The sequence below is a fragment of the Rattus norvegicus genome, chromosome 20, assembly GCF_036323735.1.
Source record: "Rattus norvegicus strain BN/NHsdMcwi chromosome 20, GRCr8, whole genome shotgun sequence".
In the NCBI taxonomy this organism is placed as follows: Eukaryota; Metazoa; Chordata; class Mammalia; order Rodentia; family Muridae; genus Rattus; species Rattus norvegicus.
The window spans coordinates 20,047,783-20,191,961 of record NC_086038.1 but is presented as its reverse complement, the minus strand read 5'-3'; the positions used below and the strand labels follow the sequence as shown (position 1 = coordinate 20,191,961).

Here is a 144,179-nt window from a genome sequence, read left to right as displayed (position 1 = left end):
TTTTTTGCTGTCAACGATATTTCTAACTAGCAGACAAAATCTGGGCTGTGGCTGCAACTCACCGTCAAGTATCCGGCTAGAGTGGATGAGGCCCAACATTAGAATTAGATGTCCAGTCCTGGGGGATGACTTGGAAACAATCAAACATCTCACAGGTATGAAGGAAACCAACCATGGGGCATTAAAGTAAACACCTCTTCTCATGGTTGAGATGTGTTGTGTTCTCATGAACATAAGGTTTGAGTTCATCAGAATGGCAGAGAGGACCCAGAACTCTGGAACTGAACCTGTCACAGGGCTCTACCTTAGAGTCTGGGACACAAGGATAGCTGGTAATGAGACAGTTTGTTATCTTTGGTCAGAATTAGTTCTGCATATAAATTCCTAAGGAAGTGCCCATACGTGATGGTTGTACAGGAGGCCATCATCATTTTAATCCACTGACACCTTGCACGGCTTTCTACCACATGAGAAGACAGGTAGTTTCCTGTCTAGCTTCCAGCTAACCTGAAAATTCAATTAAAGAGCACCCTCCTCACACCGCAATCCACTGATGCTCAACTGTGCATGCTCTGCGAAAGGCCAAGTTAGATGAAACTAATATTTTGACAGTCGCATTTTGGGCTGAAATAGAAATTAAAATATGAATGTGGTTTTTTTTTTGGCTTGCTTGTTTTGGTGTGGCTTTTCTGATAGGAAGTTGTGAGAGGGATGGTTGTGTTTATGATCAGCCAGTATTTCCCCAGCCTCCCTTGCTGCATTCCTGAGTGTGCTCCATGAAATTATGGACCAACCTTGGCTTACAGTGGCTACTTCCTGTGTGGTTTCTCAGAAGATCTTTGGGGAGTTAAAGGTTAGGGCCACCGAGACTATTGTTGACCGGCTTTCCAGGGTTTCTCTGCACTCAATCTCAGAGTTAATGAGCATAACAAACAGAGGTACTGATAGCCCCAGTCTGCTTGGTCACAGAATAATGGTATCCTTGGAGGAGGGTACGTCTTGCAGGGGACGGTGGCAAGCTTGGAGAAGAACCCTTGGGTTCTGTTTAGTTGAAGATTTGTTGCACGGAGTTGCTTCTGGTAGTGAGCATCTCATGTCACAGCGTGTCCTCAAAGTCTGATTAGGCGAGCCTCTTCCCTCTGCCCTTCCCGTCAGCCTTTGGATGCGCTTACTTGATACCAATCTCTTCAGTTCTCGACACTGCAAACATGGCACACACCCATGCTGCTGAATCTCTGGGGGCAAATCGTCCTTAAAAGGCAAACACACAAACAAGCAAACGATAAGAGCAACAACAAAACCTACAGCTTGTTCACTCTCCTGACTCAAATTACAGCTAGAAAAAAAGCAAAGTGGACAAATAGAGACAAGAGTCACTGAGTGGCAAATACCATCAAGCAGCTACAGCGTCCTCTTCCAAGGCTCCCGTGTTGCTGTTAGCTTGGTTGTTTTTGTTACTCCTTCTTCTTGACATTGCCTTCTGCATTTCTTTTTTTTTTTTTTTTTTTTGGTTCTTTTTTTCGGAGCTGGGGACCGAACCCAGGGCCTTGCGCTTCCTAGGCAAGCGCTCTAACCACTGAGCTAAATCCCCAACCCCAACTGCATTTCTTACCTTCCTCTTGAAAACCATATTCCCTTATGTTCTAGGCCTTGAGGATTTACATACATATATATATATATATGTATATATATATATGTGTGTGTGTGTGTGTGTGTGTGTGCGCGCGTGTGTATTATATAAATCTAGGGGTGTCTAGAAATGCATATATTGTTTTCTTTTTTTTAACATAGTCTTGAAGGAAAGAAAAGGAGGCCTCCATTTGTTTCTGAGCTACAAAAGAACAGTTCCTTTCCCAAAGGCCTACTGCAGAACTAAGAGCCCTAGAGACAGGGATGGGATGTACTCTGTCCTTCAAGCTCAGAGCTGTGCCCTTGAGGTGTTCAGCACTTACTGGTAAGAGTTATTTCATGGATTTTAGCAGCTGTTCTTTTTAAAGGTTTAGACCTATTGCAGTGCTTCTCAACCTTCCTAACGCTGTGACCCTTTAATACAGTTCCTCATGATGTGGTGACCCCCAACCGTAAAATTAATTCCATTGGTATTTCGTTTTTGCTACTGTTGTGAATCGTAATGTAAATATCTGATATCTAGGATATATGCAACTCCCAAAGAGGTCTCAACCCACAGGTTGCCAACCATGACCTATTGGGGATGCAAGGAGAAAGAGAGAGGCTTACCTGTTATTTGCAAGTGCACACATATACATCCGTGTGAATTCACATGCACACGTGTAGAGTGTTGTGGCGTCTAGCGGTCCATATCAGTTCTCTTAGGCGTGGTGTCAATTACTTTTCTGTTACTGTGATAGAACACTGTGACTAGAAATGACTTCCAGAAGGAGACCTTCCTTTATTTTGGTCTCTGGTTCCAGAGGGATAAGAATTCACCACGGCACGGAAGTATGGCAGCAAGAAACAGGAGCAAGAAGCTGAGAGGTCACATCTTTTACCACCAGCGTGAAGCGAAGAGTCCACTACTTAGAAAGAAGATGAGGTCATGCAATCTCACATCCAACCTCAATGACAGATTTCTTCCAGCAATTTTCCTAAACCTCCCCGCATAGAACAGTGACCAAGTGTATGGAAGGCCTTGCTCATTCCAACCACCACCAGGCTATCTAGCTCTTTGTTTCCTTTACCTGGATCAGGTAGGGTGGTAGCCAGTTACATCCATTTGTCTCGGCAGCCTGGCTCTGAGCATGCGCTATTTCTCTGGGCATGGGCTGTCTCCCTGAGCATGCGCTGTCACTTCAAGCATGAACTCCAAGCGTTTTCATGTGGGTGGTGCAGATAGAATTCAGGTTATCATGCTTTGCCACGTAACAATCACCTTGTCAATTAAACCATCTTCCCAGCCCGTAAGAGAGCCTTTCTTAAACTGAAGTCGTTTTTGGAAGGTTTCAAGAAGGAAAGGGGCTCTTTGATCGAACGGCTCCTCTAAGGTCCTGGAGCCAACTTGGTCCGTGGTTTCAGAGACTGTTGTTAGAAAGTTCTTACTTTCAGCAGGGCAATCGGCTCCAAGCTTCTAGGCTAGGAGTCCTGTGTCTTATGTATTTAGTGTGCGGGATGCTAAGGGGCCTTTATTCCAGGTCCAATATTACGTACGCTGAATCATTGATTCTACAGTGTCTCTTTCATGGGTAAGGTATTCTGTTTGGGCCTCAGATATTTGCATGTTAGGGAATCTCGTTCCATTAGTGGTGCAGGTCATTTGTGGTTTCTGTAATTATACGTATCAACTCCCCTCAGGCAAATACCTCTCCCACCTTCTGACTTCTATGGAGTCACTTTTCCCATGATGGGTATTTAATGTGTAATATTTCTAGATTTTAAAAAATCTCTCACTACACACACACACACACACACACACACGTATGTTTGTATATATGTATGTATGTATGTATATATATATATATATATATATATATATGCATACACATGTCCTATATGTGGAAATCTGTGAGTGGTGCTGGTGGTGTGTGAGGGTAGGTCAAAAGAAAAACTGCTGAAGTTATTTCTTTCTCTCACATGGGTTCTAGGTCAAGCTCAGTGGCTATTTTGCCTGTTCACATGTTTTTCTTTCTGGGGCTTCTCATCCTTGGGTGTTCAGTGTTACGCAGGTTCTCTTGTCTGTAGAAGACGCTACTGGCGTGAGCAGGCATCTTTAGCAGAAAGTACCAGATGATCGTGTCCAGGATTGGGGTGGGATGGTGGCTATCTTAGAGGTTGTAACCAGGGCAGTGCAGACAAAGGGCTAAGGAAGTACTTTCTAGAACACTCTCACATTCTTAGTTATTGGAGAAACTCTTCTCTGTTAAACACCCTACTGATCCAGGGTCCTAGGCACTATCTATGACTCCATAACTCTATTTAGATATCCAAAGGCCCGCGTGAAATCAGATTTCCAAAATCTAAGTCACGGTCTCTCATCTGATGTCATTGTCACACCTCTGCTGTTCTGAAGGTGACATCGCTTCCATGTCTCATGACGTCTTTTCAGCTGCCACCTGTTCTCTCCGAACTAAAAATCAGCATCCCTCAGCAGGACAAGTCAAGGAGGACTTGCTACCTTACAGCTGGATCTACACAACTGGGAACGCGCTCACGCAGCAGAGACAAAAGAGGAAGACAAGAGCTATCTGTTTCTTGAAGGAGCCAGTGTTGAAAAGGCTAGGAGAGGATTCTCAAACTGAGCAGTATCTACTACATATGGTTAAAAGTAAAAAAGTTCCTGGGCCAGGGGCCATGGTTGCACTAGGGGAGTGGGGTAGAAGTTTTGATTGAGAACTTTGATTTCCCACAGATTGTTTGGGTCTTAAGTGAAAGTTGGAGAAGTGCCCTTCACATCAAAGACTGTTCTTTTTGGCTAATTGATTGAGTATGTTGCGCCCATCCTCCCCCGAGTCTTCCTCCCTTCCCCAACTCGAACATATGTCAGATTCTTTCATTGCCAGTGATTTGGAAGCTTGGGACAATAAACGTCCTTTCTGCTTTTTCTTTGCCTTTTTTTCCCCCTAAATACTAGGAAGGGTGGTCCTGGGGACTGTTAGTGTAGCAGGGCTCTGCAACAATTTAGTCTTCTCTGAGAAAATATACAAAGTCGAGCCAGTCCTTCTTTATCTAAATATTATCTCCATAATTTGAAAATAAGTGAGGGAAAGGAGGAGACCCCACCTCGCTCACTCCTCTCTGCTCACATCTGCAACAGCTGCCCAGGCCTCTCCAAGTGGATTTTGTTCTGTTCTGCAGGGCTGATTTGAAACTCAGGCAGAAAATGAAAGTGAGCAAATTTACCCCTGGCATTCAAAGAAATGCTTTTGGTCAAAGTGTTTCTGACCATGACTCATTTTCAAAAGGAGCATTGAATTCACTTTGTCATCTCTGTCTGGATCGGGCTCAATCGGCCCTTTTATGATTTTTAAAATATCCTATATAGCTAGGACGGCATTTATTAGACTCTGGCTATTCAATATTGCATTTCAATGTATAAAAGTCACTGTTCAATTGAATATTGAGTTTTTCTAAGGAAATAAACCTACAGAAAAGAAATTTGCAAGAATCTAAAATAAATGAGTTTGAGGGAGATCAAACTGCCCCTTTGGCTGTTTCAAAGATCAAACGAACTCGCCTTTATAGAGCAGTTTGAATAGCTTTCTCTCCTCCTCTGCAAAGCTCCGCTTGTCCCCGTCATTGATAGCTTAGGAACCGCACCATAACGGTACGAAAGGCCGCAGGGTAGGGAGATGGCTTCATTCTCCAGAACTTTTGCACCTGAAATAACAAACATTTTAATTAATTTAGTCTGAATCCCAGTAGAAGGAGCACTGAAAATATGTCCTGGGCTCTTTGAGGAAGGGATGGTGGTAGTCATGTTGGGCTCCAGAGGAGCTCCTGGGAGTTCTTCTGCAGGTTCCACCAGAGGGAGACTATAAATAAGAACGCCATCTTGTGATCTTGGGCCACGCTTCCTAGAATGCTGCATATGCTTAGGAAGGAAGTCACCTAACCTCACCCCATTGCTTCAGGTGTAAACGGAGAAAGCATGAGGTGGTTCATTGGCTTAGTCCCTTCCAACTTGGGCCGCCATGTTCCTTCAACTGAATGGGGAAATAGGGAAGTGACATTATACAATAGGGTTAGGGTTAGGCATCTTTGAGGAAAACAAGAACAAAATGGTGAAGTGAATGAAAAGCATCAAACCCGGCACATGGTTGGTGACACAGAGATAACAGGTCCTCCTCTTCCCTTGTCCTGTGATCTCCCAGGACTTGGGGTGCGTTGATACGTAGATAGGCCTTGTCAATCACTACGCTATATCCAATCACCTTCTTCCCCGATTTATCTCCAAGGGTATCAGGATGACACTGTCCCTTTCTGCCTGCTGAAACTGTTCTCTTTGCAGGGAAGATTGTCCTGGTTTCACAAGAGCTTCCTAGGAGACATCTACAGTATGAAAAAGCCAGGTTTTAGGGTTATAAGGAATTAGGGACTAGATTTAACTGCCGAGCCTTACACACTAGGATGGTTCTCTTCTGCCTTAAACACCAGCAACCATGGCCATCATCATGAACCACTAACTTCCTTAGAGTTGGAAAACCCAAATTGTTATCTTCTGGTCTGGGGGTGTGGTCTTCATTAACACCGGGAGAGCATTCTTGCCTGAATGCCCATCATTGCAACCTGTTTGCTTGGGATAGGGTTCTAGAAAGTTCTTTGTTGATATTAGCCACTTAGGAAGTAGTTTATTACCAAATTATGTCTGAGAAGACAAAGGCCCACATATTAGGGCAGCTGGTGGCTTAAGTGGAAGGGAAGATTTCCACTTGTTTAGACTTTACACGGGCTGTCTTTGGCAGGAGGAGTTTTCAGAATTCAGACTTGGAAAGGCTAGAAGAGTGAGCTCCAGGCAGGCATTCCAGGACTCCTACTTCAGAAGAACTCCTCAGACCTGACTAGCTGTGAGAGGTCATTCCTCTATCATTGTCAAGCTGGAGAACAAGGAGGTCATCTTTAAACTGATACTCTTGAACACTGTCCTAACCTGCATTGGCAAAACTCCTGGGTAAAGGAAGGAGGGGAATGCCCTTTGTAGGACTTAAGAGATGCTGGGAATTGTGGGAAGTGTAGCCACTTTTCTCTAGCCTGTGAAAAAGCTGGCATGGACTGGTAAGGACCACTTGTAGATTCCACCACATAAGCAGGGCAGTCAGGAGAACATGCTTGTGGGAGAAATAGATGGGAAAAGGGACTGAACTCTCAATGTTGCCTAGGGCTGGTTATTCAGGCAACTCTTGTTAGGTATCCATTATTATTCTTTTTGGATAGTTGATCTTGCGGCCTTCAAATCTACTTGTTTAACAACTCTCCTCTGTGTCCTGAATCTTGGCATTGATAGTGGTAGTGGTGGTGGAGGAGCATTTGAATTCCTCCCTCAGCAAAGGAAGAAAGGACAGGCCCTCCCTGCCCATTTTGGGACTGACTGGCAAATGTCAGGCTGCGGTGGGCAAGGGCCTCAGAATGATGAGTGACAAGAGAATATTTGGATGGCCCCTGGGTAGGTTCATCATCTTATACAAGAGGTGAGTGTTTCCCCGATGCAGAGAACCAATGGGAGCCTGAAGATGCTGGATTTTGGTGGATCCCGGGAGCCCCTGGGTATTTTGGAAGCTGGCAGTCGGCGATGTTTTCCCTCCACCATCTTTTTAACATTCAATCCAGCCAAACACCTTAAGCTTTAATAAACAGCTTCTCCTTTAATAGTGTTGACTCCAAGCTAATAAGGCAATGGGTGAATCAAGTGAAGGTAAATTTCTCATTAACAATTTATTTAACTTTGTTGAAGAGAGCAATTTCAACTTCTGCTAATTGAATTTGTAGCAAAATACAGGCATCCATTTTACTACCACCCTCAGGACCTTAATCAAACTCCAGGAAAGGTAAAGCAGCTCTCTCAAGCAGAGGAAGAGCTAAAAATCCAGGATGGGACAGAAGGTACCAGGACATTGTTAAATCCTGGAAACTTTAACAGGCTTGTCACGCTGAGGCAGAGACTGGCATTCTACAGTGGTTTGAATTTTATTTGATGATAGAAGAGTCCTTGCAACATAGAGCTGGGGCTGGACACCTGTCAGCCTTTGAAGACGCTGTCTGGAGTATTTGGTTACTATGTTTCACTTATGTAATAATAATATCTCCCCGTGAAACCCGGAAGAGGCAGCTGGGTAGACTGCTGAGAGGACCTGCCTCTTTCAGTCCATCCTTGTCCTGAGGCTCTGGAGGTGGCTGTATGAGGAGTTTGTTAGGAAGGGCTGAACAGAATTTCCTGAAGTGACAGTCCCTCCAGGCAGGGGGCATGCAGCGTGTTTGTGATGGAACCGGGATTGAACTTGAAGGGATTTAATAATTCTTCTATAAAAATTTCGTGTTTTCAGACTTTCCCCTGGAAGCCTTATTAAATGTGTATTATTCCTTCTTAAGTGATTTTTCAGGTCCTTTATTTTGGATTTATGAGCGTCAACACATTTTAGAAGGTATTAGTGAGCTGTTCTGTTGGGGCTTGATCTCTCATTTATTCTCTCGAATAACTCCTTTTCCATTACACTTTTATATAGGAAAAAAGAGTCTGAAAGCACTGACTGTGTGCTGAGGATTGTTACAAGGCCTAGAAATGCATCTGTGTTGTGAGGACATAAAAACAATTAACTTGGAAATATCTATATAATCATAAACTATGAGGAATGGATTAGTATTTGGATTAATCTTGCCTGTCCATTCGAGTTTTCATGCTGAGTTATAGGCCACAGAGGAGAAGCCTGAGAATAGCTCCTGTGTGTGTGTATGTGTGTGTGTGTGTGTGTGTGTGTGTGTGTGTGTGTGTGTGTATGTGTGTGGCTTTTGAGCAAATAGCCAATTCTGTGAGTGTGTGCACAGAAGGTTAGTAATGGAGGCTACAGAGTATCCTAAGCTATTTTCCCTTTGGTACTGTTCACTCTTTTCTTTGAATCAGGGTCTTTCATTGATCTGAACTTGGCCAAATAGGCTGGGCTGGCTGGTGAGTCAGTCACAGAGGTCCACATCTTCTCACTTCCCCATTGCTGGACTTATAGGCGTATGCTACCATATGGGTCTTTTTTGTTTTTTTTTTTGTTTGTTTGTTTTTTGGTTTTGTTTTGTTTTGTTTTTTAAGAAATATGGGTTCCAGAAGTTGAACTCAGGTCCTTGTGTGTGCAAAGCAAAGATTTTTATGAACTGAGGTTTCTCTCCAGCCCTTCTTTTGGGTTTTTGACAGCGGCTGGTGTGTAGGCCGCACTTAAGGTTGATATGAAGGCAGGTGCTGATGCTAGTACCTTGTCCTTGTCCTTATTCATGCTCATCGTCTTCTAAGATACCTGTCCCATAGGATTAGGAATTTCACAGTTGTCCCAGCTCTTCAGGGTCTCAGTGCTATGAAATTCCTTTGGTTGGTTCTTTGAGAAGCGCATCTGTAGTCTTAGTTATTTTTCCTCTTTACCGTGACAATATACTCTAGCATAAGAAACTTCAGGAAGAAACAACCCATTTGGTTGCCTATAGTTAGAGCAGATACTTAATCACAGTTAGAGGCAGCTAATCACACTGTATCCATAGTCAAGCCTTGAATGCTTATGCTCAGCTCACTGTCTCCTTTTTGAATACAGTCTAGGGCACAGCCTAGGGAATAGTGACACCCATAGCAGGCAGGTCTCCCTACCTCAAATAACCTAATCAAGATAGCTCCATACAGGCTTCCCCAGTTGGTTCTGGATCTCAGAAAGTTGACAACTGACTAACTACCTATAGAGGATTTTTGTCTGGGAACCGGATAGAACAAGTAAAGGAAACATTGGGAAGTAAATCCTTTGAATCATGATGGAAATGATAACCAAAAGGTTCAAAACAGAATCTTGGACCTACCTGTTAAGCTAGAATGGTGAGTAAAATGAACAACAACAACAAAAAAAGCCAAAATGTCAGAATACAGGTAGGCAGGAAAGTGTATGGACATGTATAGACATGTCCAGTGTGCAACCTATGGGCTGCACATAGGTTTCTACAGGTGAGTAGAGTTATGACTAGAGCCCAAGATAATACTCAAAATGTACTTAAAAGCTCGATATTTTGCTTTTTGCTGGTTTTTGTTTTTTATAATTTTCTTTTTGTGACTTGATTGAACATTTCTCCAGCATCAACTTTGTAGATGACAGCATCATACCACAAAGTCACTATACGTTGATTATACGTGAAAGCCGTGTCTCTAACTGGTGTGGGTACCCACATGTCAGCTGAAAACTTCTTGTTAGGGTTCATACCAGAGGTGGTCAGCTACAAGTGAGTCCCTTAGGACAACTTGTCTACTCTACCCATGGTTTGGGGAACCTTGAATAAAATATATGGGAGAGCCAAAATGCCATCTCCTCTCAGGCGGAAATAGAGTTAGCCCAAAGCAGAAAAGAACTGAGTAATTAAGATTCAGCTGAAGACCTTTTTATGAGCCCTTCATTAAACCCCACAATTCAGAGACTCTGGCGATTATTTTTTGGTTAGTAACTTGCAAGAATCCAGAAGAATTGTTGAATTCCTAGGAATTGAATGCCTAGGAATCAAGCTTCTGGGCATGCCTGTAAGAGATGGTTCCGTTGAGTCCTGTCCTCCAAGTGGGTGGCGCCATTTCCTTGGCTTGGGTCCCGGACTGCATAAAAGGGAGACAGGAGCTGTGCATCAGCTCTCAGCACTCTGCTTCTTGGTGGTGGATGTAACAGGAGCAGCTGCTTGAGGCAATGAGTCAAAATTAACTCTTTCTTCCCTGGGTTGGTTTTGTCACAGCAATAGGAAAAGCAAGACAGAGGGTAGGGAGAGAGTAAACAGTTCTTTCTCACCCGATAAGGTGAACTGGAAACCGGCACAGTAGGCAAGGTCATGTGACTAGGCAGAGCCCGACTTAAGGCTGGGTCTAAGTTTCTTCCTTACATTTGCATCCTCTTTCCCCTTATGACTTACTAATATTCTAATAATATGTAAATATAAGTAAGGGTCAGACCAGAACACTTCGGAACACAGAATCCCTGTGATTTCATTGCAGAAGGGAGCAGCACCTTCTGGCCAGCTCTTGCTTTCTGGCCCTTATAGCACACGGGTATCCCTCTCTATTCAGTACATTTGCTTCCCTGCACACAGTCAGATTTCTCCATCATCAAGGTAATTAGAATGGCAGGAACCAGGAATCACTTTAAGCAGCAATATTTCACTCATTTGCTTGCACAACTGCTGAAGTATCTTCCAGACATAAATCAGAAAGCTATATCATTCTATTTGCCTGTCTTCCTGGGAAATCTGTGGGAAATGAGGTTAATTCACCACTAAATTTCCTAATTAAGACTTGGTGCATGTGGTGGTTTGAATGAAAATGGCCTCCGTAAGCTAATTTGCATGCTTAGTCCTCAGTTGAAGAACTGTTTGGGAAGGATTAGGAGGTATGACATTATGGAAAGAGGTGTGGCCTTGTTAGAAGAGATGCGTTGCTGGGAGTGGGCTTCGAGATTCCAAAAGCCCACACCATACCTGGTGTCTCTCTATGTGCTTGCTTCCTGTGGATCACAAGATAAAACACTCATTTTTTTCTCTAGCACCATACCTGCCTGCCTCCTGCCATGATGATAATAACAATGGAACTTTCTTAGTTTTTTTTTTTTTTCTTTTTTTCGGAGCTGGGGACTGAACCCAGGGCCTCGCGCTTGCTAGGCAAGCGCTCTACCGCTGAGCTAAATCCCCAACCCCTATAACGTAACTTTCAAATTGTAAGCAAGTCTTCAATTAAATGCTTTCAATCTCATTTATAAAAAGAGAGTGTGTGTTCATAACAATAGGAAAGCAGCCAAGACAGTACATTTCAAGCTTTACACACACACACACACACACACACACACACACATACACACACAGAGAGAGAGAAAGAGAGAGAGAGAGAGAGAGAGAGAGAGAGAGAGAGAGAGAGAGAGAGATTCTATAGAAGACAACATAGAGAAAACATAGCTCATGTATGATTACTTGAGAGTAAGAACGGTTAAATCACACACACAGTGGGAGAAAGGGAGAGAGAGCACGTGGCTCTGCTCGTTTTTGCTTACTTAAAAAATAAAACTCAAAACCTCTTCCAAATGTAGTTTTAATCCACTTTCCAATGCTAGACATTATGCATCAAGATTTTGTGCAAAAGGAATTTGAAAAGGAGCGTTTGCATCAAATCACTTCAGTGGATTAAATCTGCAGTTCAGCACATTAAGCTAAAAGTATACAAGGCACTCCGAGAGCCCTGTCCCCTTCTGTACGCCTGGCCACTATCTGAGAGCGATATTAAGCAAGGTCGGAGTCCGGCTACTCTCTTTAAAGAAATTTAAAGAAATTAAGAAAGAATTTTCTCTACCCTCCACTTGTCTCAGAAATGGCTCAAACCGTTGAAGACCATGAAGAATGGTTTAGCTAAGCAGTTCTGCAGACTCTAATGTTCTTTCATAAAGAGCTGCCACTCTCTGAGGTAGATGAATCATGAAGAGACGTCCTTCCGGCAGCCCAGCCACATCGTTCCCTTCCACAAGTAAACTCACCCAGTTCAGCTTAGTGCTCCATTCCCACCATGTAGAACATCTGGATGGGAAGCGCAGCACCCCGAATTCAGATGTTCTCAAGAAGGAAGGGATGCTGGACAGTGTTGGAAGCATGGTGGTGTTAACATCACCAACAACTTGGACAACAGAAGTGGATGCTTGCAAGACCTAGTCAATGACGTTTTTCTTTCCTGATGCTTACACACTAGATTCTTGAGATCTTGGTAACTCCTTCCTACACCCCAGAGTCCAGGCACCCCTAGAATAACATGCCTTGTAGCAGCTGGGTTGAGTCTGATTTGTCGAGAAAGCCCATTCTGTGGCCCTAATTAAATGTGAGGGTTGTGGATTGACAGGCAGAGACTGACTCTTGAGGATTCACATGACTATAAGCCACAGGCTATCCCAACAGTCCAGAGGACATCTGAAAATATGTATTGTAATTTCCAGTTTTCCAAGTGCTGAAAAGTTCCTGGTTGTGTGGTGGTTGCCTGGGATACCGAGTTGTGTCCTCAGCTCTGGTCCTTTCCTGGCAGCTGAAGGTTGGCGTGGCAACCAATGAGAGAAGAGCATTCTGCTTTGAATTTTCCATAAAGCTTATGATTCACTTGGAAACCTGTCTTTTATGAAGGCTGTGAATTCGATGCAATGTGGTTGTTGAGGTGTCCGCATTCAAATTGGATTCCATTAACTTTATGGCATGATTAAGTGCCTGAACCATCAGACGTAGGGATTGAATTTAAATGCTTTCTGAAAGCGTTTTTGAAGACTGGTAACTTGGATGAGTGTAATTTGATTCTGGAGTTTGGGAGAGCAACCTGGCAAGATGTCACCTCCGATGTCTCCAGGACAGAGAATAGAGTTCTGCAGAGGGCAGGGTGGTCACTTGCATGTAGGGTGAAGCTGCTCTTCTGTGTATTTTTCCCTCTAGAGACCTTGATTATTATAGAAAGATTTAGTGAACTGCCATGACAGTCATTTTTCAGACATTAAGCCCCTTAAGTATTAATTGAGGCTCTTGTCTAAGATGCCAATTTAGGGTACCAGGGAGGTAGACCAGTTGGTAAAACTGTGAGCACAAGCCCTCAAGCGCAATTTCTAGAACTCTTGTTCTAAAGGGTCACATGTGGTGACATTCACTTGTAATCTTCACAGCAGACACAGGTGCCTGGAACGCACTGGACTTAGCTACTTGAAAAGTTTCAGGCCAATGAGAGACTCTGTCCGCATAATAGAAAGGTAGATGGTGCCCAAGGAACCAACTCAGGCCTCCATATTAATATGCATACATGTGTATACATACCCACACCCATGAAGAAACACTCAATGCACTAAAAAAAGTGGGTGTGGGATTCGAGCTTCACTGACTCCATTAGAAACAACCACCACGCTGCCGCTATGCAGGGAGAGAGTGCACGGTTGGTACCCAGACCTAGACCTCTCCATATTGCCGCTCAGCGATTGTTTGTTCCATCACCCCGTTCATTTACGCTCATCCGGATGGATATTTATGACATGGAAATTATCAGTGGTGTGAAAGTCACACATGCCACCACGTTAGAAGAGAAGAATGCAGGCTGGCAGAGTGAGTGGCATATTGCAATTCACCGAAAATGAGTCCCGAAGTCTTGCCAGAAATTTAAAGTACTCTTTAACACGGAGAGGTTAAATGGGGAAGGCATAGCTGAGGCAGCCTTCATTCCCATGTGGGCAGTGGGACAAACACTTTTATTTCTGTGTTTCTCTTTAAAGGTTTCTTTGTGTTTAAATGATTTGAATTGTAGCGTATTTAGAGGCGAGAATGGTTGAAATCAAATACCTTGTTGTTGTTGATAATTTAGATTTATTATTTCACAAATTATTTGTCCAGATCCTTAGCAATTTTCTGTTGAGTTATTGACATCTTCTGTGTTGATTTCAAAGTTGTTTTATATTAAAAATCATTAATTTTAATGCCAGAGGTATCTTCTAAAGTTTACAACTTGTATGTTTATGGTAAATTTTTATCTTTTCCCATGGAAAAGTTTAAAAATTTCCACATGAATATTAAAGTTTATTTCCAAGGGCTGGAGAGATGTCTCAAACGTTAAAGGTGTAATTCTTTTTTATTTTTGAGTAAGTGTTTAAGCCTCCATGACTTCATGTACACCGCATAGATGTCAGAGCCCACAGAGGCCAGAAAAGGGTGTCAGGTCCCTTGGTGTAACAATCGCAACAGTTGCAAACTGCTGATGTGGGTGCTGGGAACCATCAAATTCCAGACGTCTATTCTCTTACCTCCTGAGCCATGGTGGCTGGAGTGATGGCTCAGAAGTTAAGAGAGCTTCTTTGCTCTTGCAGAAGACCTGGTTTCAGTTCCCAGCATACATGACTCAGCAGTTAAGAGAACAGGAGGTGGAGTTTGATGGTTCCTAACGCCCATGTCAGGGAGTTCACAATGGCCTGCCTCTGGCTTCCCTGGGTACCTGTAGGAGGTACCCATGTACACACATGCACATCCACACATCCAAGAAGATATTATCAGTCTTAAGAACTTGTCCTTTTTCTTGTCCCTTGAGATAATGCTACCCTAGTTTTGTCACAGTTCAACTCCCCCTCCCCCATGAGAAAATAAACACTCTGATTTCCTTACAGCTATTTTGTAGCCTTTTATGCTCTGTAAAATTCCACACACGAAAACACAAATGTTAACATTCTCCCCGTATAATTAATTGTTTTAACATCACTCCTTATGGGATACGTTCTCTCTGATTCGTTGTTAACTATCATTAGGTGGATTAAGTTGTATGTTTGATAACAGGCTGAGACATCAGGTCAGTTCTTCCTGGAATAGCTCCAAGATGATAGACTTTTGTTCAACAAGAAATGCTATCATAAGATAAATCCACAATCCTTGGCAATTTCGGAGCCCGCCCGTGTGATTCCAGAACTTGGTTTCTAATTCTGTGTGATAGGCTTCTAAGAATTTGAGTTTTATAATGTGCTCAGCTCTGGAAAATGCTGCTGCCCCTGGTTGCTGGTGAGCTTTCTCGTGTCTTCTCTCCCCCTATTGCCTCATTACCTAGGACCAACACCAGCAGATATAGAAATACTGCCTGAGACGTTTCCAGCCATTGAATTTAAAACCCAGTCCTTCTACTAGACTTAAACACTGTGCCTTGGAGAGTGTCCTTTGGAAGAATGTTACTGTTTTCTCTAGACAGGCTGTTTGCTTGTTTGTTTGTTTGTTTGTTTGTTTGTTTGTTTCGCTGTCCTCTCAGAATATCATAAGGGATTTTTTTTCTACCCCGCTCTGTTCCTAACCATTATTAATTTATATAACATTTAAATGATTCAAGTGTCATCCTACATCTTACGATGTCTTTAGAGTCGCTTTCCTCACGGGTTTTCAGTTAAGTAATCTTATTATTTACACATAATAATGATTTCAGCTGCGGGTTAATTACAGTTCTAATCTCTACATGTTGTCTTATTGCAGTCATAAGAAAAGCAAAATAGTGGAGCTGGGAGTAGTCAACCAGCCAGCGAGTCTGTCTGCCATCTGCTGCTTCTTCCACAAAATATTCACGAAGTACCAGCTCCGAGCCTGGCACTGTGCTCACCCCAGAGAGAGTGCATCAAGCAAGATGGGAACAGTGTGACTCCTCCCGGAACAGGGGTTCTCAACCTGTGGGTCGTGACAGATTCCCCCCCTCAACACCATGGGACGTGGGTCGCTGATCTGATATTTACAGTACAATTCATAACTGTAGCAAAATCAGTTATGAAGTAGCAATGGAATCGTTTTATGGTTGGGGGGGGGTCCACCACACCATTAAAGAGTTGCTGAATTAGGAGGACTAAGAACCACTGCTCTAGAGCACAGGCTGGACTGCAGGCCGTCAGTAAACAAGAGCATATGGTTAACTCTTGCCATAGCTTTTATCTTTTATCTGCTAGAATACACCCGCTGTTCAAATTTTAAGCCACTTTGAGATATTCTTTAATGGTATGCTTTTTTGGTGACTATTGGTTTGTGTGTGTGTGTGTGTGTGTGTGTGTGTGTGTGTGTGTGTGTGGTGTGTGTGTGTGTGTGTGTGTGTGTGTGTGCATGTGTGTATGTGGGAGCACATGCATGTATGGATATGTGTATGTGTGCATGCATGTACATACATATGTATGTGAAAGCCAGATGTCAACCTCTGGTGCCCTCCCTGAGTTCTGTATACTGTTTTTTGTTGTTATTTTTGTTTGATGTTATTAAGACAGGGTCTCTCACATGCCTTGGGAATCTTTCTGTCTCAGGTTCCTTGGATTACATCTGTGTTCTATGTGTTTGGCTTTTAATTTTTTGGTCATCTATGTGGTTTTGGGGGAGCCCAGGGAGCACCATTAGCTTCCCAGAAGCAGATTGCTAGGCAGTCGCATTCATACTTGTCAGAGGAAGAAAAAGTTAGTGTGTCAGGCTCTCATCGCTGTCAGAAATATGGGAGACAACAACTTAAAGCACAAGATTGCCTGGGCCTCTGGTTTGAGAGGTCTCAGTTCATAACACCTTTCTCCCGTGTTCCTGGGCTGCGGGCAGAGTGTTGCAGTGCACGGTATAGGAAACTAGAGTGCCTCAGCTCCTGGTGGCCAGGAATGCCTACCCCAGCCTACGAGATGGCAACAGCCACCTTCAGAGCTGTTTGTATCTTCCTGACTGCCATCCTAGTTGATGGTCTTCCAGAAACACCCTCACAATGCAGCTGAGTCAGCAATGAAGATAATCCATCACAAATGACATATATGGAGAACAGGCAGATCAAAAGAACATCCCCTGCACTGTCAGGATCAAGCCCCCACCACCATCTTGTTTGTTTTTGCCTAATTCTACCTCAAAGCAGTGGAGTATTATGGTATGTGAGAGCTTCTGCCTTTTGTCTTTTTAGGTCATAAGAAATGTCCCAAATGTCCCAAGCCCGCTTCATGGTTCTGTCTCTCTCCCAGTGGCTTTGTAATGTCTCTAGTAACGCATCTGGCTATCCTTTTGTGGAAATTCTAAGGATTACCTGGACTTTTGAGGATGCCTTGAATAAAGTAGCTGAATCTGAATCCAGAGTGCTGGATAAAATTAGTGGGGGCCCTGTCATCGAAGCCTCAAGTGAAGGTACTTGGCCACCAGTCAGGATGAAGTCCTTCATACTGAGGAAGGTTGCGTACTCTCATTTCTGTTTTTCATAGATTCGTTGGAACAGTAGCTTCTTCCTCTAAGACAAGCCTACTTTTTTAAAACCACATCCACACGCAGAGATAATGATCATCAATAAAATCGTAATATCTGAAAACAGGGGCAGGCTGTAGCTATGTCCTCGTCTGTGGGCAGCACCTGCCTATCTCCCTTCTGCATCTAAGAACTAAGACGTTCCTGGCACCGATGCTGCAGAAGAAGGAGATTATCTGGAACAGTGCACATGATCACTGCCCACCTTTCGAACAGAATCACTGTTTTGTTCGAGGACTGGCTTGACCAAGTTTTAGGAAGCCGACTTCAGCCCCAGCTAATGAATCCTGCCTCACCAAACTCACTTGGTATCTTTCTTCCCCTTGTCTGTCTCTGCCCATGTGACACAGTTCTGGACAAAGGGGTACAGGAGGCTATGGGGAAAAGCTATTTTTGTTCTTAAAAAGTCTTATGAGGGGCTAGGGAGATGGCTCAGCACTTAATAATATACACTGTTTTTCCAGAGGACCAGGATCTGATCCCAGCACATGGACCAGGTCACAACCATCTATAACTCCAGTAATGGGTTCCAGTGTCCTCTTACGACTCTTTGGTACCCTCAGACCCTGAGACACACACTTGCATGCACACATACACAAATAAAATGTTTAAAAAAAAGAGAAAGACGCAGTTGGGGTAATGTTTTCATTTCCACCGTTGATATTAATTAAATTTGTTCCTTGGCATTTTCCTCCACGTATAAAATGCATTCTATGTTAATATTGTGGTTTTAACTTTGTACTATTGTCTCCTAAGATGTAATTAGGCAATTCTTGTGTACTGTTTTTATAATTACATATGATTATAATTATTTCAAAATAAGGAATTTAAATTAAAAAGAGAGAGAGGCCAATAAAGAGAAATCTCTGTTTAGTTGAGGATCCTGGGATGTTATTGTCGCCCCTGGGTAATAAGGGAACAGCCCTGAGGATTAAAACCAGGAAGCTGAACTGTGTGTGTCACAGCGGGAGGCAATCAGGGCCCAGAAGCTCTCTGTATTCAAGTTTCTTTCTTCTGGTTATGCAATATGGTATATATCGGTCAATGTTCAAGATACTTCGAGATTAGATTTCACCACTACAAGTGCTCTGCGTGACTTCCGTGCTCACAACAGGTAGACAACTGGTTATTGGGTGTGTGTGAGGGAGGGAAAAATCCATTTTTTCTATTTCCAACTCTGAGCCTCATGCCCTTTCTGTTAACTGACAGCCGGCAACTCGCAAAGCAGACCGAAGATTCAGAAGTGTGTGTCAGTCTTCAGAGCTGGATAAAATTAATATCTATGGCAGCCGACATATCAATGCTTACCTTAGTAAAGGCCTTGCACAGAGACCCAGCGTATCTTTAGTATGTAAATTTTAGTGAATTAACTAGTTCATCAACTAAAGAAATGTCCTTAACCAGGGGTAAAGAATGTGAGCAAATGGGTAATTTAGGATCTTAGTTATATTTTGGTTGTACTAGAGAAATTCTAACTCAACTGTAACATTTACAAACGTACTAGTCTTGCTCACAGGGGAGTAGGCGGAAGATGGTTGGGCAAATGGGTTGTGCCGCCCGACAGGCAGGGTGAGGGTGAGTGAGCTCACACCCCAGGAAGCTCAGAGATTTGATGATGGTGGGAGTAGAGCTGCTTTCCCTATCTTGGACCTCCATTCCCAACTTCCTCTCCAGTCAGTATATCGGCAGCACCTGTGTATCCAGAGAGGACACTGAGAACCACAGCGTTCTTCCCAGAATTCTCCTCCCCTTCCCGTGGAGTGTTCTGTTCAGAAGGGAAACACTGGGCCGTGGACTCTCTCCTTAGGCCTTTTCTGTTTTCTCCAGACCTGTGTGTAGGCAACGACTGGACAGCCTGGGCAGAGAGGCAGTACATGGCATGGCAGAAGGTGAGCTCCTGTCAGAAAATTCCCAGATATAGAAGCCAACATACTTGTGGGACTGCGCTAATTATGTCATAGATGACAAGCTTGGGAAAGAAGCTCAGGGTAATGTGAGTGAAGAGGCAGTTACCTCACACGCTACAAAAACACGCAGGCTTCTTCTATCTGATGAATTGGTCAAATGTCACATCACACGGTGACCAGTAGGAGATGTCACGTTCCCACAGAGATGAGCACAATGAGCCAAGAGAGTCAGGTTATGCAGGGACAACAATAATCCAAAGATGGATATCTCTAGGGACCAACCCCTCAACCCTCACTGTGTGCAGAGCAGTTTTGCTTTTCCAGACTTTGGTTTCTTTCAACATGGCAGGGTGACATTTCAGATTGCGTTGGGCAGGGAAGTCCAATGGTCTGGACAATAGAGAGGCTGAGAACCTCCTCCAGCTGCTCAGGGTACAAAGCTGGATGCCTTAGTAGTTCCAACCTGGTGCTCAATGCTTGGAGGACTATTGGAAAGTCAGGTCTTCAGTCCCTATTATACTGAAAGCCCAAGAGACTAGATACTGGTGTCACTGACAGACTGCATTATTGCTGCCACCACCACCACCACCACCACCATCATCATCATCATCATCATCATCATCATCATCATATGGAGGAGGAGGAAGAGGAGGGTATGGCATATTCAATAACAAAGAGCAAAGGCAGATTAGCAAGGTCTACACCATCTTTATTCTTGGACCTCTTTGTATCTAAGTTGTCCTTTGGAGGGTGCTACCAACTGTGGGGAGGCTCTTCCCTCCCAGATAATGCTTCCTGGAAATGTCCTTGTAGACTTGCCTAGAGCTGTGTCTTCAGGAGTCTCAGATTCTGTCTTTGATGGTCAGGGATCAAGATCAGCCATCCTGAGGACTTATCACCCTGCAAACTCATGGCCTTCTTGAAACCAAGTCCTGTGTCCCATATCCCTGGGTTTGTTATAGCCAGTTCTGCTTCCTTAGCAAATAGAAGCACTTATGAGTCTGGCAAAGGGCGACCTCTTCATTCAAGACCAGCTCATTGACAGACTGTATTATTGTGCTGTCTGTAGAAATTTTATTTCATTTTAATACTCATTATTTTTATTTATATTTATGTGTGCCTGTATGTCTTTAAGTGCACCAAGTGTGTACAGGAGCCTGCAGTGGCCAGAAGAGGGCATTGGATCTCCTAGAACTGGGATTACAGGTGGGTTATGAGCTGCCTGGTACGGGTGCTTGTGGAGGAATTTTATTCCAGCAACATGGCTGTTTCTGGTAAGGGAATATCCAAAGATAGATCCAGTGATAATGCAGACATGCCACACATCTTTAATACCTCTGGCTGGAACACAAGCCTACCATTAGTCTATGCCTTTGATCTCCAAAAAATGATGTCTAACTGAAGGGCAGACAAAGTGGTGAATCAGAGAAAGATTTGACAAAATGAGTCAGAGACAGTATATGCTCAATTCATACAAGAATAGATAAGAAAGGGGCTATTTAAAGAAGAGTGAGGGAAAAAGAATTCAATTTGATTCAATTCAATTCAGTTCAGTTCAGTTTGGAGCAGTTCAGCTCATGGAGGTCAGAGCAGACTTTCCAAGCAGAGCAATTCAGTCAGAAGCTGAGAGAAGCCAATTTGAATCAGTCAGCTTGGAGAGGAGTTTAAGACAGAACAGCTGATTTGAACCAGCCAGAGTTCAGAAAGAGATAGAAAGGTCAGTTTATTCAGTGGTGAGTCTCAGAGACTGAAACATTTTGGGCTTAGGTCAGCAGATGAATGCTGGAAGCTGAACCCTTCAAGTTCCTGTCTTGCAGACGATTAGATTGTACTGAGGTTAGAAGGTTCCAGTCTTAGGTCTAAGGGTAGTTAGAAAAGAGGAGGAAACACTCTAGGCTTAGTCCAAGCTGTGTCTTCTTACAGCTAGGTTTTGGCTCTCATCTCATCGCTTCATCTGAGGAAATAAAAGGAACAGTTTGCATTTACAGGTGCTGGGAAACAAACATGGGTCCTCTGCAAGAGCATCGAAAGCTCTTCACTGCTGAGCCATTTCTCTAGCACGGAAGTTTTAGTTCTAAAATAACTCAATATACTATTTATAAAGTGAGTATGTTTTCAGAAAGTTTTGAACTCTTCCACAGAACTGAGAAGGGTGTGGGGAGATCTTGGAATGTAATACACATACCCTTCTCCCCAAAGGGTAGGAACTCTCATCACTGTCTTCTCCATGACCCTTTACTCTTTGGTTTACAAGATGAGTATATTTAATTTCTCTTGTGCCACTATAAGGCACTTCATTAATGACAAAATGTGGCCAGGATAATTTTTCTTCCTAATTACCTTGTTTTATTCTGTTCAATATACGGTCTTTTAATTAATTATTAGATTTTTTTTTCGTAGAACTGTTTTGGATTTTCAGACAAATTGGGCAGGTGTCCCAGACTCATGTAGTCTCCCCTCCATCCTTCCCAGTTACTACTAATTAGTAACAATTGTCACTAACCTTGCAATAAATAGTAAGATGCATCTGGGTCAGTTAATTAACTGGAGATGAAGGATTTTCTTGCGCAAACCCATTATTTACTCATAGCTTCTCTACTTTTTCTGTGTTCCATCCCCCCATGAAGTGAACAAGCACGCGAGGCCATCCTACCTCCTTAAACTCCTTTTGGAGGTGATATTTTCTCATCCCTCCCTTAGTTCTGATGACCTCTGAGAGCATCGGGTGGTATCACTGAGTTAGAGTAGCTTTTCCCAGTGGAATTTTCGTAGTTTTATTCTAATGGTCTTTCCCCTTACTTGGGGAGGGAGATGACCGAGATTGAACACTATTTTCAGTTGTTACCAACATGAGTTGTGATGACCTGACCACCCATCTGACACACTGTTGATCAGGGACGTCCACTGTGAGGATATGGTTCCCACCTCTCTCTCTTCCACATTTTGTTCTTCGGTAGCAACTCACTTACCCACAAGGGACTAATTTGGCTCCTTCTTCAGAGTAATGGGAGTACCTGCACAATTTATGTGTAATTCTTCTACATGAGAAATTTCACTGATGATTCTGTAAGTAGAGGAGCCAAAGTAGAGTCAAATCACCATGCTGGATAGAAGGGCTAGAAAGAACACTTGATTGGGAGTGCTAGGGTTTGACATTGGATACCAGCACAGACATTTTATCAGGGGCACGGTCCTGCATATATTCCTGTCCCTCAAAGCTGCTTGAGCGACAAGGGATTCTACATGGCAATCGGCAGAAAGACTTCTCTGCTTGCATCCTTCTCGCACGGACCTTGACTCCGCCCCTCTTCTTTCCTCTATGATCACTGCCTCTCAGTCGCCACCATCAGAGCATCCTTGGCTGAGTAGACTCGCATTCCTTTACCATTTCTGCCTTGTGCATTTCTGTCCTGCATTTATGCCATTGCTATTGTATTGAATCACCCTGCTTGTCCACGTCTTCCTCATCTGCCATTGGGTGATGACTATTATTAGATGCATGCAGTCAAGGACTATTGTCTTATTCATCCTGATACCAAGAAACTGCCCCAAATGAATTAGATTAGATTCAAAAGAAGATAGAGATATTAGGTTGACCATTGAGGACACTTCCATGGAATGTTCTCTGAAGCTACAAATTAATATAAATGTGAAAGCCCTTTCATAACTCTGAGCAAGTGTGGAGCCACTCTTACCAATGGCTGCACTTCAGTGGAGAGGAAAGAGTTCTGAGAGCAAATTGTATTATTAGCATCTGATCTCTGTTTGGGCATTTGTAAATCCCAACAAGATGTGCTCATTCTGATTTAGACTGATTTTTCTTATGAAACTTAAATTAGTAGGTAATTTGCCTGCCATAAAGGAGATCTAACTTAGTGATTTAAGACATTAAGGAAAAACCCTTGACTTTTATGTCAAGTGGAAGGTAGCCTCCAGAGACTCTGGAAGATTCAGAAGAATCATGTGGGTTAAACATCTGGTCCTCTCAAGAATTTCCTAAATGCTGGTCATGTAAGAAGTATCACAACTTTAAAAGGGGGAGGGATATGTTTTTACTTTAATTAATCTTCACCATGAGATAGATAAAGACAAAGGTAGACTCTATCAACTTTATGATTATGTGAGTCCAGGTTCAAAAGCCTGTTTTACCATGCCAGATGTGCAATAATGGGAAAATGTCTCTGAAGTCCCCTACATTCACTCTTTGTCTTCTGCAAATTATAGACAACTGCATTTGAAGCTGTGGCCCACTGTTTTTTAAATATGGCTAGTCCATAATTGGGAAGATTAATTAAATCACTACCTAGGCTCTTTTCTATATCCATATTCTAGAATGAGGAGGCAAAGGTGCTGGAGGGAGACATTAAATGTCTGCCTGTCCATCTATCCATCCTTTTTTCCATCTATCTACCCATCCATTTATCTATCATCTATCTATCTATCTATCTATCTATCTATCTATCTATCTATCTATCCATCCATCCATTATCTATCCATCCATCCATTATCTATCTATACATCCATTATCTATCCATCCATTATCTATCTATCTAATTAATCTATATAACTATTGATTCATCTATCATCTATTCATCTATCCTCTATCTATCCATCTACCATCTACCTATCCATCCATTATCTATCTATCTGTCTGTCTGTCTGTCTGTCTGTCTGTCTGTTTGTCTGTCTATTCATCCATTATCTATCCATCCATCCATTATCTATCTATCCATCTATTATCTATCTATCCATCCATTATCTATCTATCTATCTATCTATCTATCTATCTATCTATCTATCTATCTATCTACCTATCTATCTCTTGTACTATTTTTGATTGGGTTTACGTGCCTGCAATCCTTGCTCAAGGACCCATTCTTTTAGGTCCACTTGCTGTTGAAACTTTGCTTAGTCATTTCTAGAAGCTTCCTTATTAACTGTCCTTGGTTTCTTCAGGGTCACTGCTGTCTCTGGTGAAAAGATAGCTAAGGGAATGCAGGCCATTCTCAGACAGCTTCTCCTGTTTTCTAAAGGAACAGGGGCTGGGAGAAGAAGGCAATCCCGTGTCTTTAGGGCGAGAAGCAAACCTGCCTTTATCTTAAGAATTCCTTACACCTCTGGACCTGGGTATTTAACAATGCTCTCAGCTTCATCTCTGTCCCAGAAGAACATGTTCTGGCTGGTTCCTTGGGTCCTGATTGAGAGAGCAAGACCGTCATCCATACCCATCCAAATGCCACCCAGAATGAGGTATGTGTACCTCAAAAATTCTTGAGGGACCGCTCTCCCTCCAGCACTTTTGTGTCCTCTTTCTAGAATATGGATATAGAAAGGAGCCTAGGTAGTGATTTAATTAATCTTCCTAATTATGGATAAGCCATTGGCACATAGCTATTTTCATCTTGAAATTGTATTTTCATAAGGGTATTTAAAGGCTCGAGATTTTTTATTTTTTTCTTCCCTGAGTACCTCATCATCCCTGTGCAGTATAATGGTTAATTTTAGGGACTCTGAGTTTGATTTGTATTTAAGATTTTTACAATCTATATATAGGCTGGCCTTTAATAATCATTTATACGTTGCTTCTTTTTATATAGGTCATGTGTTCTCCTGGGAGGGTAACAAGATTAGAAACAGCAAATACAGTGTGCAGAATAAATTAAAATGCTTCAAACTGCATTATATAATTTCAGAAAATTGGTTTCACACTGAAAGGTTTAAATAAGAAAACCAAATGAGTTAAATAAGAAAAAACAAAAAAACAAAGAACCAACCCGCCCCTCAGTGCATAGCAGGATGGCCGTTGTTTAGTAGGTTTGACCTTAGAGTGACGATTTCTGGCCTCTGCTCACAATGCCGCATCAACCGGACCCACCTGGCCACTAATGGGTAAAGGTACTATTACTTTACTACGTTTTTTTATTGTTATTTCAAAAGGTTAGTTTCATTTCCGAGAAAGAGGAATAGTATTCATTAGTCAAAACAATAGTACTTTCGTATAGAACTTCCAAAATCATACAAAGCAATGCTCTTCTTGCTTTTGGCCCTGTAAACTCAGAGGTGGGTGTGGAATGGGAGGGGCGGGACGACGCCTTGTCAATCACTCAGGATAACGGGAAGTGGGTTTTCCTTCCAGGGCTTCATGGAGGTGACATAGTGCTATAGAGACATTATTATTCTGGCCGGTTTTGTTGGTTTCTCGGAAGATTAACTTGTACTGCATTCTCAGGCTTTCTTCAGTTTCTCTATTCGCGCGTTAAAGGACTCTTCCTGTACTTGCAGTTTTTCGTTTATCTCGTTCTGTGGAGACAATCATAAAAAAAAAAAAAGTGGTTATGACAGAGCTATCTTTGGCTGCACACTGTCTTTGTGGTTTTGACATACTATAGTGCCTAAAGACAGACATTATCCCTCACACACACCTTCCTGTTTTGCAGACAGAGCTGGGTTGCAGCCTGTGGTGATTCGATAACACTTTATCGTATTTCTCTGCGCATTCCCAATGTATAGCGTGTCTACCGCGGACAGGAAGTGGTATTTGGACAGCCATTTTTCACACAGCCTCATGGTGGAAAATAGGATAACTGATCTGCATTGCCAGACACGTTTGCCAATGAGGGCTGAATCAGAGAAACTGCTGTGGGCTCAGTCGGCTCCGTGTTGTGGGCCCTTCCCCCCTTTGTCTTGGCCTGCCCTCTAATGCAGTCTAAATGGGATTCCTGGAAGCTTCAGTGCGCGAAAGAATAGCACAGAGGCTCTCACAATTAGGACAGCTCTCATAATTAAGAGTATTCATCATATATTACAATTCTTGCATGCATGCCACTGTGTAATATATAGCTGATATGGGGAAAAACAAAAAACAAAACAAAACAAAACAAAACAAAAACCCAACTTCTCATAAGCAATTGGTGACAGGTTTTAAGATCATGGCAGCCTCTGGATGTGATACTGTGCACACTAACATCAATACCAGGGTAATTCCAAAAGTGCACCTCATTGCATTTGCACGTTATCTTAACACCAGGGGCTCAGAAAATGCTTTCCTTTTATCAAGGATGAATGATACAGTTGCACACAGGGAAAGCTCCAGTTGGGAGGCTTGTTGCTGACTGAGTGACTCAAGGAGAACACTTTAAACTCCCGTGTGTTAATGAGTCAAAGTCTAGAACATTAAGTACGTCATGTAATTGGAAATCCTCATGGTTAACTGTGTTTTAAGTAGGGATAAGGGGGTTCCTGAGCAGATGTGATTGAAAGTATTTTTATGTGTTTATGTAATTTTTAAGAAAGTCAATGTAATAGGCAATTTTGAAATCTTTTCCCTGATTATCATTTTAATGAGATTTGGTTTTCATATCATGGGAAGAGTTGATATTTCTGATAGGTCACATTGGTGTCAACAATTGTGGATTTCTGATTTATATGAGGACAGAATGGGGCGGGACTTTTAAGGTGGTGATTGTTGTTTTGTTGTTGTTGTTCCTCCTCCTCCTCCTCCTCCTTCTTTGATTAACTTTTGACTTCCGGTTTCTTCATTTTTTTTTCTTTCTAAGTGGTTGAGTGGACGAGGCAGGAGAAGAGATTAAAATGGTCCCCTAGTTATCCTTTTACATAGATGCCCCGTGCAGTAATTTCACAGGACTAAAAAGAATGTGGCCTATGTACCGTCAGCTAGTCTGTGGTCTCGTTTGGCTGTGTCACTTTGGACAAGCCACTTAACCCTTCGGTCTTTATACGGGACATGAAGCAGTGACTAGTTACCACTGCAAGTTTAGCTTAGCATTTATAATCCCAACTCTGGATTTCACCACATACTTCACTAGTGGCATAGTTCGCTAAGGTATTATCATGAAATATTAAAAATTGTCAGCCTTATGAATTGGCATAAACATATGGGATATTGCACCATGTAGGTGTTGAAATGGTCTGAGGAAATAATTTCGACACGGTTCTAAAGGATTGGGGCGATGCGCTCTAGCCAAGTGGTGGGCTTCTCCTCTCACGGGGGCGCTTCTGTGTCCACCCATCATCTCGTGTTCTTCAGAGAAGCATGGCTGGGCTTCCGTTTACCAGCTCCCTCTGGCACCTCACTAAGGCTCTGGAAAGGACCTGAAAACTCTTCATGCATTTACCTCAGATAGTTTATCATGCTGTGTGTGGGCTTTGGAGAGAAGGTTCCTGAAGGTCGCATATGCCTAACAGGAGGGAGAAAACTTACAAATCTTCAGACCATGGTGATTCGTGCTTTAGTTTAGCTACAAGTTGCAGAGCCAGAATGAAATGGAATCCATGCCTACCCAATGGATCCGTTGGTTTGCTGTCTCCTTGTTCTTCAAAATGCAGCTGAATAGACATGTTACCTTCAACTTGGGGCTGGGTCTTATTCTATCTCCTTTAGGAAGTGTTCTGAACGCCCTGTCCTGTGTTCTGTAGCTTTCACTGACCACAGCCTCATATGACTTTTCTAACGCGTACAATCCAAAGTCATAACGTAACTTACGCAACGTACGTAGCTTTCGTAACGAAACGTAGGGTAACGTGACGTAAGGCAACATAAACCACAGGGTGGCAAGTTATGGTCACCTTTTCCCACATTATTTTATTCGTTGGCTGCGTCAGGGCCAACAGCCAATCTTTTTAATACAAGAGCCCAGCATTCTCGTTCTTAATTCTCTAAAATAGGATTCTTTAAATATATCAAAGTTGCTTCCACTTGGGTCTCATTTTTTATTATGCAGTTTGGGGCCAAACTAATTTCATTTCGAATGTATCTTTAAAATGAAAATATCTAGATTATATTGGCTTAGAATGTTTGGTCTATTCCGTGTAATTTTAATTGACATCTGAGGGCCAAGAGAACTTCCTTCGTAATAAATCTCTAAAACTGTGAAGCGAATTGTGGGGAAAAAATAAGTAGGTGAACATAAAAAATTGAGGGCTTACCCTCCATTTTAGGAGGTTCTCTACTAGGGAAGTGGACATTGGCTTGGAACCACAATAGAGGACTTGCCCTGAGACAATGCACCAAAACAGGAATTCTCTATTGACCTTTCTGCAGAAACTGCAGTAACAGCACAGCCTTTAAATAAAGAGGAAGAAAAAAAACAAAACAAGAGCCCACGGATTGATCACAAACGCTGAGAGCAGAAAATGCATTCACCAAGTGTGTACGGCAGATGTGTGTATCCCGTGTCCACTGACTGACACTGGGTTTCGGTAAGGGGCGTGGCAAGTTTTAGAACTAGGATCACGTAAAGGTGGAAAGTAGTTCAGCCCATTGGACACAGGGCAAAACTGCAGCGAGGCTCAGGGCCATCGCCCCACTTGGAACTTGTCCAAGAGGGAGGTAGGTGAGGGGAAAGCAGGGAGCCGCAGGTGCGTTAACAGAGTAGCCTGGGCCCTGTGTTAGATGTGCGGCTTCCTTGGATGGTGCTGGACTTGCAACTGGGATCAGGCTCATAGCACCTGCTAAGCCCACTGAGCCTGCGAGGCTGGCAATCTGTCTGAGTCCCACTTTTTGATGTTTGCTGTTGGAAGTGCCCTCTTCGCTTGCGTGGAGTTTAGCAGGATTGCAGAGAGAAATTACACGTGGCGCTTCGCTAACTTGAGACACTGTAGAAATCCATTATTATTTTGCCATCTTGTTGTCAAAACAAAAACCAAAAAACCCAGCAGTCATTTGGCCAGCCAGCGCCAAATTAGATCCGCCAAATTTGGCCAGTCATTAGATCCACCCAGTATGGAGATGCTCACAGTACCTATAGGGGTCTCCCTTCTGGGCCACGCCCTCCCTCTGTGCATAACTGCGCCGAAGTGAAGAAGTTGTTGAACTTCCGTGCTACTGGGAAGAGAAAAGGCACACAGACTAACCCTGTTTGTTCTGTCAAGAGGTACTGAGGCTGCAGACTCTAATGCTCTAAAAGAAAAGCCATCAGCCGAATAGTTAAAAACACACAGCTCCCTTCATGGCTTTGGTAAGGATGGTTTCAATTGTGGGTCCTGCAAACAATTCTCTTACTTGTCTGGTAGTTTCTCGGCGATAATTTCAGAGCTGTGGGATTGCAAAGGGGCCCCGGGCCATGATTATACGTAAACTATATTTAGAGGAAATGTTATCAAATCTAAAAAGGAGGTATGTTCTGAACTCGGCCTAATTCAGCTGCACTCTGCCCTTCTGCACAGTAACTGGTTATTACATTCGCAGGGCCGCTAACAATAGGCCTTTGTGTAAAAACGTGTTCTTCCACTATTTCTGGTAAACACTAAACACCCCTTATTAAGCTGGGGACCTTGGCTGGTTCTGTTGGCACCAGGTCATTAAATGCTCGTGTAAATATTGCAAGAACATTTGACGATTAAACGAATAACAAGGTATGTTTAGGACAACCTAAGGTTTTTGCTCTTCCCAAATTAGTTATTAATACAGTGTGCTTGGTATGTATGGTCCCATGTGCAGATGAAAAAAATAAATAAATCTTCCCCTGAGATGCATATGTGTTGTTGTGATTTATAGTCATTTCTCAAAATCGGCAATTCACTTTGTTTAAGCATCTGGCTTAGGAAACTGTGTGGATTCTTGTAAATAGTTATGTGAAGGTAGTAGTGAGTGTTTGTTTCTTGGACAGAATGACAAAGTATTCAACACTGGTACCCAGAGGCAGCTACCCAGAGGCAGTCTCTACTACCCATTGGCAGGGCACCCTTGGCGAAAATGCTTAGCGATTAGCGATAGACGAAGACATGATGTACCTGAGAAGAATTTCGAACCTGACACTGGGTGAGGTGACTGAGTTAAGCATGGTGGTTGATTGGCAGCAATCACTTTTCGGGAGTCCCGGTCACTTCACTCATGCACAAGGCCTGTTTACAGTGTGGTGTGGCTCAAAGTCTTCACCGGGCTCTTTTTATGGGGTTTCAGTGTTGAAAGGTTTTGCAGGCCGATGACACACAACCCACGAGGTGCTGCTGGTGGGTCTGTGTTTGTGATCGTGTTGAATCCAGAAGACCCAGTGGAGGATTGTGTAGCCTTGTGAGGTAGAGTGTGCAAACTATAAACCTCACTTGCCTGGCCAGAGCACAGCGGTGTTTACAGATGTTGAGGCTGACGCCGCCTAATTTGCCAAGCATAATGGGGACTTCCCTGTCCTTTCTCACTCAGTACCTGAATGCTTATCAAGACCTCATCCGTCACTCGTGCCAGGGCTAATTTTACGTCATCAATGGTGAAGCCACCTAAGGGATCCTCTTCTCCCATTTCACTCTCCAGCAGCGATTCCTGAGGCCCTTGCTCTTGATCCAGCCCCTAAGACAGTGGAAATAAACACGTTCAGGTACCGAAAGTGAGCAATACTCAGATGAGCACATGAGTGCTCTGGGATTTATGGGCAACCTCAAACTTCAACTCTGTGTGGCCCTACCAGGAGCAGTATCGAGGCGGAAGGAGGCTCTGATTTTATATTACCATATATCTTAGGGATTATAAGAAACTTGGGGGGTCTCAGTGGTGAAGACAGCATATGATATGGGGAGGAGGAGGTGAAAATGAAGAAGAAGGAGAAGAAGGAGGAGGAGGAGGAAGGAAGAAGGAAGAAAGAAGAAGGAGGAAAGAAGAAGAAGGAGGAGGAGGAGGAGAAGGAGAAGAAGAAGGAGGAGAAGGAGAAGGAGAAGGAGAAGGAGAAGAAGAAGAAGAAGAAGAAGAAGAAGAAGAAGAAGAAGAAGAAGAAGAAGAAGAAGAAGAAGAAGAAGAAGAAGCAGCAGCCACCTCTTGATCACTATCAACTGACCTGTGTGTGAATCAAATCTAAAAGGAATATTGGCCAGGAAAACGTCGGAGTCAGGGACAGTGGGGGCACATGCGCTCTTTCCATCTTGTGCCATGGTAGTGCTTTTAGCAGGACAAGGAGCGGCATTGCCAAGCCTACCTTCTGTTCAGTGTCCAGCGTTGGCAACGGCTCTATGAAGGCTGAATACATGCTCAGTGAGATACCTTCTTCCAGAGGGGCTGGGAAAGGGTGGTCTGCAGGCTTGACGGCCTCTATGGTTTGCTGGAGAAGAAGAACTTTTGGTGAGGGACTCTGTCTCAGCCAGCTCCCTTACCGACTGCCATATAAAATCTGGTATTGTATTTAAGTACCACCTGCTTCAAGCCATTGATATCATTTTCTCCTCATTGCCTTTCTGTCCCCCATTTCTCACCCACAATTAACATCGCCTTCTCATTGTTTCTGGACTCTATGGTTGAGGCTTCATTCATTTGCCTCATCATTTGCCTTCATTCATTTGCACCATGCCCCTGCCTCACACTCCTGTCTACTAGCCCTTTATAGGGAGAGAGCCAAGCATCAGACCCCACTGTCTATCTGTCTCCCCCATTTTAGGCAGAAGGATCGGTCCTTACTACACCCAGTAATGGTTGATTGACACAATTCAGTGGGATGTCAATGCTCTTGCGGGTACAAGGAAAGTGGCTGTCACCAGTATAGGGCAATAGGGCCTGACTTTGTCGAGGACCTGAGTTTGAGCCTCAGGACCACCCACATGAAAAAAAAAAACAAAAACAAAAAAAACCAAGCATGGTGGAATCTCGTTGTAATCCTAGAGCTGAGGGAGCAGAGGCAGGAGGCTCCCTGAGAAACACTGGCAAGCTGCAATGTCAGAAGAGAAAAGAAAAGAAAAAAGAAAAGACAGTACCACATGCAAAGTTAACCTTTGGCTTCTACATGTACATGGCTATACGTGTGTGTGTGTGTGTGTGTGTGTGTGTGTGTTTATGCAGACACTTGTGTGCATAAGGCACACATACACACACACGGAGAGAGAGAGAGAGAGAGAGAGAGAGAGAGAGAGAGAGAGAGAGAGAGAGAGAGAATATCCAGTGGTGGACACACCAGAATTTCTGAAGCTCAGTATGTATAAAAAGCCAGAACACAATCGTCAGAGGGACTCACTCACAGCGAACTCACTGTACAGTGACACTTCCCGTGGGCAGCTGACAATACTTTGCCAACAGGGTGCAGATGCGGTGGAGGGAGACTGTCAGAAACAGCACTGAAAGATACCGAGAATTATGGTCGCCAACTTTGGCAGGGTCCGTCCAGCTACCGAGGCACAGAGTGCAAGAGGAGATGAGGTTACTAAAGGCATCAAGCCTCCGAACCTTTTAATTAGTTCCTCTTGTTCTAAATCTGTGTTTAACAGGCACTGTTTTTTTTTTTTTAAAAACTATAATTTAATTTCCCATCTCAGTTGATCTGTAAAGACATAGCCACTTGAGTGTTCTGGTTTCCATGTCTTCTACATACCTCAGTATAAATCAATAACTTGTTCCAATTTACATAGCACACTCCCATGAGCTCGGTAGTGAAATCACTCGCTCACTGCTGTGCTGACCAGAGTTGGGCCTGAGCACACGAGTTTGAAGAACTATGAGGATGCCCTGTTACCGTCTTAGGACACTTTTTGGAGGGGAAAATCTTGAGAGAACTGTACAGTCATTTCGGTCATCTCTGTTTTACACCCCATCATTGAAATATTAATGTTTTTTCCTTTACAGGTTTTGTAGAGTGCTGAACGAGGATTTGTTTGGTGTGTATGGATTTTTATTGTTAATTTTTATGTGAGCATAGGAAGTTGCTGTTCAGTTATACACATATAGAGACAAAGATATTTGGAAATGGAGAGGTAAAGTGGTTGAGCTAAGATCAAATAATTATCTTAGCTCAATCCCTTTAGTAGTGACTGCAGTCGCATTAGAGCCCGGGGCAGTGGCCCTAAGCTTTGTCCGTTTTCAGTAAACTATAACTTATCATCAAGTGGCCATCCTGGGAAAATATTGATATTGCTAAGCATTCAATTTTTATTCTGTTGGATGATGTCATTCCTGCTGTTTATCTTGGGTAGAGTAAGGTTCTTCAGAATTTTCAGGAGACATCAGGACCGTAGGGTTTTCTTCCGGTCACACTCGCACGCAGGCTGATACTTTTCGCCAAGTGAGGGGTCAAGGACCCGTATCTCTTCGTTGTTATGTGCAGCCCCCCATCATGCTTGGCTTGCGAACTCCCCAGTCTTTTGCTGGTCTTCATCTTTCCCAGACAAGAAAAAGAGGCCAACCATGGCTCAGTGTCATCTGAAACTTTACAGGTAAAATGCAGACCTTGCCTGCGGGGATTGGGGACCTGGGAAGGCAATTGGGGTGTTAGGTTGGAGGCATGGACTTTAACTTATGGTGAGAAACACAGTGTATGCAGTGCGGGGTGTGTTTGGGGGGGTGACCGTGACAAACCAGACACTGAAGGGGGGGAAAAAAAAAGAATCAGAGCCCACTGGATTGGCTGCTGGCACTGAGCATGCGCTGATGGGTGAGAGCGGCTGGCACTGAGCATGCGCTGATGGGCGGATTGAAAATGCTAGGTGTTTCAAGCAGGTAGAATGCTGTCTTGTTTACTGTCCTCATGTTCCTGCTGTGCTCCAGGCACACAGGCTGGGCTCATCTACTGACAGTCTTTATAGAGAGCCTCTCCATTTGGTGAAGCAGAGTCCACGATCCGCCCTCTGCTGTCCTGATCCTCCTCAGATTCTGCATTTAACTGCAAACAGATGTTTGTCTTCAAGTCTTACATTTTCTCCCCCACACCTCTGTGGTCTGGATTCATTGATTGACTTCTTTTTAAAAGGCGCGTGCGTGCGTGCGTGCGTGTGCGCGTGTGCGCGTGTGTACGTACGTGTACGTGTGTACCGGGTTGCCTTGGATGGCAGAGGGCATCAGATCCCTATGATGCTGTAGTTACAGGTAGTTTTGAGGCCCCTAACACGGGTGTTTTGAACTCAGAACCTTAACCACTGTGCCATACCGCTCTCCCTCCTTTTATTTGTTTTGACTCTGTCTCTGTTTCTCTTTTTCTGTGTATATGTGTGCATTGTGTACGTATGTGAGAGAGTGTTTATGTGTTTACATGTACGTGCATGTGTGACTGTATGTGTGTCTCGTGTACATGTGTAGATGTGTATGTGTGATGTATAACTGCATGCGTGTCTATGTGTACGTATATATATATATGCAAATGGTGTATGTGTATACACGTGTACATCTGTCGGCATGTATACACAATGTGTATACCTGTATACGTGTATATATATACGAGTCTGTGTTTGTGAATGTCTTTCATTTGTGTGTGTATGAACCTATGTGTGTGAATGTTTGTGTTAATGTGCCTGAGTGTGCCTTTCGCACACGTGCGGAGACTTTGGATCTCTCTGGTTTCACACTTCCTTTCTTTGATAGATTGAGCCTTGCATTTATTCCCAGAAGCTGAAATTATGGCTGACAGTTGAGGTTTTCTTTCTCTTGATTTTTAAAATGTGTGTAGTTCATATAACTATTAAATTGATTCAATTCATGCACGGGAGTGGGGGGGGGTGAGAATTTCTTTTCTTTGCACGCTCTGCATGCTGTTAATGAACCAAACCACAGCTGTTTCTCTCTTTCACGAAGAATTAAATTTAGCTGTGCGAGGCAGTAGACGAAGGTGCAGCTTTAAATACAGAGTTTGGAATAAACAAAAGGCTCCCGAGTATCACAGTGAGGTTTTCCTTATGGAAAGTGCTCGCCTTCCTCAAAAAACAAGTCCAAGGGAAATTAGACTCAATAATTGTGGTGAGCACACGGAGTCAGCAACATGCTTAAACGAAGCCGTCTGATGCAATACTGTCTTTAAAAAAATACAATTAGGCCTTTGTATTTTTTTCTTTTAACAAAACCTCATGTTTTATAACATTACTGGCTCTGTAATAAAATCTATTTAAAACAGAGAGACCTGGTCAGCTTTATTGAGTTAGATTTTCTGGGAGAACATTATAATTTCCTCAAGTCTATGAATAGTTGAAGCAAATTAAATAAAGCCAATTTTATAGCCATTTTTATACATTCCTGTAGGATGGCAATTTTTATTTCATATTTTTCCCCCTCAAAAGTCTAATACGTTGCCTTTTAAATCTGGAAAAATAAGACCAGAAAAAAAGGGGAAAGTATCTTATTTTAAAAAACAAAACAAGAAAATGAATCCAAACCAATTTGGTCTGAATTGATCCATCTCAGAAGCCTTTTTCCACAGAAGACTAGCGCCATGACATTCAGACTGAGACCCAACGGGAAAAGCTTGGGCTGACTTGCCCCCGCATGATGCTGAGCTTAAAAGGTAGGACTCTCTGATATATACACGGATCCATTTGGCCAAATGACTGGTTTTTGCTTGACTTTCAAATACCTCCTAAATATTACGTTGGATATAAAGTAATCAATGTGTTTCTCTTGCTGTTTCTGGATGCTTGCACACAAACACCATGTGAACTCCATATTCTGATTTTTATATATATATTATTCTGAGCATGCCATTTGAGCCAAGGTGAGTGCATTAAAAGCTCTAATAAAGAGGAGAAGAGATTTCTAAACAGAATAACGGACTGCCAAGTGAACATGCAACACAGCGTCCACAGATGTGGTCACTTGCAAATTAGTTTTGCATAGCTTACTTTCTGCATTTCCCCCAGATGTTTTCTGTTACGTGGGAATTACCTGAAGCTGGCTCTACTGTTCTTTGTGTGTGCGTTGCATTTGTGTTACTTAAGATGGTTTGTAATCCGTGCTTAACTTGACTTGTGCTACGGTATTTAAGGAATATCAAATGAATGGCATTTTGGCATAATTTAATACTCATCAGTACAAAACTCCACCATCAAATATTGTGTCTTTTTTTTTAATGTAAGCCCTTTACTTACGAGCCAAATGAAATCACTAGAAATCTTTTGAAATGTTGTGTTTTCAATATGAATTGGCTATCTACCATGGGAATAAATGCTAGGAATTTCGACCTCTTCTGGAGGGTCAGTTTGGCTTGGAAAATATGCTTATAGGGAATCAGACGCCCTTTCCAGATCTTAGTGCGCCTGAGCAGTGCTGTGACCATGTCACATGGTACATGTTGTGATGCTCCCTTCCTTCTCCTAGACTTTGTGAACTCACATTACCAACAGTATTGACTCCCATCCACAGGTTCTCGTCAAAGAATGGGCCAGCCACAAAAGGTTTGTGGGCTGTGTTTGTACCATTAACCCATCCTTAAGGTTATAGATTTGCAGATCTGTTATTAGATCATCTGCGATATTAAAGAATCTAAGGAGACGTCGACTCTTTATTATTTTGAGTAGTAGAGAAAAGCAAGAGCAAAAGAAAAAAAATCTACTCTGTTCTGTTGTGAGCCAAAGACTGAAAAAAAAAAAGTGGGCTTGCTTTGAAAAGACATTTGTTTGGAATTGTTGGAGGATGACTTCATATGTAAATCAGAACTTACTAAAATATGTCAAAAGTTTCAGAAAGCGAACTTGATTGCCAACTTTCCCCACTATTAGTGGAAGGGAAAAGACACACACGGAAAAATTCTTGTAAAGTTTTAACTGTCTACCCCCTCCCTACCCCCTTCTTCCCACCCCTCATCACCCGCTCCCCCCCCACCCCGCCGCTCTCCCACCCCCACTCCCCCCCAAAGGAGAGGCATGCCTCGTTTACAAGTCTAATGAAGAAGTGCTTGTGTGCTTATGGAAAACTTTTAACAGCCCGGCAACAACAACAACAACAACAACAACAATAATAATAACAACAACAAGGAAAGTTGCCCTGTTGCCCACAATACACTGCATCTAAAGTAGCAGCATCTTAATGGCACCTGCGAGGTCACAAGCGAGGCCGTAAACAGGAAGAGAGGAAGTTCAAAAGCAGAGACGACCTGAGAAACTCCTCAATCCATTTCTGGAATAGTTTTCCCTTTGTGATCCACCCATTACAAACTTATTACTATATCCATTACTGAAGATACCATTTCCTCCTCCTCCTCCTCCTCCTCCTCCTCCTCCCCCTCCTCCTCCTCCTCCTCCTCTTCCTCCTCCTCCTCCTCTTCCTCCTCCTCCTCCTCCTCCTCCTTTCCCTCCCCCTTTAGGTTTTTGACTTGGAAAAATGCAAAAGCAGCAGATTAATTTTTCTCTCCTATGCTTAATATGCAGTATTTACATTTTGAAAAGGTTCAAAACGTTGCCAGGCTCCTCCAGGCTATGAATTGACATCTAATAACAAGTGCTATTTTTACCCACAGCACCCTGGTAGTTTGAACGTTTGTAACTTACCAGAGCATCGAGACCAGCGGATCCACACACATGCTAATCACCTAAACGGGGACCAGGTTAAGCAGCACAACAAGTTGGGGCAGGAAATGAAGACGCCCTCTGCAGCTGAAGCTGCAGGGAAGAATTTAAATTGGCAAGCCCCAGAAAACCAATTTGCAATCTGGCTTGGGGTACACCAGTTAACACCTTGGGCCCATTTTTTTTTTAAACGAATGTATCTTGACTTGATCGTGTTAATCTTAGGTTTGAAATCTGTTCTTTTAAGTTGGATAATTAAGCAAACTGATTCTAGAGTCTTCTAGAGAGCCTTGGGATTTGCCAGGGTTCTTCTGTTGGGGGTGGGCATGGTGACGCTATTTGATAGATCCTGGGTGAGCCCCTCATGAGGACCACAGATCCCCCGGACTCTCGCTGATGAATCCCACCTCTCCCCTAGGTGTCCGTGCAATTTAGAAGCAAAAGACATTTTGGTCTGGAGCTGGTAGGAGCATTTCCTGAGGGGTAGAACTGTTCTTCATATGCCCATATGAGGACACAATAATCTGGAAGATGGAGAGCTGAATTATAGTCTGTGGGCTTGGCTCCGCTCCTAATTGTGAGATGGGAAGAAAATCCCCAGGCCTCAGTTTATTTATCTATAAAACAAGGGTGATGGTAATTGCTACCTGGCTGCTACATCGGAATTGTTTCGAGCACAAATTAGATAATGCAGATAAAAATGCTGGGCGTTCTTCAAAGGGAGAGGTATTATTAAACCTTATTATTATTTATAATTACTGTTATTATTCAAAGGATGGGGTCACTGGGAGACAGACTACGGCAGCTACGTTTGTCGACATGGGTCTGTGGTATCTGTGTTTGCTAATGTTGAGTGGGCCGACTGATACACTTGGTAGAACATGCTGTCACAGTGCCATCTATTCAGTGACAGTCCCTCAAATGTCAAACACACCCGGTGCCATCTCACCGGATGAGTTCCCTGGACTCAGGAACATTCTCTCTGGTATCACTGCATAGTTTGCAACTGTGTCACCTTATCAGACCCTAAGTAACTTTACTCTCTCCCTTGCCTGATTTATCAAGTCTTTTTGTTTTTCTGTGTCAAGCGTGGCCTGTGATGGCCTGGCTCCCACTCTTTCCCTTTAACATATTTTTTTTTTTTTAAATCAAAAGGCCGGCTTGCGAGGTCTGTCTGGTGAATATGGAGTGTCAGTGATTTTGAAAGTACTAAATTTGGATTCGTACTTTTGATTCTTAACAGAGGCTATCTGGTAACTTCCTCAGGGCAAGAGTCAAAAACATGTTTATAAATAGCTGGGAAACACCAAATGATTTTTCAGAATATTTTCTCAGACCACCTGCAGGGTGCTTGCCTACCCAAGCATGTTATATTCTGCAGTAGTGACTCGGGGACAATATGAAGTATTTAAACGAAGCCATTGTCATGTATGCATTCTGGTTGGCTTTCATTTGGGATGTTGTGTTATTTCTGAGTGTTTTAGTATTAAAAACTGAAGTGTGTGGGCTGGAGAGATGGCTCAGAGGTTAAGGGCTTTGACTGCTCTTCCAAAAGTCCTGAGTTCAATTCCCAGCGACCACATGGTGGCTCACAACCATCTGTAATGGGATCCGATGCCCTCTACTGGTGTGTCTGAAGACAGCCACAGTGTACTCACATAGGTAAAATAAGTAAACCTTTAAAAAAATTGAAATATGTTCAATTATCTCTTTTTTAAGGGTTTGAACTTAAACAGCACCGCCAGTCAGTGAGATGGCAAGACGAGGTAGGATATAATAGTAGGGGAAGCCTGTTTTGAATCATCAGACATAAACTTAAAATATGGATTTTACCCTTTCTCCTTTTGAATTTCTTGTCGGCCCTGCGGAGGGCTTGCCTACAGCTGAAGCTACCTTGTGGTTTTCAAAGTGGAGAATATTCTCTCGTTTCCTGAACAGCCCTACCTACCTTGGTTTGCAGAAATTACTGGAGACAGCATATCATGGTGGCTAGATGCAGAACTGCAGTGGGAAAATACTAAGTCTTTTTGGTTCTATTCTTGGTGGGGGAGAGCAGCGGGGTGACCAGGGATACTCAGTGTTCTTTTGACAGCCTAAAGTCCCTGTGTGAGATGAGGCTGAACCCGCTTATTTGGCTGAAACACCCATCTTAACTACAAAGAGTTCTGGTTGAGCTCCGAGCCAGTCCTACAGTCATCAGGAAAATTGGGAAAGGGGGGGGGGGGCTTCTTAAAACCGTCGTGAAATGAGTTTCATTTAGAAATCTAGTGTTTGGGAGGCTAAAAGTTAAGGATGTTTATAAAGTGCTAAGAGACTTTTAGGGAAATCAAAGCAGTGATTGTCCCTGACTTTGAAGACCCAACGTATCTATTTTAAGTAATCTGACATTAAAAATGTGCTGACAAATATAGATTTGAAAAACAACACAGGAAGTTGTAAATCAGCCTGTAACCCTTAGCACTGAGGAACCAAGAGACCACGGAAATGTAGCCATTGGCTTTAGTCAACCTTAGCCGTCCTTTTTAACTAAAGAAAGTTTGCCAAAGACACGATGTTTACATTTCAGATTTCTCTCTCTCTCTCTCTTTTTTTTTCTTATTCATAGTTTGTGTGCTTCTCTTCTATCCAGTAGGCTCATAAATTATTACTAGGAAACATGTTGTCATAGCTATAAATATTTCTTTCTGGTTGGCTCTCCTTGGTCCCCCTGCTCCCCGTTTTAATCTCTGCTAGTTAATTCTTTAATTGTATTAGGTGCAGTCTTCAGGCTGGCAGGGAAAGGGCTTCAAGACGACGCTGTGGGTCACTTTCTGGAGTTTGTTACTGTAAAGCTTGTTACTTCTGAGGAGCCTGGGTCCTTCCTCTTTCCTAGCCAGCTCTTTATTCTATATAGAGGGTGTGTCTGCGTGGCAAGCATCTGGGGAAATCATGAACTTCCTTGCAGAGAACAGGCTAGAAGAAACTCTAAGGTTCGGAGTTTTCCATCAAAAGAGAGATCTTAGAAATTAAGTCGAAACCAGACTTTGTGGGCAGTGTTGTTTATACACACAAAGTTCTCAAGGAGACCTTTGCCTATATTTAGTCGATTCTGCTGGTTTAGTCTTAAACGCAGCTGTGAAGTATTTCGGTGATATCTGGATTCTAGAATGGAATGTTCTAGAAATCTGGGCTCTCTTCACCCCACTGCACCCCAGCTTAATGTATATTGAAATCTGAGACTTGCTCCTCCTGCTTCTTTCTGTTGAGACCCAGAGCCTTTCTGTGTGAAGTCCTTCTGAGCTGTTTTAGGTCCTCTGTGTTTCGGTTAGAGAAGGCACGTTCCGAGTTGCTGAATTTCAAATGGCCTTTGCTCTGTGTACACAGGACAGAAGTTGCCGGGACCCAGTGTTTTCCTGTAGTGATGTAGCGTAACTCAACTGTGTGTTCCGTGTGTACTAGAGTTTTACTGGGCAGGCCCAGGCTCGCCCACTCACACTTACATTGTCTTCTCAAGCATCCTCCTTTTCCCAGCTTGTCTACCTTACTGATATCAGTAGTTTCACATCTACTGGACCCGGAGTGGTTTATTCCCTCTGCCTGGGCCTAACACTCAAGCAGCCAGGAAGCTCTTTGGGACAGTTCCAGGGTGATTTTATGAGGTGTCTGCCTTACTTTGGCCCTTTTTCTTTCTCGACTCTGCTCATTTGCATCTTTGAAGACCAAGTTCTTGCCTTCCCAGACCTTGGGCTCCAGCTGAGAGAACGGCCAACGTTTTCTAAGTTGTTTTACAATGTGCAGAGTGACTAGAAACACAGTGGGTGCTCCGTAAATATTTATTAGAGAGGAGAATGGTTAAAGAAGGATGGAGGGGCCTTGAGATGGCTCAGCAGATAACGGGCATTTGCCATGAAAAGCTGGCAGCCTGAGTTCAAGTCCCAGACAACATTGAAGGCAGGGACAGAGAGAACTAAATCCAGAAATGTTCTCTGGTCTCCGTGTTCGTTCAATGGTAGGAGGACCCCCCCATCCCCACCCCTGCTGCCGGGTCCACACCCACGCAGGCACAAACGCAGGCAGGTATGCATGCACACACATATGCACATACATGTCTCCCATCACAACCACCAACAAGAGATTAAAGAAAGAAAAGGATGAAAGGAATAAGAAGAAAAGGACGGAAAGAAAGAAGATGAAGGGATGTGGCGGTTGCCCCTCCATGTTTCCCGGCTGCTCCCCCTGTGGAAGGCCTCTCCTCTGCATCCTACCCTTATTATTCCATCCGGCCTCCTGGACCCATTGTTTACTACGCTCAGCTTTTCTTTGTCTCGAGTACTGGTTGTCACAGGGTCCTTGAGTTGTGTGTGAGCTGTGTTGTCTTGGTCTGTGGAGGTAAACCGAAGACATGCCTTGCTTCTGTCAGACCTCTAGGGTTGGGGTGTGCCGTGAGGGCGTGCGTTCCTTTATAACCCTTCAGAGCGGTCTAACTTAGGTTAGATGGTGCTCTGTTCTGTTCCATCGGCTCCAGTTCGGTTTGGTAAAGGAGTGATGGGAAATGGTGCCATCGGGAAGCTGCCTGAGTCCTAGCACTGCGGATAATACTCAGCCGAGCAGCGCTACACAGACAGTCAGGGTCTCGCTGACTTGTCCACTCTTGGGAGCTGCTTGTAACCAACAGCTGTGTTTCCATATGAGTTGACCAGCGATGGTGTTACTTGTCGCCTGTGTATTTGTGAGGTGTATACACACGTGCATATGTATTTGCATGGGAGTGGACACACGGGTCTCTCTCTCTCTCTATCTCTATCTCTATCTCTCTCTGTGTGTGTGTGTGTGTGTGTGTGTGTGTGTGTGTGTGTGCACGCACACATATGTTTGTGAACATGTCTGGAGAGGCCCGAGTTTGGCAGTGGGTGTTTTCCTTGATCACACTCTATGTGATGAAGGGTCTCACAATTGAACCCAGAGCTCACAGATTCTGCTAGCCCAGATAGCCAGACCATGTCAGAGATTCTCTTGTCTCCGTCCTCCAACCACCAGAATTAGTGGTGGGCCACCGTGCCTACTGGGCTGCTAGATACCTGAATTCTGGTCCTTTTTGCTTGAGTGACAAGCACTTGACCCACTGAGCCATCTCCCCAGGCCTTCATGGTAGTTACTCTAAAGACAGTGTATTCTCAAATTTGGAATGGCCATCACTCCTTCATCCAGACCCCAGTAGCTTCAGGGACTTTCTGTAGGGCAGTGGAGATGCTGTCCTCCTGGACCACGACTCACAGGTTTTCTATTTCCAGTTCTCACCCCCTGCCTGGTACCCCGAGAAAGGTAGGCAGTGGAGCTGTGCGGCGGGTGTCACCTGCCCCAGTGCCACCCATCACCGCTCAGCAAGGAAACGTTGAGGAGGCAACCACTTGTTTGTGGGAGTGGGGCAGGGCCTGTTTCCAAAGCACATTACAAACATGCTCGGGAATTACGTCTCATTGTGAGGAGAGGGCTTGGGAACAGCTCTTTTTTTTTTTTTTTAAACAAAACAAAACAAAACAAAACAAAACAAAACAAAACACTCCTCCTGTCTAACCCAAAGATGTTACATGATTGAGCCACGGTTACACAGGTAGAAAACGAACTCTGGTGAGAACTTGAATCCACGTGTTTGACAGCAAACCTGGTACTATCTGATCCTTGGGAGTTGGTCATTCGAGCACTACAGTGGTCTGGGCTGGCTGAAATATTTGTCTGCAGTTTAGGGATGAGGAAATGGAAGCTTAGAAGAATAAAAAGACACACACACACACACACACACACACACACACACACACACAGGATCTACAAAAGAAAGTTCTCAAATAATCAGAAAGAGAACTTGTCCCCAAATTAAGCCCTAAGCCTAAGTAAGGGATGGGGGATTGGATTTTTCTATGAAACACGGCACTGTATAAAAACTGTTAGGGTTATCCTGTTAATCGGGGAGGGGCACCAGGGTGATCGGAAGGCCTGCTTTGCTCCCCTAGTGTTGTCATGGCAATACTCGTTTGTTTGTTTTGTTGTTGGTTTTTGTTTGTTTTGTTGTTGCTGTTTTAACCAAGATCACAGTTTTCTCTAGCAAGAGAAATATGGAAAACCAACTAATAACCTAGACAGTTCAAAACCCTTTTTAGAAGTGGGCATGGTTGTGAGAGCTGACCTCTCCCAGCCTGCCCTCTAATACGCTTAAAATCTATTTCAATATTTTAAATGAACATTTAGTTTCAAAAACAAACTTCCTGGGGGCCATTAAAATCACCACTGTCGGTGGAGGGAGGAGCTAATTTTACTTTGTCAGATAATTGACTAAGAATTATTTTGGTGGATTTTTAAAATTATTTTTACATATTAATGATTCAAATTAAATATGTCCCAGACACTCAGGACTGAAGACAGTGAGAAAAATTTTTTTCACGACTGGATAGGATTTTCCCATCAGAGCTGGGTGAATGAGATATTAGTTCTGTTGTGGGTAAGTTTCCTCGTCCACCTGGCCCCCAATTCCAGGTCTTATCCATGCCTCTTATGTAAGGAGTCACAAGGTGGCACCAAGCTGCTGTCCTAACTGAGGTCTCTGGGGTGTCCTGGCATTGTATCATTGTCCCATGGGGACTGTGGTACTGGTTTTGTCCTGTGGATTTCAGAATCCCATTTTTCACATTTCAAATCATCCCTTTATGTCCCCAAGCATGGACAATGGAGAAAAGTTTGTAACACTCCACAGACTGTATTTGACTATCCGGCACCGTGGATTGTCATCCACTGTGATGACACTGGTGTCACGGTCACAAGGGAGGGGCAGACAGCAGCTGGGAGAGTGTCTGCTCATCGCTGATCCCAGGGCTGGGGCAGTCTATACAATGGAGATGCAGTGACTGTCCAGCACCCATGGGTTTTAAGTGAGATTTAGGTCAGCATGTGAACAGTACCTGTGCCATGTCTGGTGTGTAGAGAAAATTAAAAGGATGCATGTGTTTGTGTGTGCATGCATGCACACAAGTGGCTAATAGCGGGACAATAATGGTATCTATTCAGTAACTAAATTTAAGAATGCACTGGTTGACCTCATATGGCCAATAACTCTCCATCGCCTGACATCCCCGACAGACATTAAATTAGAGTTTTAAGACCCTCCCCCTGTATGGTAGCCACACCCTGAAGTCAGGCTGTTCCTTATTTGAATATCTGGTGATGCTTGTTCATTTTTAAAGAGTCTTCTCATGATTAGATTCCTCTGAGCGTTGTCTTATGCCATATGGGGTGATGTAAAGGGAAGGTATGCTGGCAGCAGTGTGCGACTTCTAGGTGAGGAAGCTTGCTCTATGGCGAGGGACTTAGAAGTCTGGAAGACCCTTGAAGGGTCTTTCCGGTTTTCACTCTTGTGTGAACATGGTGGCGGTAAGAAGGGTTGCTAGCATAGCAATGGAATATGGTCCAGCTCAGTATACTCCATCCAAGGAAACTGCTGATATTTGTAAATCAACGCTGTGCACCAGGCACTCGCAATGATGCAAGAACCCCAGAGAGCAGCCAATCGCGTGCTACGCAGCTTTTAGGCATTGCCCCGTCAATCTGGAAAAAGCTAACACCGCTGTGGTACTCAAAACCAAACAGGGACAAAGCGACAGTTTCAAGATTCCCCTGCTGGAAATAAGAAACCAGGACGAGAAACGCTTCAAATAATAAGGGTGCATTGTGAAAGCGAGCTATCTCGTTAATTGGGTTAATCTAATTATACAGTCTGCAATTAAGCCTTAACATATCTGTGATTGTGTGTCTTGTTGTAAACACCAGATACCTGATCACCATCTCTGCCCGGGGAGGAGAGGAAAAGGCTTTGAAGGATCTGGTGCTGAAGGTGTATTTTGAGGAGCAAGGAATCTATCAAAATGTTATGAAAAGGCACACTCCATTTCTTTAGCTTCTATGTATAGCGTGCCTTTATCCTTGCTGGGTTTGATGGTGCTGTGTAAATAAGGACACTGGGAAGACAATACTCTATATCCCTAAGTCACCAGTCTTCTGTACAGTCTATTTTGCAGCAACTGGTTCATCCTTTCGCCTATTGGTGAACGATTCCCCTTTGGTCTCAGACATAAGAGTATAACATTGTAACCAATCTGTTCTTTTAGCAGGGCCATTTCTTTTTCTATCACCATGTAAAGATGCTTTATTGTTTTAACAAGAATTTTCTAAGGTGTCTGCGCCTCTGAACTCCGCCATTCCCCAGCATCTGTCAGATTTCATCACCTCCAGAGGTACCTTATACCCATACCTTCTCTGAAGTGCCATCTCTCGAGCTTAGGTGTGAGATCACAAAACAAAGCTGGTTGCACCAACAACTGCTGTGATAATTTATTGTAAATTATGGTTTTCTTGTTGTTGTTTGTAGAGAGATAAGGCACGAGAAGTGTTTCTACTTAAATTCATTCCCTATTATTTCAGCATAAGTACCCAATAGCTCCATGGGGGAAGGAGGGTGGGTGAGAACACAGAATATCCCTTAAATAGGTTCTAGTGACAGGCAAATTTATTTTCCAAGCTGCGGGCAGCAGAAATGGCATACTGTTCCAGGTACCGCACCACACTGCACAATTAATACAAAACCTGGGTGCTTTGCATGCTGGGTGGAAGTTTCAGGTCGCCGGAGACCAAGCCTGATTTATAGGATGCGAACGGGAAATAATTGTGTTGCAAGCTGGTCTACAACAAAGCTTTAATTCACTGTCTGACACTGTAAGCAGCTAATCCATGGACCCAGTACCAGCCATGATAGATTATAATTGTTTCCCCGCACAGAAGCCACGCCCCTTTCACGGATAGTCTGCGAACCGTGGTCCACGTGAGCCCAGTTAGAAGTGGTGGGAAGGGTTTAACCAAGTTGCTTCTCTAAGAAATGGGAAGCTCACGAGTTATATTATTAAAAGCTAGAAGTAGATGGCAGTGAATAGCACATGTAGCTATTGCCTTTAAATCACCAAAGAAAGTGCAAATTGAGCGCTATGAAGCTCCAATGGCCTTAGTGCACTAACAAGACAAATCTCTTTGGCAAGCAAGGTTTTACGATTATATTTCTGCTATGATTATTAAGCGGGAGTGAAATGTAGAGCTGACAGAAGTGAAGGGTTAATGTTGCTGGTGTGAGGCGTGGAGCGAAGGCCTGGATTCCGTAGACTTCTTGTAGCTTTGCAGGGTAGCATGTCCTGGTTTTGTTCTTACTCCCACACACTTGAGACAGCGTTTGAGTGGTTTTTAGAGCATCTGCTAACAGACGGTGCCCACCGTTCTCACATTTTTTTTTGAGAATTTATTTTATCTGTGTTTGCATATGTGTGCATCTCTCCGTGTGTATGAGCACATGTGAGAGCAATGCTCAAAGAGGCCAGAAGAGGGGGATCAGATCCCTTGGAGGTGGAGTTGCAGGAATTTATGAGTTATACATTGCGGCTTCTAAGATCCAAGTTCAAGTCCCCATGATTGAGCATCAAGCACCATTAACCACTGAGCCACCTCACAGGCCCTCTTGTATCCCTTCAAACTTTTTCCCACTTCAGCTTTTAATTTTCTTTCAGTATGTGTGTGTGAGTGCATGTGTGTGTTTGTGTATGTATGTGTGCACGGGCATGTGTGTATGCGAGTGTGCACATACATGTGAATGTCAAACCAAACTGTTGCTAGGTCCTTTGTGACTATGTTAGTAAGTTCGACACTGTACTGTGGCTTGCCTCTTGTGTAATATTTAGATATGACCTGGGCATCTGTCGTGTATGATATAAGCAAGATTTCGGTTATCACAGGGTGGGGTGTAGTGCAGAGGTCTAGAGATGCTGTTAGAAGGTTGGAGGGAAAAACGTGTGGATGGTCAGTTGTGATGCTGCACAAAAGGGCTGCAGTTGAGGGCCACCGGGTTAGTCACTCTTTATTTGGCTCTGGAGAAATTTGTGGGACTGTTAATTTCTGACACACATTTCTTTGATTATAGAGAACAGAGGAAATACTGCATTGGCCAATGATTCTTTTTTTACTTAAAATGTTTATACTTAGCGGGAATGGTGACGGATTATGGAAAATGCAGTCGATAGCTAAATATTAAAAAAAAAATTCCTAATACTGGTAACTACTGACATGTATGTGGTTAGTACTCCCCCCGCCAGCTCTTGACAATAAGTTACTGACTATATATACTTAGAAATAGCATTGGAAGGTTGCTACGCTTTCAAAGGACTAGATACTAATCCCAGAAATAAAAGCCCAAAGTAGACAATTTACTTAACATGTAAGTTCCCATTTTTTTTTTGATATATTAATCTCATCTGCCTCTATCATCTTTTCTAGACTCACGCTGTGTATATAAGTTTTTGTTTTTTTTCACCTGAGCTCCCAAGTGGCCAAGGGCTGTTGTGGAGGTGTGTTAAAGCAGAGCAATAGTTCTTCCTTTAAAAGACAAAGGTTCTGGCTCTTTAGCGCCTCCTACGGTGCAAAAGGCTGATTTGCAGGCATAGCCCAGGCCTACCATCTACAGATAAGTAAATGTATTTCATCTTGAACTGAGGAAGCTTGTGATTATTTGGGAAACAACATCTGTGGCGGACTAGTTTTGTTTATAAAACATCTGAGCAAAGACATTGTTTCTGAGTTGCTTGATGACATTGCAAAGACGACACTCTGTTTCTCAGGATTGATTGCACACTATGTAAGTGACACAGCAACAATAATTTTTAAAGGCTGGAAGATAGAAAATGTTTAATGTACATGCTTAAGGTCCTTACGGTAAAATATTGTTTTATTACACTCTCAAAGTGTGACTGTCAATGACAGCAATATAAAATATGATGATTTTTATGTTTTCTGTAATGGTGTTAAAATTTGAACATTTCAGTTCAGGGCATATTTCAAATAACTGGTTTTAAAATTTTAACATCCCCCTTGCCCACCACTGTAGGTCCTATGTGCCTTCAAACGTTAAGTGGAACTCTAAACATTTGCTTAAGGCTTTTCTACATATTTTCTCCTTTTACAGAATAGAAAAAGGACCTCGATATTTTTCCATATTACTTATGACTAGATATGTCAGCATATATCCATAATATAATCACTGAGGAATCTGAGACAGGAGGGTTGCAAGTCTGAGGCTAGTTTGGGCTACATAGTGAGGCCCTCAGTCAAACAAAGTTTCCCATTCACTGGGTGGTTTCCCAGGTGTCTTTAGCCGTGTGCTACAGGCCTGGGACCCAGCAATGACAGCACAGTTCTGACTTTCAAAGAGGTCACAGTTTGGTGTGTGGGTTTGCAGTGAAGTAAAGGTGACAAGAGAAATAACTATTCAAAGTGTCCATAGAGTACCTAGAACATGGCTATTCACTGTCAGAGGAGGGTTTAGTGAGCAGGTGATGCCCAGAGTGTCAGGGTGAGTTAAGAGAGCGACAACAGGGTTGAATAGGGTGGAAGATGGACTATCTGGGAAGTAACACCACATGAAAGAATAGAACATCCTAGAACAAAAGATTCACACGGCGTCTGCAAAGAGATGAAGCCATCGGGCGTAGGTCCAGGCCCAGCTTTGAGATCTAATAGTCACATGACCTTTAGGAAACTCATTTGCTCTCCCCAAAGCCTTAGGTTTGCCACCTCTTACACAGGTAAGCAGTCTTCCGGTTGACAGTCATGTAGTCAGCAGAACCAACTTCCTTAGAAATACATCAAAAGTTCCAAAATTAGAACAATGAAAAAATTAAAAAAAAATGCTGTTAGGGTTTAACAAGGACAAAGAAATTTAGTCCAATCGAGGCCCACTAACATTTAAAAACACGTAAATGTAAATGTTTTAAATGCTTCAAATGCGACTTACAGATGTGTCTAGAAGTTAGTGTGTGCTTGTTTTTTGTTGTGGCTACAATCAAAGGACAGAGGTTCTAGCAGAGCCTCTCAGGAGACAGCTATATCGGCTCCTGTCAGCAAACACTTCTTGGCACCAGCAATATTGTCTGGGTTTGGTGACTGCATATGGGATGGATCCCCAGGTAGGGCAGCCTCTGGATGGCCTTCCCTTCAGTTCCTGCTCCACTCTTTGTCTCCATATTTCCTCCTATGAATATTGTTGTTCCCCCTTCTAAGAAGGACTGAAGTATTTGCACTTTGTCTTCCTTATTCTTGAGCTTCATGTGGTCTGTGAGTTGTATCTTGGGTATGCCAAGCTTTTGGGCTAATATCTGCTTATCAGTGAGTGCATACCATGTGTGTTCTTTTGTGATTGGGTTACCTTAATCAGGATGATATTTTCAAGTTCCATCCATTTGCCTAAGAATTTCATGAAGTCATTGTTTTTAATAGCTGAGTAGTATTACATTTTGTAAATATACCACACTTTCTGTATCCATTCCTCCGTTGAAGGACATCTGGGTTCTTTCCAGCTTCTAGTTATTGTAGATAAGGCTGCTATGAACGTAGTGGATCATGTGTCCTTGTTATATGTTGGGGCATCTTTTGGGTATATGCCCAGGAGAGGTATAGCTGGGTCCTCAGGTAGTACTATGTCCAATTTTCTGAGGAACCTCCAGACTGATTTCCAGAGTGGTTGTATCAGCTTGAAATCCCATCAACAATGGAGTAGTGTTCCTCTTTTGCCACATCCTGGCCAGCATCTATTGTCACCTGAGTCTCTTATCTTAGCCATTCTGACTGGTACAAGGTGGAATCTCAGAGTTGTTTTGATTTGCATCTCCCTGATGACTAAAGATGTTGAAAATTTCTTTAGGTGCTTCTCGGCCATTCAATATTCCTCAGTTGAGAATTTGTTTAGCTGTGTACCCCATTTTTAATAGCGTTATTTGATTCTCTGGAGTCTAACTCCTTGAGTTCTTTGTATATATTGAATATTAGCCCTTTATCAGATATAGCAACCATATCCTCAGAGCTTCTAGGTACCACACCACCATCCCAAGAGTACACAGGGATGGACCCATGGCTTCAGCTGCATTTGTAGCAGAGGATGACCTTGTCGGGCATCAATGGGAGGAAAGGCCCTTGGTTCTGTCAAGGCTTGATGCCCCAGTGTAGGGGAATGTCAGGGTGGAGAGGTGGGAGGGAGCAGGTGGGTAGGTGGGGGAGTACTCTCATAGAAGCAGGGGGGAGGGGGATGGGATAGCAGGTTTCTGGAGGGGAAACCGGGAAAGGGGATAACTTTTAAAATGTAAATAAGAAAAGGAAAGGTAGAAGCAAAAAGAGGAGAATAAATCAAGGGGTCTATTTTCCATACGTTTGAATAATATCCAGCAATTTTTAGAAATGAATTTAGCAAAAGTTCGAACAATGTGGTTCCCTCATTATTTGCTGAGAGGAAGCCGGTTGATTAATGTAATTAAAGGGTTGCTTGTAACTCAAGACTCAATTAAGAAAATAAATTTGGCCTTATTACTTTACTTCCAACTGGTGGTTTTCCTAGTGTGATTTTTGAACTAAAATCTGCTGCTGCTTTGTTCATGACACATGAATTGTTTTAGCACATCCTTTCCCCTGCTGTGCATATGATTAAGAAAGCAGAGGTTAAATAGTGCAGTAAAGAATTGGGTAAATTCATTCTATTTTTGCCACAGTGCCTTTCAGTCCTCCCCCTCCCCCCCCCTTTCCCTTTAGGGCTGCCAGAGTGAAGAAACCTATTATCTTGTCCTGAAATTATTTAAGATATGTTCTTATGCTCAGAATATGTCTTCTCTCACCTCACATTTTCCACTACACTGATTTTGTGGTATCCAAACTTGAGGTATTATATGTACTAGCCAGGGAACCAAACTCGAGTGCATCCTGGCATTTATTAAGTGCCAGTGCATGCCGGACATCTTGATGACATTTTTTAATGCACTTCTGCTGCTTTATTTTAATTTTTACCTTATGATAATCCTAGGTGTGTATTCGTTCTCAGTCTCCAGTGAGGGATAAGAGGCTCTGAGAAGCTGTGCTGCTGTTCCAAGTCTCCCAGATGACAAGAGACAGGATTAAGGCTCTAATTCTGGTGTCTTTATGCTCGACCTGGGCTCTTAACTATTGTAATTTGTCCATTAGAGAGATTGAATCTAGTGTTAGTAGAGCATCTTGTAGAGCTGATGGGTTTAACGGGTTTAATTTCAACTGTACTAAATCCTGTGCTTGGTAAATACGGAGCAGTCCTTGCCTTCATTGTGTTTATGGTCTAACTCGGTGTGCGCTCTAGTGTACTCTGGGCAAGCACTGTGGGAGGTGAGGCGAGGCAGAGGGGAGCACATGACAAGGCAACCCGCTTTACGCACGTCCATCCCGTTGCTCCAGGTCATCGTTTCGACATCCAATTGTCAAGCTGAATCCTGAGAAGCTTCTTTGATCCCTCCTTTTTCTACTCCTTGGTACCAGCTGACCAGCGAGTCCTTCTAGAGCTGCTTTGGAATGTACCTAAAACAACTTCTCTTCAACCTTTTATGCCTCCGCTCTGTTCCAAGGCACCCCAATCACACCCGTCATGGAGGTGACATTTGCTCTTCTGGGTTCCCTCACTTATCCATGGACAAGAACACCCAGAGCAGACTGTACTAGGCCACAGTAAGATTGTCATCAAGATAGACACAAGAGTGAGTGGCGTGTGTGTATGTAAATGTGTATATATGTCCGTGTGAGTGTGCATGTATATGTGCATGTGTTCAGGTATGTACGTGTGCAAATATGTACGCATGTGTGCATGGGCATGCATGTGAGCTTATGTGTGTCTTTATATATGTAAGTGTGCATGCTATGCGTGTACATGTGTGTGTACATATATGTGAGTATATGTGTGTGTTGTGTGTTTGTGTGCCTGTGTCTATGTGTGGTGTGTTTTGGGTGGGTGCATGTATATATTTATGTGTGCATGTATGCATGCATTTGTGTGTGTGCATAGGTACATGTATATGTGTACATGCATATGCATGTGTGTATGCGTATTTATTTCAGATCATTGGTGTGAAGGTTCTGGTTCATGACTGACCAGTGGCACCACTGCCTTGGGCCTGTAATAAAGTAAGCTGCTCATCATGGAGGAGGGGAGTTATTCGCCTCTCGGCCAAGAAGCCAGGATCACACAGGTCCAATCAAGGGTATGCCATTGTTGCTGACTGAATGACGTCCCATAAGCTCCCCTCCTGTTGAAGAATCTTCCACAGACCCCCTCTTTCTGAAGGATTCACCAAATCCCAGTCACTGCATTCCAGGGACAAGAACTTTGGCATTTAGGCCCTTAGGAGACAAATTACAAATTTGAGGATACAGAGTAACGAAAGAATTGCTGAGTTACATTTTTTTTTTCAGGACTTGAGCACGTATGTTTTAAGTAGACATAGTTTGGTTCATAGCATGCTGTGTCTTCATGTTTTTAAGTCTATTTTATTTTTATTGTTATTATTGTTATTATTATTGTTACTTATTCACTTTACATCCCACTCACTGCCTTTCCCCTCCCACAATTCTTTTCCCCAACCCCGTCCCCTTCTCCTCTGAGCAGGTTGGGGCCCCTGGGTATCCCCCATCCTGCCACATCAAGTCTCTGTATCCTCTCCCATTGAAGCCAGAGGCAGCCCGACTAGTAGAACATATCCCACATATAGGCAATGGCCTTTGTGACAGCCCCCACTCCAGTTGTTTGGGACCCACATGAAGACCAAGCTGCACTTCTGCTACATACGTGCAGGGAGGCCTAGGTGTATGCTCTTTGGTTGGTGATTCAGTGATGACTTACGTTATTATAAAGTTAACAAATCTTTAAAATACCAAACCGTGAATTACATTTAACGTGTCAATGGCTCTGTCTACATCTAACATGACATTTCTGCCAATTTTTAGCTTCAGTCTCTGATCAGACCCAGCAGCATTGAAATATTTTCCATAAACAAAATATTCCCTCTTTCCTCTACCTTGGCAAATAGGAACGTTTAAATCACCGATGGCTTAGGTACATCTCAGCCTCAGAAGCTCTCATTGGCAATTATCAATGCAGTTTAGGACAGATGCAGCGTATCAGCAGACATTAGTGAGTTGCCTTGAGATGTGGGCCAGAGATTGAAGGTTCTGATCAGTTTCTTTTATGTGAGGGACAATTTGAGATGTTCTGTATTCTCGAGTGAATGACAGCCATTATCCAATTTTGTGCGGATGCCCTCATTGTGTGGGCAAGACAGGCATGTCAAGTGATCCTTGTAGATAGTAGGATTCTTTTCACTAAGTCATAAGAAAGTTAAATGGCTTCTCCAGTAGCCTTGTGAGCTACTCTTCTCCATTAATGACTTTAAATGGGTCAAGAAGGCTGCCTACTGGTCCTCTTCGAGCATCTCTTACCGTTTTACTGCCTTTTCCCATCAGAGGAGTTTTGGGGAAATCATACATTAGATTTTGTTGTTGGAACAAGTTCTGATGGTTTATGCTATTCTTGCTTCCTCTTTCATTATATGTTGATTTTTTATCCTTTTTTTTCAATAAACCAATTTTTCAGATGATAAAAGATGCCTTGCATGGAGATCCAAGTCAGAAGCCATCATTTCTCACTTGTTGAACTAAAACATTCCAAGAGTCTGTCCAAATTACAGTTGAAATGGTATATTCAAAACGTATTGAATCAAATGTTTGCATTTCATTTGCACTTTGGTTTCTTTATTCCAAGTCTTCAAAAAAATATATATTTTAGAGTTCTTAAAATGTCATTTAGCTCGCGGCAAGACGTGACTAGCTTTTCACGCAGCTGATGCTTGGAAGAATTTTCCACAGCCTCGCTTCTAGTTTCATGCATTTTTTTTTTCTTTTTGAGCTGGTTTCTCCTGCTCTGCTCATGCTTAGCTAGAGCCTGGCCACAAAGGATACAGTCACACTGCAGTGTGACCTTGGACCTGGCACCTTTGTGCTGTGGTGTCACAGTGGGCGTTAGGAGGAACGTGCACGAGGATGGCTGTGAAAAGTTTACGGGGCAAGTGTTCCTGCCTGGAGGACCAATAACCTCTCCACTGTGCTTCTCTAGTCGGCTACCTCTACTTGGAAGGACACCATGCCGAAGTCTCCATGTATATAGATTTCAATGCAGTTAACACTAAACTCAGTGTCACAACTTTTCTCAGCATTATGAACAACGCAGTCTTATTAATTATGTGGATGGTATAATCACTGTTATGTAATTACTCTTCTGGACTCTTCCTTAGAACTGTGCCCCCTTTGATTGGTCTAGATGCCCAAGAGCAGCAGTTCTCAACCTTCCTAAGTCTGTGACCCACTGACACAGTTTCTCTGGTTGTGGTGACCCCCAACCATAGTTATTTTGTTGCCACTTCATAACTGTAATTTTGCTAGTCATGAATCATAGTGTAAACATCTGACATTTTTGATTGTCTTAGGTTATCCCAGATCATTAGACCTCAAAAGAGGTCATGACCCTCAGGTTGAGAACCACTGACTTAGAGTCAGCCACAGCCAATTTTGGCATCAAATTTTCTTTATGGTCTAATAGTTGTCCCTCCTTCTCATTGTTATTGCCACATTCTAGCTATGTTTGGTAATTCCTCCTTTTTTATCTTCCTAATTAGTCTCTCTGTCCCTAATGGCTTTCACTTCAAAATGCTGTGTGTGCCCGAGCCAAGTTACATTCCTCAAAATACTCCTTTTATAACAGTCTCACGCTCGAAATTCTGCAAGCGAAATTGCTGTCAGTTACATGTAGATCAGTGCTCTTACCATAGACAGAATTTTAAAATGATTTCACTTTTCCTAAAAACTAAGGCGACTTTTATACTTACCAAAAAGATTTATTTAGGTGAGTTGGCCTGGTAAGCCACTTGTAATTTGATGGCAGTGTGAATTTTAGCATGTTTTCTAAACAGACGATGTACACTTTCAAGGGGGACGAATATCAGCCTCAAGAAAGATTTTGCAAAACCAAAATACCCACTGCTTGTCATGAATTAACTTTCTATTTATACATATTATCCTTCACAGAATTCAAAATTGTTACCGATTTTCGATTTTCGGTAGGACTCCATTTCTTATGGAAGCTCTGTTAGAAAAGATTGCTAGAGTTACTGTAATTACTAGTAAAGCATTACAAGTAAATATTCTGGGGCTACCTTAATGACTTAGAAGGCAGAAGAGAGCCAAGCGCCACTTATAATTAGCAATGTCCATTTGCATATAAACAGCAATTGTCGCAAAATTTAAATTCCACCTTATTAAGAAAGCAAGAACATAAGAAAGTGCGACCAGAGAACAGAGGTCCTGGGGTCTCTGTGTGTGTGTGTGTGTGTGTGTATGTGTGTGTGTATGTGTGTATGTATGTGTGTTGTGTAGTGTATGTGTGTATATGTGTATGTGTGTGTATGTATGTATATGTGTGTGTATGTGTGTGTATATGTGTGTATGTGTGTGTATGTGTATGTATGTGTGTGTATGTTTATGTATGTGTATGTATGTGTATGTGTGTGTATATGTGTGTGTATGTATGTGTGTTGTGTATATGTGTGTTGTGTATATGTGCGTGTATGTGTGTTGTATATGTGTGTATGTGTGTGTATATGTGTATGTGTGTGTATGTGTGTATGTGTATGTATGTGTGTGTATGTTTATGTATGTGTATGTATGTGTATGCGTGTGTATATGTGTATGTATGTGTGTTGTGTATATGTGTGTGTGTATATATGTGTATGTGTATGTGTGTGTATGTATGTATATGTATATGCATGTGTGTGTATATGTATGTGTATGTATGTATGTGTATGTGTGTGTTACATATGATACAGTTTGTTTTCCCATCCTCCTGCAAATAAACTGCTCTAAGTAACAGCATCAAAATTGTGAGTGACTTTATTGTTTTATAGATCGGAGTTTATTATCTCTGCAGTCAGACTGATTGCCTGAAATTGAAAATGATTTGGATTTAAATTAATAGCATCGTACTGTATGTAATTTGTAAGAAGGTTTAAGCTACTACATAATTTATTTTCCAGTGTAGTTAAGATAAAATATAGCATATGTTAGAATAATTCTTTTGATAGGTAATAGAAAAACATCTCCTTTTCTGGTGGTGGTAGGCGGATGCTGGAGATCCTAGCCAGGGTTTAATGAATGCCATTGAGTTAAACCCAGTCCATCAGAAAAAAAGATATTTTGAAGGAGGAGAACATATCCTTGATGCTTTGATCCTGACACTCTAATAAAGCATTTAAAATAATAAAATATTGAAATTTATGGAGACGGGAGAAGTGGTTTCTGTGCAGGTCTGAGTTCAGATTCGAGCAATCGCATAAAAACCAAGAAAAGGTCTCATCTGTCTGTAACCCGCACAGTTCAGGGATTGAGACAGGAATTCCTGGGGTTTGCTAGAGACTGTCCCATGCCCTCCCCACAAACATCAATGACAAATCACCCCCAAGTTGACTACAAAAACCATTAGGTCACGTGACCTCAGTTTCACTCACTGTCACCCCTATTAACAGTCTTTTGTGGCTTAGAGAGTAAGAAATGGAGGCTGAGAGACAATCCCATCAGATATCGTCTGTCCTCTGTGTCCATGTCGGGAGGACTTATTTTAGCCAATCACATCCAGTTACAGCAAATTACACCTTAAATATGGTCAACTGCCTGGTTTTTAGCCAGAAGCTAAAAAGCCACTGCCAACAGGAAGTGCTGTTGATGCTTTCTTTTTCCATTGTGCTCCACGTGACTCATTCCAATGCCCTGGTTCTGCAGACAGCACAGGAACCGCCAAGTGCTTCAAACCACAAAACTTCCCACGTGTTCGGGGGAAGCAAACTTCCCAGCTCGAGTCCGAGCTCTGCCTTCTAGCACTTTCTTTTTCTCTTCTGCTTTTCTTACTCTCTCATTTGGGCTTTGTTCTAGCTCTTGCGACAGGAAATACAGAGAGAAAAGTAATTTGGGAGTAAACAAATTTTCCCCAAAGGGACTTCAGTGCTAAACAACATTAAAATTCCAAGCTGAATCTTGTGCTGTGAAAGGAAGGCCTTCACGTTTTGGAGAGGACCCCTCTGGGACAGTGGGATGCCCTAGAGTGGGGATGCAGCGACAAGGGCTTTTGGAATCTGAGTTTGCAGCTCCGTGAGATTGGCTTGCCTGGAGTCTCTTGATGGGAAACTTAGACTTTGTATCTAGGATCGCAGTTACCCAATCTTGATGATTTAACTTGTGTGATAGTGTCCAAACTAACTGACAACGCATTATTATCCTGGGGTCTAGGAAGGTTGCCATCTCTGTGGAGAGGGCACACCCTGAAATATGGGATGTCATGAGGTTCACCCTGAATTATTTGAGGGACATTGTCTAACTGTGACCCAATTTTATCTTATTTAAGTCTGGTCTGTTACCTACTTTGGATATTACCCTTGTTTCCTTGATGGCAAATCTCATTTTTCTAGATTTATTTATTTATTAAAAGAATCATTTATTTATTTTATGTACATGAGTACACTGTAGCTGTCTTCAGACACACCAGAAGAGGGCATCAGATCTCATTACAGATGGTGGTGAGCCACCATGTGGTTGCTGGGATTTGAACTCAGGACCTCTGGAAGAGGAGTCAATGCTCTTAATCACTGAGTCATTTCACCATCCCCTAGAATTTTTATTTTTAAACCCAGAAGACAAAAGATGCCCAGCACTAAATTTATTTAAACTAATATTTACTTATTTTATGTTTTATCATATGTACTCAATAAATACAGTACTGGGCTATACGATGCTATCTTCATACAAGTGCATATCTCATACTGAACGTATCCTTCCTGCCCCTCTCCCAGACTCCCTATCCTTCTTTTACAGTTTGTTTATTTTTTTTTTCCTTTTTTCCCATTTGGTGACTCTTTAGCTAGGTTGAATTTCTCAATTATGCTGCTAATCTAATCTGGTCCTACTAATTAAGCTATTTTTTACTGAAGGAAGCTGACACCGTTCCTCACTCCACCGCTGCACATTTTCTCATGCTATTTTTGCTTTGAAGATTTTGTCCCACACTTCTAGCGTGGATGGGCTTACTCATGGTCTCTCGATCATGACGACAGCTTCAGACCGAGCTGCACTCTCTTCTCCTGTTATGAGCTCAGCACTTACCTAATAGTCTGTAATTACAGACATTTAGACTTTGAAAATCCTGTGTTTTCCCCATTTCCGTTTGCAGGAGACAGATTTAAAGAAATTTATATGAAGAGACAAAAAAAAAAAATCCATTGTATTTTAAAGTCAAATGCTGCCAATGGGATAGCTTTCTTGTTTTCCTCTGAGCTCTCTTTAATTAACCTGCTCCTGCTTGAAGACATCCATGGTGGTTCTCAACCTGTGGGTCGAGACCTGTATGGGGCTCGATTGACCTTTCCATAGGGGGGATGCTTAAGATGACCTGTATATCATTACGGTGCATTACAGTAGCAAAATCACAGCTATGAAATATCAATGAAAATGATTTTATGGTTGGGGTGACCCCAACCCACCTTAGTGGCTCTTAACACCCATGGAGGAGAAGGTGAGCTTTGAGTGTTGAGTAGTTAGTAGGGGGTCCTCAGCATTAATAGGTCTGAAAAGGCTGTACAGGGAAGCAGGAAAAGAGAAGGAAGATATGACAGGAAATTCAGACTGAGTCCGTTGACCGGGTGATTCTGCATAGATTGAAATCTATTCATAAATGTCTATCAAGAGGGAAGGGATACTGGGTTATATGTGAGTGTGTGTCTGTCTCATGTGACGCAGGTCACATTTCCATGCCCAGAAAATTGAGCATAAGAGGAGGGCCAGTTTTGGTGAGAAAATATAAACGAAACAATTAATTTGAGACAAACATCTAATAAATGACATTGATTTATTCTGGGTGGAAAAGGTACGTTTTCTAGTAGGGCGAAAAATCAAATGGTTTGAAAATTTAATGGTCACCTTTTTACATACAGTTAATGAAAATAAATAAGTACAGAGTCAAATTAAATTAAACCTCACTGCTCTTTCTTTGTTGTGATTACAAATCTATGGTCTTTATGCTTCTAAAATGAAACCGGTTTTCACTGAACATATCTGAAAAAAAAATGTCTTTACTGAAGAGTTTGTGTTCCTGCTCCAGGGTCTGAGTTTTCTGGTTGCTCCCTTTAGTGCTTAATTATTTAAGTTAAAGTCAAGGAGGAAAGCTACTTCAATGAAATAATTAAAACATAAAGATGAAAAGCCTCTCTCCCTTTCGTGTATCTGCAAATCCTAGGAACCATAAATGCTTTTTGGATTTGAAAAGCAGCTCGACGTTCAGTTACAAATGGAACGAGTGACTCAACCAGATAGAATTTCCCTAATTCTGAATGCCTCGATTTTTGTTGAGGGGGGTTGGGGGGGGGGAGTCTTTCTCAAGGGCAGGCAGATGAAGCTTTAAGCAAATCTCCACAGGAGGGCGCCATCGTGTGACTGCTGTGAGCTTCAGCCGCGGAGGCCCTTCCCGCCCTTATCCCTGTTTGGATGAAGTGTCTCAGATAGAGTACGCATTCCCTGAACTGGAAAATTCTATGTTGTCAAAACTCTGGATGATAGGTTTCATGTGAGTTTGCTTTTCCCTGTCGGTTTAAAACGACTGGAAGTAATTTAATCTCTCTTTGGAGGCATGTGGTCATTGTACATTTTATCTTAAAACCAGTTTTAGAATGGGTGCGACGCAGACTTTAAATGAAGCAAAAGCTGAACAGGTCAAAACTACAGCGTGCTTGAAAATGGCTGGCTGGTATGTGTTAGAACAAGCTAATTAATCAAAGCTTAAGACATTACAAAAGTGCACTTATTACTTATAATTAGGACGTGTTTATAAGTTGTTTGCATAGATGACATTATTTTCAATGATATTTATTACGTACAATGGCATGTTTAGCTAACTAGATGGTAGATAGGCAAATCCATCTTAGCAAATATAGAAACAGAATCAAAATATAAATTCTAGAGTAGCTCTCTCTAATGTCATGAAGATTCTGGAAACATCCACTACAACGTTTACGGTAGATATTTGGCCCAAAATACAGATTAAAACAATGTGCCTTTTCCTAACTCACAATTTCAGTAGTATATTTTTCAAACCGTCCTCTACGAGATAAGAAATGTTAATATTTTACTAGATTTAAATCAATATAAAAGTAATTATGATCTTGGCAGTTGCCATGTGTCTTGGTGAACCTAGCCTTATTATTCTGAGGACAAACAGAGCCTTGTAAGTCCAAGACAGCCGCGCTGAATGGACAGCTTCATTAAATCTGAGAAGGAACAGGCCGGCTGGATATCGATATAGATTATATGGTTCCAATAACTGTTTATATAACATACACATTTCCAGTAAGAAAACTATTCATCTCATTATGGATTTTGCTCAAAATATGTCATGTGGGCTAATCCTCACAATAGGGGGGGGGAAGGGGGGAGGGTCATGTGGGCTAATCCTCACAATGGGGGGGAGTGGGGGAGGGGCCCTTGGTATTTTGAGAACCTCTGTGCCTTACAGTCAAATGTTGGTAGCTTTGATAGTCTAGGAATTTGTAGTTGAAACAAAATAATGTAAGCGCAGTATAAATGGGACAGCTTTTGGGGTCCACATTTCTTATTAGAAACGGATGTTACCAAGAGTTCATACAATGAGCCTGCAGCAGTGTCTCAAGGGTGAAAGTGCTTGCCATGCAGAGCCCTGAATTCAACCCCAGGACATGTGGTGAATTGAGCTGACTCCTGAAAATTGTCCTCTGACCTAAACACACACACACACACACACACACACACACACACACCACATAAACACACACACAAAAACACACACAAAAACAAAAACACACACACAAACACACAAAAACACACAAAAACATAAACACACACAGAAAAACACACACACAAACACACACAAAAACACATAAACACACACACAAAACCACACACACACAAACACACACAAAAACACATAAACACACACACAAAACCACACACACACAAACACACACAAAAACACATAAACACACACACAAAACCACACACACACAAACACACACACACAAACACACACACAAACACACACACTACACTCACATGTACACAAAGTATATACTCATACAACATACACACTCACAGGCATGTGCACATACAAAAATACACTCACACACACACTCAAACACATACAGACACGCCCCCCCATACAAACACACAAGCACACACATTCATATTTCACACGCACAGGCATCATTCATATAATAAATAATTTTTTTAAAAAACTAAAAATACCACGTGCATGAAAGCAGTTGCTTAAGTAGAGATGCTGGTTGACTTTTTTTTTTTAATAAGACCTTACATATTTAATACAGTGTGTTACCCCTGTACAAATGGAAAAAACTTAAGTTCAACATTTCTAGACCAATATGGCTGTTAATTTCTGTACAGTGCCAACTCAACACAGTAAACGGGGATACTTTTTTCCAAAGTTGGCAGCACAGGTAAAGTTTCAAAAAATTCAAATTATATATCTGTATATATATATTTATATTTATATAAAAAGACCAATAATAGCAGTGTGTTATGCATCAACAGCAGCAACAGCTTTTCCAGGTTCTGCAGTCATCTGAACAAAACTGTAGAGACATCCAGCACACTCCATTAAAAAAAAAAAAAAAAGTAAAAAAACAAAACCCGAGAAAACAGCACAGTTCTGTTACTCTTGTGGTACCTGGCACCATTTTTTTTTTAAATTAGCTTCTCAATCATCATCTGGAAAGAAAACATTCTGAGCAACATCATTAAAAACAGCTCTGATAAAGCACGGTCACTACTACGTATCATAAAGCAGGTACAAGCTATTTTACATCCACAGAGGTATGATACAGTACTGTCCTACATCTATAATACTAGAGGATACAATTTAAAAGGCATTATTTGAGACTTGATTCTACTTTTCCAGCAGAGGGCCCAAAGGATGGTGTGACACAGCTTTGTAAAGAAACATACTCTAGACAGGATTTCCTTTCACTAGTGGCACAGTTCTAAGGATTCATTCTCTCCATGAATGTCAGCTAAAACCGTTATTAAAAAAATGAAATATCCCTAGAACAAAACCATATAACCACCGGATTCACATGAAGATGACCTAGTGGAGACAAGCTGGACCTCACCTTACCAACAAGCTATCAAATCTGTTATGTTTAAACAGTGAGACCTCCAAGGAAGGAGATGCCAAGTAGTGCTTCAAAGCTTCGGACCACAATCAAACACAGCATCCTTTTCAACAGAAGCAGAAGCTCATCTGAATATGCTCAAGGATGCTGACATCAACATTTAATCATCTCCTCACTCATCCAGGAAGAGGGGGAGATCAGTTACTACTGTACTTTATTGTGTTCAACCAAATCACCATGTTACATAAATAGCAAGCTGCCATAATAAAAAATAAGGCTCCTCTATCCAGCACCAGATAGCATCATTTTACTTTCAAGCCTAGAAATTGCACACTTGTATATAAACCAATCGAAGATGAGGATTGAGAGTTCATCTTGGTGGATTTTTCCTTTGATGAATATGAAGTGTCCTTCCTTATCTTTTTTGATGACTTTTAATTGAAAATTGATTTTATTTGATATTAGAATGGCTACTCCAGCTTGCTTCTTCTGACCATTTGCTTGGAAAGTTGTTTTCCAGCCTTTCACTCTGAGGTAGTGTCTGTCTTTGTCTCTGAGGTGTGTTTCCTGTAGGCAGCAGAATGCAAGGTCCTCATTGCGTATCCAGTTTGTTAATCTATGTCTTTTTATTGGGGAGTTGAGGCCATTGATGTTGAGAGATATTAAGGAATAGTGATTATTGCTTCCTGTTATATTCATATTTCGATGTGAGGTTATGTTTGTGTGCTTTCATTCTCTTTGTTTTGTTGCCAAGACGATTAGTTTCTTGCTTCTTCTAGGGTATAGCTTGCCTCCTTATGTTGGGCTTTACCCTTTATTATCCTTTGTAGTGCTGGATTTGTAGAAAGATATTGTGTAAATTTGGTTTTGTCATGGAATATCTTGGTTTCTCCATCTATGTTAATTGAGAGTTTTGCAGGATACAGTAACCTGGGCTGGCATTTGTGTTCTCTTAGGGTCTGTATGACATCTGTCCAGGATCTTCTGGCCTTCGTAGTTTCTGGCGAAAAGTCTGGTGTGATTCTGATAGGTCTGCCTTTATATGTTACTTGACCTTTTTCCCTTACTGCTTTTAATACTCTTTCTTTATTTTGTGCGTTTGGTGTTTTGACAATTATGTGACGGGAGGTGTTTCTTTTCTGGTCCAATCTATTTGGAGTTCTGTAGGCTTCTTGTATGCCTATGGGTATCTCTTTTTTTAGGTTAGGGAAGTTTTCTTCTATGATTTTGTTGAAGATATTTACTGGTCCTTTGAGCTGGTAGTCTTCACTCTCTTCTATACCTATTATCCTTAGGTTTGATCTTCTCATTGAGTCCTGGATTTCCTGTATGTTTTGGACCAGTAGCTTTTTCCGCTTTACATTATCTTTGACAGTTGAGTCAATGATTTCTATGGAATCTTCTGCTCCTGAGATTCTCTCTTCCATCTCTTGTATTCTGTTGGTGAAGCTTGTATCTACAGCTCCTTGTCTTTTCTTTTGATTTTCTATGTCCAGGGTTGTTTCCATGTGTTCTTTCTTGATTGCTTCTATTTCCATTTTTAATTCCTTCAACTGTTTGATTGTGTTTTCCTGGAATTCTTTCAGGGATTTTGCGATTCCTCTCTGTAGGCTTCTACTTGTTCTCTAAGGGAGTTCTTTATGTCTTTCTCCAGCATCATGATCAAATATGATTTTGAAACTAGATCTTGCTTTTCTGGTGTGTTTGGATATTCCGTGTTTGCTTTGGTGGGAGAATTGGGCTCCGATGATGCCATGTAGTCTTGGTTTCTGTTGCTTGGGTTCCTGCGCTTGCCTCTCGCCATCAGATTATCTCTAGTGTTACTTTGTTCTGCTATTTCTGACCGTGGCTAGACTGTCCTATAAGCCTGTGTGTCAGGAGTGCTGTAGACCTGTTTTCCTGTTTTCTTTCAGCCAGTTATGGGGACAGAGTGTTCTGCTTTCGGGCGTGTAGTTTTTCCTCTCTACAGGTCTTCAGCTGTTCCTGTGGGCCTGTGTCTTGAGTTCACCAGGCAGGTTTCTTGCAGGGGAAAAGTTGGTCCTACCTGCGGTTCCAAGGCTCAAGTTTGCTCGTGGGGTACTGCGTAAGTCCTCTCCGCGGCGGCAGCAACCGGGAAGATCTGCACCGCTCTTTCCGGGAGCCTCCGTGCACCAGGGTTCCAGATGGCGTTTGGTGTTTTCCTCTGGCGTCTGGATGTGCACAGAGTACAGTCTCTTCTGGTTTCCCAGGCGTGTCCGCCTCTCTGAAGGTTTAGCTCTCCCTCCCACGGGATTTGGGTGCAGAGAACTGTTTATCCGGTCTGTTTCCTTCAGGTTCCAGCGGTGTCTCAGGCGCAGGGGTCCTGCCGCCCCTGGGCCCTCCCCTACGGGAACCCAGAGGCCTTATACAGTTGCCTGTTGGGCCAGGGATGTGGGCAGGGGTGGGCAGTGTTGGTGGTCTCCTCCGCTCTGCAGCCTCAGGAGTGCCCACCTGATCAGGCAGTGAGGTCTCTCTCCCACGGGGTTTGGGAGCAGAGAGCTGCTGAGGGCCGGGATCCGTGGGTGTGGGACTTCCGGTCGCTGGTTGACTTTTGATGGCTCATAACTGGTTTGAAAAATTAAATTTGTTAGTAATTAAAATGCTAGTTCACTGCTTTCCCAGGGAATCTAGACATGCTGTCTAAATTTAAATATCTTTTCTTTTTAGCTCCCACTGACAGACCTTTATGTCAATAAATAATTCAGAAGGTAGATTTAAAAATACAAAAAGACTTGGGTATGTGCTTACACATCATATTATTTAGAACATTGTGATGTAAATTTGGCAATTTTACGTAGTCAGATACTTTAATAATTCAACCACATTTAACCAGTTTTTGTTGGATTTTTATTGTATAGACTTATTCTATTTTATGTCTTATAATATTTTATTATTGTGCAATTCTGGGGGTGGGGATTGCTCTACCAATGACTTATGCCTCCTTCCCCTTTACCCGGAATCTAGTTCATCAGAAACTTTATGAGACAAGTTCTTTCTTTAAAATCTTAAGAGATTCATTGTTATGAAATGTCTTGACATCAGGAATACAAACTAGCTCAACTTCTGAGTCAGCTTCCACTAGATTTCATACCGTTGTGTGGCTTCAAAATCGCTCTTGCACACAAAAATGCTTTATTGATGACATTTTATTGTTTCTCCTTTTCTCTCTTTTTCCTTTTTTTCTTTTCTTCTCAAACTTCTATCACTGTTCTATCATTCTATTCATGTATGTGCATGCATGTGTGTGTGTGCGTGTGTGCATGTGTCTGAATGTGTGTGTGTGTGTGTGCGTGTCCATGTGTGCATGTGTCTGTATGTGTGTGTGTGTGCATGTGTACGTGCGTGTTTGTAGTGCCACTAAGCCTGAGAGCTACACTAACCTACGACCATAATTGTAAACACTTAGAAGGCAGTTTGACAACATGTCCATTTGATACACAAACTGAAATAGCATCCCCCTCCTCCCTGGACCTGTGACCTTCCAAACGGTGGGTTTAGATCATGTTCCCATGACAACGTATAGATTCCTTCTTGTCATGGAAGCCTCAAGTCGAACCCCGCAGGGGTTGGTTGCCTGCTAACCTCTAAACCACTATTGCAGAGGGGAGCACGTCTTGCTTGGCAGATCGGTTGTTACAGCATCAGAGTTGGCTGCCAGCAATGCTAGCAATGCCAGCAATAACTTTCGTCCCCTGTATTTTCTTATTTTTTAAAAAGTGGCATATATTCATTATCCTTAGTAATGCCTTTCATAAGGACATTTAATGCAAGCACATAATAAATTTTGATCATAGCCCTGGTCTTCTTCATTCCCCTAGACAGTGACACACCTCCTTTTATGTCATATATGCTCAGATGATTTATATATCAATGTAAACATCTAGGACCCATAGAGAGAAATCATATTTGTCTTACCAACTCTGACTCAACTCCCTTAAATACTGTGATGCTAAGTCCATCTCCAGTTCATTCATCTTCCTGCGAATGATGTAACCCTACCTTCCTCTTGGGTGAATGAAACCCCACTGTGAATACACAGCTCACTTTCTTTATCTCCCGACTGTTGAGCCTCCGGGTTGTTTCCGTGCCTCAGCAACTGTGATCAGAGTTGGACTGAACAGCTCTGGGAAGGCATTTGTGACCTGTGGACACACAGTCCTCTGGGGTTTCCTTCATCTTTTTTCTTTTTACCCAAAGTAATGGAGTTTTTTTTTTCCCCAGAAAAAAGTCAAAATGAAATGCAAGCAAGACGCTCCATTTCTTAAGCACCATTGCTGCGAAAATACATTTAATTCCTAAGTTTGACTTATTTCAACCAATCAGAATTTTGAGGGGGAAATTATTGATTTTCTTTTAACATGAGAAAAAAACAAAAAGAAAGAAATAAACCCAGAATGTCATAGTCCTGGATTGTACCTTGGCTTCCTCTTCAGGGGAAGGAAGTGGTACCCCATGCCTTTGTAGCACCCCATTCCCTCAGTGACTGACACGAACTGTCCCATGTACCCATGACACTGAACTTGGGATTTAAAAAATCTCATATTGTATTTTGGTCAATATTTTTAATTTGCTTTTTTACCCTTTCTTGGTATCTTTAACTTGTCAAAAATAATATCTAATGTTCTTAACAACCAACACGAGAACAAGCTGCAGGCTCATGTCAGCCTCCCTGCCTTGTCGCAGAGCTCTTTTTTTTTTTTTTTTTTCTTTTTTCTTTTTTTCGGAGCTGGGGACCGAACCCAGGGCCTTGCGCTTGCTAGACAAGCGCTCTACCGCTGAGCTAAATCCCCAACCCCCAGAGTTCTTAAAGTACACTGTTGTTTGTATCATTTGTCCTTATTAGTTGGAAAAGGTGACATTGGTTGCGTTTTGTCTGGCATTTAGAAATCAAGAGCTACGTGTGAAATGTGCTTTTTTTTTTTTTTTTTTTTTTTTTTTTTTTTTTTTTTTTTACTGTGGCAATGTCTCAGTTACGTTCTTGATGTAATTTAAAAAAGACTGGTAAAAACATCTCAAGGAAGAGAGTGTTTGTTTTGCTGTGATTGGTTTATTTCACTTAGCACAATGTCTTTATGGTTCATCTATGGTGTAGAGTGTTTTTCCTTTTAAAGATTAAACAGATTGTGCATGCCTGCCACAATTTCTTTATCCATCCATCCATTGGTGGATGTTTGTCTTATCTTACATGCTGTAGCTGGAGTGAGCAGGAAAGGGTTAATAAAATGCCTTTGAGATTTGGACTCTCCTATTTTGGATAAATACCACCAGTAGGATTCTGGGTCATCTGGTAGTCCTTATTTTTGACACTGTCAGGAACCTCCATACTGCCTCCTGTGGCAGCTGGGACCGTTTTCCACTTTTGCCAACATACAAGCACGTGTGTGAAATGAGGTCTCACTGTAGTTCTGATCTGCGTTTTGGTCGTGATTTGTGATAGTCGGCATTTTCTCATGTATCTCCGTCCACTTGCGCTTTCTTCTTGAAAAAAGAAAGGGGAAGTGTCTTGAACCAGATTTTGCAAACTACAGCAACAATTATAGTAATTAATTCAGTATGCTGTGGGCGCTGGGCTGCGCTGGGCTGTGTTGACTCAGCCATAGGAGCTTCCAGGTAAAGCCTGACACGTAAGAATGCTGCTGCATGGAAGTGTTACTCTTCTTCACTTTCTCAGAAGACAAACAGGGAGAGATGTTCCACTATGTCCCATCTATCTATCTATCTATCTATCTGTCTATGTATCCATCCATCCATCCATCCATCCATCCATCCATCCTCTGTATATCACATATCATAGATCCATCTCTCTACCTATCATATATCTACCTACCAACATACCTATATATCTATCATCATCTATTTATCATCTGCCCTCTCCATACTGTCTATCATCAACCTACCCACACATCTGTTATCTACCTATCTACCTATTTATCACCTAACTACCAACTGTTGTGTGTCTACCGTGGGTCTACTGTCTACCAATGTACATGTCATAAATCTATGACCTATGGGCTGTCATCTTTTTTTTTTTTAAAGATTTATTTATTTATTTATTACATATAAGTACACTGCAGCTGTCTTCAGACACACCAGAAGAGGGCATCGGATCTCTTTACAGATGGTCGTGAGCCACCATGTGGTTGCTGGGAATTGAACTCAGGACCTCTGGAAGACCAGTCGGTGCTCTTAACCGCTGAGCCATCTCTCCAGCCCATGGGCTGTCATCTTAACACGTCCTAGTTTATACCGATGCCACTAGCACTTCAGAGTTTATTCTAATCTCTTTGCCCACATTTAAGACTCCTTTCTCTGTAGAGGCAAAGCCCCCCCAACTATTCTCTATGTTTTACTTATTTACCCACTCTTGCCCATATGAAACATTGGTTTCATTTCAAAGCTGTGGCCATTCAAAAGCTTGACCCTAGTTACATGGTCCCATTCATTTTCTCTCTTCATCTGGTCTAGTCTCCAAGAAGAAGAGAGAAGAAAAGAGAGAGGAAAACGGACTCAGCATCCCTGTCTCTGGCCCCGCGAATCCCAGGATGGCTGCTGGATGTTCTAATGGCTGAGGGCTGGCTGGGGAAGGCAGCATCAATCCAGGTTCCTCTGCAGCTACGCAGATGAAACTTAGCTAAGTCTGGAAACCTGCTTTCTGAAGAAGATGTCATCAGGTTAACTGTGTAAACACAGAGAGAACCCTACATTGTCCAAATTCCTCCCCTCATAATCCCCAGGGCTCAAAACCTGTGGTTTTCCTTTAAAGATGTGGTAGGAATATGGAGTTGACAAGGGGTTTGCAAATGGTCTTCCTTTATGATGCCAATCCCTATGGTGATAGCTCTCCCCGGAGACCTGCCACTGCCTGGCAACACGTGACAGTGCTCTGTAATTCTGACAGGCTGGCTCTGGTACTGTCCACACGTCCAGGAAAGAAGATTTTGTTGTCAAACATCTGGAAATTGACATGCCAAGTATTAAGGGCATGTACGTAAACACAGGTCAAAACTAGCATTGTATATTTAAAACAAAAACAAACAAGAAAAGCAGAAAAGACAATGACACACTAAAAGGCTTCCAGTGTAGAAAGGGAGGGAAGACTTTTAAAGCATCACAAAGGCAACTCTTATCTTTAGAGATGCCCGAAACGGTCTTGGAACAAAGGGGGTCTCAAAACTGTTTAATCCTTGTACCATGTAATCTAAAGACCACTGATGTTGGGGGACACATTGATTTCAAGGCTCTAGCAATAAAATCTATATGTGAGTCTGTAACAGACACCGATGTAAATGATGCGTGCAGGAATTGACAAAACACTTTGGCTGCCTGCTATTAATGTTTTCCATAATTACACTGCGACGTAGATAGTTTATATGGAGAGATGAGTGCAGAGCAGGGAAAAGTGTTCCTATATCAGCATTTGGAGTTCAACCATCTAATTATTTCATCCCCGAGGATATTTTAAATTATCACTGGTTAGGCACTCAAAATTATTTTAGATTTTTTTTAAATTGAGTCATTCCAATCACCTGAAAAATCAGAAAATGTTCTTTCTTAACAAAAAGGCACATTGCAAGAGATAACAATAGACCAACCAGGAAAATACTCCCGTTTCACTTGTATTTTAGATGTGTGGAAGAAATCATTTTTAAAACAACCTTGTCTCCTTGAAGAGAGTTATGGATGAAATACACATATCCAATTATTATTCTGATTACTATTGCATTGACTGGAGGGATGCTGTGTGAAAGGCTGTGGGTGTACATTCTGTTTTGAGCTCTAGAACTTTCTGAGCTCTGTGGTAATTAACCTGAAGCAGTTTAAATAGCTTTCTTCAGTATTCTGAGAACATCACTGAGAAATCTCACCATTGTTAAAATTATCCTCAAGATTTATGTAGCAGAAAATTTATGGGTCTTCTTCGTCGCAACTAAAGAGCGTTGAGAATGTAAAGTGTTTATAAATTCCAGTTGCACTCACATAGATATTAAAATGATGGCATTTTTTTTTATCGGTTTTGCGAAGGCAATTGGTTTGACTCAATAAATGTTTAATGAGTGTTTTCCTATGTTTAGATCTGTAGAAGTGTCAAATAAATAATGAATAGCCCTACCTTTAGGAAACCTATCATCTAAGTGGAGGCAGTGAGTCGAAGATCATACTCAGTTATTTATGTAGGTGCCGCCCTCTGCGGGCAGATCGCTTTTCCCGAGCAGTGTGGGTTCAGACCCGCTCTTTGGCTACAGAGTGGACCTGGAGAATTCACACGCTTCCAAGCTGCTTCTATTGTGTTGATTCTGCAAATGTGCTTTTCATCCCTAATTGTAAGTAAGCATTGTTTTCAGGTGGTATTTAACGCACTACGTATAATGTTGGAATTTATCAAGGCCTCTTTTATGAGCTTAAAATACAGTATTTAAGGAACTCCTATAACTTTTCAAATTGATGTCTTTTCTGTCTGCCAGGAGATAAACAGAAAGGTTGTTTATGTGCTTGTGTGTGTGCATGTCCCATGTTAAAGGCCATCAGAGATCATTCACTGCCCAAGCGCAGCAAGTAGACACAATGGCCCTACCAGTTGACATCCATGAGCTGTCTCCATCAACTTTGGGGCTGTGTGACAGGGACATGAGTGACCATTTGGACCCATGTGGTCACTCTGATGGCTAATCCTTGTTCTTGTGGTATTCCATGGACATGTTTGAACTTGTAGTTCATCACCTACATTGTGTGTCAGCATCTTTCTCTGCCCAGTCCAACATCTCCACCCCACCTGTTCCCTTCACAGTGATTGGTTCTTAACTCCTTCTTGACATCTGATTATGGGAAACCAAGTTTGCAACTTGGAGTACATCTAATTGAAAAAAGAACAAATCAAAACACTACTTATTCTTAATGAAGAAACATAACTAGTGCTCTTTGGCCACCACCTAAATTCTACATGAAGAAACTCAGGCCTGTGCCAGGGAGTAGAATACATTCTCACAGAGAGAAGCAGCCTTCATCTTTTGGAATTTTGAAAGACTCTGAGAAGAAGGCAGAAGAGAGGTCCTCTTGCCTAAGCTACTGTGTTCTTGATCTGATGCTATTTTCAGTGGCAAGGCTACCTCAGAAACAGCAGGCACTATTTAAAGAAGGTTCTCTCAACTATCTAGCAGCCTAGCGCTTAGGAGGGGAACGACAGGGACCTCTCCACAGTTCATCCATGCCAAGTGCTCCCTGGATTTTCTGCTGTGTGCAGTCCCATGCTGTGTTCATAGCTGGGGAATTTAAGCATGTTTCTCAGCTCCCTCCATCAACATCATTTAAATAGCATTATCCCCCTCAGTTTTAGTTGAAACTCAAAGTCATTTTGTAAACACACCCTGATGTCGTTACTATCTCAGGACGGACCACTGTGACTGTTGTAAGTCAGCTTTCTGAGACACAGGAAAGCAATGACAAAATTTGGTGTTTGGTTTATGACACAGGAAAATCACAGTCATAGACATGTTTTCTTAAACTATGTCCTGGAATAATGTTTGGAACATCAGACAGTGTTCCAGAGTGGGGCTTCTTCAACCTCCTGGCTTTCTCTAAAGCTGTTTTTGAAGCATTTTAACGAAATAAAAATTCACTCCTGAGTCTTTGATCTGCCTGTTTTGTTGAGTTATTATTATTATTATTATTATTATTATTATTATTATTTGGAAATCAATTTCTAAGGACCTAGGAGGCATGGGCAGAAATAAACCTGTGCTTGTGAGAAATAGTCCCAGACATTTCGTCAAACTTAGGTGTGTGTGGCAAAGTTTCCAGTTGTTAAATGTGGAGAAAGACTCTATACCTTTATAAGAGGCTTTGTGGCTTTTCACAATTAACTGCTAACTATTTACACTTATGCTTAGTTGCTTCAAATTTTTCTAGTGACTTTCCTTCTTGGAGGACTGGAGTGGCAAGTTGATGGGTTGCTTTTTAGCCCTGTTGTCATAATCTGCCTTCTGTCCTTGATTTATGAGAGAATGAAAGTAACCCCCCAACATGCACACACACACACCCCAACACACATACACACACAGACACACAGACACACCCCAACACACACACACACACCAACACACACATACCCCAACACAGACACACACACACACCAATGCACACACACATACCCCAACACACACACACCTTAACACACACACCCCAGCACACACACACACCGCAACGCACACACACACACACACCCCAACACACACACCCCAACACACACACACCAACACACACATATCCCAACACAAACACACACACACCCCAACACACACACACACACCAACACACACATACCCCAACACAGACACACACACACACATACACCCCAACACACACACACACACACACACACACACACACACACACACACACACCCCAACACAGACACACACACACACACACACGTCCAGACCACTGTTTACTTTTTAAATTAGGTTTAATTATGTGTTTGGGTGTGTGTGTATGGGGCTGTGAGCACCTGAGTTCAGCTGCCTGCTAGAGACATCAGCGTCCCAGCGCTGTAGTTGCAGGCGGTTATGAGCCGCCACATCTGGGTGCTGAGAGTCGCGCTCTGGTCCCCTCTGGGACCAGTAAAGGCTTAACTTCCAAGTCATCTACCCAGACCCCGACCTTCGATGTTGTTTAAGGAATAATTTCTTCATGGAAAACTGTTTAATTTTTATAAATAGCTCAGAACTTATTTTTAAATGTAGTTGAGCAAAAATGTAGTTGAGAAAGTGAACTTTCTTTCCATTTTTAAAATTTCTGTACTGGAGTGGGCAGCTTGACTGGTTGCCATAACTGTATGTTTGCTATAAACCTGCCCTTTGACCCTGACCTTGGAAATTAAAACACATGCACACGTCACCATGTTGTGGATGTAGACATACACCCGGATTCTGACCTTTGCTTCGTGTCAAAAATAATATTCCCTGTGTAGAAAATCATGCTGATTTCATGGAAAGCAAGCAGGGAGGTTTCACTTCAGGCACACCAAGCAAAATTGTTCCAATGTTAAAACTCAGTTCAAAAGAGGCCATGAGTTTGAGGAAGAGTTGGGGTGGTGTATGTGGGGACGCTTCAGAGGGAGGAAAAGAATGGGAGAAATGTACTTGAAATACAATCTCAAAAATAAAGATCAATATATGAGATCGATCAAAATATCAAAAACAGATAAACCTCAATAAAGTTCCCTTTACCATCATCTGTATTCCCATAGTCAAAGGCTTCAGCCTGTGTACTGCACTAAGCCGGAGCTGTGCGGATGAGCGTAAACTACTTTATTCCCGGCAAACACGAGCTAACTTGCATCCTTAGACTGGAGTCTCTGGTTTCTCCAAGAGCAGGCTTGATGAGCATGCTCAGTCTCTTCCCTGTTGTGGGGTTGAAAGGTCATGGCCCACTTCCGGCTTCCAAATCTTGGTTTATGATGTCACCCATCTCCACTTTCTCCAAGCAGAATCTGAAAAGGTCTGGGGAAACCTGTCTGAATTCTGTCACTTCCGCTCTCAGCTCCTGTAACGTGATTTTACTTTGTGGTTGCTCGTGGATTCCTCCCTTTCCAGGCCTTTGTAGCTTTGTTTTATGATCTCCAGCGAGGCTGTTAAGCACCTAAATATTTGATTATATTTTTTTCCAAACACGTCACGCAGTTCTCTCATGCCAAGTTCCACATCCTGCCACTCCCGCTCCCAGCTTTACCACTTCAGCATCATCAGATATTGTACAGAACACCCAATAGAGTTGGTTGTTCAACAAAATCATCATAAATTCGATGTCTTTTCCCTAATAATAATATTGTACAATTGGTTCCATGGAGAACACATTTTTTTTTTTTGCCAAGTAAAGTTCCCATTGGACTTTCTTCCCCTGAATGGGTGTTTTCAAGATTTTTTACATCATGAAAATGAAAGTAAAATCAATCCTGCAAAGTTCTAACAGGCTAAAAGCTGATGTATGGGGTGGTTTTTGTTGTTGTTGCTTTTTGGGGTTTTTTTTTGTTGTTGTTGTTTTGTTTAGGTTTTTTTTGTTTGTCTGTTTGTTTGTTTTTTCAAAAACAGACTCCACAAACTACATAGTTCTGTGGGGTCGGTTATGTGGGTGTGGCAAGGGTAGATTGTAGTTCAGAGGGGAGCTGCCCCATCTTCTGAAGCCCTACCTGGGTTTGTTCCCAAAGCCTGCATGTCCACTCCACTGAGCCAGTGTGCATCAGAATGTTGTCTTGGAGCTGTTCAGAGCCTACAGGATCATTTTCCCTTCCTGGTTCTTCTGTTGTTTTTGGTTATTTTCTTTCCTTCCAAACCTTGCAGGCAGGTAAGTGCTCTAAGAGAGCCCAGCCACACTTAAGAGCTCAGTAAGTGGCTGTCACTGGGCTATTTTCCTTACTGAGTATGGCTTTTTTCCCTCCAATTGGTGCCTGGAAAATACTTAGCATTATTTTGTGTATCCGTGGCTAAGAAATATGATTGAACATAAAGGAGAGACCAGTGAGCCAAATAACCTTGAAAGGAAACATATTTGGCCCTATTAGAGAGTTTGGGTTTTAGCAAGCAGCATGTATGCAGATCCTAAACTCCTCCGAGCGGAGCATCTCAGTTCACCAACCTGTAATTAAGGTTATTTAAAACAGAAGGGATGAGTTCCAAAGTCATAAGGGCCCCAGAGAAGGTAGAGGCAAGTGGGAAGTTCCTGAGTGTGTAAGGGAAGGGTATAAGGAGTGGGGGAGGAGGTCTTTTCAGCTGAGATTAATAATAGGGAAGAGAGAGGATTTGAAATGAACTTTGGTGGTACAGCTCGCATTGGACAAGCATACACTGAAGGAGGTGGATGGACTGGGGATGGCTGCAGAATCTCTGAAACCTCTCCATTGAGAAGTGGGCTTTGCTTCTGTTCCCATGGGGTTCTACCTTCCTAAGGAACCTCTCCAACCACAGCAATGCAGCCAGTGCAGGCACTGGGCCTTTTTTCCAAGCTTCTGCTTCCTCCCAGGAACCCTCATTTTGGGGATATTAATATTACTGCCCAGTGAGTTTCAGCCATGGACATGGGGAGACTCTTGAGACCACAATGGGTATGAATAGCCAGCTCAGTTCATTTGTGTTTTCTTGATTTCTAATGAATATAACTAAAATTGTTCATTTGGATATCTTCATTTATGAAGTTCTTGCCCATTTCTAGGTGGGGGTTTACTGGTAGGCCCTTATTTATTTATTATGAGTCTTTTGTCACGCACATTGTATCTTTGAGTTACTTCACTCTCTGTCCTCCTTGTGGACCCTTTTGTTGACAAGAATTCCTTCGTATCAAGTACAGTTTAACAACTTAAACAAAAACATTTGTTTTTAATTATGAGCATGTGTGTGTCTGTGTGCTTGTATGCGCCTGTGAGTTCAGGTTTCTAAGGAGGTCGGAAGAGGATGTCAGATCCCCTGGAGCTAGAAGTTAGGTCTTCTGCAAGAACAGTATGAGTTCTTAGCCACTGGTCCTTTTCCCAGTCCCAGTATACCAGCTTTCCTTCCATAGTTAGTGCTGTGCTGTGTTTGTGTGTGTATGCACACACCTCTGTGTGTGTGTGTGTGTGTGTGTGTGTGTGTGCGTCTATGTGTCTGTGACTGTTGAAGGCTATGATGCTATCCTCAGAAACTTGAGCAGTTTAGCTTCATGTTAAAATTTATAATTCACAAGGAATGGGTATTTTCTTATATCATGAGTTAAAATTTTAAATCCATCAATTCATTATTATCCTCAAGAAATATTTCTTAGCCCCTTAATAATTTACTGAAAATATCACTTCTTTCTCTCTTAAATATAGTGGCATATAGCGAATAACTATGTTGGTGTGGGTTCATCTTTTTCTCTTTTATTTCCTTTTGCTTATCCACCCGTATTTATGCCACTATGAATTCATCAGGGTTCTGAAATTGCTATCAATTTATAAATCTCAGGTCAGCAAAATAAAGCCTATAATTTAACTCTTCAACATCTTTTAAAAAAATCTAATTTTTGCCTTAAAATTATTTCTACTCTCTTACTTTTAAAGCCTTGTTTTTATTTTTAATTATGTACTTGTTTGGGTGGGAGTATGTACACATGAGTCCAGTTGCCCATGGCAGTCTGAATGGGAGTTATGGGACAAATGTGGGTGCTGGGACCTGCACTAGGGTCCTCTGCTGGAGCACTACTCACTCTCAATCACTGATCACTTCTAAAGACCTCCCCCATCTCTTCGTACTCATAAATGTCCTAATGCCAAGGTAATGATTCGGTTTTGCTCGTGAGGCTTTGTCATCTCTGTGTATGTGTATTTCATAGTTTTCCTGCCCGCTCCTCTCTCTCCTACATTTACAGCAGCGTCACGCGTGACAAGCATAGTTCAGGATCCTGCTTTTCCAGTTAAGACTCCCGGCTTTCTTCCTTCTGTCCGGCTAGCCTGGGCCGAGCTGCCAGTGTATAGGAAACAGAATGAGCGCTGGCAGACGGCTTCTCCCTAACTCTTAGGAGGCTTGGCCTCAGCGCTGGACCATTGACGAGGATGCTTGATGTGGTCACTGTGGCAGCCTTTAAAGTCTACCCACCCGGCAGGGCGTTTCCCTTCCCGTCGGGGTTCGCTAATGCACTTTACAGTGACTGGGTGTTGGGTTTGTGGGACAACTGCTCAGCAGCTCCTGAGAAACATGGCAAAATCCCTCAGTATTAGCGCGTGCAGCTGTTTTGACTGATCCTCCTTGCGTTCTGGAAAGACACCACGGTCACGGTGCATTCTTGGGTTTGATCTCTTAATATTTTGTTTCTGGTGGGTTTTTTCTTTTTCTTTTTTCTTTTATGCATTCTCATAAAGGAAGGCGCTTAGAGAATATTTTCTTTCTTTCACTGTCCTGGTAAGGTTTGGCCAGTAGAGTCATTCTGAGCTTTCTACACACCCTGTGGGAACTTCCGATATTGATTTCATTCCTTTCCTAGTAATATGGGCTTGGGAGGTTTCTGTGTGAGCGAAATTTCCGTGTAGCTTCTTTGATACACAGCTATTAAAACTTTGCGAATTCTATCACTTTCACACAGTGTAAAAATCAGTGGTAATGTTTATATTTGCATCCGAAGACACCTGGCTCTGTTGCCGATATTGTACTCTTTGTTGTCTTTATATTTTAAAAACCTTCTTAGGGGCTTTCTGGTTTCATTAGGTTTTCTGCAGAACCATCCCACCACTTCCTACTGTTACTATCATACGGCTTTTATTTAATTAATTTATTTACTTTTACATCTTTTATTTCCTTTCATAGCCCCTCCAAGTTCAATCTGAGATTTTTTTTTCGGCTTTTTAAAACTATAATTTTATGTGTATGAGTAGTTTGTATATTAGCATGTCTTACATAATGCCTATGCATGTGCACCACACATAGGCAGAGGCTTGAGGAAGCCACAGGGTGGTGTTGGGCCCCCCTGGAGCGGAAGGGACAGCTGGTTGCGAGTGGCTGTGTAGGGACCAACCTTGGTTCTGGGCAAGAGCAGGCAGAGTTGGTAATGAGGGAGCCATGGCTCTAGCTCCTCAGAGTCCCAGTTTTAATTCTTCAGCTTTCTGTCAGGAATCTGGTTTTTGTTGTTTGGTTTGCCAATGTCTAGGAACCAGCAACGCGTCAGGTCAGAAAGGAGGTAAAAGTCGCAGACGTGGCTGGGATCCTTCCGGTCCCAGACAGACTCTCTACGTCTGCAGAGGTTAGCTGTTGCCACGGCTCATGTTTCCGATATTGGTGGCTTCTTTCTTCTGCTGTCGTCTGTTTCCTGTTCAGACATTCATAGCGATACTGTTTTTAATGAGTTTTTAAAAGTCCCTTATAATTTGAAAATTGATCTCTGTTCTTTATTATTTTTCCTGCTCAGAAGTATTTAATCTTCTCTGATTTGCTAGAATTTCAACTTGAAAGGTGAGGCCATAGAGTTAAGATTTTTTAAAAAATATATATAATAGTTGTATTTATTCTTTGAGAATTTCATACATGTATGCAATGTAGTGTGAACATGCTCACTTTTAACTCCTCCAAGATCCCTGGATTGTCCTACCAGCTTTCTGTCCCCCTTCCTCACTTCTTTTCTCCCTCCCTCCCCACGCCTTCTCTTCCTCTCTTCCTTTCTTCTTTCCATAACCCAAGTCTAATCTAATGTCACAAAGCACATGGGGATGGGGCGTCCAGTAGGGCGTGGTCAGCTTACTTGTGGCCACGCCCGTAAAAAACTGGCGTGACTCCTCTGTTTACTTACAAAGTAACTTTTGTTTTACTCTTGTTTTTGTATCTTCCAAGCTTCCTATTTTTATTTATTGTATCATTATGTTATTGGAAGCTATTTGTACAGGTTTGGATTCTGTTGCTGACTTTTAACTTGATGCCGTTGTGATTACAGACCATTCTTTGTATATGCTAGGAATTTGGGATTAATTCAGGGCCTGTGTCAGAGACCAGGACGTGGGCTCTTTCTTGGGATCTTTTGTTTGCTTAGTTGAGTGTGTAGTCTGTGTTGCTCTTCTATGAATGTTGATTGTGTCGGATCGTTTGCTAGCGCTAGTCAAATTGTTTATATCTTGGCTAATTTTATCTCTCTAGTCTATCAATTATTGAGAGGAGGTGTTGAAATCTGTTCCGATTGTGGATTTATCCACTCCTCCATGTTCTGCTGATTTGACTGTCTGTTAAGATGTACACGAGTGTACAGGGCTGTTTCGTATTCTTGTTGAATTGGCCTCTGTCACTATGGAGTCACTTTCTCTCTGGCAGTTTCCTAGGTGTGACAGCAACCGACGGTTGCAAAATCGTTGCTGCTTTTTATTATTACTGTTACCTGGGTGCTAAAGTGAGTATTAATTGTCAATTTGCCAGAATCTAGAATATCTGGAGATTGGCCTCTGGGTGAATCTGAGGAATTATTTAGATTAAAATTGGCCTCTGGGACTGTAAAGGTCTTGACTATGTTAATTGAGCTGGGAAGACCCGCCCACTGTGGGCGGCAGCATTCCCTGGCTGGGATCTTGTATTACACAGATGGAGAGAGGGAATCAAATGATTAGCCTTCATTGCTGTCCTCTTCCTGATATAACTGGCTGCTTACAGCTCCTGCTTCTTTGGGCTCCCTGTCATGTATCATGAATTTAAGGGACTGTACCCTTAAATTCTGAGTCAGAATAAACATTTGTTCATTTAGTAAAGTTGATTTGACACGGTGTCTCATCACAGTGATAGGAAAAGAAACAGATATATCCTTACCCGTTTCACTTCTTGTGTCTTGTGACCTTATTTGAAGTGCATGTTGTGAACGATTGGTGTCGTTGGATCACCTGCTTAGCGCTGTTAAATGGGTTGGTGCATTTAATGTGACAACTGATTAAGTTAGGTCTGAATCCACCATGCGACCGTTTCTGTCTCTTCCTGGTTTGTTTTCCTGCCTGCCTTAGGACTGAAAAGATTATATTTCATCTCCCCTTTTCTGTTTGCTTCTTGGATCTAGGTTTTAGGTAATTATTTATGTGGGGACGCTGTCCACCCTCAACTTGATCTGGTCTACTTTAAACAATCGTCGCCATCTCACACAAAGTCACACTCGAGACAGCATTTTTTTCCTTATCTCTTTCCGGTTGGTCCCTCTACTAACTCTCTCTTACATTTAGTTTCTGTAGGACATAAATCCAAAAACACACTGCTTTCATTTTTCCTTTAGACAGTACCTTATCTCCTTAGTTAAAAATTGATCCACACTGGGGCCCATTGGTGTTTCTTCTATTTCTTCATGGAGCTGCAGCCATCTATCATGACTACACTGTCCCCTGCGTGAGGGACCCTCCCAAACATTTCCTGTAATGTCAATCTGCCCATGATGAATTTTTAAGGGTTTTTACATCAGGAAAGTATTTTACCTTCATTTCACAAAACCTTCATGGTGCACAGAGTTCTGGACCGCCAGTTCGTTTCCCCTCTGTGGTCTACTGTCTTCAGTTCTCTTAACCATCACTGGTCCCCCACATGGGCACACAGCGTGGCCTTATTCTCTGGGTGTACTTTTTTGTTCAACGCTTCTCTTTGTTGGTGGTTTTTAGCATTAGGTACTGCGGCTTGGTTCTTTTTAAGTGTCTTGTGCTTGGAGTTTGTTAGGGTTCTTGGATTTGTGAGTTAATGGTTCCCCTAAACTTGGATATAAATCTCTTCAAATATCTCTTTCTCTCTTCCTCCTTTTTTTTCTTGCTTGAGTCCAGTCACACACATCTCTCCAGTTATGTTGTCTATGGCTCCGTGACTTGTTATGTCTCTCAGACAGGCAGGAACGAGAGCAGATCACTTCTGTCTGGCCGTGGGCTGAGTTGTCTTGGGTTGTGGGATTCAAACTTGCCGAGGTGAGGGGCTCACTACGCACCCTTGACTCTCAAGGTAGTGCTCCAGGCTCATGCCCACTGGCCTGCTTTCCTTTGGTTTCTGAACTTTAACTATGCTTTCTGCTCTGCCGTGTGGATGTTCTTTTCATGATGAACACGTTGCTGGTCACAGCCCACGACCTGCCAGGGCCTGGAATGGGGTACCTCTGCTATGTGACCTCATGTCTGCCCAGGTAGCCTTTTCCTGCCTCCCTGTCACCTTGATCCTGTCTGCTTTGGTAAGCCTGCACCCTACCTTTCTGGTCTCAGGAATGTTGTCCATAGTTCTATTTGCTTCTCTGCTTTGTAGGAATAGTGTTCTGTTTTTCTAGCTCCTGGCTAAACCCTAGTGAGTGCACAGGGGTAAAGTAGCACTGAGAGACAAGAGTCACTCAGAAATCTCTGCTTCTCTCTGAGATTATGGAGTCTGTACTGGATAGGTTTATGGCAACTTGATGTAAGTTCAAGCCATGGTTTTTCATTTCATTTCTTTTCTTTTTTTTTATTGGATATTTTATGTATTTACCTTTCAAATGTTATCCCCTTTTCTCCCTCTCCCATCTTCCCTCCCTTTTCCCCCTGCTTCTATGAAGATGCTCCCACTCCCACCCACCCACTCTCACCTCAACACCCTGGCATTCCCCTACACTGGGGAAAGGAGCCTTCACAGAATGAAGGGTTTTTCCTCCTACTGATGTTGACAAGGCTATCCTCTGCTAAATATGTGGCTGGAGTCATGGGTCCCTCCGTGTGTACTCTTTAGTTGGTGCTTTTAGTCCCTAGGATCTCTGGTGGGATCTGGTTGGTTGATGTTGTTGTTCTTCCTATGGGGTTGCAAACTCCTCCAGCTCCTTTAGTCCTTTCTCTAACTTCTCCATTGGGGACACTGTGCTCAGTCCAATGGTTAGTGCAAGCATCTTCCTCTGTATGAGTAAGGCTCTGGCAAAGCTTCTCAGGAGACATCTATATCAGGCTCCTGTCAGCAAGCACTTCTTGGCATTAGCAATAGAAGTTCAAGCCATCCGAGAGCCGGGAACCTCCATTGAGAAAATGCCTTCATGAGATTAGGGAGCCCGTAGGACATTTTCTTAATTAGTGAATAATAGGGGAGTGTCCAGCCCATGGTGGGTGGTGCCATCCCTAGGCTGGTGGTCCTGGATTCTATAAGAAAGTAGGCTGAGCAGGCCTTGTGGAGTAAGCCAGTAAGTTGCACTCCTGCATGTCCTCTGCATCAGCTCCTGCCTCTAGGTTCCTACCCTGCCTAAGTTCCTGTCCTGACTTCCTTTGATGATAAACCATGAGGTAGAAGTTAAATCAAATAAAGACTTTTTTCCTTTACAACTTGATTTTTGGTCATGGTGGTTCATTATCACAACAGAAACCCAAGTGGATAGTATTCTGGGGGGCAAGTGGACAGTGCCACCAGAAAGAACAACTGGTAAGGCTGAGTGAGCCCAAAGCCCATGGAACTCAGAACTGAGTACGGTAGACATGGGGGCCAACTCCCTGCCCAACTCTCCTGACTTTGGAACATGTCACCACAACACCCCACTGAGAGGACCGTGACAATCAGTCTTGTGGGGAAAACACCTGAAGCCCTTCCCCATGCAAATAGAGCCTCACTGGCGTCTCAAACTAAGCCAATGGGAAGCGTCTACTCCTGGATCCCACCCAACTCCTCCATGTTTGCAAGGTCCCTATCCATATGGAGTAAAGCACACAAGCTCGCTCGCCCAGAATCGTCCTCGACTGGCTGTTGTACGGAGTGTAGCACTGAGGAAGAGTGTTCTCTCCAGAAGCATTCACTGCTGGACCTTAGCCCTGCCAGGCAGACTGTCTCATGCCCCTCCCATGCCCGCTAATGCCCCCTGCCCTTGTTGCTGCCTGCCAGTTGCCCATTACTGTGGCCACTGCCCCTGCCTCTGGCATTGGTGCTGCCATGGTTGCGGGACCTGGGACCCCAGCTACTAGGACCCACGGAACCGGAGGATGACAACATTTCATGTCCTAACTGTCCTGGAAGATCCAAGGCCTTGAGATGGACCTTGGGAACCAACCCTTTCTACTTCCCCGAGTAGAGCATGTTCTGGGCTAGCTACAACATCAGACTAAAAAGACACACACAAGCCAAAATGATCAGGTTTTGAAGGAAGTATTTTTTTTAACACTAGAAAAAATATGGAATTATTTGTAAACTTTTCTGTTCTTTTGTTAACATATTCCTACTGCTCGGGAGAGTGAGGACATTTTTACATTTTTGCATATTCAATGAGGAGAACCAGCACCTTAAGTACACGAGGTTCAGACTGTGCAGCTGAGAATGTGCGGTCTCTCCAGCGAGCTCCGAGAGCTCCTTAAAGAAGCAATCACCTGGTTTCCATCACTGTCTCGGGGTGTTGGCTGCACAGACCTGCACGCAGTCAGACAGCATGCACATAAAGACACACACATAGGCACACACATGAGCAGATGGAATACACACATAGACACATAGGCAGACAGCACAGAGAGAGGCAGGCAGAATACAGCACAGAGGACATACATTCATGGACATATAATATACACACAGAGTATACAGACATATACATACCTATGTAGCCTATACACATACAGCATATTTGACACAGTATACACACACACACACACACACACACACACAGAGGCAGACAGCATGTGCACACACACATACATGCACATACACAAAATAGACACACACATTAGGTCTATAGCACACAGACATAGATACACACATAGGTAGGCCTCCAGCTCTCTCTAAGGGGACCTCTGAGACTTGGAGGGAGCCCACCGTCACAAGGTAGACATAGACACACAGGCACACAGATACACCCAAAGACATACAAAGAGACATGACCACCCATCTACACACAGTATATAGATACACACAGGTACACGGGTATCCACATATACACGCAAACATGCACCCAAAGACGTATACACAAAAACAGACATGACCACACACCTACACATGGACACACAGGCATATGCACAGACACACAAACATGCATGTACAGATACAGACACAAACACACACAAACAGGAACACACACACATATGTGCATATATATGCACACATATTGATGGGATATACGCACAAGAGGACACACATGCTCCAGCACGCGTGTGACCAAGGCACACACACTCACACAGATTCGTCGTCTCATCTCTCTAGTCACAACACTGCATTAGAATTAGAAGTCCGTAGCACAGAACAAAACTCGCACCAACCACACACAAAGACTCAATGGAAACACAGTGACCAGGCAAATACCTTCTCGTTTTCGGCAAGTAAGCGCACTATGAATTTAAGCTGCCTTGCCTGGGTCTGGGGTTCAGAAGCCTGACTTTCTAAACTGCGGGTGCTCTCCAAGTCCCACGGGCTGTGGGGAAAGCTCACCGCTGCCTAACTTACTTCCTCATTCTGGCATGGCAGGGAGAGCTTTTCATCTCTCCCCTTTCATCTGAAAAAAATGTGGGTTTTTGCAATGGGCTGAACACACATCTATAAATAAGGCGTGTCTTGCTCCCGCCCCCCCATTACCACGTCAGCTCCGGTTAGCTGGTTGCCAGGCCCTCTTGTTGTACTGGAGTCCAGGGGAAGGACGAAAGGGGGACGCCACTAAACTGCCCTTGGGAACGTGTGTGTTCCTTTGTTTTAATTCAAAAGGAGACGTCAATGACCTTTAGAACCTTAGAGTTTTTGTCTTTAATGGTTCAGTGGGGGTGTGCATTGACTGTTGGATGTAAAATGGACGCCTTTGATGGCTCTTTCTGGTTTTAGGGATTTGGGTAAAAGCACTGGACCTACTGTGTGTGTCCATTATGAATTTTTTTACTCGGTTTTTATGGTCAATGAAGGTTAAAAACAATGCAAATATTGTGGTCATGATTTAATGCAAGGTGACGCTCTTAAATGGACTTAATTCCAAATGTCTGGCCTTATTTTAATTTTAATGGCTCCGTGTCTAAGCAGTAATCTAATTTAAGCTTTTTGTTTATTCCAAGTAAAGTCAGACAATGTGTGCATTTTTAAAGAATAATCCTTGGGTGACATGAGTTGACGTCTCCCATTAGATATGATTAGGTGAGCCTCTTTGGGGTAAACACTTCATACTGTCTCTTACAATTTGCAGAAACACGAGGCGTAGAATTAGCTGTGTACCTCGCCTCTTCAAAGTTTTAACGGCCGAATGTTAACTATTTTCCGTGTCTGTTCAGTTTGGATTTATTGCAATAACTTTCACAAATGGGATCCAGTCCAAATTCTTGGAGCATTTTAACCATAAAAGGCGTAGAAATATTTTGCAAGCCCATGGGCAGTAATCTGATATTTAGGAGTTTCATAAAAGGAATGGCTAGCGTGTGGGCTCTCAGAGGGAGAGCTTCGTCCAGCAGCGCATCACAAATGTTTATTTCAGGGCCTGTAATGCGTTCAGCATCTGAAATACTAAAGGCATGAGAGAAAGACAGACAGATTTACGCAGTACTCCGTATTCTACATATTTCAGTCGCGGTGTAATTTATGTCTTGTAATACTCCTTCCACAGTGAAACTTTACTGTGGTCTTAATACATGTACATTGAAATCTAACTCAAGTGTTCAGGACTGGGGTGAGGTCTTTCCAGGTGAAGGGGTCCTGAGGGCAGAACCCCTGTCTGGATAGATTAATATCTCATCAGTGGGAGCAGAAAGGAAATTTTCTTTCTAGTGAAGACCCAGGAAGGAGGAGGAGAAAGGGAGCGCTCTGGAGATAATAAGTTAGCTTGTTCCTTTGACCATGGACTTCTCAGCCTCCGTGACTTTGAGAAATATTTGTGTTGTTTCCAAGCCACCCGACAGACGGCACTTTTGTCGCAGCAGCGTGCATGGACAGAGACAGAGGGGCGACCCATGATGAGGTGGAATGAGGTTCGGGCGGAGGGAAGGAGAAGACAAAGCAATCGTTCTCACTGTAGCCACTTCAAACACAGTCACACATTCAGTCAACTCTCGTGGTGAGGAGCATCCGCTCTGGGCTGCTCTGGGTTTCAGGTGCTACAGGAGGAGGTTAACTTGCTGTGTTAACTGATCCACTCTCCCCTGTAAGGCGCCATCTTGTCTCTGCTTGTGAAGACCAGAGTCTGGGAGATGGTTAGAAGTCCTCTTTCTTTGTAGAGGAGATAAAGGAGTTGCAGTGGTTAGGGAAATTACCCCTGAGGATGTGTTAGGAGTGCTGACCTTTGACCCAAGCCCGCCCATCAGCGTTTGTTTGTGTCTTGTGCCTGATTTAGGGACTATGCCTTGATTTTCACATCACATGCACAGGGCACAGGCACTGATGATTGGTGTCCATTTTCACTGGAAATTTCTCTTAAAAATATTTAACTGTGAATGGGCGAGATGGATCAAGTGATAAAGAGTTTGCAATGCAAACAAGAGGATGTGAATTTGGTCCCCCAAGTCCCCATAAATGTCTAGGCAATTGGGCAAAATCTGTAATCCGGGCACAGAGGGGTGGAGACAGGTGGATGTCTGGGGCATTCTGGTCTAGAGCCTAGCCTAAGTTCCAACCCAGTGAGGGCCACTCTGTCAGTAGACTCTGTGGACTGAACCTGAGGAATGATATCGGAAGTTGCCCTCGTGTGTGTGTGCGTGTGTGTGTGTGTGTGTGTGTGTGTGTGTGTGTACCAACACACAAATGCACACCCACACACCCACACACACACACACAAAAGTATCTCATCCCAGTACCTCTTTCTCATTACTAGCATAGAATTCCACTCAGGGATAAGGAAAATGCAAATACGTCAGTGCCTGAGTGGGGATTGCTGCTCTTAGCATGGTCTCCGTCCCAAACATGGTTCCAAGCATCTTCTACTCCAGAGTTGGCTTAAGATGCACGGTCAGTACCCTGGTGACCAGTGATGGTGGACACCTTCTCCCAGGCAGTCTTCATGTCTTTGTGAGGGAATTGTTAGCGGTGATGGTCAGGAAATAGTTAACTGTTTATATGTGAATTTAACTTCTTGAGCTGTCAGGATCTTTACTTTTAGGGCTCATCAACCTAGTTGTCTGTTGGACAGTGGTGAATTAAGCTGTCAGCCAAGCAGCATAGCAGGCTAGTGGCTGGCTCCCTTTCTGATGATGTAGACACATTCTCAGGGTCCGTGTGGACACACAGGCACTTGCACCCTGCCCAAGCTTCTCCTCAGCTCTCTCCCCTTACAGATCCCGATTCCACGCCAGACTTTCCTCCCTTCCTGCACAGCGTTATCTGGATGACACAGGCACAAAGATACACACACACACACACACACACACACACACACACACACACATGTACATGTACATATACAAGCACACACTCAAACTCTTGCTCTCTGTCTCTTTCTCAAATTTTTAAGAAAGAAAAACCCCTAACACAGTGAACAATAGTAACTGAGGTGGGCTGAGTTAAGAGCTGTTTGTAGAAGACTGGCTTGGGGGAAAATAATGATGTTACCTACCTCTGCTCATCCCTGGGGTTATTAGGGTCAGGGACGGACCAAGTTCCATTGTCCAGAGAGAAGCGGTCCGAATAGGCATTGTGGTTGCTGTAGTGGGTCCAGCAGTGAGGCAGCTGAGAGTGAAACCACTTCGTTGCCACTATCCTGGTTTCTGTCCCCAGTGACCCAAATAGATGCCGAAGGAGGAGGAGGAAGAGGAAAAGACAGGGGAAGAGGAGGAGGAAGAGAAGTAGGAGGAGGGAGAGGAGAAGGAGGGAGAGACGAAAGAGGAAGAGGAGGAGAAGGAAGAGGAAGAAGAGGAGGGGGAAGCAGAGGAGGAAAAGGAGGATGAAGAAGAAGAAGAAATTGAAAGGTTGTAAAATTGATGAATATTTAAAATAACTTTGTTATGATGGTATTTATGCTGTACTTAATTTTTAAGGAGTGTATGTTTGGAAGGCAATAAAGGAGGAAGGGGAGGAGGAAGAGGAAGAGGAAGAGGAGGAGGAAGGGGAGGAGGAAGAGGAGGAGGAAGGGGAGGAGGAAGAGGAGGAGGAAGAGGAGGAGGAAGAGGAGGAGGAAGAGGAGGAGGAAGAGGAGGAGGAAGAGGAGGAGGAAGGGGAGGAGGAAGAGGAGGAGGAAGAGGAGGAGGAAGAGGAGGAGGAAGGGGAGGAGGAAGGGGAGGAGGAGGGGAGGAGGAAGAGGAGGAGGAAGAGGATGAGGAAGAGGAGGAGGAAGGGGAGGAGGAAGGGGAGGAGGAAGAGGAGGAAGAAGAGGATGAGGAAGGGGAGGAGGAGGGGGAGGAGGAAGAGGAGGAGGAAGAGGAGGAGGAAGGGGAGGAGGAAGGGGAGGAGGAAGAGGAGGAGGAAGAGGAGGAGGAAGGGGAGGAGGAAGAGGAGGAGGAAGGGGAGGAGGAAGAGGAGGAGGAAGGGGAGGAGGAAGAGAAAAAGAGGAGGAGGAAGAAGAGGAAGAAGGGGAGGAGGAAGGGGAGGAGGAAGAGGAGGAGGAAGAGGAGGAGGAAGGGGAGGAGGAAGAGGAGGAGGAAGGGGAGGAGGGAGAGGAGGAGGAAGGGGAGGAGGAAGAGAAAAAGAGGAGGAGGAAGAAGAGGAAGAAGAGGAAGAAGAGGAAGAAGAGGGAGCAGTGGAGGGGGAATCCTATTTAATAAGGGTTCCCATGCAGTGTGGAACTGAGGAACATGGCAGGGTAGAGAGGGGTAGGGATGAATCCAGAAACTTAAATAGAAAATGCTCAAGCTATGTTCTGTTACAGGTATTTTTCTTTTTTTTAATGCAGACAACTCACTATGTTGACTCGCTCCTGGTCTGCTTTTATTTAGTGAAAACAGAACAATTAAATACTTGGAACTTTAGCCAAAGAGTTTATCTGAAGGAGACGTTTAACTTTTGAAAAAAAAATTGCATTTCTAGCAGTTATGCTAATTTGCGCTTAATGATCATATTATTTCAAATACATTCATTATTTATCAGGGACTAATGAACCACATTCCCCTTTCTCTCCTCGGCTTTGGCTGTAATTTAATACATGTAGCATGTCCACTTTCACATACTGTGTGTTCGGGGAGGCACACGTAATAGATTAGCGTTATTTACCGTGTGAACGAGGCGTTTGGGTGGAAGGCAAAGAAGTTGAAAGGGTTGTAAAAGTGATGAATATTTAAAGTAACTTTGTTACGACGTTATTTATGTTGTGCTAATTTTTTAAGGACTGTATGTTTGGAAGGCAGTAAAGGCAAGCTAGGGCCTATCTTGTGATTTGACCATTGAAACTTCTGAGGGTGATCAACGCCTCGCTTACGGCTCGACCCTGCAAGTGGACGCCCAACCCTTCATTCCGGAGAGGCTCCATCACCTATCCAGCAAGCATCTGGGACAGTGGCTAAGCGTGCAGACATCTTGCTGACCTCCATGGTCTTTAAAGTGATGCCTGCCTCTGCTGGCTGTTCGGAAGTGTGCGTGGCTTGAAAGTTAGCATATTGGTAAGCACCAGGCTAACGGCAGATGCTCTGCTAACTTCCCGAGCCTGGCATTTGTGCCCACTTTTACACGTTATCCTGTGATCTCTGCTCAATAACACTGGGCTCCCTTCATCCACTGGTCCTAGCCCAGGAAGCCTCCTGCTCCCGTTTGTTCTACTAACCTGAATCTTCCCTTTGTTTGTGAGTTACATCCTCATGGACGTCCCCAGTGTTCTCACGGAAAGCAACCAGGGCTGTGGGACAAGCTGACATCACAGAATCACGGGAAATTAGGGACCATAGACACCAAACTTCAAAGCATGTGTAAGCATGGTAGAGACACACATTTGCTCAGTAGACGTGATAACCACGCAGCATAGGACCGTGTGCATCACCCAGCCCTGGAAGTACTTGCCAGCTGGGGACCATTTCTTACATCAAGGCCATTGTACCGTAGCCCTGCCTGTGTGGGAACAGAGGTGCATGCTGTCTCCCACGGCAGAAGCAAAGGATTGCAGCTCAGCCTGATATCTAAAGGCTGGGTGTGTGTAGGGGGGGGTTGGCTATCAGGCCAAAGCCTTGTTTATAGAAAGATTAGCTCTGGACACTTGGTATGTCTCTCTGGTCTTCGGTGTGAGTCATTAAGGTATCAGTCAATCAGTCATTCAAGGGGTGGTGCTTTCTCCATGATCCAAAAGAAGTTGGCAGTCAGGTTTCGCATAGATTTTTGCTGAGCATCTATTATGTGCTGTGGTGTTGAACTGGATGTCTGATGGCCAGGAGAGCATCCAAGGCAGTCTGAACACAGAGGGAAGACTGAGTATTTATGGTTGGGTGCTTCATACATGGAGGGGGCAAGCATATGTTATCTGGGGCTTTGTAATAAATTACCCAAGCCCGACCACTTCAGTAGATGTTTAAAGACATGGAGTCCTATGTAGCAGGCACCATATGACAGGTCGACCAGGGCCTTGCCTCAAGGACTCTTGAGGCTGTGATCAAGTGATCAACAAGACCTACAGCTCTCAGGAGGCTCAGCCAGGATCCCTTCCGAGACTATGCACATGACAGTGGGCCCTCTGCAGAGGTTCCCGAGTGTCCCCATGTCCCAGAACAGGCAACAAGGCCCAGATGTCAAGAAAGCCACCACATACACTTATGTGTAACAGTCTCCACTAAGACGGGCACCTTTCAACTCAAGGAAGCTCCTTAAGACAGAGTAGGCAACTCACAGTAGCTACTCGAAGTCTTTAAAACGGACCTGATTCACGAGGCCTCTCTGTCCCAGAGTAAGTAATAAAGATGGCGGAGGGTCACTCTCCGAGAATACACACTGTAAAGAAGATTCTGAGACCAGAGCAGATGCCAGGAAGAAGCAGAAAGCAGCCCACTTGCCTGGAAACACCTGAAGGTAACGTGCTGCAACCCGTGGAGCTGCCTACGGCCGCCACTGTGCTCCAGGGTCCCAGCTTTCGTGAGCTGTCACTCATGCTGGGATGGGCTCAGTTGAGGCAGCTGTCTTTAGTCCTTTCTCTTCCCATACAGAACCACTCAGTAACCCACATCCCAGTAACCAGTCCCAGTTAAGCTCGCTGGCTCAGTAAGTTGGACGTTGGTGGTATCCGCGCTCTGGTCTGTCCTGGGTTTCTGTCTGTTTGTATTGCAACCCCCATATCCAGAAACATCTTGTCACGTGACACGACGACAGTGGTGTCCCATTCAGACACTACAAACAATTGGAACCAGGCATTTTTTAAGAAAGGGCCTGGCTCAGGAGTCCCTCATGTTAAGAAGGAAAAGCCGGGTTTGGGGAGACAATGTATCGTGCATTTCCTCTTCTACATGGAACTTAGGGTTTAAGAGAAGACAAGAAAACAGAGGGCTATTTCACTATTTGAGAAGATGAAGGGGGCCCGCATAAGGGGAGGCAGAGGGTGAATATAATGACATCACGTTATTTCTACATAAAATACCATGACAAGATGTATAATTTTCACAATTAATACACACTAATGATCGAGAGGGACAAAGAGAGAACACCCGGGAGGGCATCTCAGTTCTCTATAGACTAATTTTGGAAGAAGCATTCCATCCTTTCCACCCAATGCTAGAAGCCAGATACCGAGTCCAGTACTCTTTGGAGTCAGGAACGTGAGCTCTGCCTCCCAAAGGCTGGAATGCAGAGAACGTTTAAGTCCAGCATAGGAAACCTGGGTCAAGGCTATGGGAGACCCCTTTTTAATGTACACTTAAAAATAATGTAAAAGATACATCTAGTAAAGAACAACTACTGTCCCAAAGAACATTTCTCTTTTCCTCCTTTTCCCTCTCCCCTCCCCTTCCTCTCCCTCTGAATCCTCTCTGGATAATTCATCATCTATATTTTTTTCCAGGATACAATTCTAAAGCATGAACACATCTCACTGAGGCATGCATGAGTGTGTTTATGCATGAGTGTGTGTATGCATGAGTGTGTGCACACATGTGGGCCTGTGTGTGTGTGAGTGTGTGTGTGAGTGTGTGTGTATGTGTGTGAGTGAGTGTGTATGTGTGTGAGTGTGTGTGTATGTGTGTGTGAGTGTGTGTGAGTGTATGTATGTATGTGTGTGTGAGTGTGTGTATGTGTGTGTGAGTGTGTATGTGCGTGTGAGAGTGTATGTGTGAGTGTGTGTGTGAGTGTGTGTGTATGTGTGTGAGAGTGTGTGTGTATGTGTGTGTATGTGTGTGTGAGTGTGTGTGAGTGTGTGTATGTGTGTGTATGTGTGTGTGAGTGTGTGTATGTGTGTGTGAGTGTGTGTATGTGTGTGTGAGAGTGTATGTGTGAGTGTGTGTGTATGTGTGTGTGTGTGAGTGTGTGTGTATGTGTGTGTGAGTGTGTGTATGTTTGTGTGAGTGTGTGTATGTGTGTGTGTGAGTGTGTGTGTATTGCGTGTGAGAGTGTATGTGTGAGTGTGTGTGTATGTGTGTGAGAGTGAGTGTGTGTGTGTATGTGTGTGTGAGAGTGTATGTGTGAGTGTGTGTGAGTGTGTGTATGTGTGTGAGAGAGTGTGTGTGTGTGTGTGTGTGTGTGTGTGTGTGTGTGTGTGTGTGTGTGTGTAGCAGAGTTAGGCTCTGGTCAGATTCCACATCAGCTACTCCTGTAAGGGACAACACTCTGGTCACATAACAACAGTGGCCTGTAGGGGCCCTGTGGCCTCAATGAAGGTTACTGGAGTTGGGAAGACAGAGAAGATATATGACTTGCCAGACTAAATGTTAATATACAATGTTTACTTAAGGCAGTTTGACTTTTATTTAGGAATAGACCATTCTGCTCTGTATTTCTAACCCTTAAAACATCAGCATGGATAAAATTTCCATCAAAATTCTCCATCGCTTCAGTTGAAAGTCCTTGATTATTTAAATTATCAGCATTTGTTAAGGTCTAAAGAAACTACTTAAGTCATCAGTTGCTACTGTTGAGAGAGAGAGAGAGAGAGAGAGAGAGAGAGAGAGAGAGAGAGAGAGAGAGAGAGAATATGAATAACAGTGCAAGGCTGCTTCTGCCTACTGAGACATCATCCTGCCAAAGCTGGTGGGTGAGAAGTCTACCCCTCCACGCCTGTCTGTGAGTCTTGCTTCTCCTGCCGCAGTCATTAGAGTTTCAACCAAAAGAAAGGGGTGCCAAGCCCAAAGGTCAAGCATCCGTCCCTCTCTGTCTCCTCTGCCCTTGCACTATTCCACCCCTGAGCACAGCAGCAGCTGGAAAGGTGCTGGAGCTCACAGCAGGAATAGCAGCAAGGCCAGCAGCCTCTTCCTGTGTGTCTGTTGTCCCATGCCCACTGGTTCTTCATTTGCACGTTCTGAACCTTGTAGTCTTGAGTGTCTCTTCTCAGGCACTTGTAAAGTATCCACCAACCCTTATTGGTGGTAGCCATCAAATGGGGACACCTAGAAACATAGCAGAGGGGTGTGGCCAAGCCCTTTGTGAAGAAAACAGTTAAATAAAAATGCATCATCCCAGATCGTGGGATCTCACATCTGGCTACATTTGTGAATATGGACCCCCTGATTTAGAGCTGGCTGTGTGATACCCGTGTAAATGGCTGTCTCTCTCTACTCCCCAACTTCAGAGCCCAGATGATCTCTAGACCATCCTATCTTGTGCTACCTTGACTAGGAGAGGATCAGTGCAAATTCTGAACCTTACTAACAAGAAGAACACTTGGAGATTGACCCATAGGGAGAAGAGGATAGCCTAGCTTAAAGTTAGAAAATCTGGGATAGATGATGCCCCACTTGTAGATAAATCAACTAGCTAATTCACAGCCAAGTCCTCAAACAACTTTCCAGATATTATGGCAAGAAGAACATTGTGAAGCTTCAGATTTGGGTCAGTAGGTGATCAGTTACCACCTGCCAAGGCCTTCTGTGTGGGGGTTCCAGGCTTACATCTTGTCCCCTCTGTTTTTAGATAAATTCATTTAGCATTTATTTAGCCCAGACCCTCCCCTGAGACAATCCACCAGTTCCAGCCTATCCTTGGAGTTCTGTGGACCAGACTGTCCCCTTGTGTACGTTACTGCATTGACTGGGGGGACCTCCTGTTTTTCAGAGGCTTCTGGGCCAGAGAAAGATCCATGTTGCTTTCTCTCAAACATTTGAAAATGTTCCTTTTTGGCACTTGGGCTGCTCAGCTGCAAGCATGTCTGGACACCTCAGACAACACAGAAGAGGCTGCTTTATCTGGAAACGAAATCTGGGATTATTAATGATTCTGTGGGCATGTGATCACAGAACAGGGACATGGCGGCGTTTATTTTTCCCAGATGGCATTGGGTCCTCTACAGCCTGTCATTTATTGGCCAGACAACATTTCAAATAGCAAATGCTGTGGCCGGAGCCCTTGTTTCCCAGATCTTACTTTTGTTGCCCTGAATACTCTTTGTGTTGTGTCATTTATACAACTTGAACATGCTAAGATGATTCTCCTACTCTGATAGCTATGGAGTCTTCATCTGCGACAGAACCTGTGGCTTTAGGGAAACGCACGCTGCCTAATCACATGGTCCTGAAATGCAGCCCTTCACAAAGGACACATTGCTTTCATAGCGAGTGAGAGAAGAACATAGTAAAAACCAGCTGATGAAACACTGAGGATCTGATCTTTAAGAGGAAAAGAAAAAAATTCATAACCCAACATAAAGATGGCAGGCCTTAACAATGGTCCTGGACAGGAACCTGGGTGATCAGGAAATTCTCAGCACTTGAGCTTCTGAAGTTAGGGGGGCCATTTTAAGCAAGCAGTGAGAAAGTCTGCTGCAGCCTGGCTTGTGAGGGCATGGGACCAGATGAGATCAGCCTTCACATTGTGAAGGCAATAAAGCCAAGCCATATAACTTCCCATCTTCCTTCCCCTTTGAGGCAAAGGCAGTATAGCCTGAGAAAGTGTGGGAGAAGTCAGTCCCTGATGACCCGCTTAGCACAGCCATTAGGGATACTTGGTTATCTTCACCAGACGTCCCCACAAGTAGAAGAGTCTGGAGGACCATAAAGGAGATGCTATGGTGGGAACTGATAATGAAGAGAGAGGCTGTGGTTGAACCCAGGGTCACTGGATCAGCGAAAACTGGGCTTAAAGGAAAGGCTGAGCCCTTTCAGTGGGGCGCGATCTTTCTAAGTAGGAGAGTCTTTGGCAGACCTTAATGACTTAGGCTCGTGTGAAGAGAGTCCATGAGGTGAGGACACCATAGAGCGGACCAGCAAACAGTAATGCAGAAAGAGAGGTCTGTGTGGCTTAGGCAAAGACAAAGGTGGCCAAGAGTTCTGTCGAGTCCGAGTTCACTAAGAAAGAATTGGTAAACATGGTGCCAACCAGCTTCCTGACAGCTGGAGAGTCTTGTCCCACCAGCAGGAATTACTGTGACATACAGAGATGTGAGGTGAACCTGGAACTGCAGTTTCAATAGGCGCGACTCATGTCTTATTCGATAACTAACATGACGTGATATCGTTCCAGGTGATGACCTCACTCCCCAGACACTTCTTAATCACCACAGAGTTCTTCGCGGGTACCATTTAGGGGGTGGAGACAGGAAGAATGGGAGTTCAAGGTAACCCACAGCTACAGAGTGAGTTCCAGGTCAGCCTAGGATGCACATGCTAAAATACGGCAGGTGGCCGGTGAAAGGGTTCAGAAGGTAAGATGCCTGCTGCCAAGCTTGAGGACCCAAGTTCTAATCCTGGAACGCTTTGGCTCTGGCAATTTATCTACTGACCTCTACGATCACGCAGCCACACACATTCTTGTTTATATGCACACCAAATAAAACAAAAATGTTTTCCTTCTTTCCTTCCTCTGCTCCTGCCTGCCTGCCTGCCTGCCTGCCTGCCTGCCTTTCATTCCAAGTATTGGAGAGATGGCTCAGGATGGCAGAGCAATTGCTGCCCTTCCTGAGGACCCCTGTGTGTTTTTTGGCATCCATGACAGACAGCTTATAACTGCCTATAACTCCAGATTCAGGGCCTCCAATACCCTCTTCTGGCCTCCACTGGCCCCTGCTCACAGGTGCACATACCCATGCAGAGACCCTTCCAAGCCCTTGAGTACACACATGTACACACACACACACACACACACACACACACACACACACACACACACTCGAAGTCCTTCTGATAAAGGGTGTTTAAGTATGTCATAGTCTATGTTACCTTCTTCAATATTACAGGCAAATGCACACGAACACGCTCTTATTTCTGCCCCTTGTGTTACTATGAGCTTGAGATAAACTTGGGGAAATATAGACCTGGATGAAAGGCAGCCATGTTTCAAAACTGCCCTGTTGTCAGTGAACTGCTAGCCCATTTCTGTTCCTGCTGAGCCTGCCTGGGAGTGGTTTTTACCTCGCTCTCACAAGAGAGGGTGCGACAGATTAAACTTTTCAGGATGCAGATGTTTTGATGGACATTTCTTTCTTTCTCAGGGTTGGAGATTTGAGATTGGATCTCTCTATCGCCCTGGCTCACTATGAACTCACAAGTATCCGGCTGGCCCTCAAATTGTGACCATCCTGCTTGCTTGTAACACCACGCCCACAACGTGGGGCTTTTTTTTTTTTTTTCTTCTTCTTCTTTTTTTTTTTTTTTTCTGGAGCTGAGGACCGAACCCAGGGCCTTGCGCTTGCTAGGCAAGCGCTCTACCACTGAGCTAAATCCCCAACCCCCCACGTGGGGCTTTTAATTTGTATTTCCTTGGCAACTGAAAATGTTGAAAATCTTTGGCTATTTAAGTATCTTCTTGTACAGATATGCTTTTTTTAAAATTATCTTTTTAAAATTATATGTATGTGCCTGTGTCTGTATTAGAGTTTGAGCATATGCATGCAAGCAGGTACCTGCGGAGGTCAGAGGACCCCAGATACCCTGGAGCTGCTTGGCAGGGATGCTGTGAACAGAACTCAGGTCCTCTGAAAGGACAGCGTGCACTCTTGAGAGCAGGGCTACCTCTACAGTCTCATAAACAAGCTTTTGACATTTTCTTCGGAGCAAGTCTTTCGGATTAATTTGCAACATGGAATTCCAGGTGACAGCAACAGAGTTACTTCCTTTCTGTAACTTCTTTATATCGAAGATTTTGCTTCAGGAGTTTGGTTGTTACATTTGCCTAGAGTAACCGCCTACCACCAGATACAAGTTAAAATTCTCATGTCCGCAAAGACATGTGGGATCTTGGCATTTCAAAAGGTGCTCCACAGAAAAGAAAAATTTCATGATTAAACATGAACGGCAGAGACACATTTTCTTTTAAGGGAAGCTTCTGAGCCCTTGGTAAAGGATTTGGGGAAATGAACATTTAGATTTAAAGACTGACATAGGTTTCTCACCGGACAAACAAAATCCTATTTCGAAAATGTGGTCTTTTTCAAACCAAGAAAATAAAACTCTGCTTTCGCTATTCTTCACCACTTAACTTGGTAAAATTTGGAGCGCTGGCGGAATGTAGGTAGGCCCACATGGCACAGACCGAGAGAAGTGGGAGGGGCAGGTCTGTACTGAGTTCCATGGTGGAGAGCTGGAGCCTTAGAAGTGAGCTTCTGAGGCAGAGTGCAGGGTTGCCGATCTCCATCAAAGGAGTGGTGCTGAGGGCAGAGACCTAGCAGCGTTAACAATTCTCTCCCTGGACTTTCCTCGCTCCCTCCCTCTCTTCCTCCTTCCTTCAGTAAAAACGGCCTTAAAGCTGCACAGCGGTGGAATAATCGCTTCGGATTGGCCAAGAAATGTGGCCCAGCAACTGAGACCTTCTTCATCCAGGCAGAGGGGAGGGCGGGGTGTGATTACCCAAACTGTAGCCTGGTTCATCCAATGCCCAGGCTGCAGAGCCTCTGAGATGGGGGCTACAGTCATCCGGGAGGGCAGAGACACTTGAACAGCAGGCTCAGGAGCTGAGGTACCCGGTGAGGTGCTATGGAAACCATCTTTAAATTATGCACCTGCCATTTATCAATTGTTTGGCTAGAGACAAATTTGCCCAAATTTCTCTGGAGAAGATTGATATTTAAGGGAGGGTGATTGTTTTCTCAGAGCTTGGAGGGAAAAAGGGCGAGAGTGAGGTTTGATGAATTGTAGGCTGAAGCATCGACCACTTTCTTTAAGTGACAGATTCTCCAGTCACTTTGTCACGCGTGCCAGGCAGGGCAGATAAAGTTATTTCAACACAACAGTTTCTGATGGATTTTTCTCAGTCCCTCCCCGCAACCCCATTCCACTGGGTCAAACAACAAATTACGTGCTGAGTGATAATGCTTTTCAGATGCTTCCTAATGGGCTAATTCAAGGCAGAAACCTCTTTTGGGACAAAGAAAATCGTCTGTGTAAGTTTGGGTATTATTTTTAAAGATTTATTTTTAACTGTGGATATATTTATGTCTGGGTGTAGGTATATGTATGTGAGTGTAGGTGCTAGAGGTGGCCACAAGGGGGCGGTGGATTCCCCTGGAGTTGGAGTTGGTCTTGTGATTTTAATAGGTTCATTTTAAGGGTAGACTCAAGGGGGAGGGGGAAGATATTGATAGCTGCTTTTCTATTACCTCTTCCTTTTCCAAATCTATTGAGACTTGAATGCTGCTTGCACTGCTCTCTTATCCATAAGACAGTGGCTGCAGTGGATGTCACGGAAGTTTCCTGCATTGTTTCTCTGACTACATATATTAAATGAATAAAAGAAATTTTACATTTCTGTCTTGGAATTTTCCTTCTCGAACCTCAATGCCATTAACACCCATAATCTGGGTGGCTTTTGAAATCAGAGGGGGAAAATGTTTTCTTTATTTTTGTGTTTGCCTGAGAGCATGGACTTGAAACATGAAATTATATCTCATTGACATCCGCTGAGGTGGAGGAGTTCTGATTTCCTGTATTTGCTGACCTGAAGTGATATTATTTTGGGATTTGAAAGTCTACCAAAATATAACTTCAGGCAAGGTAGGCACTTAGGTATATTTATGATTCTCTTTAAATATCTCCATACATCTCTCACATGTATAATAGTCATATCCAGGCACAGCTCTGCTTGTAAAAGCCAGGTCTCTGCCAATGGCTGCACAGTGGAACGAGGGGCATCTGGGTAGCAGAGCGTTTCCCGCAGAGTAGTGAGCCTGCCTGCTCCGACCTTCCCATCTCTGTTTAAAAGTTGGGAGAAGTATTGAAATGGACTGGATCTTATGAAAATTCTCATCTCTCAAATTATGGACGTGTTTAAGCATGCTCACACGTGCACGCACAGATGTATGCGCACACACATGACGACCTTCGAGTGTATGTGTGAGTCAAGGTCTGTAGTGTTGTTGCTCTGCTGAACTTCAACTGAATAAAGATTTTAAGACGAGACGCACAGCTCACGGTTCGTGAAGACAATTTTGTCTTCATGGAGGGAGCGGGGTTGGTATGTGACAGTGGAATATGCCGGCTCCTTGAGTGACTCGTCAGCTAAACCCAGTGCTGTAGTTACAAGGTAAACACAACAGAACAGTTGTAAAGCATTTAAATCCATGGGTTCGAGAATGCACCAGTTTAGCCTTTCTCTTGGAAAACGCCAGGGGATGTCCCTTGGTCTGGCTGTCTATCTGTCAGGATGTCAGAGGTGAGTGAGTGTAAGTACACACCTGCCCTTGATTTACAAAACATTCCTTCTGCCAAGTCGGCTGGAGTTCTTGTCCTCTTGTGCAAGTCGTTCATGAAGGCATTCACGTTGCCAGCATCAATCTAGAATAGACAGGGCAAAATGCCTTTCGACTTCCCAGCCTGTCTCCATTTACACCCTGTTCCAGGAGACCTGAGCTTTAGCCTCAGAACAAGCACATCAAAAGCTCGACAGGGCGACACCTACCACCAATGCCAGAGGTGGATATGCGGGACGCCAAGGCTTGCTGGTCACCCAGCCTAACCTAATCGATGAGATCTAGGTCAGTAAACCACCCTGTCTTGAAGGTAGGTTCTCTGCCAAAATTCAATATCCTGAAGTTTTTGAAGAACGTCGTTTCCTTTAGGATAGTGATTTGCACCTGGCTACTCGATCACACGGGCCTCCTGCAGTCTCTTTGTATTTTCTGTGGTGGGTGACTTTAATGTGTGCCAATTTCTGGTTATGGGAAAATGGTTGCCGTCGGTGGCAGTGCAGTGCAATTTTGGTTTAGAGAAGGTTAGAATTATATATTGTTTATTAAAATACTCCAGAGAGAATCTTTAACTTGAATTTGGTTCATACAAGGACTGATTTCCCCAAGCGTGATCCTTTGGGGTGCGGCACACACAATTCTTGGGGTCACCTATACTCTTTTTCTCACCGTTTTCCTATTTATTAGAGACCTGGTTCTTATTTTCTAAGTGTCTTTGCCTCCTTTTTTTTCTTTTAAAGACACTTAGATTGAAAGCATCACCCAACTGTCAGGCTTACCTTTGAGATTAATACTTTTTCTTTTTAAAGATATATTTATTGTTGTTAAGTATGTGTATGTGTGTGGGTGTGCACCTGTGAGATGAGTGCAGGTGCCTGTAGTGACCAGAAGAGGGCGCCAGAGTAACAGAGCTGGAGCTGAAGTAACAGAGGCTTGTGAGCCACCTGATGTGGGTGCTGTGGACCCAAACTAATGTCCTGGACAGAAATAATGCACTCTTGACTGCCGAGCCATCTCTCCAGCCCCAGATTCATAAAGGTTTTAAGCTGATAGCTGAGATCTCAAATACTTAATTTTTTTTATTTAAATCTTGCCCTGTTTTCCTAGTTCTTGGGGGAAAGGTTAGGGCAAGGTGTATTACAGTCTGCTGACACTGTATGTGTCTGCCACTGGTAAAGAGACCTTTACTGAGTTGAACTGGGTTTAAAATTTTGTATAAGGTGGAAATCTAGCATATAGACGGTTACCCTAGTTTATACTAAATGCTGTTTTTCTAAATGCTCATATATGCCATGTGCTAGAATTCTACACATCCTTTAAGTTTCTACCTAGATTTCATGATGATGACAACACACAATGCTTAATCGATGTTGAGAAATAAATCACAGTACCTTCCCACAACAGGCGCCAGGACAGTTGACTGAGCTTGGGCCTCTTTCAAATCTCTCCCCTCGATCTCTCACCTTCCCCTTTCTTTGCTGAGGTAATTAATCATCATTTCTGAGCCCACCTGAGCAACACAGAATAATTCTGCCCCCTCTCAGGTTCCCTCACTTAGTCAAATTCTCCAACCTTTAAACACTGATAATGGTTTTTACAAGGTACACAGATTAGCACGAAGTCACTACCAAATGCACAGGTAGCCAGTGTTCAAATAGCCGGTGGTCTCTCAGCTAAGCTGGGCTTGTGCTTGGGCTGTTTCCCTGGTTGTTTGAAGGAAGGGAAATTGGTCTGTTTGTTTTGGTTTTGTTTTTTCATTACTAGAACAAAATACTCAGAGCAGACTAACTTTATGAGAAGAGTAGTTAATTTGTTTCGTAGTTCTAGAGACTTAATGGCAGGTTGCTCTCTTGGGCATAGCTAAGGTGAGACCTGAATGGTAGACAGCGACATTGTGGTAAGGGTAGCTGGGAGGAAGAGTTCTTGTCCTCCATCAAGATGTCGGTGAGACATTAGGTTTCGAAATTCCTTCTAGGATTCTCCTCTAATGACAAGCACTGCCCTGTCCAGGGTCCCGTCAGCTCCACAGTATGGCACTGGGGATTGGCACCAACATGGACCTTTGAGGGACACACTTACTCGTGCCCTAGCATATGCTCCAAACAAAACGTCTGGAGAGCACTTGGAGGCCAGTCATTTCTACCCATAGGTCTCTCCTTTTCATGGTTTTATTTCCTGTGTTGTAGTGCTTTAAGAGTCCATATCAGAGATCCAACACAACCCTCAGACAGCCAGGACAGCTCACTGTGTTCTGGTGACACCCCTGACACTCATCGGAACTTCCCCTATTCCCAGCAAACGAGCGATTAGTGGGGGAACAGGCAGAACTTCTGACCAGTTCAAAGATCCAGCGGGGAGAGCCGGCAGATAGATTCCTGAGAGTGTCAAGGAGCCAGCAATAGTTTGTTATTTCTCTTTAGTTCAGCAGCCACCAATCGGCAGTGCTTGGGCCTACTACCTAATTAGCAGATGGAAAATGGGAACATCGTATGTCATTTAGAATTTTTCATTTATGATCTGGACATATCCGTGAATGGAGGCCTGTGTATTTTATTCTAATCCTCTACCAACAGTTAAGAAACTCAGGTTTATCGTAATGGTTTGGCTTGCTGAATTTGAAACACGTCCATGATGGTCGGGGTCTCTCATTTGAGCCCAGAGCTCTGGGACCAGCACAAGCCTCTGCCTTCTCCATTCATTAACGACAAGGCATTTGCACCAGAAGTCATCAGAGGCTTCCACGATACCACAAAGTGCATGACTGCTTTTGAGGGTCCTTTAAGTTCTATGACTCGTCAGATCTGGAAGACCCAATGTCCTTCCGTTAAGCACACTCTGTCACTCTGGCCAGCTTGGGGAAAACACAACGGACAATAACCAAGATGGTCTCTGTCCACTTCGTCTGCGTGACGTTTCCATGCTCGCAGAGGTTGTCAGACCTTGGCCTTGCAGTGCAGAGTCACACAGGAGAGACACTCTGACGTGCTCTATCATGTATCTGAACATCCCCTTCTGCTAACGTCACAACCCAAGGCTCCCTAAGTAGCTGGTACAGGGTTAGGTTCATTCTGCCTGGTGCTTAATGTGGGAAAGGCGGGTAAGGGTGGGGTCCCTCTCCACAGCTAACAACAATGTCTGTGCCTGTCACTTTTCCTTCTGGGAGGCAGCAGAGCTGTTTAAGGAGGTGGAGCACTGTCAGGAGCACTTTCGATACGATCTGTATCTCCCTCAGATGGATCCACTCGGGGTTCGTCCCCAGTACCTGCGCTTGCATGACTTATCTGAGGACGCTTTCCGGGCTGGCCACCGACTGTTTACCGTAAAACATCCCTTCTTCTGTTTGTCACCCAAATGATGATTTAGGGCTAATTTCAGGAGGACTGCGTCCTGGATGGTTCTACAAGCTGTCTGTCACATGTTAGAGAAAAGCAGCACATGACCTTCTCCTCGGGGGACCATTCCTGTTGAGTTGCTCGACTGAATGAACCCACAGGAGACACCCAAGAAATTCCCAGGATGATGGATGTTTGTGTAATGGGAGCCAAAATTTTATAAGAGAAGGTCAGTGGAAATTAAGGGGGGGGGGGGGAGAAAAAAGAACAACCCTTAAAGGCTGTGTGGAGTGAATGAGCCCAAATTCTTTGTTAGAAACACAATACCGTGAATCAGGCTTGCTCCAGGGAAGAAGTGAGGTTTAAAGTAGGTCTTAAAAAGCAGCAGAGGAAAAGAACACAAATAGAAACACACACACACACACACACACACACACACAGAGACAGAGAGAGACAGAGAGAGACAGAGAGACAGAGACAGAGACAGAGAGACAGAGACAGAGGACAGAGAGAGACAGAGAGAGACAGAGAGCGAGCGAGCTGGGCTGGTCCACTTCAGAGTGTCCTGACTTTATTTGGGTGGAGACATGAGAACCCTTATTTGAGCACTTGTCCAACAATTCGTAGCTAGTCAAATACGCACCTAACCGTTCTCCCGACATGGAAAGTTGGCTTATTTTCTTAATCAGAATCTCACCTGGTCTGAGTATTCTTGTTTCGTTAGTGTTTGGTTGTTATTAACGCTGCCACAGCATGGCCCGGATTTGTGCTGAGGAGTTCCGGATTCAGGTACACTAGGCAGAATCTCCCCACCTTCACTCACCTCCGTCCCGATGACAATTTCTTCCCTGGCCGAGTAGAACAGAAACTCGTAGAGCCTGTAGTGCTGGAATAAGCTGAAACATGAAACACAAATGCAGCTCGCATACCTTGGCAGCGGGAGAGAAGGGAAAGTATCTGAGGCAAAGGGAAAGGGCTTGGGCCAAGCTGGACAGAGTCAACAACGGCTCAAAATCTTTCTTTTCATGGCAAACGGAAGTTGCTTGGGAATCCTGGGAGACTCGAGGTTTGCTTTAAAGACACCAACAGGACAACATAGCCATTAGAAAGTGTCAGAGATCCATCTGTGATGTGGGGGAGGGTGACCCGGGATGTGTTTCTAGGGTAGAGAAGCATCCACGGCAGCCATTCTCTGTGGGTGGCCATCCCTGGTGTGGGGAGGTCACATATCAGATATCTCCAATATCAGATATTGTATTACAAATAGTAGCAAAATTACAGTTATGAAGTAGCAATAAAATAATCTTATTATTGAGGTCACCACAACATGAGGAAGTGTATTACACGGTCACCGTGTTGGGAAGGTTGAGAACCACTGATCTAGTGTGCTTCCTAGTTTGAAACCTAGAACCCTCCTAGGCAGTGACCAACGTCACAGCATTGGCTACACTTTGCTCTAGGCCTGACTCAGTCCTGGTGTGGTATGTTTTTATATCCAAAATGTATCCCACTGCCAAAATGTTTCAAGAGTAAATCAGTCTCTAAGAACACCAGGGAAAAAGTGGCCTGGCTAGGTCTGAAATTTGTTTTTGAGGTGTCTGACCTGCTTGTGGGCTGTGTGGTTACGCATTAAAGGCTGCCGTACATTAAGGTGGGTCATTTCCTTTTCTTCTCACCAGAAAGCTAGGTTGTCAGTGACTACAAACTGTGAAGAACCCAAAGTCACGAGTTCGCAAATAAATATTTCTAGTAAGTTCAGAGCTTGGCAATGTACTGTTAAAAGTTAAAAATGTTACTGAAGAGCTGACGTCTAATATCCTGTTTGTGATACTATTTGAATTTTTCTAATTCTCTTCCTGCTGGTAGGGAAAATTAATGGACTCATAATACAGCAAAATGCCCAAGAACAACAAAAAAAATGTCTTAGTGGGTTTCTCCTTCACTCTGGTGCCCTTCTGCTATTTAAGCAAACTGATTTTAATATAACCGAGAAATTAACAGTTGTGAAAACCTAGCAACAGAGCATGCGTAATAACGGCGTCTTCCGGATGCCGCAATGGATCAACGTTTCAATTCATTTGTAATCGATGGAGAAGTCCTCAGGCAGCTGGGCCTCTCAGGGTTACATTAGCAGTGGTGCTCCTTAGGAACACAGTCCATTAAGGAGTCATGGCTGTGTGGGCCCAGTCACGTTTCCCCTCTCCTCTACAGAAGTGAATACTGGGTACAGCCATCAACATTCACAGGCCTAGCTTAGCTCTTGACATTGCCTTGATCTGTGGGCCAGAAAAACCCAGAGAGATCAGTGAGCTCTGATAACTCACTAAAGCAAAATAAATCCAAATCCCCCATCCTTTATATTGGTACAAGCGATTAAATACCATATTTGGGGGCTAGCTTGCTATCTATTCTTTAAATCGGTGTTTTTCAACCTTCCAATGCCGTGACCCTTTAATTCTGTTCCCCATAGAGTTATTTTCGTTGTTACTTCGTAACTATAACTTTGCTACGGCTTTAATTGTAAATGTTTTTGAGACAGTGGGTTCGCTAAAGGGGTCCTGACCCAAAGGTTGAGAACTGCTGCTCTAAATGAACTAAAAGAAAAATCTCATTTTGCCCATCTTGGCCACCTCGTACTAGACACGGATCATAGGGTAAGACGTTTCCACTCTGAAATGTCATAATCTTTCAGTCTCTGCATCCTTGTTGCATATAGGGATGGGGTTGCTCCATGTCTTCTGAGAGGATGTCACAGAAATGGCATCTAGGATTATCAGTCAGTGATGCAGCAAAGAGGCAGGGCCTGGACCAGGACCAGATGTGTACCTGGGGGAAGATATTCAAGGGGACACTTCCTGAAGGACCATCTCCTCCCTGCCTCTCTGTCCACTTCAGCTTCTCCAGGGAGCAAATGGGGGCCTCGCCTGAGAACTAAGGGACAGTTCAGCTGTGGGAAGGTATTTTCTATCTCTCCCATTGGGCTTCTGCCTGACTCAGGCTTCTAGATGTTGGCATCCAGCTGTTTGGCCAGTGTCATGCATTGTTGGGTATAAAGTGGGAGTGGGGCTGGTTTTTTTTTTTTACAGTGGGATAGATGTGTTTCTAAGGGAAAAGGAACACTCAAGGAATAAAGGATAAATACTTGCACTTATAATTGTGTATATAGTGTATTATACATACTTAATTAGATTACATAAGCAGATAGCACTGTGTGTGTGTTAGTGGGGGGATCTTGTTTAGATTGTCTAAGCAGATAAAAGTAGTCCTCACGGCCATGTGGAGAAGAGATTTTGGGAGCAGTATTTCCAGAGCACAGGTTAAACAGGTATCATTTAGACTAAATTGAGAGTGTCTGAAGAAATGTAAATTTACTGACAAGGTAAGTTTTACACACAAGTGACTATTTCCTCCCAGCTGCAGCATTCTCTCTTAGAGGGAGAGTTTTGTAAGACTCAGGTTGACAAGAAATCATTCAAGGCCGAGGAGATCCTGAAACCATGGGCTCAAGAAGTCCAGAACATAACTAGATTCCGAGCCCCATTCCAAGGTTGGATGAGCAGTAAAAAGTCAGAGGAGAGAGTCACTGAGAAAGCTTCCCGTCACTCTGTCAGGGAGCTTGAAGGATGTGGCTTTCACAGTTGTCACCCAGGCTGGTGGTGGGGGTGGGGTGGGGACTCAACTGTCTTTTTGTGGGAGTCACCCATGCTCCCACAAGAAATTCTAATAAGCAAATATTTCACTAAGCTAGACTTGGGGAGAACTATTTCTTTGGTCTATCTCTTCATCCTCTGGTGTAAACAGGCATTTGTTCACGTCTCTCTGGGAACAGTCATGGGATGCACACACCAGGGGCCATGTGGGAAAAATTCCCTCCCTTAAGTTGTGTATGGTTTTCAGTGGTTTGATCAACAGAAAATCAGGCTGAACTGAAGCACACGTACTTTTGATAGTTTAGTTGTCAGCATATTCATAAAACGTAATAATCGTTGAATTGAACATGTTGTGTGATTTCACTCCTACTAAATTTCTATTTGTGGACCTGTGAGGGATTCTTAACCATTCTGGAAAGGCTCCCACTGCTTCGTGCAGCTCCATTATCGATTCCAGATAGCCTAATCACTGATACTTTATCTTTCGTGTAATAACTATATTTAAATGCATGGATCACCATGTGGAGATTTAGTAGCATTACATTTGGATTTTCTGTATTTGACTAATCCCTTTAAATAGTCTTTTCTTTATGAGATCTAAGATTGGGCATGGAGAGCTGTTAAGATGTGCGCTGAGGAAAATGCCTGTGGGGGATGATGAGTCGAGACAAGGGAGGCAGCTTGTCTGTCCTACACTGTCAGAAAAGGGTCATCTTGGCATGCATGGGGGCTTTGATGCTGGGCTTGGGGCTCAGCTGTAAAAATGTATCCTGCCAGACAGACAGCATGTGTAGATGAAGAAGCAAGCCAGTGCAAGTATGTGTGGTCAACTTATCCTGTCTGGCAAGGGGCAGAAAGGGCTTGAGTACACAGATTTTCCTGAGTGTGCACATGGCACATGTGTGCTTGAGTGTGCGTGTGTGTGCATGTGTGTGCACATGTGTGTATACATGTTTGTGTGTGCACGTGTATGTATGTTCGTGTGCATGCATACACTGTGTGCACATGTGTATACATGTGTGCATGTATGTGTACTCATGTGTATGTGCATTTGTATGTGTGTTCGTGTGTGTCAATGTGTGTACATGTGTCTGCATATGTGTGGATCGCCACATATTCCATCACTCAGGAGTTGGAGACAGACAGACTTTCCCCGGAGCCACAGTGGCTAGTTGAATACTCTGAGATCTCTGAGTCCAAGTGAGAGATTCAGTTTCCATAAATGACAGGAGGGTGAATTGGGGAAGACACTTGAGCTCAAGTTGAGCCTTCAGACACATCTGTACACATGTGCACCTTTGTACACATGTGTGCTCCTGTGTAAGTAAATATGCAAGCATACTACACAAACACAGGCAAAAAACAGGACAGATGTCTTCCTTCAGTAACGGTGATATAGAAATACTTCCATTGCCACAAACATCATTTTCTAAGTAGGGAGCATGACTTTCTAATGAGTTAAACTGGCCATTACTTCAAAACAAGTTTAACAAATTTGATCAAATATGTGAATATCTTCTTTTTCTTTTCTTTTTTCCATACTGGGGATTGAGCATAGAGCCTCATGCTTGGTAGAGGCCAATGCTCTAGAAAGAGCCAGACCCTAACCCTCTTTGTAAAGGTTGACATAGGATCTCACTCATTTGCTTATTGAAACCATATTGTAATAGTTTAGCCTCCCCTGCCTGGGATTACAGGCCTCTGCCATAACTCTTGTGTTGCAAAGACAAATCGTGCAAAATCAACTTTTAAGTGGAAATAAATGTTACTCTTTAATGCATAAACGTGGCTCCTTGGATAAAAACCAGGCACCTAAAATATAGGTCCTAATGCTGTTAATAGAATGCTGTTGGGTACAGACTCGGGGATGAAAGGTGAAAGGTGGTCCCTATGGTGATTACAGGCCAGATGACACCATGGTGTCATCCGGGAATTGTCTTTAGGAATGCAGAGGGAGAGATGTGCTTGGGTCCCCACTGTCATTTGTCAGATAGATAAATATTTTCTCCTTGCTAAGCATAAACTTTGTGCTCATTATGGTGTATGGATGCTTCTGGGCCCCTGATACGTGCCAGGGGACAGCCTGGAGGGGTTAGTTGACTCTTTCCCTCTGTTATGTGGTTCCCGGGAATGGAACTCCAGTCACCAGGACTTGGTGGCAAGCACCTTTGCTGAGCCGTCTCCCGAGCCTGTGAGCTCTCCACTTCTTGAGTAGTTACTGCACAGCTCCTGTAGCCCTCTGGATCACTATGGTCTAAGTTGTCCCTTACAGAGGTCGCCTAGAAGACACACAGGGAACCATGGGGCGAGCACAAGTCTTACCTGATTTTTAAATAATCGATGATGGCATTGGCTTCCTTGACATTGAAGATATGAAAATTCTTATTCTTCTGCGAATGGTTTGGTCCAATTTCTGCCATCACTTCCCCGAGCCACTTGATGCTGTCCTCTAAGGACATATGCAGCGCTGAAACCATAGGGAGAAGAGACTTCCGTTATCTTGATAACTCTTGTGGGGTACTGTATCTGCAAGGACCTGAATGTGCCCTGGTTTACCCTTCCCAGAATTTGCGGAGAGAAAAGGCAAACCTCTTGTTTCTTTACCACAAATTAACATTGCTTTTTGGATGAGTTAGCTGTGGTTTGTCTTGTCACTGTGACCATGCGTAGACAGTTCATTTCCATTTTAAAAAGCGAAGCTATGATTATCTATCTAAATGCCACTTCTAAATGGAAAGGAAAAATTTAAAACAGATTTGTAAGGGACAGAGAAAGATATAGAAAACGTAGAGAAGAGCCAGTTGTCATAGGTGGCTAGGAGACCCAGATCACGGGTTTAGCCACTGTGGATGTCAGTGCTGAACTCAGCAGAGAAGGTCAATAAGAAGAACCCTCATATTCTTGGCTAGAACTGGGTGTTATCATGTGGAAACTTGACTTGGAGATGTTTGCTAGGAATGAAACATATGGATATTTTCAAACTTTTTATACTTACTTTTGCATTTTATTTATTTTGTGCATATATATGTATATGTATATGTATATGGTATATAAAATTTCATTAAATTTCCCTTCCACCAGTGTGTTTCCAAGGACTGAACTTGGGTCATCAGCCTTGGTGGCAGGGGTCTTTACCTGTTGAGCCATCTGGAAAGCCCTTTAAATATTTATATCGAAAATAGGAATTTTTTGTATAAAATTTGCCGCCATTACAGATTTCAAAGTCATGTAACCTGTTTGCAAAATGGGCCTTGGTGAGACTGTCAGGCCTGGGGGGAAATGGTACAGCTTCCTCACCATGACCTGCAGTGAGCAGGTTGGTGGTTCTAGAAGATTCTCAGAAAACTACAAATACACAAGAGCAAAACACATGTGCACACAACCAAACAACAGCAGGACTGTGCGGGCTCTTGCCCATGATACTTGCCCAGCTGAAAACAAACAATATTAATAACCTCTGCCTTGACTCTAAGGTGTTTTTGGTGAAAATATAAGCGTGTACATTTTGTTTTGACAGGTGGAGTGTGTTTGTCTTTTCTTGTGGCAGGCAGAATAGCATCTGTAACCTGTAGGCCCTCTCGCCTCTCACCTTGGAGACTCTATGCTTGCGACTGGAGTATCCTGAGGGTCTTTCCTGTCACAGGTGGGTAGCCATGCACATGGTTAAGGCCTAGGTCACGATTAGGCCTAGATGGAATGTTAAGGCCTACATAACCACTGCCTGGCTAGCCTGCCATTATAAGGGAACTTTCTCATATGTTTCTGCTGTTACTAGAAAACTTTCTAATGCCAACGTGGATTATATAATCTTTTATGTTCTGTGCCCTTAGAAACCACTCATGATAGAAGGCAGTAGAACTGTTTTTGTTACCCACAATAAGCTTGGACTGGAACCAACCACCCAACATCACTTCCTGTGTAAGCTTTTATGGTATAAGCTGCCCCTAGAATAGATCCCAACATATGAGAGACAACTGCACCAATATAAGACATTATTTAAAGTCAAACTTCCATTTTAAGTAGTGGCCTAGTAAAATTTAAGTTCCCCAATACCTCCCTGGGAACTGAGCTCCTACTTGACAGAGACCTGTATGTGGGTAACTGACATCCTGGTTGGCAAGTTAAGACATGATGTTACACAAGTTCCAGCCTGGCAAACAAGTGAAGACAAGGCGAGTCCCCTGCCACAGTAGAATACCCCGACCGGTGGGAGCAGGATAATGCACAACAGAGATATGCTCCTGAGGAAATCACTAAATCCCTAAATCCTGATTGGTAAAATAACTTGGCATGGATGGATTTAGGGCTTAAAAACCCTGTACGGTCTTAACTCAGGGTCATGGATCAGTTCCTGAATCTGGGCCATGGCCCTAGTCGACCAGTCCTGGGGTGTACGCTCAATAAACTCTCCCTGTGTGACTGAGATTGGTGTTTGTGTGGTCTGTGAGGCGTTTCCTGGACCCCAGCACACATGAAGCAGAGGCAGCCAGAGGCAGAGTTGAAAGGTCTTGGGAAAACGTGTACGGACTGAATGTCGAGAGAGGTGACTCTCAGCTGAGGTGCCTGAGGGAATTATTTGTGAACGATGCATCCCAGAGTTGAAGATCTCTTAGGAAACCATGGAGAAACACCCTCCTTCTTGCAATAGAGTGGAATGTTGGAGGACAAGGTCGAGATGGAGATGAACTGTGAGAACATCTCCTGAGAGTCGCTCTAGCCACGTCTAGAGCAGCTGAGCCAGGCACCTACCCTCCCCCCTTCCCTTTCTCTGGAACATTCAACGTGCGCCAGATCTTAAAAATCACCGATACACTTTACTTTTTAGAAAGACATGACAGGCAAACAGTAGCTTATCATTTATTCAGTTCAACTTTTCCTCTATCTATAGCAGTTATTAAGAGATGTAAAGCGATTGAACCCCACCGAGCACTGCAGTAAATGTACCCGGTGCTGGGGTTGGGCCCTGGAAAGCAGGGTCACCCAGAAATGACTAGGGGTGATCCTTCTGCAGTCACGCCCGCCTACAGCTCATGATTAGCATGGAGCCACACACACTGAGCGGGACCAGGGGCTTTTGTTCACCATCTCAGGTAAAACACAGTCCAACTGCACATTCCTCTACTCACACTAAGTCCTAAAAACCCCAATGTTGGAGGGGATTTGGGAAGGAAAGATGGACACGGTTGAGATAGGATGAGAGCAAGCCATCATAAATGGAAAATCAAGCTCATTAATTCAAGATGCTGAGGAAGAGAAAATTTAGCTTATTGATTTGAATTCTGGAGGGAAGTGTAGTTATCAAACACAGAAAGCATCTAGTTGTAAGGCTGTTGCTTGGGTTACCCGATGGCTGACCCTTTAGAACTGTTTCATGGTGCCTCCTGCCTTTCTCGAGGTGATCGCTTGGAGAATTTCAGGTGTTATCCTTTCATGTGTCTGACTGAAGTCCTACAACGGAGTGGCAAGATCGAGAGGGACTAAGCCAAATGCATTCTGGGAAACCTAGGTAAGGAAGGTAGACCCCAGATTTGTACCAGTAAGAAAATTTGGGGTGAGATCAGGTAAAGGGACACTTACTAGCTGTAAAGTTTATCTTTGAACTCCGGCATCCAAGAGGAAGATGACTGTGCTATCATGGCAGAAAAATAAGAAGTGTACGGGAAACCCTTGGTCAGTGGGTCTACACGGGAGCTCTTTTGAGTTGATGCTTCCTGAACTTGTGTGGTTTGTCTCCTCCTCTGAATGTGCCGTTCCCAAGGTCTTCCACCTTTCCATCCACTGGGCATGTAGTATTTCTACTGAGAACCGCTTCAAACCTATTTCACACGTGCCCGCCATTCACGGAGTGCGGTGCTCTCTGACCTTTTACATATGTGTCCTTCTTAGCACGTACCCGTGTCTGACACTTTACCTATGCACCCTTTGCATATATACCTTTCCTTTTGTGTGTTCATTTCTGGGCCGCTACGCATGCGCTATTCCTGGCATGCGCCATTTCTTGTCCATCACGTGCTCCCTTGCTGGGTGAGCAATGCGGGTCAGGTTCTAGCTTATTCTCTTTGTTGCTCGCTGTAGGTTTCTGACTCCTGCCTGCCGCGTCCGATGTGGCATCAAAGGGACAGACTCTTGTTTGCTGAAGATGACCTCGTGTCACCTTCAGGAATTAACTCTCTGACTCTGACCCTGACTCCGATCTCCCTGAATAATAACATATAAATTATTTGCTGTCATCTACTGTTCAAGGAATGCCGACAAGGATGAAGTCTGGTGAACAGACGTGATCTTTTTTCTTTTTCTTTCTTTTTTTTTTCAGAAATATTTTCTGCCTTCAGTGGGGACAACCCACAAAAGTATGGCCTTAAGATTAAGTCTCAGTACTGCCCTTCATATCTGAGATGGTCTGTTGAGATTCGAAGCGGGCTCTCTGCAGACCGACTTACAACCACTTAGCAGGACCATCCTCCCTGGCCCGACCTGTGGTGGAGTGGGCCTGATGCCTTTGTGGTCAAGACCCCAATCGTCCCCTGGTTTAACTGTGAACACACTTCACCTCCTTGAAACCAACTGAAGCTCTTTGTCCACAGTCTAACTATATTAAAGAGTTGGAGAAGGTGTTTTCTTACCAGAGGAAAAGAGAAAATGAATTTGTTTTCTTTCTCCTCTTTTGGCATTTGTACTTCAACGCTCTGGAGCCTTAGCTGGACAAAAGAGGGTCAGAAATCCAGGTTCGAGCTGATACCCACCATGTGAAGCTCAACAAAAGGCCGTCTGAAGACAGGGGATGTGTGGGAAAGGTGTAAAACGGAAACACTCCATACACTTGAACTGTAAAGCTTTTTTTTTTGGGGGGGGGGGTTCACCTTCTTCTGCTCTCTTCAGACTATGAATACTCTACCCAGAAGTTGCAAAGCTTGAGACAGCCACATCAAACACTCTTTGACACTTTAGTTCTCGCATGAATGACTGAGGTAGTCAAGGTTTGCTTTATATGAAGATCTGTCCTGAAAAAGGCTTCCTCCAGCCCCTGCTGCTCACACAGAGTTTTCCACATCCTCCCCAGAAGTTTATTTTTATTTTTATTTTTAAAACCAATTCTTGGCTGCCTGTTAGGTTCATCTTAGACTTTCAAGTCCCCTCTCTGCTCCCAAGCACTAGTGTTCAAGTCTGTGCCTCCATGCCTGACTTCACAGACAGTTCTGGTTTTTTCCCCCTGTATTCTTTCTGCCTTCATGAACACATATAAATAACAATGCATTCAGATTTCTATTTTTATAAACAAAAGTGCATAGTGCTTCCTGTTCTTTTACTCTAATAATATGCACACAGCATGCAGAAACCTTTCTTATTTTTTCCTTTTTCTAACTACATAGTATTCCACTTTAAAGGCAGAATGAATTATTTGGATTTCAAAATAGTTTCGGATATACAGAACTTGGCCGAAATAACAGCGTATTCTCAGATATCTGTGGTGCGAGGAATGTCAATTAGAATATCTTTGGCGAATCAACAAAGAGAACCTTAGTCTACTAAGAATTCTTTGAGGATTTACCATTCAGTGAGAAATGAGCGGCCCCTGTTGTATCTAGGAAACAAGCCTCAGTCCTTATTAAAGAAATCACAATGAAGCAAGCGTCTTGGCGTCTGAATATTAATTTACACGCGCTACATTTCTTCTCCTTAAAGTGACAGAGAGGGATTACACTTACTTTGAAGATTTTGAAGTAACATGTCCAGCAAAGTCATAAATTTTGAATACTGGTCAATAGAAAAGTTCATTCCCTTGGCCCAGCAGAACCCAGCCACATAGTAGTCTAATAGAATGGCGTCTCGTAGACTAGTCTGAAGATTTTTAAAATTCAGAAACGTTCCCATTTTTCTGTAACAAAAAGAAAAAAAATGCAGATGTTAAACGGGATTGAATAGTGAACAGTTTCCAGAAGTTTTGAAAGCAAGTATTTTAATGAAAGTTCTAGAGTGCTTCTCATCCTAAAGTGTTGTCATATCTGAGCCCCAAAGATGAGAGGAAGAGAGGAGAGAAAGGGAGAAAGGAAAAGAATGGGTAGAACGCTTCCTTTGTGACTTTGTGTCTCTCTGTGTCTGTCTCTGTCTGTCTCTGTCTCTGTCTCTGTCTTTCTCTTTCTCTTTCTCTCTCAGTTCTTTCTCCCTGTCTCCACTTCTTGTACCTTCAACACCTGGTACTTTTTCTGCCTGGAATTCAACATTCCATGCAGGCTGTCATGCGGTTGACCTAGAGCTCCAGCCTCAGTGCAGTTGCTATGGCTGGGATTAGCGATGGCCCTGACAAGTAGGGCTCACAGGAGCCCACCCTCTCCAGATACTTTCTCTACCAACTCAGCCACATACACAACCAGGATCTCTCTAACTTTGTTCCATTTCTGAAAAAAGACTGTTAAGTATTCTGTCCTTTTCTTTCTGTAAAGAAAACTGTGTGTGTGTGTGTGTGTGTGTGTGTGTGTGTGTATACACATATACATACACATACATATACATATTCTGTGAAATACTTTTTAATCAATTTATTTATTTACTTTACATCCCAATATCATCTCCCACTCTACTTCCAGTACCTTCTCAGGCAGATCCTCCCCCTTACTCCCTCCCTTTCTCCTCTGAGAATGGGGATCCCCCTCTGGGTATCACCCCCCACATGACTCCCCAACCTCCTGAACATCAGGTCACTGCAGGATTAAGCCTATGTGTATCCACTCGCACACAGTCCAGACAAGGCAGCCCCGTTAGGGGAATGAATAGGACCTACAGGCAGGCAACAGATTCAGGGACGGCCCCTGCTCCAGTTGTTTCCGGGACCTGCATGAAGACCAAGCTGCACATCTGCTACAAATGTTCAGGGGCCCTAGATCCAGCCAATGCTCATTCTTTGGTTGATGATTCAGTCTTGAGAGCCCTGAAGGGTCAAGGCTCTATTGGTTTTTCTGTGGAGTCACTATGCCCCTCGTCCCTCAATCCTTTCCCCAACCCTTCCACAAAATTCCCTGTGTTCCATCTAATGTTTGGCTGTGGGTCTCTATATCTATTTCCATCGACTGCTGGGTGGAGCCTCTCAAAGGACAGTTATTGTAGGTTCCTGTCTGCAAGCACAACAGAGAATCGTTAACAGTGTCAGGGATTGGCTCGGCCATTCCCTCTACCTTTGCTCCATCATTGTCCCTGTACCTTTTGTAGGCAGGGCATATTTTAGGTTGAAGGTTTTGTTGGTATTCTGTCTAAGCTCCACCTCCGCAGCTACCTAGGCATGCTCAGTCCACAGTTGCCTGACAACTGCCACCTGTTCCTGACTCACTATAAAAGGGGCTGCTTGCCCCCTCCACGTTCTCTTTGTTCTATGCTTCTCCGCTCTCCTCCCCTCTGTCCCTGTCCCTTCTCTCCCCATCCCCCCTTCCCTCCACATGCTCATGGCCGGCCTTTCCTCTCCTCTCCTCTCATTAAACCTCTCCATGTGGAGCCATGTTGGCTTGGTGTGCGTTGTCTGGGCGCGAGCCAGAGACTTAAACCCTAACAGGTTTTGTGGGTGGGTTGGTGTCCGTATCCCTCCACTGAGAGACCTGCCAGGCTACAGGAAGTGGCCACTTCAGGATCCATATCCTCTAGTGCTAGGAGTCTCAGCTAGAGTCGACCCCCAGGGGAACTCCCCACATTCCAGTCTCTGGCGCGTCCAACCCCCATTTCTGTTTCCTCCTCCCTGTTCTCCTTCTACCACCCTCCACTAATCCCCATTACCTTGTTTGTTTTATGTTAGGTACACTTTTCCCCCTAACAGACTTCCTTTCTTCTGGTCTATTTCTTATTACTTCTTCCCTCTCAGGATGCGTTCAACGCGCGGTCCTTTCCTGAGCTGCTGTTAGATCTTTCTTTTTCTGCATTTTCTTTTGATATTTACAGTCTTCTCTTCCTCCCTGTTTTATGCTCCTGTTGCAGCTTTAAGATCGTGTGGCACAGCGTTTGCCTGTATTTTCTGTGTGTTCCCCTCATGTCTTTCTGCTGCCCCTTCTCTGTTTGTATGTTTATGCGTACACGCCTCTTCATGCATATTCCTCATGGGTTTGTTATCTTTGAGTGAATTTATGTCTGTGGACAGCTGCTTGTGGGAAATGAAGTGGATGTGAAGACCTGGCTAGGGGACAAACCATTAGCTGCTTCCTGTGTCGTGATATAAGCCGCTTGGTACTTCCTGTGTTCTGATAATCAACACACAGGCGTTTCCTGTGTGGAGTGACTTTCTGTCAGTTCTTTGAACACTTGTTACTGTTTTGGTTAGTGAGGTAAAAGAAGAAAGGAATATAGGAACATTTTATAGCAGCATAAACAGATAGGTGTGCTCCAAATCTGCACACCCTGGTCCTACACCGCCAGTGGGGCTTCAGGGCATGGTGTCTAGGTTGTTTTTTTGTTTCTGTTTCTGTCCCTCCAGGAAGTGTCCTGTATCTTTCCTTCCTTCTAAGACCTGTAGCTGTATCTCCCTCAAACTGTTTCCGTCTTGTGCAGATGATCTGTGATAATCGTGGGGGATCATCTTCAAAGCTCAAGGCTAGGGCCTTCAGATTAATTGGTTTTCCTTGTTGCTCACATGTGGTTTCTTGGGACAAACTGGGTGACGGTTCCTGCAGCAAATTTACCCTGCCACTTTCAAAGGGGGAGCCTTTGTCCTTCACCATAGTCAAAGCTTGATAATTGAAACAAGGTTACAAGTTAATAAAGTTTTTTTTTTTTGAACGTCTGTAACAAATCAACGTCTTTCTCAAGTGCTGGTAATCCGAGTTATGTGGGGCAATTGAAGAAAGAGAGACACCAGAGGACGTAAGAAAGCCTTGTAGGAGCAGAGAGGAAGCAACAGCCTCGGTGGACTGAACCCCAAGCACTCCTGTAGAGCTTTGTTTAATTGATCATTACACACAGGTGCAGCCTCATCCGGGAAACCACAAACACAACATGAAGTCTGATGAATTTAAGCAACAATTTCGTCTTCCCCTCCCCTTCCCACCATGCTACACAGTGCCGTTCAGCCTATGAAGCTGGTCTAAGAGGAGGGCTCTGCTGTAGTTATCTGACTATTTTACTAATTCATAACGACGCGGTAGCTTCCTTCCAATGTACGACAAACAAAAAAGAATTAACGAGGAGCTTTGGTTGTTACTGGCAAACATCTTCTAGTCATTATCTAAAAACTCCCATGTCTGGAAACTCAGAAGGCAGTTTGACTTCAAAACTGAGTTGGATGGGGACGTTAAATATAATATAGGCCTATGTTTATGCATATTGATGTATATACATACATGCAGTATTTATGTATACGAATCCACTTAAAAACGTTTAACGTGCGTTATGTATATGCATGCATGTGGAGGCCAGAGGATAATGTGTCAGCGTGTCCTGGGATCTGCTGTCTGCCTCCATGTGCTGGGATTACAGATGGTCACCATGACTCCCAGCCTCAACATGGTGGTTGGTGGCTGGGGCTCTTTATCCCAGAGCAGGGTAAGCCTTGATACACTGAGCATTTCCTCCAATCCCATTGGTTGCTTTCACAAATGATTTTCTAAGAACGTCTCTCTCTCTCTCTCTCTCTCTCTCTCTCTCTGTGTGTGTGTGTGTGTGTGTCTGTGTGTGTGTGTGTAAGTGTGTATAACAAGGACTATTGACCCTTCATCCCTTTATATTTTGGATACAGTGTTTATAAAGCATTCTGAAATTCAGTTTCATGTACGTGAAAGGAAGAAAGTGGGTTATTTCCCCCTCACACACATACTTATTTTTACCAGAAGGTTCTAGAATAGTTGTTCTAGTTTATAATTGTCCTGTTTGCCTTTATTTTAATTTCAAATGAGTCTTGTGCTTACTGACAGGGATTTATTTTATTTCATTTTTAGATCACAATTTCTCTTTGGCAGTTTTCTTATTATTGCTATGTTAGAGGGATAATGAATTGATTAATCTTGCCTGATTTTGTTATGTTAGATGCATAATGAATTGATTAATCTCGCCTGAGGCAATAGGTCAATTTTTCAATTAAACCTCAGGACACACCCTGGCTTTTGAGTTCTTTATATAAAAATGTCCTGAACAATCTCTGCTAGCATTTGGTTCTGAAACCCTGTTCTTTCCACAGACCAGGCTCTGATGACTTGTCTGTCCCCCCCAGACAGTTGCTGTCCAGCCCTGGCAGGGAACTGTGAGAGGCTTGCCTGCTCATTGTCCTTCCTGGGTCACTTTATCCTGGACATGAGATGTCTGAAGCGTCATCCCGGAGCATGTATTACACCAAGCGTCATTCTCTTCTTGTTCGTTGTGTTGTGCGTGCAACCCAGTATCCCCCGCCCCCCGCCAGCGCATTATGACATTATGACACTGCTGTGAATTTTCCGACTTCATTTTCAGCCAAGCAGATTCCATGTTAAGTCCCTTCTCTATGCTTAGCGTCTTCTTTTAGCTCCCACAGCTCCTTTATGTGCATATCTTACCAGCTCTTTAATCTCTTGCCTCGTGGAATCGATTCAGCTTTTAATCATGACTTTGGTTAACATTTCTTCTCGCTTCTGTCGATCCCCTCCACACCCCAGCACATTCTCTTCCTCTGCCCTCTGCATTCTGCCTGTTCTTCAGTAAACATTTGTCCTCAACACCTTCACGTGTTCCTTGCTTCCTGCTTTTATTTTTTCAGCTTTTGTGTTTGAATGAACTCAAGGATGATGTTTTCCAACTTGTTTAGGTGACTCCTCTCTGACCTCCCTCCGCCCCAGCCTTGGCCCATAGTCTCCCTCATTCCATCCCTCTCTCCCTCTTCTCTCTCTCTCCCTGCCTCCCTCCCTCTCTCCCTCCATTTCTTCCATCCCTCCCTCCTTCCAATTTCCTTGTACCAGTGGATTCCTGCCCATGGTTGACCCTCAGGGCTTAGTGTTGATTGTTTTATTCTTTTACAATAATGTGTTTTATTTCACTCCAAAGGAGGAGATACAGGGAGTCATGCTACGGCCATAGCTGGAACACAGATTCTCTGGTGCTACTGCTCATTTGGTCATGAGGGACGATGGAGTCAGAGAGGCAGGAGGGAGAGAGAGCCACAGACACTGTGGGCTGATGCACACGAAGGGAAAGGAGCTCAGCAGAGCCTGGCTGCAGGACGTGTCCTGGGAGACCTGGTGTGGTGCTGCATAACCCAAAGTGCGGCACTTGAGAAGCAGAGGCAGGGGCGTTCTCTTGAGCATGAGGCCAGCGTGGGTGATGGAATAAGACTCGGTCTCCAAAGATGCAAACGAAACCAAGGTTCCATGTTACTTCTGTGTTTATAAAGCTATTTTTAACTACCCTCTGTCATTTAAAACGATTTTAAAACTCTTTTTAATTTTTATTTTATGTGTGTAGGCTTGCATGGTTGTCTGGATCCTACTTGTATGTGTGGTCCCCAAGGAGGCCAGAGGATGACATTGGATCCCCATTCCCTGGAACTGGACTTACAGACGGTTGTTACCCACCCTGTGGGTGCTGGGAATCACAGCTGGCACCTCTGTAAGGGCAGCCGGTACTCTCAACTACTGAGCTATTTTTGAAGGCACCTCTTTTTTTAATGAAACTTTGGAATAGATTTGTAAGTATCGCTGAGTTACATATAAATAAAATATTGGTAGAAATTAGAAGTCATGAGAAGAACACCAGACATGCGAAGTCTATTTCAAAATGTATTTTGAATAATCCCTCATGTCTCTTGGGTTGCCTGTTGGTATAGAGAAATAACTCATAATTGTGAAATGTGGGGAAATATGGTGATTTTGTTGTAATTTATTTAAGTAGGTTTATAGCTTTTCAAACTGCATAATCTTGGACTATTTTGGTCACCCGGGAGAGGATAATTAAATTATACTACTGTCTTTTTGAAAAATATATAACTATCACTTACAATAATGCTGTTTTAAATTGAAAATGATTGCAAACACATGTAGATTATTGTTACAGAAATTATATTTAAACACATGAGAAAAGTAAAAAAAAAAAAAAAAAATGGCTCCCAAGATAGCGCTGTCCTAACATTTGACATCCCTTTGTGTGATTTCTATGTTCCGATCACTGGCAATGACTGTCAACCTGCTTTTGACACAGCTGTTGTATCTATATTTCCTATATTGCTATGTTTAAGTTGTGTTTTGTTGTGTCTTGTGTCTTTAGGAAGGATCTGGCCAGGCCGTCCTGGATATACTAGAATGTTTTGAAATCTCGGCTGACTATGGAGAGCCTATGCTTCTGTCCCTGAATGGGCTGCTTGTCCTGTCCTTTACCAACAGCTGTGGCATCACTTGTGTCCTGCGGTTCGTTCCACATACACAGCCCTGATGCTCAAAAGTATTTTCTGAATTTGGATATGTCACAACAACGTAGAGTCGATAACTGAAAGAGAACGTGTTCTATAATCACAGCCTAAGTTATGATGTGGGAAAATAACCTTCTAAAATCCTAACATTTTATTTAATATTAGTTAAATAATAGCTGTTTGGTATTTTTAATGTTGGCATTTTAATTACTATCCATTACAAGTAAATTGGAAGCTGGATTAAATATGTCCCTTGCCCTGATTTATTCTCACTTTGTATTGAGCATGACAATGGCGAAGATGACTTTCATATTAAAGTATATTAAAGCCTTCAAGTGGGAGAGACATTCTACATAAAAACCACAATGTCTATTATTAATACCGTAATTACTTAAAATCAATTTTTAAAATTGTTTTGTATTTATTTGTTACGTCTGTGTGTATGTGTGTGTGTGTGTGTGTGTGTGTGTGTGTGTATGGGTTGTGTGTGTGTGTGTGTGGGTTGTGTGTGTGTGTGTGTATGGGTGTGTGTGTGTATGGGTTGTGTGTGTGTGTGTGTGTGGGTTGTGTGTGTGTGTGTATGGGTGTGTGTGTGTATGGGTGTGTGTCTGTGTGTATGGGTTGTGTGTGTGTGTGTGGGTTGTGTGTGTGTGTGTATGGGTGTGTGTGTGTATGGGTTGTGTGTGTGTGTGGGTTGTGTGTGTGTATGGGTGTGTGTGTATGGGTTGTGTGTGTGTGTATGGGGTGTGTGTGTGTGTGGGTTGTGTGTGTGTGTGTATGGGTGTGTGTGTGTATGGGTTGTGTGTGTGTGTACGGGTGTGTGTGTGTGTATGGATGTGTGTGTATGGGTTGTGTGTGTGTGTGTATGGGTTGTGTGTGTGTGTATGGGGTGTGTGTGTGTATGGGTGTGTGTGTGTATGGGTTGTGTGTGTGTGTGTGTGGGTTGTGTGTGTGTATGGGTGTGTGTGTATGGGTTGTGTGTGTGTGTGTATGGGTTGTGTGTGTGTATGGGGTGTGTGTGTGTGTATGGGTTGTGTGTGTGTGTGTGTATGGGTTGTGTGTGTGTGTGTATGGGTTGTGTGTGTGTATGGGGTGTGTGTGTGTGTATGGGTTGTGTGTGTGTGTGTGTATGGGTTGTGTGTGTGTGTGTATGGGTTGTGTGTGTGTATGGGTGTGTGTCTGTGTATGGGTTGTGTGTGTGTGTGTGTGTGTGGGTTGTGTGTGTGTGTGTGTGTGGGTTGTGTGTGTGTGTGTATGGGTTGTGTGTGTGTATGGGGTGTGTGTGTGTATGGGTTGTGTGTGTGTGTGTATGGGTTGTGTGTATGGGTTGTGTGTGTGTGTGTGTGTGTGTGTCCACACAAGTGTGGAACACAGAGAATAACTTCCTAGAGTTCATTCTTTTCTTCCTCTGTGTAGATCAGGGCTCAAACTCAGGCATCAGGATCCATCTGTGACCAGAGGGTTGTGTGTGTCTGTTTCATTTTTTAAACAATCCCTAATCTAAGAATCAGAATTCCCAGTAAATATTTATTTTGTAAAAATCATATGCATAGGTAGCAGAGGATGGCCTTGTTGGGCACCAATGGAAGGAGAAGCCCTTGGTCCTGCCAAGGCTGGACCCCTCCAGTGTAGGGGAATGTGGGACGGGAAGGGAGGATGGGAAGGGGAACACCCTTACAGAAGAAGGGGAGAGGGATGGGATAGTGAGTTTATGTCCAGGAAACCGGAAATAACATTCGAAATGTAAATAAAAAAATCCAATAAAAGAAAAAATTTCTAAGAATGTTACAAGACATCATTTAAAACTGGTGGGAATTTTATTTTCCTGACCAACTCTGTGGAAGCTGAAGACAGCAGACAGTGGGGTCCAGTCATTCTATCACTGCCCAGAAGAGTCTGCGAGTGTTGGAGGTGAAGTGCATCTTGGGAAAAATCTGTCATGTTACTTGCTTCTCTCTCTTTTTTTTTTTTTTTTTGGTTCTTTTTTTTTTCGGAGCTGGGGACCGAACCCAGGGCCTTGCGCTTCCTAGGTAAGCGCTCTACCACTGAGCTAAATCCCCAGCCCCGTTACTTGCTTCTCTTGATGAATTTTCTTTTCTCCCATTCCCCTGCCATCCGGGATGGATGTCATAGCTAGCTCCTCAGGAGGAATAGCTTCAGTGCCCTAGCACTTGTAAAGTCTGTCTAGGGCCACCATTGATGGAATCATTTTCTATGTGTCATTTCAGTCTGTGACACCTTGCTTGTGTCCTGCGTATTGGCTTGCAAACACCAGGATTCGGGCCCAGGTTCTTGAATCACACCAACCCAGAGCTACAGTCCACAGCCAAGCACCACTTCAAGGTGGGGTGACTTCTTTTTAAATGGGGGATGACTAAAACATCTTTTTTTAAAACGACTTGTATGTGTGTCTGTCTGTCTGGAGGGTTATGTGCAAATGAGTCAGGTACCCACATAGGACCAGAAAGAGTTTTGTGTTCTCTGGAGATAGTTTTAGGCAGTTGGTTGCAAACTTCCCAGTGTGGGTATAGGGAATGGAGTATGGCCCCTCTACAAGATCGTTACGTGTTCTTAGCCACGGAGACACCTTTCTAGCCCTAATAGACATTTTAAAAGAAATCACGTTGATTGACCTATCTGGCTAATATTCTAAATAAATGGCATTCCCTAGTATTATATACCCAAGAGAGTGCAGTGTTAGAATTACTGTGACAAATTCTGTCTTACCTATATTTAAGAGTCTAGAGTATACATCATTTTTTAAATAAATATCATTGGTAAATGGCTAGTGTGCAGAACTTTCAAAATCATAAGTTTGATGTCAACTTGACACAAGCTAGAGTCATCTGAGAAGAGGGTACCTCGATGTAGAAAATGCCTCCATAACATCAGACTACAGTCAAGCCAATAGAAAATATTCTTAATTAATGATTGATGGGGGAGGGTCACGCCTATTGTGAGTGGGGCTCCCCCTGGGCGGGACCTGGACTCCATAAGAAAGCAGGCTGAGCAAGGCATGAGGAGAAAGCCAGTAAGCAGCATCTCTCCAAGGCTACTGAATCAGTTCCTGCCTCCAGGTTCCTGCCCTGTTTGAGTTCCTGTCCTGACCTGTTGAAGGATGAACAGTGATGAGGAAGTGGCTGAATAATGGAATAAACCTCTTCCCCCACAAGGTGCCTTGGTCTTGACGTTTGATCACAGTAACAGTAATGCAAACTAAGACAATAACCTACTTAACTATTAATGCTCGTGACATATTTACTATATCATACTAATAGAGTTGATGTTAGAAAAGGATGCTCTTTAAATTACTGGACGTATTGAGAGTTCCATGCATGCAAGAGAAAAGGGCTCGGGGTAGATACAGGTGCTCTTGGTCAACATTAACAGATAGGTTTCCAAGCACGTTAATCACCAGTAAAGGCTCCTGAGCTGTCCAGAGTCAATACTCATGCGTGTGTGTGTGTGTGTTTGTGTGTGTGTGTGTGTGTGTGTCCAAGACTTGACATATTTTAGTAGATACTGTAATAGCCCATAGCTTGAATTAAAAGCTTAATAAACAAAGCACTGTGTGGTCACTTAGCAACGAAGGCCTAGGACTGATGTCTACTTGACTGAGACTCTGGAGTAACTGAGACTCTGGAGTAACTGAGACTCTGGAGTAACTGAGACTCTGGAGTAACTGAGACTCTGGAGTAACTTACTCTTGAATTTTTTCCACGTCCTCTTCTCCCAGCAGGTCAATGATCTGGTTAGTGGTGAGTATATCTGGAGACAGAATCCTTTCATTCTCCTGGAATTCAATATTTTTCTATTAAAGCAAATCAAAAAAGAAGGGGTTATCTGAATCAGATATTTTGCATACTGACCACAATGATATTAAAAACCTTTGTTGTTTTTCTTTTCTGTTGTTACATGGTAGTGGCTCACCTCTGAAAAGTTACACGGTTAATGACTGGACAGCTTATTCTTAGGTATGTGTAGAGCTGAGGGCTGCTTTACAATTCAGCAAACACTAACTGTCTATTCCTACATGTTATATACATATACATATACATATTTGTATATTCCTACACATTCCTAGTCAAACTGTAGGCTCAAGAGAGGTGAAGTGAGGAGAGGCTTGCCACTCCAAGGAGTTCAATGTCGAGTCAGGAAAGGGGACCACAGATGAACAAAACATGAGCCGAGGACAGGGGTCGAGGTGGAGTTCATCAGAACACTTTGTGCGCATGGATTTGGTTCTCAAACAGCCGGAAGCAGTATTTCAAAGGAAAACAAACATGAGACATGAGTTGTACAAAGTGAGGCACTCGGTCTCTAAGCAAAGACGAGGACAGGAATGTAGGGATCTGTGAATGACCCTTCAGGACCGGCATAACCAGAACCCTGCAGGAAAGATTCCCAGCGGTGTGCAGGACAGGCACCAGGAATGAGGTGTCATCAGGTGGGCCGTGGTCACTGCAGGATGTGGTGGGAGGACCTGAGTTTAAGGAGACAATATGTACTTCCTAAATGTTTACAAAGACATCAGCTATATGTGGGATCATAGACGTTTTAGACTCTGGCCAGTGGAGGAATGTCGAGCCATGGGGTTTTCTCCCACCAATACAGAAGATGAGGATGCATGGAATTTCTGAGTAGGGAAACGGTCAGACGCGACTGTAACCTGTGGCAGACGCAGAGAAAATGGTTATTGATGGGAAGCGGGGGAAGGGATCAAAGGAAACAGAGTCTTCACACAGTTTTGATGCAGAGCTGAAGTTTCCAGAGCAGGTGGTTCCGGGCCTTTCACAGTAGAGTTGGCGGTGGGCTGTGCAGAGCACGGTACAAATATTTCAAAGTTAATTAGAAACGGCAGAGTCAGGAAGATCAAGTTTGAAGATGTCAGTTAATGGACGAGACTGTCCCGGTTCACAGTAGGAAGAGTTCTGAATCCAGTCGGAAGAGGGGGTGAGGTACAGTTATAGCCAGGAGATGAGAGCAGCTGCGCGCACACCGAAGCTTGTCGGGAATCTGGGGGACTCAGGTGAATGTCTCTCAATTAACCAAACGGGGATTCAATTGTTTACATGCTGGCATCAGAGAAGCGAGAGCGAGGAGATGCTCACTGTAGCTAATAACCAGGCAACATGGTTATTACACCCCTTCCCTCGCCCCTCTCTCAAGATGGCCTGGAGATCACCGTATAGCAGATCACTTTGAACTTTTGGTCCTCCGGCCTCTAGCTCCTGATGCTGGGATTCCAAGCGGGTGCTATCATGGCTGGTTGATTCGGTGCCAGAGATAAATCCAGGCCTTCCCAGCCATCCCACAAGCACCCCACCCACTACGGCATTGGCACTACCGTTTCCTAACGGAGAATCGCAAAACGAACACCGTTGTTATAACTTAATATTAGATTATTACACTGAGGCTGCACTATTAAATATGAATAAATTAAACCCAACTATAATTGCTTGGATCTGATCTTTTAGCACCTGCTATGATATACTTTGCACCTGCTGGGTTCGCAGATACTTTGAAGCCCAATCAAATCGATGGGCTTGGGTAGAGGATGGTATTTCAGTCAGACACACGGTGTTACCTTCTCTTAAATGTGTTTGTCTATACATATCCTTTATTAGCATTCAAGGGTACTTGGTCTTATACTGAGAAGTCCCTTACATGCTCCTCCCATCTTTGCTTCTATTTGGAATTTTGCAAGCCCTGCTGGGTCAGCATGGGTTGCGAAGGGGCTGTTGAGTTTCATCTCTGCGCCATGATAGTGTGCTTGCTGGGAGAGAGTTGAGGAACTGGGACTTTAGAAGAACGGGAGATGAGGTGACGGTTTGGGTGCTGATTAATTTAATGACCTGAGCCAACTCACTTGATTTTAAATTTAGTTTCAGATTTTTTCTTTTTAAAAAAAAATCATTTTCTGTGTTTTGAGGACTAACGAAATAGCCACGGTGAGTCAGAGCAAGAGAGAAGTATGTGGAAAACAAAAGACATGGACATTTACTTGGTGAGAAAAATTCAGAATAGAAAAAAAAAATTGGGTCACATAGAGAGAGCTGTATGAAGTTCATATAGATAGAAAGTTATATAGATATAAAATGAATCTAGGGCTGGAGAGATGGCTCAGTGGTTAAGAGCGCTGATCGCTCTTTCCAGAGGTCCTGAATTCAATTCCCAGCACCCACATGGTGGCTCCCAACCATCTGTAATGGGATCTGATGCCCTCTACTGGTGTGTCTGAAGATGGCTACAGTGTACTCACATACATAAAAACTAATAAAAAAATTAAAAAAAAATCAAGTGAATGTAGCTGTGTCAGGCCTTTGACAGCCAGAGAGGGAGCAATGATGCCCCACGCCAGGGCCACTCTTCTTACTGAGATGTGTGAATTTAATCATCTTTCCTCAGAGCTTGCCTCTCTTATTAGTTTTAGTGTTGGTAATAGCAGCATTTAAAGAAATACCTGTATTTCTGGACCTACTCTGAATGAGGCTTCTTCTCCTCCTCCTTTCTTATATACATAATCATATATGTGTGTGTGTATATGTGTGTGTTCTATTATATATACATTTATATACACACATACACATGTAATATATATTATATACAATTCCCATGCTGCCTTGCATTAGAAGAGCATTAGGTGACTGAAAACCTTGGTCTTCCAGTGTATACGTCCCAATCTGTACAGCAGAAGACACCGCAGTGATTCTTAAACAGGCTAAACTTGCCCACCTGTGTCTGTCTCTCGGCTCCTCTGTGTTTCCACTGGAAACTCCAGAGCTACAGCGCACTGTTAACTCACACCTTCTCACCACTGCTGGATCTTAGCATCCCTTCCAAAGTCAGCGTGTTCAACCTCTGATTAGTTACCAGATAACCTTTTGTTAAATTTCTCCTTCTTGGTGTCACCTAAACACCCCCCATTTGTAAGTGAGCACCCACTGTTGATGGTGCTTCACACAGGAGAGTCTAAAGGGCCCTATCAAAGGATGAGGAAAAGGTGGCTTTCTCAGTCAGAAGAACATGAGCTCGCCTACAAACGCCGGAGTTTAGACTGAGGAGCGGCATTGTGTTAAGCCATTAGGGAGTCTGAGGTAAAAACAGGTCAGGAATATTGTTGCTGTTTTTATTTTAACGTGTGATCCATTCCAGCACATCCCGCACCCACTTGAGTTTATCAGTGAGGCTCACGGAGGCATCGCCCGTCTGGAGTGCTAAGGTACTGGCTGGCGCTTCTTGCACGCCGAGCCTGGTGGGGCCTCCCTCATCCTCCTCACCGTGAGCGTCCCACAAAGCTAGCCAACCAGTTATTTGTAAAAGAAGACAACTAAGTAAGGGAAAAGAAAGACAAATAAAATAAAAATTTAGCTATTTAAACATATAGGTAAAAAGGCAACTCTCTGCTAAGTATGATTAAATAAAAACTAAGTAAATGTTACCATAGCAGGTGGCAAACATTAGAAAATATAAGGAGGTGGGGGATTTCGTAGAAAAATATAAATTGTTCAAACTTAGTGGGGACACTTGGGGGCTCCCAGAAACTGAGTCACCAACCACAGACCGTACACGGGCTGGACCTAGACCCTAAGCACACACAGCAGATGTCCAGCTTGGTCTCATGTGGCTCCCCCAACAGCTGGAGGTGGGGGTCGACCCTGAGCCTGTTGCCTGCTGTGGATCCTGTTCCGCTTACTGGGCTGCCTTGTCTTGCTTCTGTGGGAGAGGATTGCCTAGTCCTGCAGTGACTTGAGGTGCCAGGGTGGGTTGGTACCCAGGGGCCACCTCGCCTTCTCAGAGGTGAAGGGAGTGGGAGATAGGCTGTGTGACATGGTGGGGACCAGGGTGTAGGGTAAGGGGGACTGTGATTGGTGTGTAACATGAACAAATACAGAAGTTATTGGAAAAAAGATACTTAGTGGGGATAAAGGAGGAAATGTATCCCACCAAACAGGACCCAAACTGGATTCTACCTTTTGTTAAGCCAACAGGCCCATCCTGTATTACACACAGTCAAAACCTAGGTTAATCAAAACCCATCAATAACCATTTTCTCTGCGTCTGCCACAGGTTACAGTCGCGTCTGACCGTTTCCCTACTCAGAAATTCCATGCATCCTCATTTTAGGCTTCTAAAAGTTCGGTTTTTAAAAGCTGCCCATCTACATAGAAGAGTCCAAAGAAGAACAAAGAGAATAGTTTAAATCACTAATGGACTTGGGCTGTCATCTGAGTTAAAAATCGATCTTGAGAGAGTGGATCCCACTGCGATTAAAGGACAACATGCCATCCCCGAACAGAACCTGCGACGGGGATCGTGGGTTCATGTCAAATTCAACATGGATTCTGTGAACGTTACATAAATACTGACCAGGTACCTTCTAAACTCTGGCAAAGCGCTTGGTCAAATTAAATGGAAAGAGAAACCAGAGCCAGGCTGGAGAGTATTTGCCAAAACTAACAGCCACCACCGACCCTGGGGATCACGGGGACAGTAGTCAGAGCTGTGGGACCAAGAGCTGGGGACAGCATCCAGACGAGCAGCTTTACTGTAATTCAACATTAGAGTCATTCTTCCTCGTTATGGTAAGAAGATAAGAAAATGAAATATTCGGTTTAAGCATTAGACACAAAGGAACAAAAAGGCCTTTCTTTGAGAATGACATCATAGTGTCCCTAAGAAGGCTGACATTGTGCTAACACTCAGCTCGGAAATGGGGTAAGATGGTTATACATCCCGTAAATGCACAAAGCCGGGTTCTTTTCTCCGTTTGAGAAGCTAATTAGACATGGAAATGTCCGAAGTGATTGAATTGTGCTTTGTTCCGACTATAATAAAGGCAAAAGCATTGTGGCAAGACTCTAAGCCTCTAACCCTCTGTCCCTCAGCGCTCGAGGGATAAGAACTGATGAAAGATACGCAGCAGAAACTCCTTCAGACTCAAGGAATAAATTCCTCTCACATCATAAACGGGAAGCAAAGACAATTCTGAATTCCTGTCGGATTTTCCCAGAGCTTTAGGAGATAGCGTTTAAATTCCTAGGAGGGAATAGAGACACTTGGAAGGAGTTAAGATGGTGGGCGGGGCCTTCCCAAACTAGATGTGAACGTTCAATATAAAAATGGTGTGACATTAATAAAGAATGGACAGACTCCTCAGTCTGGGGAGATGGCTCAGTGGGTACAATGCCTGCTGTGGAATCACCAGGACCTGAGTTCAGATCCCTGAAACTCAACAGGAAAAGCCAGGTGGTGGGCATTAATAATCCCAGTACCGCACAGCGCCAGAGACAGGCAGATCCCTGGAAGATCACAGCCACAGCCTAACGCAGCAGTTCTCAGCCTGTCCCAGTGCGCTGTCCCCAGGGATGCTCACATTATGACTCAGAACAGTAGCAAAATTCCACTTAGGAAGTAGCAATGACTGTAACTCTATGGTTGGAGGTCACCACAGCATGAGGAACTGTCTTAAAGGGTCATAGCTTTAGGAAGGTTACGAGTCTTGGGGAATTAGCAAGGTTCACATCCCCGTACCAAGAGGCCCTGTCTCACTAATTAAGGAAGTGACTTGAGGAGGAAATCCAACGTGGACCTCTTAGCTTCCTCATATGTACATGTAAACATACAGACACATACAGACACACACAAACACACACAAACACACACAGACACACACACACAGACAGACAGACAGAGACAGAGAGATAGAGACAGAGAGAGAGATATGGACGGATGAACAGACTGACTGACTGAATGACTGCTCAGTGGAAAAGAATAGCAGTCTAAAATGCATAATTTGCACATACATAGAAAGCCTGTATTCTGCTTTAATGGTGAGTCCACTCATATTACCCCTACCTGTTCTGAGTGTAATGGGAGGAGACCGACTGGTATACTCAGGAGAATCCTCATTTCAATATATATATATATACATATATATATATATAATACATTATATTTATATAGTGTAGTATCATATATATATATATATATATATATCCTGCGAGAGAGCTCAGTGGGTCAGTTGCTTGTAGCCCAGGCCTGATAGCTAGAGTTTGATTCTTGGCGCTCACAGTGCAAGGAAGGGCTTGACTCCCCAATGTTGCCTCCTGTGTGTGCCCCGTGTCATATACAAGAGCCTCCCCTGTCAATACATAAAAATTTGGACTTCTTAAAGACTTGCTCTTAGTGCCTAGATCTTTTACTAACCGGAAGATTGAAAATGAGTTAGGCTCACCTGAGAGGAGCATGGGGGGCGGGGACAGAATGGCTTAAAGGGGTCTGTAGCTCTAGGCATGGGAAGAAACGAACCAGGCAGTGTCCCCGCATCCACACTCCGATAAAGATGGTGACATTTGAAGTCTATTTATATTTTTTTTCCACCATCACACAGCCTGTCCAGGTTGACCTGCTCATCCACATTGAAGTATATACTTTAAATAAGAAGTTTCTAGGATGTTATTGAAAATGTGTTCATTTGAAGGTCTGCTATCCAAGTTGAGCCCACATATGTACGTGTGCTCACACGGGGCTTCGGGAGGACCACCTCTAACGTTCTAGAAGACCATCGGGTGTAGATAAATCTGTCCACACACAGATTCCCACCAGACATACTGACGATCTCTAAGACAAACTTCAGCATTTCTCTCTGTAAGATAATTGTCTGCATTCTGGTGATTTACCAGAGGGAGCGGGTTCACATCCCCTGTGGTGGACATCCCCTGTGGTGGACATCCCCTGTGGTAGACATGCTATGACTCTCATTCAGCACCAGAATTCCCTGGAGCTCCCTAATGTGACCAAGCCACATCCCTTTGAAGAATGAGCATTTTTGAGGATGCTATTAATGAACTAATTGGCCAGGAGGCTGCAGAATTTGAATTGGATATTTATTTAGAAAGCTATTTTCACATAGGTCTATAATAGCTAACCTTTATGTTCAATTTTTGTTATTTTTTCCTTTCTGCCCTTTCACATTCATACAAACAAAAGCTGAAAGTTTAGTCTTTCATTTCAGAAGGAGGTATTTTTGCCCAATATGACTGGAGAAACTGGACTTCCAGATATTAGCAAGCAGAGCTCATGGGATGTCCCCCACAAAAATCTCCTTTCTTGGTTCTATGCCCCCATGCCCTCTGCTCAGGGTATCTCAGTGTAGACCATGGTTTCTGGTGACCTACTTGAGTGGCCCATGACAGGCTGCCTCTGTTATCAATGGGCTAACAAAACTGCTTGAGGACCTACTATGTGAATCAGGCCACCATTTTTAGTCTAGATGTTGCCTATCCCCAACACATGGGGAACCATGGGGACTGAAACGTGTGCTTTATTTCTGATAGACTTGGCTGAAAAAGAAATAGTTCACTCTTGTATGCCTCAGATGACTAGATGGTCTTCTAGCTGAGTCAATTTAGATGCAGAATTTACAGAAAAGAAACCTTAATCGTGGATCACTATTAAGGGGGTCACCTCTGCAAGGAATCTGACCCCAGTGCCTTTCCTTGCCTAAAAGGGTCTTTGCCGTGTTTTCCTGACAAACTCAAAGTCTGGAGACAGCCCAGATGGGCAGTCCGGCTGGTGGGCCATCTTGCTGTGTTCTAGGACTCGGTTTTACAGGGCTGGAAAGTGGAGAGCGCTCCTCTGGATATTAACCGTCATTCTTGGTTAAGGCACACCACTAAGTGAGCCCGAGGCACAACTGGATTTCTTCAGTGTCTTACTAATAAAAAGACTGAGCTAATAAAAATTGAAATATAGATTTATGTGTATTTGTGTCCATGTTATATTAGCTCAGTCTTTTTTTTTATTAAACTCACACATTCTCTCCACACACACACACACACACCCCTTCAAATACTGATTCATTACGCCTCAAATCATTAAATGTTCTTAGGAAGGGCATTGCATCCACTGGTACGCTAGCGTGCGAGCACAAGGAGGCATACAGTCGCAGAAGATTTTGTATATGTTTAAACGACACAGAATTTAATTGGAAAGTTTCCTATGCTGGTTTAAAAATTATGTTAACTTACATTAGCGATCACAAGGGAGGAATGAGCCTAGGATCCAGTTTATCATGTTAAAATGTGCATTTAATGTATGCTAATTTTATTTGGAAAGGCTCATGGGAGAGCCTGCAGGCTTAGCGGTCTGCCTGCAGTGCTGGGGGACTCGGAGGGGGTGGGGTGGGACTGGCTCGCTTGTTTGTTGGAGAGGAAGGCATGAAATTATTGGCTTTGTGCTTTCTGACTGCTGAGTCTGCATCGAATACTTATCTTCTTCACAAAGACAGTTGTTTAGACTAATACGGAGGCTGAACAAAGCCGTGTTAATTAACACTCCATTATTCACTCTTCAGAGTCTTAAAAAAAAAAGAAAAAATAACATCCTAGAAACAGTATTTGATATACTCGTCGAGAAGATTTAAATATATATACATATATAAAACCGAACAAAATAGATGCCTTAGCTGATACACTTGTGGTTAAAAATCTTAGCAAGTAGTGTGGCACCTTCTGCCAAAGCTGAACTCCTGACCTTCATCTTTGGGACCCACGTGGACAATCATCAAGTGGTCCTCTGACCTCCACACCGAGCACCGAGCACCGAGCACCGAGCACCGAGTACTGAGCTCCGAGCACCGAGCACCGGCACTGGGACGTCCATCCACCCACCCACAAATAAGTATAAATAAAATAATAATGAACTGTTTCAACTATTAAGTCTAGGGACAAAATGACTTAATGCCCCCCACCCGTTGACAGTTGGTGCTAGGAGGGGGGGGGGTGGTTCTTAAGGTGACCTGGTGGTATCCAAGAGGACTGGGACAAATTCACTATGAGCCAGGAGGCTAGGGGCAGAGAATAAACTCTCAGGGTGTTTGGTCTTGTCTCCTGGGACAGGGACAGGTGACAACAGAAACCAAGCCTGACTCACTCAAATCGCGGCAATCTTTAACACCTTTTGAACACTTGTTTATCGTTACAATCTGTGGCGCTTGCAAAAAGGGACTGGTTCCCTTTAAGATCAGAGATTACTTTTTTTCCCCCCAGTTGAAGATTTGCATATTTAAGAGGTTGTGTGAGCATGGAACTTTCCAGAGTAAGCTCACAGGGCTTGTGATGAGTTTCAGAGGTCCTGGGGAGCCCTGCACCAAGCTTGCAGGCCATTACCAGTTGAATCCCCTGTGACTCTGGCCTTGACCTTGAGTGACCTTGGAATTAGCCGAGGGCCGGGTCCTGGACTGCCTAGAAAGGAGCGCATACCTCAGAATCAGTCGTGCTGCCTGCTGGCGTCACCCCAGGGGTGGTCGGGCCCCAGGAGGTCAATCCTATGGACGACCCTGCCACGTTTTCTCTAGAGGAAGCCCTCATCGTCAAGGCAACTGGGATGGGCGGTGGTAACGCCTAACCGGAGCTCAGGCCCCGCCCACTTCTGGGCCCCGTGATGCCACCTGCTGCTCGAATGACAGTGGAAACTGAGAAATTGACTTAAGTAGCAGTTCCGGTGTTGACACAGAAGGCTCACTCTAAAAGGGAGATGCTAAGCGATTTGGGGCTTTGGCCCTTGATGGTTGATCTTAAGCAATTTTTGTAACGTTCAAAAGTCTGATCGTGGCGTTGTGGTCTTTAGTAGAAAAAAAAAACTGACTCTAATTTTAGAGGCGCATATTTAGCTAGTGATGGGAGTGACAATCAGCAACTTACTCCAAAATACCGAGGGAGGAGGATGGACTTGTGAATTAAAATTGTGGCAGAGGTGGGGGTTTGTATGCTGTCTCCTCTCCCAAGTGTTGGAAATGTCCACAGTAAAATGCCTGGAAACAACAAGGTATTATATAGGGAGTATGAAGAGACTCCATAGACACCATGTTTGTAACCCAGGCTGAAGATGACCTTGAATTGCTGATCCTCCTACCTCCACCTCCCAAAAGCTTACAATCCAGGGCACCATACCCACTTTATATATGCACAGATTGAACCCAGGGTCCCCCAGTGCTGGCAAACACCCTAACCACTGAGTTACAACGCCTGACCCTACATATTTAGAATTTTTTTTTTTTTTGGTTATTCGGTACTTCCTTTGGCTGTGGGATGTGCCATACATTTACCTGCTCGGAGGTTGCTACTAAAGATGCTTACTGTAAAATCCAGACAGTATGGGGTCAGTCTCCCCCATGCTTAAAATAAAACCACAACCACTAACGGCCTCAAAGCTTTCCAAAGAGATTGAACAGATTATTGTGTTAGAAACGTTCAGGGGGATCTTGGCACCTCCTAGTGTTCAGAGTGCTGGTGTTTGTACTAAACTTTTCCTGGCTGGATCCATGCTGTGCATTGCTACCAATTTCCCCCGAATCAGTAGACTTCTCTCCCATTGCAGTTCCGAGGAATTTAACATGTCGCTTTGCTTAAGCTTCCTAGTGATGTCTCTCCCTCAAGCATTTTCACAGTTTAAACAACCCAAATCCTGGTAGAGCCCACCTGTATCCAAGAGTCCTTTTTTAGCTTAGCTCACACATTCCCCATCGAGTCAAGTGGGTTGTGATGTCGAGTTTTCTTGGAATTTTTACTCTTCAAGAGCCTGGCTGAGTTCTCAGTACAAAGTATTAACTCAACAACATTGCTCTGACATTTAACCCCATTTTAAAAGGGTTTTAGAATGTGTTCAATTAGTGATAAAAAAAAAAAAAACAACCCAGTCAATTCATAGTTACTGCTAGACTTAATAGGAGCCACCAACTTCCAAACTCATTAAAGTGTTTAATATTTTTTTCTCTTTTTTCCTTTTGATCTTTACTCCAGAGAAATGCAATGCAGCGAACCACCTTCTGTGAAGTTAGAAAGGCTCACATGCCTGCAATTTAGTGCTTGCTAAACTGCAAACACATTTATTTCTCCTAAGAGTAGTTTGCGGTTTCCGACGACGACGATGACGACGGAGCAGATTTTGCTGCCCCTTAGCTGTTTTGCCCTCTCTTTGGCAGTTTTACATCTTTATGTCTAGCTTTGGACCCCAGAAGTAGATGGAACAGTACACTAAAGATGGCGTCACTGACGGGCGTGGTACTTCAGGAAGCACGAAATTCCAAATGTTACCTTAATGCATTCAATGTTATAATTTATAGAGGAGTGAGTTGGGAGGCGGTCATTTAATTTTATGGGGCAGAATGTTACCCCATCACCACCATCACCACTACCCTGGTATGGAATGATGTTGAAAAGCCATTAGCCCAAAGGTTCCTTTAACTTGCACACATTCCGGCTGATGTTAGCCTTCCACTTCTTGGGGAGAGACAGGCGAGTGAGGAAGACATCGCACCAGACTCAACGGAGGCTTCCTGCTCAGGCTCCTCTTGAACTTACAGGCCTCTAAGTGGAGCCTTCGGCCTGCCTCATCTTGGCTTTACCTTGTTGCTTTAGTACTGGAAAGGGAAGGAGGACATGGAACTTGGTGTTTACGGTCATTTATATTATCTTTAGCATTCTCTGACTTTGGGCACATTTACAAAATGTGAGGTGGTTTGATCAACCAATGATGGTTGATCCTTGAGGCAAACCCTTGCTGTAATGAAAGCGTTCCAGTCTCCGTACCTGTGGGCACAGGAAGAGGTTAATTTGGTGATGAGTATTGATGGTTTTTGTAGAGTACTAAGTGACCAAACGTGGTGATCCTGAGACCTTGAGGTTTCTTTTTATAAAGGCTAAACATGTCCATGTCACCCTTTATGAGCCAACTCTCCCTGGTTCATGCTAAAAATCGGTCGTTTTTCAACAACACAAATAAAAATAGCATGAATGGGATTCGCAGCGTCTTAAGCATCCAAACACCGTCATTTTCAAGTTTTTCAATGCAGCGACTGATATCTGAGAACTTCTTTAGAGGATCGGGCCAGAAACACTCACATACTTTAAACACATCCTTTAAAGGTAGTGAGAGGATCCAGAATTCTGGAGCTCGAATTTCGACAGCACACTGTAAAAAAATACGAGACTGCTTGATATAAAAGGTAAAATACATACAAAGCTATTTGATTGGTAAGTCATTTTCCTGACTCATCTGTTTTGTTTTTAGGAAGGAAAACATTCTAGTTTGCATTCTATTGCTATGATTTAAAAAAAAAAAAAACAACAACCTCTGTGAACAAAGCAAGGTAAGAGAATAAAGGCTTCACTTGGTTTACACTGCTAGTGTCCAGCCCATCTGAGGTGAGTCAGAGCAGGAACCGAAGCAAAGAAATACTCGGTTTGCTGAGTATCTCTTGTGTCTGCCTTCTTCTGACTTACACATCTCAGAATCACCTGCTGGGGAATGGTGCCACCCACAGTGGGCTGGGCTCTCCCTTACCAATCATCCACCAAGACAATTCTCCAGAGACAAGACCACAGGACAGTCTGATCTGGGCAAGTCTATGATTGAGGTTCATTCTTTCCAGACAACTCTCAACTGTAATCAGTCAGCCGTGAAGACTAACCAGTATAGAATAGTCAAACAGCTATGAAACCTAGTTAAAGTTTTCACAAGCTCTAGCTAACCCTCGGAGCTCCCCTTATTTCACTAAAGTGTCTTAACTTAAGTAGATAGCTTCCTGGTAGAGACCTGAGATCTTATCCTGGTAAAACATGCTTAGGAGATGACCACCAACCAACCAACCAACCAACCAACCAACCAACCAATCAACCAACCAACCAATCAACCAATATTAAAGCTGATGAGTACCATCAACCTTGGTCATCTGTGAACTCCATAGCTCTCTGCTGTCCCATGTTCCTTCTGCCATGATGTTCACACAGAAGCAAGTTCCCTGGCCCAACCTCTCCGAAATCATGAGCTGAAGTATGTAATTCCTTCCCTAAGTTGCTAGAATCAGGTACTGTGGTCACAGCAACAGTAAAACCAACAGAGAGGAAGCACTGTTTCCTTGACTGAACCTAACCATGTCCTCTGTCCTCCATAGGGTTCTAGAACTGGTCTCTGTAATCTGGTCTGAACTGGATTGGAGGCCATTCATGGCATATTCCAGAAAATTATTTGTCTGCGCTTTATCTTTGTTTTGAAACTCTGTGGAAGACTGGCTTCCGAGTTGCAAGACAAGGTACTTTGGTGGAAAAACGTTTCAGAGCAGCCTAGCATTTTTGCTCTGGAACAGCCATTGGTACTCACTTAGAGCCATATTTACCCTTGAGGATTAGGAGCCAAAAGCAAAGTTTGAGGATTTAAATAACTGGAATTTTGGCAAGTAAGAAAGGCATGGACCAACAAGGATTAACACTATTACAGAAAAGCAAAGTGCTTCCCACTAGGTCAGTAGGAACGTGCCACACCCCACCCATCACTTCCTTCAGAGTATGAAATGGAAACGTCTTTAAAATACCTTTGCTGGTGACAAGCACTTTTCTTCTAAAGAGATGCCCAGGGAAAACTTTTCCAAGGTTTGTTTTCCCAGGCACTCAGAGCCTGCTGTGGCTGGGGTCCAAGGAAATCCGGCTACTGTTTGAGCTGGTCGTAGACATGGTGGTGGTTTTGTAGGTACTGACAACACAAATGTTTTAGAGTCATGGGCTCATCCATTAAGATTTATGGAATACCTGCAGATCCAGGCAGTGTTTTCTCTTAAATCCTACAGGCCTATGCCCAGTTCTCGGTACCTTGACCGGCGCCAATGAGGTTCCATAGACAACTCTCCTCATCAAAATGTTCAACTTTTCCAGGTTGAGGTTAATCTGCTTCACTGTCATTCTCCCTTTGTGCCGAATTCTTCTGATCCTCAGATAAATACTCTGTCTTTTTTTCTTTAAATCAGGGATCATGATCTTTTCCTGTCCCTGGGGATATTTAAAGATGGTTCTGGAAGGTGTTCCCTTTCTTTCTGCTTCATTCGTTAAAAGGGTTGTTCCTCAGTCATCAGCCCTCCCTAGCTTTCCCGAGTTCAGCAGTCCCTACCTCCTTTGCTGTTTGGAAGCTGTGCCCTCAAGGGTTACCACTGGGTCCTGCCTTTTGTGGTATGTGGACATTTACCCCTTGCCTTTTGAACCCACTCTAGCTTTGTCCAATAGGCCTTGTACTAGAGATGTAACTCTCAAGGCTCCAAAAGGTGGGACTGCCATTCCTCTTGCCCCTTGGCTTATGGTTGCAACTGGCCAATGAGAGCCCAGACGATTGGACAGTGAAGGGTCACAAAGGAGGTCAGAGCATTCTCTCGGGTCCCTTCCTGCTGGACAACAAATTAGCAATAATTGGGTTTTTATAGCAAAGATATTGAAGACAATATCCTATCCCTTAGTCAGTCCATGGTTACAGCTCTCTGAATGTGGGTAACTTTTACCAATTTAGAACTAAGAATGTTGGCTCCTTCCTGCAGATAGCCCTAGCTCTTCTTGACTTCCTTCATAAATATTGGCACAGTCATAGATGGCTTCAAATTAGTAAGCTGTATATATCCAGATGATTTTAGGGGCTGGAGAGACGGCTCAGTCTGTTAGAGTACCTGCTGTTCTTGCAGAGGACTGAAGTTCAGTTCCTAGAACCTACATTCAGTGCCTCCCTCACAGCACACAGCATCCTTGTAACTTCTGGTCCAAGGGATCAGATGTCCTCTTCTGGCCTCTGCAGACATTGCACTTGCTCACACATAGGCACGCAGGCATGCACATATGCACATAGTTAAAAACAAGAACAAAGCAAAACCATTTTCATTACTTTCCCTGTTTCTAAAACTTATCTAAAAGTGACTTTGGGCCACTTAATTAATGGCAGGAGTCTCTTCTGTTCTTCAGATACATTTTCTGAGCCGCTGTCCCCTTGGGAATCCACTGAGCAAGAATTGTCCCCTTTTCTATGGGACCTCTCAACTCATTTCATTCATATATATATATATATATATATATATATATATATATATATATATATTCTTGTTTTATCTGTTTTACATAATAGCTTTCATGCAAATTCTGCAAGGAAGGATTTTTGAGCTTTAAAAAGTTTCAAAAACCACCAGATAATCTCTAAGGAAGCTCTGTCTCCGAAAATTCTATTACCATATAATTTCCCCAAGCGTCCATTGCCCGAGCTGATCCCCGCAGCAAATACACAGTGTGACTGTTATTGAACACTTCTGGTGTGCACACATGTTTATGAATCTGGGGAAATGAAGTCACCTCGGTGATTCAGCTGCTCACCAGAATCACCATAGCAGATGAGGGTGCTGAATATCCCCAGGCGTGGGAGAAGTGACCTTGTGTCTCATGGGTACGAATGGGACAGGCAGGTGGATTGGGAACGAGCTCCTGGGAGAGAGGCCCCGCCCACTGCCTCACCCCATCTCACCATTGTGGAACACTCTGGAGCAGAGATTGGCCGAGATTGGTCCATGGAATTTTTTACCTGGGCCATCATATTTTCTAGGCCTCTCTTCTCTTCTCTCTACCTCCCCTGGCACTTTTCATAATAAATGCTAACTCAGCTAGCATCTTCTTCTTGCTAAGTTAGCAACTCTAGTCTACAGTAGTAATAAAAGTTTGAGATGGTATAGCTCAACACCTACTGGGAGTGAGCCCTTGCATTTTACTAGGAGACCTTTGAAGATGGAAATTTCTTTGATAGCTCAAAGAGTGAGCTCTAACAGAGGATTGCCAAACCAGAGTTCACACAATGGAAATCGGAAGACCGATCTGACGCCTTCTTAGACCTTACTGTATACACTTTATTTTTATTCTATGTGCTCAAGTCCGGACTGAGACTGAGATCGCTTCAACCATCCGCTGTAGGTTCCAATAAATATTAGAAGCGTAGCGACGAGAAATATAATTAATCAATTTGGAACGATTCTTGCAGGTAGGCTTTTTCTCGGCCTCAGTACGATAGCGAATTTCACATACTAATTTGATTTAACACTTGTATGGGTCCTTTCTGGATGAGACGCATTTTCAAATGCCTTCAAGGAGGGTTGCTCATTTGCACTGCAGATGGTGAAGATGTTTTCTGTGCATCCTTTTGAAGATGTCGATCCTCTTACGGCTCACGCCGCCATTTTCCCTGTTATCTGACAACAATGGGAATCTCTAATTAGGATGATGGTGTTGTTTCTCTGTGTCGAGAGGTCAGATCCATACATGAGATGGGGCTGATGCTTCCTAAGCCACAGATTACAGCCAGTGGATGATTGACAACCGTTTCCAACTTACGATTTGACGGCTACCACATCATGCGCTTCTATGCTGCTACCCTGTGGGTACCAGGATCCAGGAATGGCTTGGGTACGATATAGTCTAGTGTCTTCAATCACGTGATGTTTGTGACTAGTTCTGAACAGTTAAGTGACTGCAAGAAAAAAAAATCCATTTTCATGCAGAAAAAAAAATCTTTTTAGAAAAAATCTTTAAATAATTCATTATGCTAGACCAAGTATAAATTTAGACTGCAAAGGAAAAACAGAAGTTGAAGATTGGGAGAAAAATAAATGGAGAAAAGCTTGATGACAGAAGGGAATGGTGTTGGGAATTCAGTAGAAAGTTGACCTGGGACCATCATGACCTTTGGCCATAGGAACTTGATGTGTGGGGCGAGGGTGCTCTGGTAGGTTCTGTTTTGTTGTGAAATCACCCCAGTGTGTGATTTTCGTCTTTCTGGACTGTGGTAAGATGGCCTCTTCTGTCTCTTTCGTCAATAGACCGTCTGACAATAATTGGTGCGGTGACCACAGATACAGAGATGATTGGTCCAGCTTGGTTCTATTTCAGCCACTGAATAAGGCAGAGAAAGTGGGGAGACTTTAAATGGATGAGGGGACCCCTTACCTGGCTAACTCAGTTCTGATGCGTCATCACTCGGGATGCGGTATTCTCCTTACCTGTCTCTGGAGAGCCGTGGTGCTCAGTGGGCTCCAGCAGCACTTGGATAACCTGGTCTTCCTTCTGACAATAGAGCAGGATACTCCCTGGTGTCATCTTGCTGGTGCATCCCATGAAACCGCTGGCAGATCCGATGTCCCTCCCTTGAACAGGCAAGAAAGTCCCTTTTACCTCTGGCCACACAACCGTTGGGAGTGGTGCTTATTTTCAGGTAGCAGTGTGTGTCAGACTCTGCATGGATAAGACAAGTCTTTCCTTCCCTCTGTGCTCGGGGAACTGCCTTCTTTCTCCCCGATGGAGCCTAAGTCAGGAGGGCTGCAGTGACAGCTGATGACTTTTGAGCTGTTTCTATACATGTAGAGATAAAATCAATGTTTAGGCTAAATTTTCCAGTAATTTATTTATTATTAACTTTACATCCCAATGGAGGTCCTCCTTGTCCCTTTACCCCCAATCCTTCTCCAATCTTCCCCCTCCACTTCTCCAAGAAGAGGGAGGCTACCAGTGGGTATCCCCCAACCCTGGCACATCAAGTCACTAGAGGACTAGGTGCATCCTCTCCCACTGAAGCCAGACAAAACAGCCATGTTAGGAGAACTGGATCCACAGGCAGGCAACAGATTCAGGGAGAGTTCAAGTTGAACTCAGCAACCACTGATGGGTGCTTAGTGGTGCTATCATAGAGAGTGCTAGAAACGAAACACCAGTAAAAGAAACGTCCTTCCCAATGTGAGACAACTAAAAATGCGTAGCTGACAATATGCAGCAAGGAGCATAATTTGCCCAGGCTAACCTTGACCTTGAATTTGCTTTGTTGACCACTCCTTCTTCCTGTCTCAGCTTTCTCAGTAGCCAGGATTATAGTCCTATACAAATGTCCAGCAAATCTCATGGTCCAGTGGCTAGGTGTCATTGTCACAAATGCTTGGCCAGCAAACTAGACATCCCACCCCCAAGAACAACAACAAAAAGCTACCACCACCACCACCACCAAAAAACCCCTGAACCTCTGTATCCTAGGAATTCCTGCTCTGTGATTTTGTAAGCCGCCTGCAATTTCAAGATGTAAGTCACACTAAATTATTATTTTGGAAAGCATTTTGTTGGTACTTGGGAAGATAAGATCCACAAAGAGCAGCGTTTAAAAACAGGAAACTGTACTCACCGTCTGATGACTAATGCAGGTTTTTTTTTTTTTTTTTTGTAAGAAAGTGGGAAGAACACGCCACAGGGAATCGGGAGCAGGGCTGGGGGGATTCAGGCATTCTGCAACTATCAGTCAGATAGGGCAAGCCTGAGAGGGAAAAGAATATCAATCAAGTAAAGCTTATCCTTTCTGTTATCATAAGCAGCATTCTGGCTAACTGCTTTCTGTGCGCTATCTTCCTTAAACCTCACAACAGATGTGATCGCTGAGGCTTAGAGGAGTTAATTATTTACCCAGCGTTACAGAGCTCTTTAGTGGAGGTGATAGAATTTAAACTCAAGACTATCAAATTAAGAGCCCATGTTACAATACACTGCATTGTGTCTCAGAGCAGTAGTCTGCAAGCCGTATTCAGATGTTCTACTAATATTTAACTTGATACGCACTTTTAAAAGCACCTATTGTTAGTCATGTCTTCAATTTGTAATTAAAAGCATGTACTGAAATATACTATTATCCACACATGATCATACTGGAGGGCCTCCGTCTGTTAAATTGAGTGTGAGCGATGTTTTTGCTTGTATGTAATTTTTAAAAAATCTAATCTCCGTGCCATTGAAAAACGTGTGAGTGTTTCAATCTTTTATGACAGAGTCATGAGACCTAGGGAGATGGCACAGCAGGTAAGGGGTTCGCAATGCAAATGGAAGAACATAAATCCAGCCATACACAGCAAAGGGCTCTGGTGGACATTTGTAATTCCTATTGATGGGATGGCAGAGACAGGAGGGTCCCTAGGAGTTGAGCCAGATTGGTGAGCGAGCTCCAGGTTCAGTGAGAAAGTCTGTCTAAAAATTCTAAGCTGCAGAATAACTGAGGACAGCCTTTGACATCAGCCTCCGATTACCAGCTATGTGTACACACAATAACAGTATCTAAGTTAACACCACAGGCTGTGATTATTATGACTTTATTATAACATCGTACGTACATGTCATAGGTTTTCTTGTTAATGAGTTCTCAGTGACTCCATATGGCTTGGACTTGTTACAGAAATGCACACCCGATTCAATCCCTTTACATTTGAGCTGCTTGGAAGTTATATGAGCTAAGGCCTGATTCACCACAATTGCAAGTGAGCGTGCATGCCTGCATGT

General features: G+C 43.5%; 1 protein-coding gene across 4 annotated transcripts; it reads right to left on the bottom strand.

Annotated features, from left to right (window-relative positions):
• Positions 1–25,229: 25,229 nt before the first annotated feature.
• Positions 25,230–134,500, bottom strand: Cabcoco1 (ciliary associated calcium binding coiled-coil 1). 4 transcript variants are annotated; one of them, XM_006256355.4, is made up of 8 exons: positions 134,292–134,500; positions 124,731–124,819; positions 114,395–114,564; positions 109,011–109,155; positions 103,862–103,934; positions 31,253–31,375; positions 30,493–30,633; positions 25,230–25,628 (listed from the first exon to the last, which is right to left on the bottom strand). In XM_006256355.4, the coding sequence occupies exons 1-8, from the start codon at positions 134,397–134,399 to the stop codon at positions 25,554–25,556; spliced, it is 924 nt and encodes a 307-aa protein (XP_006256417.1). In that variant the 5' UTR covers positions 134,400–134,500; the 3' UTR covers positions 25,230–25,553. The 4 variants fall into 4 exon arrangements, with proteins under 4 accessions (XP_006256417.1, XP_006256418.1, XP_038954786.1 ...); XM_006256356.5 differs by lacking the exon at positions 134,292–134,500 and adding an exon at positions 133,564–133,820 and having other exon boundaries at positions 124,731–124,837; XM_039098858.2 differs by lacking the exon at positions 134,292–134,500 and adding an exon at positions 133,564–133,771.
• Between the last annotated feature and the right edge of the window lie 9,679 nt (positions 134,501–144,179).

What these genes read in the sequence shown, in the direction of transcription:
- Cabcoco1 (NM_001134576.1), bottom strand. Translation starts at nt 134,399, where the DNA reads ATGAGGGCTTCCTCTAGAGAAAACGTGGCAGGGTCGTCCATAGGATTG. An exon ending in GTTACTTCAAAATCTTCAAA is followed by an intron (nt 109,156 to 114,394) that starts GTAAGTGTAATC and finishes CTATGGTTTCAG; the next exon opens with CGCTGCATATGTCCTTAGAG. An exon ending in CGCTGGACACTGAACAGAAG is followed by an intron (nt 30,634 to 31,252) that starts GTAGGCTTGGCA and finishes CCACTGTCTTAG; the next exon opens with GGGCTGGATCAAGAGCAAGG.